This window comes from Rhipicephalus microplus, chromosome 1 (assembly GCF_043290135.1).
Source record: "Rhipicephalus microplus isolate Deutch F79 chromosome 1, USDA_Rmic, whole genome shotgun sequence".
In the NCBI taxonomy this organism is placed as follows: domain Eukaryota; kingdom Metazoa; phylum Arthropoda; class Arachnida; order Ixodida; family Ixodidae; genus Rhipicephalus; species Rhipicephalus microplus.
The window spans coordinates 241,870,310-242,014,488 of NC_134700.1; positions in this window are offsets into that span (position 1 = coordinate 241,870,310).

The following is a 144,179-nucleotide window of genomic DNA, read 5'->3' on the forward strand; positions in this document are numbered from 1 at the left end:
GGCAGCACTGGTCACCCAAATTTCACGTAATCAAGACGTCGCAGTGATGCCACGTCACGCCACTTTACGTGATCACGTCATCACACGACATTGTAACTTGGTAAAAGGCTGTCTGATTCTAGAGGCAATGATAGACTACTTATGGTAGCTTTTAAAGGAGGCCGAGCCAGCATAAATGGATCAACTCAGAAAAACACACACAAAAAGGACACGATAGCTTTTACCATGAAGCTGTCTTAAGCAAATGGGACTCTTAGACGATACAATAAGGTGGCGAAAAATATGCGCCTTCATGCGCTAAGGAAGTCCCGAAGCTCATTGAAGCTTTTTAGTTGGTTTGCTATGGTGGCACTCTACAATGGCAGCTTCTCTCTGTTCTTACCTATTGTCTTCTTTTACGTGATTGTGCTGCTTTTGGTAAACAACCTTCAATAAAACGGGGCGACGGCTTCATGTTCAATTACGCAACGCCTTCCGCGACTGTTACCATACATTTCAAACATCAACCACTGTAGCCTCTGCACTCTTAAGTGAGGAACAATTACTACCTTCCTCCCGTTCAAAGAACTCGTCGATAAAAAGTGTGAAGGTTGAGCTCATTGCCGAAAGCAGTTGCGTCGCTTCACTTGACGCCATGAGCTAAATATAAAGTAAACATATATGAACGAAAAAAAAATAGTGTACTATAAGCACCATGTCACTGGTGGATTTATGAACACCATATACTTACTGACAGGTGAGTTTATTTTTCCTGTCATAGACGAACACTTCTTAGACCAAGGTAACTTGGCAACCTGTGACGCCCACGGTAACACTCAAGAAAACCTAAGTGCATAGCACTTATTGATTAAAACATGAGAACGTCCTTTTAGTGGAAGACTACTACATGATCAGTAATTTTATTATAGTAACTGCTCGTAATAAACCGGTAATTTAGCTGCAAATCTAAACGATAAAGGTAAGGATGACCATGACAGAAGTGTTTCAGTCAAAACTATAATGGTGTAACACGATCTATAGACGGTGGAAACAAATGTGTTACTTAACCCTAAATTCTCGTGTGACAGCCCTTGAGTACTGCATATAATCCGTTATTTTGTTCACATTAGTGCTAATACAACAGCAGTGCTTTTAATAGAGTGCTGCAATGCCATGCAGAGCAGCTACGAAGGTATGCAAACATATATCTACAGAAACTCAGCGGACGCTAAGCGCAATGAGTGAATGACTATATATATATAAATATATATATATATATATATATATATATATATATATATATATATATATATATATATATATATATATATATATATATATATATATATATATATATATATATATATATACTGGGGGTGTCTGACTGGTCTAACGGTGCTTAAAGGAAGAGAACGACGTCTGGGTGAACACGCGTGGTCCGTTAAGTAGCAAGGCGTAAGAACACTCACTTTTTTGTTTGTAATGGAAACGAAAGATGATAAACAGCCTGGAGGGTGTAAGGAATCGACCGCTTTTCGAATCTCACCGACGGTGTGTTTCGGTAGCTGCGACTGCTTCCGCAGTGAGGGGCATATTGTGCTGCCTGACGGGACATGTATTTAAACTGCCGCAATGCCCAGAACCCTAGGAACTCTATCGATTTCCCTGGCCGTCTTCATCTCGACGCAAGATCGAATCCATGGAGGATCGACAACCACCGTTCCGTCCCAGACGCGTGAGCTGTCACTCTCATGGACGTGTATATTTGAGGAATAGTTCCCTTCACATGAGCGCCGATGCCTTCTTTTCCACTACACTCCTCTTCAATGTAAGCTTGTCATCCCATTTTTGTGTTAGTGTGAGGTTTTCAGTATATTTAGCTGCTTTCGCTCATGCACATCACGTCTTTTTCAAAAGAGTGATCTTTCTTGCCCTTAAAAGTATTTTCACTTCTCTGCTTTGGATGACGGACTCTCTGGCACTCGCAATTTGTTTCGAGCTGTTTTTATTTTTCTAGATACCACTAGTTCTTGTTTATTTATAGAGCTCATTCCTTCATTTCGTCTTCGCCCGGCAAGCAAATATTTGCACTTACGGCTTCTGCTCCTCGCCACAAACTCTACTGCTCTGATGCTGTTGGCGCAGTAGCAGCGCTGTTGACGTTTCGGGCTTTTTTCCATGATACCCTTCCACATGATGCTTGCGTCGTTTTGGCGCTTACTGGAGAGTATGTTGGAGTTAAGGTGAGTACTCTGTAGATGGGGTGAGGGGCGGTAACGGTGTCCTTCTTTCATGCATTTTATACGTACTACCCTAATCTCACTAAACACAAAATCACTACCAGTGCTTTTCCGTTCCTCTATCGGCAAAAGAAATCCGTGAAATCCAGTACTTCAATGTTTATATGTAAAACAGATTCACACTTCGTGAAGGTAGTTGAACTGTGCGTACAGAACCCAGAATGAAATGGACTCTAAACGGATAATTGCTCTTTTTTTTTTGTCTTTTCTTTCCTTCTATACATATGTCTCTCTCGCTTTCCGCTCGAAAAAGAAAAATTTGTGGAACTGTGGGGATTTCGAACAGCTATCGCTAGACAATACGCTGAGAGACAAAGTGTTACAGAATGCGCGCTGTGTTTTGTGTACACCAAGTCTTTTTATTTTACCGCGTAGTTTAGCACGAACTTTTATGTACATAGCAAACTGCCACATATCGGAAACTGCATCTGAAAGTGGCAGTGATCACAGTGGTTGTAGCAGGTGGCAGTGCATTTTGATAACTTTTCGTTACCTGAGGCATGCTTAAGACTTGGCGAATACACCCGTTTTACTGCTACATTCACCCTCATGTAATAAAATGAAAAAAGTCACAGCTTCGCTGGGAGAGAAAAGTAATAAATTAACTTCTTTATTTATTTATTTTATTTTTTCTGCATACGCGGATAAACTAGGACACAGAGGAAAGATGGAGAAAGCAAGCTGTCAACTGCCACCCAGAGGGGCACAACGAGAAGAAAGTAAAGAAAAAATTACGAAGACGAAGACAATCGTAGGTAAAAAATGAAAAAAAAACGCCTATAAAAGGGTAGACAGCTTCATTTGGTTCATAAATATTAGTATAGCTCAATGGGCCTGGTCGCGTCTGGAAGCACAATTGCTCGGAAAAAATTATCCCCTAGGGTCATGCACTCAAGCCCCAGGAATTTATATTCCTTAATCAGCAAAGCCTGCTTCGTAGCGAATGCGGGGGAGTGCAATATGAGATGCTCAAGGGTTGCGCAGGAGCCACAAGCTGCGCACAACGAACTGTCAACACGCCTTCGACGGTGTGATCGTTCGCGCACCAGCACAAAGCCCCTCTTAGTTTAAACAGTGCTCTGGAACAACGAGGCAAGCCGCGGCCACAAACAACGGGTAAGGAATTGAGCGTTCGCAACACGCTAGTCTGGGTGCTGCTGTAGGATGTATCGGCGTATAATCAGACGAGCGTTCTGCATCTTAAATGAAATTTCCGAACAGTCACAGTGTATGGAATAGCAACCAATTATAAGGTATACGAAGTAGGGATAGCAGATAACTTGTTAAGGGTCCGATCTCAAGTAATTCTGCAGAACGCCACCATAAAAAAAAGAAAGAAATGACCACTACAGGGAGTGAGGTGGTTTCTCTGCTGTCTGTCACCTCAACTCTAAGCTGTGGGAGCACAGCACCTAGGAGAGCATGAGCCGCGTATTGATGTCTGTAGAAAAAGCGCATGCGACGAAGCCATATTGTTCAGACTTCGAGGTTTCTGCTCGATTGACGCAGCTCTGGAACCTTCACGCTCTTTCCTGGCACCCTTCATGTCTGCTTGAGCAGCGCCCATCAACAGCCTTCTGAAGCTCTCGCTCGTACATTGAAGATACGAAGCGTAAACTGGTGTTATCGATTTGAGCAATTGACTGGAATGGCGGCGCCGAAATTGGCAATGAGTATTCATATAATTGCTACAGCCATGAAAGAATGCTCTCCGGGGATTTCTTTTTTTTTTTGCCGCATATATGATAGATTTGAGGGTTGCAACGAAAATACGCTACTGCATGAGAAATTAAGTTTTTTTATGTTATTTGGCTCCAGGGTCTAAAAAGCAAAAACAAACAAACAAAAAACAACAAACAGAACAACTAAAGCGGAACCTATTTGACAAAATTAGTGTGTATTGTAAAAGGCATAATTACTCAGAAACTGCGGAAAGTGACACTGCAGTTGATGCACCTATTCCAATTCCTGCTTCAATGGTAGTTAACTTATAACACAGGATGTGATTTAGAGCTTGCCCCCACTGTATAGGTTACAAAAACGTATTATGTTTACTTCACAATATACAAGGTTCTATTTTACTCGCTTTACTCTTTATTTGTTTCATCTTTAGAATCTGATTTTCACGGTCGCTTGGCTTAGTGTATTGCGATCCTCGCCCGGATCGTTAGACATGAATGCCATTCATCTTGCGGTTAGGAACAATCAATATCGGCCGCTTAGTTGACTGGGTCAACGTTAAATGGTGTTAGGAGAAGCTGCTTTCCTATTGACCCAGCACGGGTGACACATATTGAGCGGGATTACAAAGATTATGACCTGAACTAGCAAGGCGACTCGCTAAAGTGCCCGTCACTGATTTATGCTGTTCTTTGTAGAAAAACGCCTGCAACACATTTCATGCAGTGATAGTCGAATAAAAAACGCTCTAACTCCTTCAATACTAAATAGTCAAACCGACGTCTAGCACATCTGGCAAGCTTTATTATTTTTATATACACACAAACAACACAACTTGCAATTATGTACAATGCTTACTTACAGCAATCCCGCTCTATATAGTGCAATGATCTTTGCATGTGATATCGATGTCACTACACAGTGTTTTTGGGACCTAAAATGCACTTAATGATGAAAAATATGAGGTTTCTAAAAAGTATGCGTATCCTCTTAGCGTAGTCATGGGTAAATAACATTTCCGGGCAGAAAAATGCGTTGATCAAGAAAGCTGAAAATGTGGCACAGACATAAAGTTTATATACTTAATTACCGACATACGCTAAATATATAAAAGAAGTTATATATCCGACATATATTTTTTCATATCTGACAACCATATCATATCAAAGACTATCGTAAAACTGTAAAACCCTTTTCCGAGGCAATACGACAACCTGCACTTGATGCAAATGACTATGTCTGAACGTTTAATCAAGATGCAAATTATACGCTCTGAAAGTGGCTGCTAGCCTGTGTTTTCACTTTTTTAGCGGCCAAATGAACGTTTTAGCTCTGAATGGCCTTGAGCACACTACTGGCTGTAACAATAAATGAACAACAAAACTACCACACGAGTTATAGACGTACAAAGAACCTCGATGATTGAATTCACTGTGCTGGTAGCAAAACATAATACATTATAGCCTGATGCTAGAGTTGCTAAAGCTGCAGCAACGTAATTATTCGCTCCTTCATCAGCCAGTCGTGCTTACGCTTCAATAAAAGATGTCATTCCTTCTTTGTGAAAATTAAGTGCTCGTGTTTCGGTTGCTTCTCCTTTCACCCGTAACAAAAACTCACTGAACAATTAATTACGGGATGTTTCGTCGATGCCGTGATTTCCAAGCACGTAATATTCCGAAATGAAGTCAGCATGCTTGTTCCCGAGCTAAGTCAACATTACCGATTTGGTGCGCAGCTGAATGTTGGAAGTGTGGCAGCTTGGGCTAGTTGGTATGGCATTACGATAGTTATAGCGCGAGAACTTTCGTGTTCTTCTTGTCTCTGTGTCGTCGTTTTGTTCTCGCGCTATAACTATCGTAATGAATGTTGGAGAAGAATGGTGAAATCAGAGGCTCCTGTAAACAACGTAAGATTAAAAAAGAAAAACACCAAGAGGCTCTATACGTGACCCACACAGTCCGGCCGATAAACAAAATAAAATGAAATGTACCTAATAACACTATATATTATTTTAGTGCAATCAGATTATTTTGAAAGCTACGTCTAACGATGATCTCGTTTGAAGTCTTAACAGTTAATGCAGGCGTGCTGGATTTCTTTCACTTTGACATATAACCAGAGTCCTTCAATGGGTTCACTGGTCATGAAGCTTCGGCGAAAGTTTGATATAGTGACAGTAGTTACCGCTAGGGTCGTCCTCATCCGCTACGAGTTCCTGGACGGACGTCGGCAATGCGGTCTTGTGCATGAGATCAGAAGTTCAAGCAAGGTTAGAAATTAAGCAACGTGGAATAGGTAGGCTTGCCTTACGAGCTCACGAGAATACACCAAATCAGGGAGTACAAGGTGATATGGGATGGACATCATTTGAGGGCAGGGAAGCTAGAAGCAAGATAAAATTTGAGAAGCGATTGAGAGAAATGGGGGAGGAGCGTTGGGCTAGGAAGGTTTTCAGCTACTTGCACATGAAGAATGTCGATACAAAATGGGGGAAGTGAACCAGAAAATTGACTGGTAAATACTTAGAAAACAGCAGGGGACCAAACCAAACAGAATTATCGGTTAAGAAGAAAGTGAAGGAAGCTGAGACTGATATGTGGAGAATGGGCATGATTAAGAGGTCGGCACTAGAGATCTACCGAACTTTTAAGCAGCAAATTGCCAAGGAAAGGATATGATAATACTCGGGGTAGTTCACTACTGTTTGAGGCCAGGACGGGAGTGTTGCGAACCAATACATATCGGGCCAAATACGAAGGGGTAGACACGGTATGCAGTGCGTGTGGAGAGCAAGAAGAAACTGCCGAACACTTGATAATGTTCTGTAAAGGGCTTCACCCTATAGTTCAGGATGATGGTGCAGAGTTTTTCAAAGCACTGGGGTTTAGGGACAGAGAGGGCAAAATAGACTTTAAGCAGGTAAAATTAACTAGAAGGAGGTTATCTGATTGGTGGCTAAAGTGAAGGCATGAGTGAAAATTAAACCCTGCAGTGCAAAGTACGAATCCTCAACCTCACTATGTAAAGAGAAAAAAATCTATTTTTTGGTTCATTAAGCATTACGGCTTGGTGGCGCTAGCCACCGCCCGATCTAAAGGGTAGAACCATATCCATCCGTCCGTCCGTCCGTCCGTCCATCCGTCCATCCGTCCACCCATCCATCCATCCATCCATCCGTCCACCCACCCACCCACCCATCCATCCATCCATCCATCCATCCATCCATCCATCCATCCATCCATCCATCCATCCATCCATCCATCCATTCATCCATCCATCCATCCAGGCATCGGAGGTACCCCCGCGCTATTGGTACGGCACGCGTTGAAACTGCCAAACGTGACTAAATGCACCCGTGAAGATTGATTACACCTTCACAGTGTTGTTACCTTCAAGGAAACTTGGGAAGGATTGATTACAGTAAAGTTTAGCATCGAATTGGGCCTTGACGCAAGAAGTTCGATAAAAAAACACGTGCTGCTCCTGCTGTGAGATATGCTGCCACTTTAAAAGCATGCTTCCTTCATTCCTGAAGCATATAATGCAAATTTCTGGACGATCCAGAGTTCTTCAAGGACTCTGGCGGATCTTGACGCGTCGCGGAAGAGCAGTGGTTGCCAGTCTTCAAAGCGCTTATCAAATCTTTCATATTTTATTATATTCACTGTTTATATAAGAATATGTCTCAAGATAGACTGCTATTTATTGAACTACCACCCAGATTAGATGAATCAGTTCTTCAAATTTAGCACTTGACGAAGATCAAGATATACTTAACACGGCTCTTGCCTGGTTTTCATGTTTTTGTGTGTGTTGATTTATCACTATCGACGGTGCCGCAGCTCGTTTAAAGTTTGGCTGTTCATGCAGTGTAGTTTCGCATTCCTTTACTCTACTGTGTAGCTTACTTTAGCTGTCTCTTACTTGTCCTTCTTTAAAGTTTTTACTGTTAAGACAAGAGCCTTCGATACCCCATCAAACGTAAAAAGTCAGCTGCTGCGTTCCATACCAGCGGCGTCACCATGTGACGCAAAAGATTATGTTGCCGTGCTCATGACGCATGGATATCGAAAGCTCAATTTTAGTGCTTTTACTGCTTGCACAAGTTTTGTAGAGTTTTTTTTTGGAGGGGGCTTCCTTTTTTGTGTCGTCACCCTAGCAAGCTCGCTGAAGCCCAAGCAACGGATGTGTGCTTTGTGTTCTTGAAGCCATGAGGAGCTGCATGAAGCTGTCTTTTTCGCATTTTACCTCTACACATTTGGTAATCTCTGTTCCAGTATAAAAAAAACGGCGAGTACTCATCAAGCTTATTACTGACATGCAACGAGGAAGTCGCGGCTAGTATGCTCTTTTCATTAGCTGCGTCATTATCCACGGCAGTTGTGTCAAAGGGGCCCATGCACAGTGCTGGTGCAGTCTCGACACTTTCTTGCTCAGCTGTTGGTCCACGGTCACGCTCTGAGGTCTGGGCCTTTATATGAACGCATAGCGCAGTGAGGCTAGTGTGGGGACCCTGGGCTGTACATGCCCAAATTTCTTGGTCAAATAAAGTTTTTGCCACCACCACTACGCTGGGACGCCGTGAAAAGTCCTCGGCATCGTATCAAGCAATTGTTATGGAACATCGCACTGTGTCTTCACAACTCACCGAATTAGCCCCTTGTTCACGCAAAATACCTCGCTTTTATTGAAGTGCTTTTCGTAAACACGCAAATGCGAGGGATCAAATGTGAAATCACCAGTTTCTTGTCGAGGACCCGCTGTTCACTGTCTAGACCAGAAAATACAATTTTTTCTGTCATTTCTCTTGTGACCGGATCGACACCCAGGTACGCAGCATGTATGGGGCATCCTTTTCAATCTTCAGACAAAAGACGTAGAACGCCAAACATATTATGAATAACGCACAGGGTCATGCCACAATATGCGGCCCCGTCTGCCCGATGCCCCGGCTAGAGTTACTGTATAAGCTACCATTAGGTAGCAGAGATGCGCCAAGGTACGCCATCTTGGGTTCAAATGTCCTGTGGGAAAGTCACTCACCACCAGCGTAGGACTCACCACCAGCGTACTAGCATTGCGGTATTTATTTTTTCGCTTTTTTCTATTTTCACGAACGTACGAGCCAAAGTAGGTTACTCCGGCCTCACCTAGAAGCTTTGATTTTATTTTTACGTTCTTGGTAAGTAATATTGAAAGAAAGTGCGTCGGCTCGTTCAACCAGCGAGGTTCAACGAGATGGCCGGACATCAGCTTCGTCTTCTTTTCCGGTTTATTTCCAACTTACAGATATGAAATTATTTTTGTGCTTCAGATCGCGATCGAGACAGTTAGAGATGGATTTATTTTTTTGTCGCGCTGAGCTCATTCGTTAACTGCGTGAAGAAGCCAGCTGTAGTTTTATAGCCATCAACTGAATCGAGCTGAATAGCGATCGAGAGGGGCCGTGCGACGCCCGCGTGGCGCGTGCCTCTCTTATTACGTTTGTATTTAAATCTCGGCTCATGACAGTTGTTCGACAGCCCTGTCGTGTCTGATATTCCTTTTGTTCAAGGTCTAAAAACTGCATTAAATTCACGCGCTAGTCACAACAACTTGCTGATTGGAATAGTTTCAGTTTAACTTCTCCTTTTAAATTTAGCCTTTTACCAGTCATACTGATTTGGACGTATGCAGCTGACACACGCTGACCAACTCTGCATGTATAACGTATTCACTACTGCGTCTCTAGGTAATACAAATAGAGGAAGTTTTTCAGTGCCATAAATAGATAAAAAAAGCCAAGCGCATGGGCTTCAGCAGGGAGGGAGGGGGTAGCTAAAGGGGCACTAGGTTGGTTTAAGACCTTAGCTAGGTGATGCAGGTTGTTTCCAAGTTGCTTCTATGTAGTTGCTAGGCTTTAGCTATGTGATGTTAAGTGTTTCTTCATTGATTCTCGATGCACAGAGGTTCGAGTAACACACACACAGTCACTGACACAACATGGTAAAGACGTTGGCGTAAGCCTTCTATCGCTTCTGGCACTTCTTGTAGCCGCGGTTACTCTTCCCGTTTCCTGGTATTCTCTTGTTGTAAGGAGCTAACTGTTGCCTTTCTTCAAGTGTGTGTGTGTGTGTGTGTGTGTGTGTGTGTGTGTGTGTGTGTGTGTGTTTTGTTACTTGAGCTCTGGGCCGTTTTCAAATCCGCCTGCTTGTAACTCATGAGCTATGAAGATTTACTGTTAGGCGCTGCCTCAGAGCCACATCACACTGCAGTTTAGTTTCATACTGCGAAATAAAGATTCTTGTTGTGCTAGCGGACCATCCACTCGCTATGCCAACATCCTAGTAGTGAAAATAAAATTTGTTGCAGAAAAAATGAATCTCCATGAGAAAAATGCAATCGTAATTTGAGTCAGAAGCGCAGACGTGCTATGGTGTTTTGAACAATGACGCTTAGGAAGTAATGTGGGATTCGGTGTGATAGGCTAAGAAAGTTACTCACTCATATACATTTTTCTTTGCTCCGGAAAAAATACAGACGTAGTATCATCCCGTACAGCGCGAGCAGAAGCGCGGATAGCAGCCGGTGATGATGCCATTTGCAGCCTGCTATGGCAGTCTGAAATGCCATTCTAGGCACGTGTGGGATTCGTGCGAAAGATTCAGCGTTAGATAGAAGCAATGAAATAAGAAAGCTTACATGAACAAAGTTAACAAATGCTTCTAGTCATGCTGAATACTGAAATGAAACAAAAGCTTTTTACAACTTCCTCCCACAAGTTTTGCATACTCCTTGTCCAGCACTTTGAGCACTTCGAATATATCTTTTGGTGCGTTGTAGTTTTGAGAATCATAAGTTCTACATAAAGACAAGAATTCTGAGTGAATTGTTTGAAAGAAAAAAAGAAGATGCTGGTAAAGAAGTAACCAATTTAGCTTTAAATGACGGCGATTGCTCACAAACTCTCCTGAAATTGTTGTTTTCTCTTTTTTTCTCTTTCACTTCTGACTTTCACTTGTAACAGTCTTGATTATTTTTAATGGCTTATTATTTTAAATATCGATGTTGTCATCCATTTCCGAACGCTCACGAAGTTATGTAAGATATTTCCTATCATATTGTGCTTGGAAATATAGGGACAATCTTGACGAAGTTTGACTTTCGGCATCACCATCGTCATCATGGTGCGTACAAAGTCCCGATCGATAACATCACATGTTTACCGCGCGTTATATCCTTTACGCTCTATAGTAAAGGTGCAGGAGACGAACGTGACTTAAGTTAGATCAATGCCTCCTTTATACTTTTCAATGCCCGTGCAAACTATCGCTCCTCAATGGGAGCCGTCAGTCCGCCTTAGTTCAGAGAGAGGTGGCGATGGACACCACATATACGGTATAGCTGCTTGCATCATGCGTGTGCCCGAGTGCTTTCCTACAGAAACGCGATAGACACACTTTTTAATATCATGCCTCTGTCAGATTTGCTCCTTCGTGCTCCTTCACTGTGCCTCAAAACAATGCCCCTGCCACCTCATGGCGCTCGTGCGGCACATCTTGAAGGCAGCGCCCAGAGCAGCATCGCAGTGACGCGCTCCCATTGGTGGCCCGCATAGTGCCACGAACGGACACGTGCAATCTCATAACGCCATATCTCTTGTAGAGGTGACGTCGCCGCTAACATGGTAATCATGGGTATGACGCCTACATGACCAGCCATGTAAAGGCTCCCTAAACACGAGGAATACATAACACCACCTCGCCGATTTGTACACAACTGAACAGAGGATTACTTCATCTCATTTCCGTCATGCATCAACTAAAGGTTTCTCTCCCTCATAAGCGTAAAGCACATGCGAAGTTAAGGTGATGTGTGAGAGTACGAAAGGGCTAGAGGAGAGAGTGATGAACGGTTGGATAAGGCGCTGAATTATTGAGACGAGGCTGCCGTCTCTGCCGTGCACGAAGGGAGCATGCATTAATGCCACGCCGCGTAGGAGACCTCCCATCGATGGCTGCTCAAGCAAAAAGGAAACACCGCCCGCCCTTTATAGTGTAAGAAATAGAGATAAAGGTTGAGTGAAAAGCAGGAAGCTTAATCAGAAGAAAATTTTGGTTTACTACCCTTCAGTAGCAAAGGGGAAGTGGGATAAAGGGTAGGGAGAGAAAAAAGAACACAGTAATGCTTAAAAAACGAAAACGTGCATACAATAAAGCACGCGAGTGTCATAGCCGTTTTGAGAGTCCGGTTTACCGCGGAAACTAAGTAGCGAACGCTAAGCATATATGCCAGGTGTTTGCAACCGCACCGAGTTTTACACTTGCATTGCAATCGTTCAAAAATATGGACGCAGAATCAGATTTCACAGATGAAATAATGGCAGGACGAATGGGAAGCAAATGCAGAATAAATGCATTTATACCAAAATATGGAGACGGGATCGATAAATAAAGAATTAACCAAGCTTTGATTGCTCGCTGGTTACCGAAAAGATGACCACGTCTGAAATCTGCAACATGCGGGAGATGTGAGCCTAGGCGCGCAATTTCCCCTCACGCTTGCAAACGCATTCTTGCTGGTCACCGTTTGTACATAAAAAAGAGAGGATCTGGTCGAATGGGCTGCCGCCAGTACGTGACCCAAAAGTGAAGCAGCGTGGGTACAACTAGTCTAAGTAGAATTTTATTGTATATTGTTTGTGTTCTCTCTCTTTTTTTAAGATGAGGGGAAAGGATGGGGTATTACTTGAGAAAGGAAACGGGAAGTATAAAAGCAGTGCTTGCAGAAACGAGTTGCGTTTAAGGAACCAGAGATGGCAGGAAAAAGGCTGAAGAAAACGTCTGATCAAAAACAAACAAAAATTAACTATTGTGAAAGCTTATTCTTCCCTGCAAACCGTAGTAACGTGGTCATTTACTCGGTCATCTATTCGTTTGAGTTCGATTACTCTAACACGCCCGATGAGGTTCAGCGGTATTTACCCTTTCGTGAAACAGGCCGTGTTTGTTGTGGGTCAAGTCACGTATAGGTCAGGTCATGTTCATGGTTAGGCCACTGTTGTTTTTTTTTTCCAGCAGGAAGCATGGGCAGGGACAAATGGCTAAGGAAAGCCACAGCTTTGTGGATAATTTATGGTCCACAATTTTCAAAACATGGAGCAGTGGAAAATATTCTTGGTTTCGGAAGGCACGCGTTTCGTCTTGCACGAAGACTGCCACTTCCAGTCTCCAGCTCGTGAACAAGCAATTACGAAAGTGTAACCCTAATATCTCGATGATTTGGAGAACTTTTCAGAGACATCACGCAACACTACAGACTGAACAGATGCAAATATCCACCACCCCACGCCAAACTAAACAAGAAACTGCAGGTTGCCTGGAGACAACTACAGACACACACGTACCCGAATCCGGTGATCCTTCGCCTCTGCTACCCAGGCATTTATACGTCCGACGCGTGTAAGGCGTGCGGAGCCCGAGCGACGCTGCAGCACATGCTCTGAAAGTGTACCGGTAACGTGCAGCAGTCCCCTATGAACCCGGTAGAGATGGCAGTCTAGAACCGTGAGGCGCGATGGGAGGCGGCTCTGCTCAGCCACGACCTTGCCGATCAACTGTGGGCCATCCGGCAAGCCCAGGATGCCGCCCGGGTCCAAGGACTCGAGGCCGTCACCTAGGCCGGGGTGCTTGCAGCCCCACTCCGCTATATGACGCCGGACATGTTCAATAAAGTTTTTACTCACTCACTTGGAGAACTTGCGACGTAGTATTTCTCAAAAGCGTGCTATTTTTCTGTGTGACTGGCTACTCTTGCTCTGACTCTGAAGAATTGATCATTGAACTATATAGTAAGTGCTCATCGGAGATTGTTTGGCCTTCAAATATTCAGTGCCTCGCAAGTTTAGTGCCTCGCAAATTTAGAAATTGGGTGGTTTTACATAATACAGAGAGAGATGCAAGAAGAGGCAGAGAAATTGACCAGACGCACGTCCTTTTTGCTACCTTGCACTGGTGTAGACGGATAAAAGGGGTCAAGAGAATAAGAGAAGGACAATATCATAGTATATATGCCGTAGTGTGTGACAGCTCACCATGTTCATCATATGGGATGTCTTAGCACGCCCTTGAATACAAGCACGCGATTTTTTTGCCTTTTGTTCTCATCGAAGGCCGCCCACTGTGTTCTTCGGTGAAATGAAACCCACGCTTTTGAGCAGAGGTGCACAGCAATTTAACCAATATATCAAGATTCAGCGTGAACCGAATTGTTAAGCGTGTCGAAGCAGCCGTTGTTTATGATGGGTGTTCCCGTTGCCACTATTAGTCTTTGAGCTGAGTGACATACGGAAGAGGTTGAATTCACTATCCAGTCATATCAAACTTCTTAGTACGCCTTTAGCAGTGAGCCGAAGACACTTTTATTGGGGGAAATGGAGAGGTAAAGCCGATCAGCTGTCGAGCGGAGCGAGTGCGAGCAGCAACAACCCTCTTCCTTCTATTCTTTCACTGGTGCTCTTGTCTGTGCCATATATCAATGCTACGAATCATTCCCCCTCAGAAAAGGAGCCATCCTGGCGATCTATGGACCGGGTAGGGTGGGTGGATCGTATTGCGGTTTCAATCAATCGACATGAACAGTCTCGCGACCGTGACGGCGTTGGTCTGTCGATGGTTGAACTGGCTCAACAATATATTTAACCGGTGAGGACTGACGTAGGGCTCGGTAGGGGTCTTCATACTTCGGCAGTAGCTTGGTGGAAAGACCAGGAGCAGATGAGGGAACGTGAAGCCATACCAACTTGCCAGGCGAATATGACTGGGGAGGCACGTTTTCATCGTGACGGTCCTTCTGGTACGCTTTTTCTTGTGCGGTTAAGGAACGTGCGAGTCGCCTGCAATCTTCCGCATAGGTGGCGACTTCGGATAGAGTTATGGATTCTGAAGCGTCCGGACGGTACAAGAGAATGGTGTCCATGAGTGAGGAAGTTTCATGCCCGTAGAGGAGGAAGAACGGAGAGAATCTTGCCGTAGACTGAGTGGCACTATTGTAAGCGTAAGAAAGGGGAGTATGCGGTCCCAGTTGGTGTGGTCAGTGGACACGTGCATAGAAAGCATCTCGCCCAGTGTGCAGTGGAACCGTTCGGTCAATCCTTTCGTTTGCGGATGGTATGCGCTGTTTGTCCGATTCGCAACGTTGCGTTCACGAAAAAGGGCTTCTACGGCTTCGGAAAGAAACGTACGTCTGCGATCGCGGAGTAGCTCACGAGATGCGCCATGGCGAAGAACAAGTTTGTGAAGGATAAACAAGCCATCTTCACTTGATGTGGCCTCTGGCAGCGAAGCAGTTCAGCATAGCGTGTCAAGTGATCGATAGCGACAGCCACCCAGCGGTTCCCGTCAGGAGTGTAGGGAAGGGTACCGTACAAGTCAATTCTAATGCGGTCCAAAGGTCGGGATGAACAAGGAAACGGCTGCAGTTGTCCATTGGCGATGTTCGATGGGCTTTTTCGGCGTTGACAATAGGAACACGAAGGTACGTACTGTCGGACAAATTGGTACATTCCGCGCCAATGGTACCGAAGCCGAAGGCGTGTATACGTTTTTATCACACCCGAATGGCCGCATTGAGGATCCGCGTGAAAGAAGTCGCAAATAGCAGCATGTAGGTGACGAGGAATCACAAGCAACCACTTGCGGTTATCGGAAACGTAGTGGCGACGGTACATTTCGCCATCGCGGATGGCGAAATGTCGAACTGTACGTCGTAGTGAACGATTGGCGGTATCTTGGGGTGACTGAGACAGTACCTCTATCATAGATACTATCCAAGCGTCTTGGTGCTGCTCGGAGTGCATGTCAGTGAACGAAGGTGCCACAGTATTGAGACTAGAAACGGGCGGCACTTTTTCAAATTTAGTTGGAGCCCAGCATGTGTGAGGCATTCCAGGACACTTGCGAGGCGCAGAAGATGGGTATCAAAGTCTTTTGAAAAAATTGATGACGTCGTCCAGATAGCAAAGACACGTCTGCTATTTGAGGCCTCGAAGTATGTTATCTATCAGACGCTCGAAGGTGGCAGCGGTGTTGCAAAGAGCAAACGGCATCACGTTAAAGTTGTACAAGCCGTCCGGAGTTACAAACGCAATCTTGGCGCGATCAGATTCATCCATGGGTACTTGCTAGTATACTGATCGAAGATCCAGCGAGGAAAAGAACTCTGCTCCTTGCAAACAGTCGAGAGCGTCGTCCATTCTGGAGAGCGGATAAGCATCTTTGCGCGTGATGTTGTTAAGGCGCCTGTAATCAACACAGAATCGGATGCTCCCGTCCGTCTTTTTGACCAGTACCACTGGGGAGGCCCACGGACTGTTGGACGGCTGTATGACGCCACGATTGGGCATATCAGACACTTATTTGTCAATAACTTGGCGTTCAGCGTGAGAGACCCGGTATGAACGCTGACGAAATGGTGCGTGGGTGCCGGTGTCTATACGATGAAAAATTGCAGATGTTCGTCCCAAATTGCTTTGCATGAATTCGAAAGACGTCCGAAAGCGGTCGAGAAGTGTCAAGAGTTGGGCCCGTTGGACAACAGGAAGGTCCCAATCAATCGCTGGAAGAAAGGCGTCTAGGGAAGATGGGAAGATGTGGTGGACGTGGGAGCGGGAGTAACACTCGCGATCTGAAGGCTTGTTACGCAATCGAACAATTGACTGGCGCAAACACAATCAATGTCCTCAACACGGCCGATGCATTCGCCACCGAATAATCTGACTGGCACTGAAAGGAGATTCGTAGCGTAAATGGTTGCGAAAGTGTTTTTGACCATCCGAAGAGCAAAAGGTAGAAGAGCGTTTTTTCGAGAAGTGAAGTCTTCAGACGGTGTGAACATGACGTTCGAAAAAGTAGCACGGTCGCGGGAGATCGGCACAATGACCGAAGACATAGGTGGGTTATCGTGTCTGCGGCGATGATAACACGAGAAATGTAAGGTTTGCTAGAATCGTCGTCAGCGAGTGATGATAATTCTAGTTAGGCCCGGGCACAATCAACAACGGCATATTGCGTGGAAAGAAGTCCCAGCCTAATATCGTGTCGTGCGAGCTGTATGGAAAAACGATGAATTCGACCACGTACAGAACGTCCTAGATGAGTAGCAGAGCCGTGCACGCCATAGAAGGGTTTACTTGAAGCGGGTTTCCGTATGCAGGGAGAGGCGAAAAAGCGGAATCGTAATTTTCTTTAACTTGCGCCACATTGCTTCCCTAAATACAGACACGGCAGCTCTAGTATTGATTAAAGCTTGAACGGCAACACCTTCAATAAAAACTGTTATACCTGTGTCACACGGGCGCGCAAAAAGTCTTTTAAGTAAGCGGTCTTTTACGAAGTTGAAAGACTTTTAACAAAGAGGTGTTTGCGGTGCAGACACACGGCAGCAACGATCTCCTTTTAGTGTTTTCGTGCGAAGACGCTAGCGAAAGCGTGACGCTAGCAGTTAAAAGAGAAGCAATGAAAATTAAACGATGTATCACGATGTACAAATTAAAGACTTGTTGCACTGCTCGTTTCTTCGAATAAATTTAAGAATAAGAGATGAAGAAACACCAATGTGAATGTTTTTTTGCACTAGATAAGGAAGCATTCCCATAACTAGCGACGTGCACAAGTCCGTCTGGCACCACTGTGCTTTTATTTACCGTATTTGTTTTTCGCTGCTCTCGACTGCTCTCGACACGTTATGGACGACTGTACGGGAGAAAAAGCGAGGATCGCAAGCCTCACGGCCTGCCTTCTCGCTCTGGAAAGCGAGGGAGACGCTGCAAAAGCCGCCAAGGAGAGGATAAAGCAGCGCAAGACCGAGCATCACCACGTGATATTGCCGACGCGTTGTAGCTGCTTACGAGAGTAGTAAAGGAAATAACCAATTAAAGAGTTCATTACACCTTCTGCAGGATATGAAATTTGTTTTTACAAAGAGTTTTGGTGACAGAAAAATAAGCATTCGCTCTTTTTTTCCCACCACTCGAAAACTGCTGGCGCCCACTGGTTTCGAGGCTACTCATTCGGAGCCGTAAAAGAGATCGACGAACGCCGTTTACGAAAAAGACCGCTTCTGAAAAGGAGTTCGCTCTGTGCCGTGTGTCTGCTGTCAGTAACTCCTTTTCGGAAAAAGACCGCTTACTTAAAAGACTTTTAAGTGCCCGTCAGACAGGGGTATTATTTTGTTAGTGGGTAGAGGACGAGGCCTTGTAGAGTTCGACGGTGGCGCAGCTCTTTCCTCCGGAACTGTGATGGTCAATTTTCCGTTTGGCAGCTGGTACACGCCGAAGCATTGGTGACGGCGAACGTCGGCGGGGGGAGCGTGATCGGTGCTGGTTGGAGGTGCGGCGGCTCGGTGGAGGGTCATACGAAGTAGCATCGAGAGGCAGTGTCTGTGGTGGCTTTTTGTGCGCGTAGCCGTAGGTTTCATCAGTGGTACCTGGAAGAGGGACGTGCCAGCGACAGAACCGCTCAACATGGCCAGGCAGACGACAGCAGTAGCAGATGAGTCTGTTATCCGGTGTGCGACAAGGATTGTTGGGAAGCGTTGAAGGAAGGCGGGAAAAGAGAACATGCGAACCTGCCGGTACGCGTGTTGCGTAGAAGGCGTTAGTTTGGTGGGCAGAGTCGACGACGTTTTACGGTGCATGTGCCGGCCTTCGCGGGACATCAGCGTAAGTCAGGGGAGTGGACACAGGCGGTGGCTGGTGCGTGGGCGGGAGTGCCTCGCAGACTTGCTCTTCGATCGATGGTTTGGCGCAGCAACGAGGTCAGCACGTGAGTATTGCTGGGAAGGAAGAGCGCAAGAGACAACTGGCGAGCCACTTCCTCTCGAATGAATTGTTGAATTTACTGGGTCAATACCGTCTGTTCCGGCGAAATTGCACAAATGGTCAATGGTGACATGGTGGTCATATCGAAAGTAGGGCGTCGCGTTAAAATGCGCTGTTTTCGCAACTCATCGTAGTTTTGGCAGTGTTGAATAACTTCCGCAACTCTTCGCGGGTCTTCGCCACCAGCATGTGGAAGGCATCGTCTTCGATGCCCTTCATAATATGTTTGACTGTGGCTGTTTAGGACATGTCAGGATTGTAGCGACGGCAGAGGCTGACAACGTCCTCGATGTAGGACGTGAAACTCTCTCCAGACAGTTGGGCGCGATCTCGCAAGCGCTGTTCTGCGCGGAGCTTGCGCACTGTTGGTCGGCCAAACACATCTGCGATAGTGGTCTTGAAAGTGGCCCAGTCGGTAAGCTCAGCTTCAAGGTTGTTGAACCAGAGCTCCGCTACTCCTCTCAGGTAAAAGTGGACGCGGCCAAGTTTGTCGTTTTCGTCCCACCAATTATTGACGCTTTCTCTCTCGTACGAAGGCAGCTAGTCCTCGACGTCCTGCTCATCGGTGCCGCTGAAGCTGACTGGGTCTCGCTCTCTTGGGACACCGGGACAGTGGGCAGGTGGGGATGTAGGAATGCTCTGCTGTGCAACGTCGGTGGACATCGTTGACGGCGAAGGTAGAGTACGGTTGCAGAGTTTCAGAAGGGCAAATGGGTCCAGCACTCTCCCCCACTTGTTAGTACGCCTTTAGCAGTGAGCCGAAGGCACTTTTAATGGTGTAACACTGAGATAAAGCCGACCAGCTGTCAAGCGGAGCGAGCACGAACAGCGACAACCCTCTTCCTTCTCTTCTTTCACAGGCGCTCCTGCCTGTGCCTTATATCAATGCTACAAACTATGTATATTATAGCGTTTCCTCGAAACCACAGATTAAGGTAAATAAAAATCTTTCTGATCGCAAGGGATTCTAACATCGTATTTGCTCGGTGAAGTGTTGGCGTGGACATCCGACAAGAAGACAGTGAGTACAGCCTCCTAGCTGCGTCGATCGTGATTAAAACAGCCTTCTTTCGATATACTATTCCATCTACAAAATCTGTTCTGCCTCTATGCTTCATTCATTTTCTTTTGTGTCGCTTCTTTCACTTATGACTTTTGAATTGTTTCCTTGCTTTTGCAGGTTCGTTTTCTTTTTGTTTTCGTTCCCTCCTACCTCTGCTCGATTAAATTGTACGCAAAGGAACAACTTCTCAATGCCTAAGCCTCCTGCCACGAGGGTCACCGGACGACTTTGGATTGCCCGAAATGATTGCTCGCGGTGCTGGTGAACTCTCTATAGTGGTCGCAAAAGCAAACACGAAGCGTGGTGACGCATAATGTATGGGTCACCATTTGATGTTTTGCATCGCCCGAGCGTGGTCAGCCTCACCACACGGTGCCACCGCGAACGCTATGTTTGTGGTTGCACAGGCCGTGACCTCGCTAATTGTTTTACGCCCTCTGGGTCTGAGGCCCAAGAAATCCCCTTGCGCTGTTACTGCACAGAAAGCCTGCAGCCATGTTCCGTTCCATCTCTATAGCAACATCATGGAGAGTCAGGAGGACACGCACTGCCTATCTATGGTGTCCTTAACTTACTTTGTCTTTTGTCATCTGACGAATGAGTATAGCACTTTCGTCACGTAGAGCTCTGCATAATGCTGCTGTTCCCAACAAAACCAGGTTTACTTCTTCAGTTCTTCACGTTATAGTTAATCAACATAATCAGTGTTTTTCTCTACTATTTTCTCTATTTATTTACGTTTTGTTGAAATTAGATTAGTGGTAATTTCTTGATGCCGATAAGAATAAAGATTTGTATGGATTAAGAGGACTCTGAACTTTTATTCAACCTAGTCAGTTAAAAAATGTTCTGCAGATCCCATGTACCTCGGGAATCGATGTTATGCGAAGCACGCTGAGGGAAGGTGACAGTAATGTATTTTTTTATTGTGCGAAACATTAAGAAGTGGCGCTAGACATATGAACGAATGTTGTACGAACAGACATATGTTAAACAGTCGAATGTTTACTGTTGCATAACAATGCCAACAGAAACATGAATATTAGCCACACCAGAAGCGGTAAGTTGATATCTAGCTCTTGTGCCAGCGTGGATGGCTGCCTTGTACACTGCTGGATACAGGATCTTCTGTGGATGGCACTTCACTACAGTTGTCGTTAACCCGATGTGATGGCTGTATGGTAGGGGTACGTTTGTACAGCTTATAAGATTGGACAATCAGTACTGCAACTACACTTGACTTTTCACGAACATTACGGTGTACTTGAAAAGCAATTCTGTGACCTGGCGTGGCTGTGTAGTCGAATACTTGACTGCTACGCAGAAGGTGGAGCTCCTGCTGGAACCATCATTTTTATTCTATGCCTTCGCAGGGTCAACATTGCCGATGCAAGCCTCTAGGGCCGAAGCTCCTTAGGGCTGACCAAGTAGGCGTCCATCACGCCTCACTAAACCCAAACCGAAACAGAACACCTGTGCTACAAAAAAATGAAAACTCGTGTAAAGAACCGACTTTAAGTGTAATGAAAAATGCAGCCCAATACATGATTATCCGCAACGCCCACCTGTCAGTCACTCCATGCATCTATTCTTCTGTCCATCCTTCCGCGCATCCATTCATCTGTCCATCGCATCGTGCATCTGTCCATTCGTGCGTATGTCCACATATCCATGTGTCCGACCATCCATCTGTCCGTCCTTTATACTAGTCAGTGACTTAAACGTATACATTAAGGACCCTAGAACCTATAGCTTCGCTCACTTGTCGTCACTTACTACGTGGAGACGCGCTGATTTTTCATTTTTGAGGTAGGTGAAAATGATTTAGGCCTGTGTGCTCAGATTTAGACGTACGCTAAAGAACCCCACGTAGTTGAAATTTTTAAAGCTCTCTACTAGGGCGCCTCTAATAATCATGCGGAGGTGTTGGGATGTTAAACCACAAATATGAATCAATGCACTAATTTTTCTTAGCGCTTTCAAATTAAAATGACCAATGTCTGCTCGCCGCCGTTCTTCGGTTGATTTAAACTCTCAATCATCTTGAGTGTATTCCCCGTAACTGCAGTATATCGTAGTACATATTGTAACAAAGGCCGTCTTTTCTTTGTCTGCCGGATCCATGGACGGAGGTCGCTGGACGTACCACTTTGCACACAAGTATGCCTCCATTAGATCACAATATGCTTTGTTTATAAAATTGGATAGCCATCATTGCATCCACAATGGACACTTCACGATCATTGCGGTCAATTTTAAAAGCTTAGGAGACCTGAGGTGGCTCTGTGGTGGAATACTTGGTTGACACACCGAATGCTTGGGTTCGATTTCGGCTGGGGCCTTGACATTTTTTCTTTGCGTTCTTCGTGTCAACGCAGCCGATGTCAGTTTTTTCATAACGCTCACGCACTAAAGTTACCCATGTATGTTCTCGCGTTCCTGGGTAGATAAGAACTGTGAACTCTCTGCGGCACATACTCGCATAACAGCGGCACGTACCAACCCGTGGTATGTGCCACTGTCTTGTGGTATGTGTTTGACCACGCACGTGACGGCATCGTGACATTATTCATCTCATGCAGCTGCGAGTCGTATTCGTGAAACCATCTTACCCTACCCTGCTCATTTAGGTTCACCACAAGCTAAGGGAGTGTTCACGAAAGCACTCATGGTAGACGTAAGAGGCTAGATAGATAGTTGAATAGATAGACAAACCAAACTTTGGTTAATGAGCTCCAGGTACATAGGCAGCACTCGGAGTTAATTATATAACATATTGAGGAGTAACAGTGGAAGAAGTCAACGTTCATAGGGACCTGGTCAGTTTCTGTGTGCATAAGGTCTTAAGCTCTAGAGGATGTAACTTTGTTCAACGTAGTATTTTTGACACTTAATAGCCGTATGCGTAAGTCCTGGCGCAGGCACAAAGAGCGCATACCAGGCTGTTTTTTTTCATAACTGAAGATCTTTGATAACGCGCATAACGAGTAGCAGTGTTTAGTGTGTGCTTGTTGCTGCCATCCTTATAGGTTGTGTTGAGGTATGAGCTAAAAAGTTTAGTTATCACAGCAGTGCAATCATCATAATAGGTGGTAGTCGTCGCGATGGAGACGTCAACGTAGCTGTGTCGACGTTGAATGGTGCTATAGCTGCGAAACGTCAATAGAAATTGTTCAAGCCCTCATATTGTTACGTGGAATAAAGTATACACTGATGAACAAATGTGTACTGGCGAATATACTGGCGAGCTAATGCGTACGACGCTGCTGCAGTCCGAGCACGTTCCCGTTCAGCACTTCGTCGTCGTCATCCTCAGGCATCTACTTAGCCCGTGACATTACCCGCCGGCGGCAGAAGCACCGTCCCGGTGCGATCAATTCTCGGGGCGTGAGAAGTATGGCTTAAGCCGTGAGACGTGCACTATATCGGTCGGGACTGAAGCTGGTACTGACGTGGTATGGAGTGGAGCTATCTCATAGGTCACGCTGGTGACCTTGCGTATGACGCGGTAGGGGCCAACGTAACGGGACATCAGTTTTTCGCTGAGACCAACACGACGTGATGGTAACCACAGCAAGACGAGTGACCCCGGAGAGTACTGTACGTCGCGGTGCCGGCGATCGTAAGCACTCTTTTGGTTAAGCTGCGAGGCACATAAACGATCCCGGGCGACTTGGCGGGCGATGTCAGCTCGGGCCACGGCATCACGAGCATAAGCAGTCGATGAGGCGGCGTCAGATTGGAGCATGGTGTCCATGGGCAAAGGCGGGTCATAACCGAACAGTAGGTAAAAAGGGGAAAATCCAGCTGTATCATGACGTGAATTGTTGTATGCGAAGGTAACGAAAGGTAAGTGGATGTCCCAATCTTTGTGATCCTTGGAAACGTACATCGCTAACATATTCGTCAAGGTACGGTTGAGGTGTTCCGTGAGGCCGTTGGTTTGCGGATGGTACGCTGTAGTGAACTTGTGGTGGGTAGAGCAGGATCGCAGGAGCTCGTCGACTACTTTAGATAGGAAACAGCTGCCGCGGTCGGTGATCAACTGACGAGGAGCACCATGACGCAGAATGATGTCATGAAGAAGGAAATCGGCTACATCAGTAGCGCAGCTGGTGGGGAGGGCGCGTGTAACGGCATACCGCGTTGCGTAGTCGGTAGCAATAGCAATCCACTTATTACCGGTGGCCGACACGGGAAAGGGTCCTAGAAGATCGAGGCCGACTCGGAAAAATGGCTCATCTGGTACGTCAATGGGCTGGAGGGTACCAGCAGGTCTCAGAGCAGGTGTCTTGCGGCGCTGGCAGAGGTCGCATGCCGCAACGTACTGTCGCACGGAACGGTAGAGGCCAGGCCAAAAGAATCGGCGGCGAATGCGGTCACACGTGCGTGACACCCCTAGGTGTCCAGCGGAGGGGGCATCATGCAGCTGGGCCAAAACGTCTGAGCGAAGATGCACAGGAACAACGAGTAAAAGCTCAGCACCATCAGGGCGGGTGTTGTAGCGGTGCAAGATGTCGTTGTGAAGAACGAACAGTTGTAAGGAGTGGTCAGGGTGGGGAGAGTGCAGACCATTGATAATAGCACGCAAAGAGGGGTCGCGGCGTTGTTCAGCAGCTATGTCGGTGAAGTCGGTAATTGAAAGAACGAGGGCCTCTTGCTCATCTTCCCTCGTGTCAGGGGGATCGACTGGGTAACGGGACAAGCAGTCGGCATCCTTGTGAAGTTGTCCGGATTTATAGGATACGGAAAAAGTGTACTCTTGTAAGCGCAGCGCCCAGCGACCAAGGCGTCCCGTAGGGTCCTTGAGTGAGGAGAGCCAGCAAAGCGCATGGTGGTCCGTAATAACTGAGAATGGTCGGCCATACAGGTACGGTCGGAATTTCGCAATGGCCCAGACGAGAGCTAAGCACTCGCGTTCTGTGATGGAATAATTTTGTTCCGAGCGCGACAACAGATGGCTTGCATACGCGACGACGCGGTGCATTCCTTGTTGCCGCTGCGCGAGCACTGCGCCTATGCCGTGGCCACTGGCGTCAGTACGAAGCTCCGTAGCAGCAGATGGGTCGAAGTGTGCTAGGACTGGTGGATTCGTGAGAATGTCGACGAGCGACGAGAAGGCGTTTGCTTGCTGTTGGCCCCAGGTGAATGCGACATCCGTTTTGAGGAGGCAGGTTAGAGGACGGGCTACTTCAGCGAACTTCTCGACAAAACGACGGAAATAGGAGCACAGTCCCAGAAAACTTCGGACGTCCTTGACTGAGCGGGGTGTGGGGAAGTCGCGAACTGCTCGGACTTTCGCAGGGTCTGGTTGAACGCCCGCAGCGTTAACAAGATGGCCGAGTACGCAAATTTGGCGTTGCCCAAAGCGGCATTTGGACGAGTTAAGTTGCAAGTTGGCACGTCGAAAAACATCAAGCACTGCGGACAGACGAGTAAGATGGTCGTCGAAAGTAGTCGAAAAAACAATAACGTCGTCAAGATAGCAGAGGCAGATGGTCCACTTCATGCCTCGAAGGAGAGAGTCCATCATGCGCTCAAATGTCGCGGGGGCATTGCATAATCCAAAAGGCATCATCTTGAACTGATAAAGACCATCAGGAGTCACGAAGGCCGTCTTCTCTCTGTCTTTGTCGTCCACAGCGATCTGCCAGTAGCCTGTGCGAAGGTCTATTGAAGAGAAATATTTGGCACCGTGCAAGCAATCGAGTGCATCATCTATGCGCGGTAGGGGATAGACATCTTTCTTGGTTATATGGTTGAGATGGCGGTAATCAACACAGAATCTCCAGCTATTGTCCTTCTTTTTAACAAGTACAACGGGTGAGGACCAGGGACTAGATGAGGGTTCGATTATGCCCTTATCAAGCATTTTATCGACTTCTCGCTGTATAATAGCACGCTCCGGGGCTGACACACGGTAGGGTCGTCGGCGAATGGGTCGAGTGTCACCGGTGTCGATGCGATGGGTTACTACAGATGTCTGGCCCAAATTACGGTCGCCGAAGTCAAAGATGTCCTGATAAGAAGCAAGCACACGGCAGAAGGCAGAGACTTGTTCAGAGGTGAGCTTGTCAGATAGCATTGGCTTGAAAAGGTCGGAACAGGAACGTGACGAGAACGACGTTGATGAAAAATCGGGTGGCGAATTGGTGGTTAGAGCGGAAACTGTGTGGTCGACCAGCGGTGTAAGATGCGCAAGTGACATGCCGCGAGGAATAACTTGCGCTGAGAGGCCGAAATTGAGGACGGGAAACGAAGTTCGGTTGTCCTTAACGGTAACCACCGTGTTGGGGAGTGCAACAATGCGTGTCATGGCGACGTCAGAAATCGGGGCAGCAACATAATCACCATCGGGTACTGCAGGATATGGCGAGAGTTGGACTTGGACTGCGGCTTGCGGCGGAAGTCTAAGGAAATCGACAGAGCGTAGACGAGGTGGGCTGGTAGAGACGGTCTCCGAAAAGGATGGTAGTTCGAGCTGAAGAAGACCTTTGGAACAGTCAATGAGCGCAGCGTGTGAAGTCAGAAAGTCGAGTCCAAGGATTAGGTCATGAGGGCAATTTTCCAGTACAGCAAACAGAACTGAAGTTTGATGCTTAGAAATTGTTAATCGCGCAGTGCACATTCCAAGCACAGCAGGAGTACTCCCATCCGTGGTACGAACGGTAGGTGCAATCGCAGGCGTCAGAACTTTTTTGAGGCGGCGGCGGAGGTCTGAGCTCATCACAGATATTTGTGCACCGGTATCAATAAGAGCCGTTATAGGTAAATCATCAACGAGAATTGTTAGGAGGTTGCACCGCTGGTCGGGAGTAATCAGAGGATTTGCAGTCCAAGTCGTGTATGCAGCGTCACCTCCGGGGGCTGCACCGGCTAGTTTTCCGAGCGACGGTCGTAAGGAGACCGAGAACGGCGGGGTTGGGGCGAGCGGGACTGACGACGCACAGGCGATGGCGAGCGGCTGGTCCGACGTTCTGGATTATACTCTGCACCTGTCTCAGCACGGTAGGACGGGGAATAAGGTGCACGTTCAGAGCGAGGCCGCCAATCATAGAAGCTCGGTCGAGGTGAAGAGGTCCACCGGCTGCGGCGATGGCGAGCGATGTGTCCTATCCGATGGCACGTAAAACATATGGGCCGATCATCATGAGTGCGCCATTCAGCTGGGTTTCGTCGGGGCGCGATTGTGCGGTTCGGAGTGGCAGCCGCAACGACTGGAGGCGAGCTGGAAGTAGCAGAGGCATTTTGATGAGGTGGCGAAATGCCCATATTCGCGATCTCTTGGCGAACCACGGCCTGTATCATTGAAACAGTACCGAGGTTGTGTCCTGGCGCGCTGATGCTAGACATAGCGGGAGCCATGGCCTCGAGTTCCCGACGGACTATTCTGGTGACGTTTTCTGGCGCTGGTGGTTGGTGTAGTGTGGGCAAATCTTCGCAAGAGGACGTAGCCGCCGTGTTGGGAAAGCGGTCAAATCGGTGAACTATGCGCCTACTTTTTGCCTGTTCGAAGCGACGACATGCTTCGATGACTGACTCCACCGTCGAGCAGTCCTTGCACAGGAGAAAATTGAAGGCGTCATCCGCAATTCCTTTCAGGATGTGTCCGACTTTGTCCTCGTCGAGCATGTCCTTGTCGACCTTGCGGCACAAAGCCAACACGTCCTGGATGTACGCGATGTACGGCTCCGTGGATGTCTGGGCACGAGTCGCAAGCTCTTTCTTTGCGGCCACTTGACGTCCGATGGGTTTCCCAAATAGATAGCGCAATTTCTGCTTACAGACGTCCCAGCTAGTCAACTCTTCTTGATGTGTCTCGTACCAGAGTTTTGCCGTGCCATGCAAGTAGAAGATGATGTTCGCCAGCATAAGCGTTGGACCCCAATGGTTGCTGCTGCTGACGCGCTCATATTGAACAAGCCAGTCATCGACGTCTATGCCACTTGTGCCGTTGAATGGACCTGGGTCACGAGGTTGCACCACAACGATCGGCTGCGGGGCTGACGGATCTTGTTGACATTGAGTAGCCTGGTCAGTCATCGTGGTAGCTGCAATGCGCCGTCCGCTGCGAAGATCCAGCTCGTTGGGCTGTATAGCGAGTGGTACCCCGCACCTTCCACCAATGATGTTACGTGGAATAAAGTATACACTGATGAACAAATGTGTACTGGCGAATATACTGGCGAGCTAATGCGTACGACGCTGCTGCAGTCTGAGCACGTTCCCGTTCAGCACTTCGTCGTCGTCATCCTCAGGCATCTACTTAGCCCGTGACAATATATCACTAAACAATAAACAATACTTCTGCGAAGACAAGTTTCTCTTTCGCGCGATACCGATCCCTAAGAAGAGGGATCAGCCATGTTTTCCGTTTTCATCCCCACGTGGTTCGACTGGATCGATGCCCAAGGGGAAGACTAGCATGCTCGACGCGGAAGCGGTTTAAATGATCGGCTTTTTACTTGTAAATGAAATAAGTTTGTCATTACCATACTACTACTACTACTACTACTACTGCTACTACTACTACTACTACTACTACTACTACTACTACTACTACTACTACTACTACTACTACTACTACTACTACCCCTATTATATTTTGCATTTTTAGGCTAAACAGGAAATTTTAACATTGAAGTTACACATTTACACTAGCTTGGTTACTAGTATTTTCTGACGGCTATACTTCTTTGTCGTGCTGCTAACACTGCAAATGCCAATGAGTCAGAACTCTGACAATGTGGAAGCGATGAAAATATCAAATATCTTTGTTTTCTCATTGGAGATACTGCATTTGGTCACCGTGCCACTCATCTCATAGATACACTGCTTTAGCCTCATGCTCTGGCTATGTAAACGTTACTTGCATGGGCATTCGTATTCTGAAATCCTTGTCCTTTGCTGCTCTCTTTTTATTTTCAAACAGTCTTACGACAAATGTGTTGCGCGTTGTTATGAAAACAGACCACAAATAACATTGCGTCTTCGACCTCTAAATGTGCGGCGAAGTTTCAACAGAAACTGCTACAGGAACGAGCGACGTCGTCAAGTCGTTGAGCAGGTGCAATTTTCCCATGCCAGCTACATTCGTACCAGTGCAAACAATTATACGTCAAGCCATGCTACAGGGTACAGTGGTGACAACTAGGTAGCACGTTCGTTACCAGCTCTCGTTAGCAATCAATATGTGGGGTTTAACGTCCCAAAACCACCACATGATTATGAGAGACGCCGTAGTTCAGGGCTCCGGAAATTTTGACCACCTGGGGTTCTTTAACGTGCACCCAAATCTGATCGAGCACATGGGCCTACAACATTTCCGCCTCCTTTGGTAATACAGCCGCCGCAGCCGGGATACGAACCCGCTACCTGCGGGTCAGCAGTCGAGTACCTTAGCCACTAGACCACCGCGGCGGGGCTACTAGCTCTCGCGAGGCGTGTAAATTGTACCAGGTCAATCACCGTATCTTCCGACTTTGTCGTTTAATGCTTTTAGGAGTTTCAACTGTCGTCTTGACGGCTCTGCTTGTCTTTTGTACATTGTGAGAGTAACAGAGGAAATTACAGAGTGAGTGAGAGAGGGGGGAGGGTACAAGAAAACCTTTGTTCAGTGAGCGCGGCGTTTTGCGTGCAGGGCACCGCTTTCCTGCGAGCTCGGTTATTTGCTTACACTAGATGCCCGTGCATCGGTATCCGTTACCAACACCTGTTATCGCAGAATACCCGTGGTTGTGGGGCGAATATATGAATGGCAATTTTAATGCATTTTCGACGTAATAAAAAATGCTATACTTTGAGATGTCACTGCCGAATAAGGAACGCCTGATAATCACAATTACCTGGGCGCCCTACTATGTCGTCCTTCGAAATCTTAATATGGTGTTTTTTTGACATTACGCCCCAGCAATTATTAGTATGAATGCTCCATTTGCCAACGACAAATTTTTCTCTGCGGTCTGACCTTGGCACTGCGGAACTGAATGGATGATGGAAGAACCGTTTATTACACAAAAGGAAGACTACTTGGAAAACCCAGTGCTAAGGAGACGAAACTTCTGCTTGCCAACCTGAATATAAAATATATTCTCTTCTCGGCACCAGTCATTACCACATTTAAGCGAACACAAGGAGCTTGCTTCAAATTCTTTTCAGTCAATAATACAGAAGCATTTTCAATAGAGAAGATTGATTGTCGTGTAAAATTGAATGTCAAACGCACCATTTTTACTTCGGCACCGCATAAACTACGACTCACCGGTGACCTTCCTGAGTGTCATGCATTAGTAGTCGTTAGTAGGCACTCCTGAGCAGCACCACACCCCCACTTTCATTATCAGTTACCTGCATGAGCTTTGATGTCGCACAAGGGGGGAATGCAGTAAGAGGTGATATTTAGGCTTGCATCTTGAAACGCCCGACGGTGACTATGGCGATTCGCACGGAGCTCAGCGCAGGCTTGCTCAATCAAGCTTATGACATTGAACACAGCGTCTATGCATCGATCGCACTTGTCTGAATTCGACAATTTATACAGAATTTAGATATTTTGTGCATTGCCTACTTCATTAATTTTTTTTTTCATGCAATGCACCTGGGACGTACAACGTTGCTGCTGCTCCCTCTCACATTCTTAATCCTTTCTTCCGACAGAGGTCGATGCGCCCAGGTGGCCTTGAAAACGTCATTATGCTTTTTGTGGGCAACTCTTCGCAGCGACAGATTTTAAACAGTGTCCTATTCTTCTTTTCTTTATTTCTCCTTTTCTTGCTGTTCTTTTTTCTTTCTTCCTTTTTTTCTTTTTGTAACATCTCTTTTCTATCATATTTTATTCCCCTTGTTCCCTTCCCCAGTGCAGCGTAACCAGCATGTCTAAGAACTGTCTAACCTCTCTGTATTTCTGCTTGATTATTCCTTTCTTCTTTCATCTTAGGATCCCTCTCAGAGTAATAGTGTATAATAGGCGCGTCACAAAGGTGAATGTCTTCACGATTTATGGTATTTCCCTGTCTTCAATGGTGATTTCTCTGCTCTCTGAAGAAAATTCTGACAGAATAAACCGGACGCCAATTGTGAGCCCAAAAGAAGTACATCGCAGGTAAGGAGGAACTTGCGTTATGCGCGGTCGTATGACTAATGAAACAAAAAGAAAGCCTGGTTAACCACAGGAATCACCCTGTCACCTGCAATTTAAAGCAGTGACAGATAAAGTTTTTAAAAAATGGCTCAGCCCCTGCATTCGCCCCATTTCCTGTTTCCTTCTTTTCCCCTCATCCGTCAATATGGGATATTAAGGCAGAGATAACTTGGCACTCTTTACTTTCTTCAGCCGACATATGTGAGGCACTCACTGCCTTCTAGTGTCACATCAATCATTCCGTACGAAACATGTTGCCGCAAGCTGCCGCTAGATCGAAGAAGTGTTATGACTAGCGAAGCCTAATATCAGATTATAACGGGTCTTGCAACTTTCTGTATATTGCTCTCCTAATCCCCAGTTTAGGCACGAAGCCCAAACTCTTCTGATTTTTGTAACAATGCGCATATTTTCATAACCTCGTGATTCTTGATCCGAACCTCTCAGGTCAATCTTCCGATAATACTGTATTAACCGCTTTCGATTAAAAAAGTGACAGAGAATAGTAAGTGAAAGTATTTAGCTTCGGGAACTATTTTTTTTCTAAAACACCTACTTTCCCTTACAGCATTTGAATTCACTGATATATTCACTGATAGACTTGTTTCGCGTTCTGAACTGGCACTGTGTCGAATTCTTTCATGCGAAATAAAGATATAGTGGTAAATACATTTTAACGTGTCAAAAAACAGTGTCAAAAAGTGATGCTTTGTAATAAGCTTTTTCGGAAGATACTGTTACGCCACGAACTTGTGCAATAATGCTCAGTGATGTAGCACGTTACATCTGTTTTAACATGAAGTTATGTTCCGAGATCTTACTTTTAAAAGAGTAAACGCTCCAGCAGTATTAAGTCAAAGCATAGAGAATGTCTGCAGCCCTTTTTTCGCTGTAGAATAGCTCATGTTACACCAGAAGCAAATCCTTTCATACCTTGTTGAAGTGTCATCTCTGCCGCGAAAATTGTAACAAAGGTTTTCGTGATCCTTGAAAGTATGTTTGTTTTCTTCTTTAGAGAAAATATAGAAAACGAGAGAAAGGAAAGGCGGGAATGCTCATCAATTTGCCATCGCCGCTATGGTATACCTTCCACAGGGGGAGCGGAGGGGGTAGATTGAAAGAACAGAACAAAGAAACTAAGAAAACTGAGGGGGAGCACACATGCACAAACGTAATTTAATAGCGCAGAGCGGCTGTGTTAAGCGGTATAATTATTATTGTTTACAACTATTCTTGCACAAGTGACTGTTGAATATTGATGATTATACCTCGATTGACTAGCCTAGAAGATGAACAGATGATAGTCTGTTCATCTTGTAGGCTAGCCAACTGAGGCAAGCTTAGTTAACCTTTCTGCATTTCCTATCCACTAATTTCTCACTGTTCAACTTTCAATAGGTCTGTAGTCTCATGTCTTATTGCACAATGTTAGAAGATGAAAGTTTGTCCAGCTATGTAATATATAGAGCAAAGAAAAAACACACACAGAAAGTTCAGCTGATCCTACGTACCTTGGGAATCGAAATAAATGGAAGCATGCGGAGGAAGTGTGAGCGTGATTGTTGTAATTTTTAATTGAGCGACACGTTATTCAATGACACTAAATATACGTACAGATGTTGCACGCACAGAGATATGGTGAACAGTGGCAGATGTTTATATAACCAGTTGTTCGCACTTGCTCAACAATGAAAACAGGACGCGATAAGCTGATATGAAGTGTTGGTACTGTCGAGTATGGTAGTCCTGGGCACTGCTATCATAATCATTTTCAGCGGATGGCACCTAACTAGAATTCACGTTAACCCGGCATGACGGCTGTATCCTAGAAGTACATAGGTATTGTTTATAAATCTTGACAGCCAACACTGCAACCACAGCTGATGTTTTATGAGCATCGTACAAGTCGTTTAAGCAAATTACAAAGGTAATTGCTGACAAAGTTAACAAAACATTAGAATTCAACCAACCAAAGGAACAAGCAGGGTTTCGAATGGGCTACTCAACAATCGACCACATTCATTTTATCAATCGGGTAATAGAGAAATGCTCAGAATACAGCCAACCACTATACATAGCTTCATCGATTACGAGAAGGCGTTTGATTCAATAGAAATATCAGCAATAGATGCTGATAGAGCAGTAAAATGGGTCATATTCTGTGATTCGAAGGCAGCGCTTCAGAGTTTGCAGTCTGCCATGCGTAGGAGGATTCATGACCAATTGGTACAAGAAATAAGACATTGCCATCATGAAGCTCTAGCACGAGGGCATGATATTATATATCAATGGCTGCCTGGACATATCGGTATTACCGGAAATCAATTAGCCGATGATCCAGCCCGCTCAGCCCATGAAGAAACCCGTGTAGTCCCGATTCCTCTATCAAGGAATGATGCAGCAAGACAACTTTACCTGCTGGCTCGAGATCTCACACGCACGTTCTGGTCGTCTACCAGCTTCCTAAGGTGTCAATTTTATGAACTGGATCCTTCGCTGAAGCTAAAGCTACCATCACAACTTTCCCACTCCGATGCGACACTGTTATGCCGCCTTTGGTTGGGTGTTGCATTTACAAAGGTGTACTCCTTTCGCATTGGTATGGCAGACACTCCTACATGCGACTACTGCGGAGCTGAAGAGACCATTGAACACATCCTGTGCAGCTGTGCTTGCTACGACATACAGCGATGCCAGCTCCGGATGGTTTTGAATAAACTTGACCCCGGACCATTTTGTGTGCAGAAGATACTAGGACCTTGGGCATCTGCCTCAGTTGTGCAGAAAGCAACTAAAGCACTGCTACTTTACCTAAAGTCAACAAACCTGAGCGACCGCCTATAGACTGTGCGTGCTCCCCGAGTGTGCTCGTGATTGTGTGTACCTTCTCATCTTTCTGCAACCTCTTTTCTCCCCTTTATCTCTTCCCCAGTGCAGGGTAGCAAACCGTATGTGCGTCTGGTTAACTTCCCTGCCTTTCCTTGCATCTTTACCTCTCTCTCTCTCTCTCTCTCTCTCTCAGCAATACAAATATAACACTGTGAAATCAGGGCGTCGATCAAGCATATATAAACATCCCGGAAGAAATCTACAAAGGATCAACTGCTACCATAGTGCTTGATAAAGAAAGCAACATAATACCGATCAAGAAGGGCATAAGGCAGGGGGATACAATCTCCCCAATGCTATTTACCACGTGTTTGTAGGAGGTTTCCAGGGGCCTAGAATGAAAACATTTTGGGATAAGAGTTAATGGAGAGTACCTTAGTAACCTGCCTTTCACCGATGACATTGCATTGCTGAGTAACTCAGGGAACGAATTGTAACTCATGATTATGTAGTTAGACAAAGAGAGCAGAAAGGTGGGTCTTAAAATTAATCGGCAGAAAACGAATATATTGTACAACAACCTCGGAAGGGACAGCGCTTCGAGATAGGTGATGTCTTGACTGAAGCGTCGTATTCACCCAACCATGATATCCTCCTATACTAATTTTTGCTCACGCTAACTTCAGGCGGTGATCATAAGAGCACTCAGATGTAAGTGGATAGATAGATAGATAGAGATAGATAGATAGATATATATATATAGATAGATGGATAGATAGATAGATAGATACCAGAAGTGCTTGCAGTATGCAAAGAAATGCTTTACACTTAAAACGTATGGTAGCTCCATTGCTGTAACACCAGAGGAACTGCTTAGCACGGGAACCCAGTGATTCCCGTTCAAAGAGTTCCCACTGGTTCGTTTACCAAAGCGTCGATGACGTCAGTGCTTGAGGTAAGGATTTAGAGTTTGCCCAGTATCAGTAAAATATCAGCAGGAAAAATTGTAAACTCTATGTGTGACATGTGAATTTTTGCTGTGTTTTATCGACCTTGTACTTCTTACGGCAGTTAAGATACGCGTCGTTTGTGGCTAGTTTCATCACAGCTTGTTTCGCCCAGCACATGTAGTGAAGCAGCGCCGGCGAAGCGTAAAGGCGAGGTGGTGGTGCCTATTGCAGAATATTCTCTTGGAGCTGGCCAGACTGTTGAAGCGGACGATGTGGTGACAGGCATACGCTAGGAAAAGGACAGCTTGGGCTCCATGACGAATGAACGCATCGTCTCTCGTTAACGTCGGCGGATCGGTTATTCTTTACATTTGGTGCACGAAACCCGGTATCCACACCTTCGGAGATTTACCTTAACGTCATGACCTTGACCACCGCTGACCACCTTCGGAAGACGCGCGGCTCGATCAGAGCTGGGGTGAACCAAGCCCTAGGACTGTTATCGGACCTGCTGCAAAACCGGATATTGATGCCTCCCAGATTACCAGCTACATGGGTTTCCTGAAGGATAAAATGCACCACTTTTAAGGCTCGATGACGTCCTTCTGGCAGCAACGGACGAAGAAAACCTGGACCATGAAGTGGAAACAGCAGACGAGTACAACGCAGAGATTGGTTACGCCGTGTCACGAGCCAAGTTCTGACTACGAGAACGTCAGAAGGCAACACGAGCGTAGGCGCGAGCCACTGGATCCTGGCCAAACAACCACGAACTTTCGCACTTCGTCGAACCAGCAGGGCAGGTGAGAGCGCACTGTCCGCTTGCGGTTCAACTGCCCAAGCTCCACAAACCAACTTGTGATAGTCTTTGTGGATGACAGTCCTTTTGGGACCATTTTGACGCTACCACACAAGAATACCAAGCTACCACGCCCGGAAAAATTCAAGTACCTCCTCACCTAGTTAACAGGGAGAACGAAGCGAGCTTTCGAAGGCATTTGTTTAGCAGAGCAAAATTATGACCTTGGAGTTAAGACCCTCACGGGGCGCTTTGGATGCCAGGATCTTTTTGTGAATGAGCATGTTGATAATCTCCTTGCACAAAGCCCCGTGAAAAGCTTGTCAGACGTCGGAAGGCTTCGTCTGCTGCACGATAATGGACAGTTCCACGTTAGTGCTTTGGAAGGCCTAGGATGGTCCGGACCAGTACACTGTGGTCTTAATCCATGTCCTGATGCGATGTCTGCCGGAGGATCTCGCCATTATGCCCAGGCAGAGAAATTCAAGGAATCGAACTGCGCCTCCAGTATCAACGAAACACCTCAAGACCGAACGCGGCTAGCCAAGGAATCACTAAGGTTTGTCCACATTCAAGTAGAAATACGGCAGGAGGGCCGGTCACAGTCTCGTAGTGCACTTCAAGACAAACCCAGGACTCACATATCCGAAGAAATTTATGGCACAGAACACATACTGTCAGCGTCCACCCTAACGGCGTCTACCTTGCCTGGTAGACCAGCATGCCCACTCTGCCATAGGAAGGATGACATGATCGCTGCCTGCAAGACCAACCTATCTGCAGAAGAGAAGCAGGCAAGGCTACTGTACGACAATTGTTGCTTCCGCTGTAAAACACGAAACCACATCGCCAGAATGTGCAGAAAGTCATTCAATCTTCAGTGTGGTACCTGCCGGCGACGCCACCTCACCATCATTTGCGAGTTATTATGGCCAGCCGAGCATCCGCAGCCAAACGCAGGAACCCAGGAATTCCTCAATTCCTACCAATAACCACGCGAACAGTCACTACCACCCAGAGTAGCCACTTTGAGTCCACTCACGTATTGCTGCGGACAGGCCGACTTCGGGCAGAGTGTGGAGACCACTAATTGCTCGGGCAGATACTGCAGTGGCAGTCAGCGCGCCTACGTTAGTGCCGACCTGGAAAGGATTCTTCAGTGCTCCATGGTGGAAAAAGAGGTGCGCTTCCCAATGACTTTTGGAGGGTCTAAGTCACAAAGGTGAATCTGCAGCGAGCGTGTGTATGTGTGGCTTCAAAGCCAGTTTGACGACTCCGCAATAACCGGGGAGGCATTAACGAATACAGAAATATGCACCATCACAAGCCCACCACTCGTCCCCAACATTTTACATTGGCTCGACGAACAGGGGTACAACGCCGCTGACAGCTGTTGCGCGTCAAAGCTCTCCCCTAGTCCTTGGCTCGACAACTCACTGTAAAGATGTAAATAAATCCGTTAAGTTTGCTCAAAGCTCTCCCCTAGTCGTTGGCTCGACGGAGCGACGGCGATCGGCCCCGCTACCCGAGACGGCGGTCGCCACGACGCGCAACACAGCTTTCAACCAAATACGTGGCAACCGGACGAAATCAGTGTCATCATAGGATCAGACGCCTATTGGAAGGTCACGACCGGCAAAATTGACCGCGTAAGCGAAACGCTAACAGCGATAGAGACATTGTTTAGCTGAATGGTACAAGGACCCTGGTCGTCTGACCGCATCTAGTGCCCGTCAAGCGCACTGTTTGCTTTGAGCCGCAATCGTTCTGCAACACACAGAGATATATCTTCAATGTGGTGTTTTGGTGCAATCGGAAAAGATAAAGCGCTTTCACGAACCTCAGACAAGCACGACGATCTATTTGTATGAGAGCAAGGTGTATCTACAGCAAAGAAGTGTCACCAACTTAATTGCGCAGTCTCCGGCGGCTGGAACTTGGAAGAGGCTGAGACGCTCGGCAAGCAGGTCGATGCTCATCACTGCCGTGCGCGTCGACATCATCAGCGCCAGCGTGTTGGTGACGCCAGACTTGAACAACATGTCTAAGACCAGCAACGTTTTGGGCGACCACCACAACAAACATCGCGTCTTCGTAATTCTGCACGCCGAGCACGTCAGCCTAACGCACGTAAAGAACACCCTCCGACTAATCAGCATAGGCTCTGAAGACGGCAAGGGGTGCGACAGCTGCGAATCAATGCGGTTGATTGATATGTGGGGTTTAAAGTCCCAAAACCGCCATATGATCATGAGAGATGCAATAGTAGAGATCTCCGAAAATTTCGACCACCTGGGGTTCTTTAACGTGTGCCCAAATTTGAACATATTGACCTACAGCATTTTCGCGTCCATCAAAAATGCAGCCGCCGTAAATAGGATCCTATCCCGCGACCTGCGGGTTAGCAGTCGTGTACCGTAGCCACTATAGACCACTGCGGCAGGGCAGGAACTCCCGGCAAATGCAAACCCAACACAAACTGCGCCCTCGGTGGGTGCGATTCTTCTTGCCGCCCCCCCCCCCCCACTCCTGGGATGATGTTGAATAATAATCCGAATCAGAGAAATCTGGAGTGGTGAATATTACATCGATGCATGCGAGTCACCTTAGCCCCCCTGCTAGGATGTTGCAGAATATTCCCTTGGAGCTGGCCAGACTGTCGAAGTTGATGAAGTGGGGACAGGTACGCGCAAGGAAAAGGACAGCTTGGGCTCTATTGACGAATGAACAGGTTGTCTCGAATTGACGTCTACGGACCGGTTATTTTGTAACAGTACCTCTCTTGCCCAGCCCCAGAATCAGCCGAAGGTTTCTGGAACGTTTTCAGCGGTATTTACTTAATTGTGGTTAGGTTTTGCCTATAAAGTTTAACATATAATTCTGGACATTGTTTCTTGATTTTAACCTGGCTGCCATCAGTGCAAGCCTTTTATTTACGGTCTGTATAGGGCGCTTTAGTGCCAGCGTGATCATGACACATGGTATGCATAGATGAACGACATGCCAGGCTACTGAAGTGATCCCCAATTAAAAAATGTCATCTTCACAAAAAGCTCAGCCATATAAATTTTGTTGTTTCATTATGGCATCGCGGCACCTTAAGAAATTTCAATCAATTAATCAATCTCTCAAGCTGCAATTCGATCACGCCCGAAAAGACCACAATCACATATTTCAACCTCTTATACACGCATGTGTACGCAAAGGCAACAACCACAGCCACTCAGTGAGTCCAAGGGTCCACGTCTATACAAAGGTGACGAATGGATTCCTGCGAAGAGGGAACCACTCCTTCGATAATTTATCGCGCTTATTAAATGTGCTTCTTACGTTCTCGCTACACGTAACGAATAGAGCGACGTTCACCACAGCAACAAAACAATTCTCGGCGTGGGACAAGCGTTTGCAGAAATGTACTTGTCACAATGAGTTAATTCTAGATGAAACGCGAGAGAAAAGTTGCTAGTTCCTTATATAATAAGCGGACTTTGGCTTCTTCTTTTAGCGAGTGGCTTGTACAGTCTTCAAGTGGTTATCCAGATTTTTTTTGCTTATTCACCTATTCTCTGGATGCCTAGTGAATTTAGTGATCATCACAGTCACCAATGCACGCTTCATTGTAAACTAATAGCGCTATTGCAGAGCATTTTGAGTAGTTCAGCATATAAGCACATGCAGAGTTCTCTCTCTTTCATCTCCTCTATTCCCCTCCCATTTGCAGGGCAGCAAACCGGCTGATTGTAGACTAGTTAACTTGCCTGCCGTTCTTTTCCTTCTATTTTTCTTCCTTTTTTTCCATCGCAGCGGCCGAAGGCTTAGAGAACCCCCCCCCCCCCCCCAACCTAGTAAGTAATGGGGCAACTTATTAAGTAATGGGGCGAATTTCGCAGCCCTACCTTCTACGTTACAAGAGGCATGGGGAACGGCCACACCTTACGACCATCCTCCCCCGGGCGCATGCCCATGGTTGAGTGTTGGAGTCAAATATGCGTTGGGGGAATCACGAATAACTTTAATTACGCGCTGGCACATGTGCCTTCGATCGAACGGAGACTGTCATGGAGAGAGAGATAGAGAGAGAAAAAACATTTATTAAGAGTCCAGCGATGATAAATCGGGGCGGGCTTGAACCCCGGCCTAGGCATCGGCCGCGAGCCTCGGCTTCCTCGGCTCGCTGGACGGCACATAGTTGTTGTTCTAATGCGGAGCTGAGCAGAGCCGCCTCCCAGCGCGCCCTGCGGTTCGAGACTGTCATGGACAAAATGTAAAAAAAAAGTAGCGATGAGCTTTCGTTCATAGTCGCACATAATTTGGCTGTATGAACACTTCGTTAATTTTCAACTCTCCTGAGCGTATGAGGGACGTTTTAAAATTGTAATTACAAATTTTGAACAATGAGAATATTCATTAGGTTTCCGCTTGTTTTGGCCTCCTTTTGTGATAAGTATTTGTTTGTTTGCTTGGTAGCACGTGGTAACCCTTCTTCAGAGCTACATTAGGCATTGCAAAAAAAAAAGAAACTACTAAGATCGCTCAGAGTAAACTAAACCGTAAAGAAGGAGCGTCGTGTTACGACATCATGCATTTCGAAGTTTCTGGGAAAAAGTGGTTTAGCCAGCTTTGCGCCAGAGCTGTTTATACACCAAATTCAAAAAAAATTTCTCCCAGAAGGTCGAAACCGCTTTTATTTTAGTCTAAGTAGGTTTCGTGATTGCGATGTTCTGGGAGCTTACCTAGTTGCTTATTTTTCTTCTTTTCAAAGAATCACTCTACTTCATCCAATTTTTTTCCTTGCCTAGACAATTGTGAGATTGAGGCAGCAGACTTAGTCACTGAAGGACTGAGTTGAGTGCATAACAGTTTTCTTTGTTTTTGTTCAGTAAGCTTTATCAGCCTGCTTCAAAAAATCTAGAATGATGAAAGAGAAGTTTCGTGGATGTCAATTTGATTCAATTTACGCAGGAAATTACCAGCGAAAGCGAACTCTTGGCATGCGGAATATAAGTGTAGTCTGGTTGTAATTAGTCGCTTGTTATTTTATTTTGCTTGGACATGCAGTTCTTCTTTATTCGTGTAGCCTAGCGAATTCTGTGCAACGCACAAACTGAGATAATTGACCGTGGAAACGTTAGGTACTTTTACCACTCAGCTGATAATATAAATATTTCGCAGTACCAATAACATGTTTACTAAAAATTACATGTGACAAGCAGCCCAATATTGATCGCTTGAAAGCTACGGCTCGCCGAATTTCAGTTTACATAGAAAGACAATTGTACAGCAGAATGGTGTGATCACAAAGTATTAATGAGGACCCCCAATCACAAATATACCACACCGTAAAAATTTTCCTCAGGATGTATAACCAAGATTCAGTAATTATACTCACTGAATTGTTGAGTGATATAGTGATGGTAACCATCGATGAAAATTTTATGGCTCCCATGAAAAAAATCAACGGTGACGGAAAAGGACTCCTTAGATAAGTGGTTTCTCGATTCTACCTAATTTTAAAACATGTATATGAAAATTGTGTGAAAAATTGATCTACCACCCATGCATAATTTTCTTCAACTGTGGCAGAATTTTGCGCTTGTATATACACTTAACCTAATACACTGAAGTTGCCTCGACATGCTTTCATATATTTTTCATTGCCTCAAAGCCTTATTTAGGCTGCCATTATGAAGCGTTGTATACACAGTTTTGAACGCGATTCATAATGTTCAGTGTTTTTGTCAGAAAAGAGTATAAGACACGCCAAAATATATCAACCTATTTCGACGTATTTGTGGCGTAATAACCACATTTCTTTATTGAAGTAATTTTATTGAATTGTGTTTCATGAATCTATGTTAACGAATTGACTGCGACGGCAACTGTGACACCGGCCGTAAAAAAACCGTCGAGGGTCTCCATATATATACAATACAAAATGACAAAATAATAAAGTATACAATAAGAGAGTACATAATTGTCGTGTATGATACGGTAATTTACATAATGGGGTGGCAAACCTCAATCATACGCTAAAATAGTCCCTGGAATATTTAAACTGGAGATAGAGGGACGTCCCAGCCAGGACTTACAATTGTCTGTGTGGTACAGCGTCTTAATCCATCGGCCATACAACATCCGGTCTTCTTATTGATGCAACTGATTTACCGAAGGCAACACTGAAAAGCAACAATCGATTAATGTGCTTGTAGAATTTTTTTCACGCGGCGCATACTATTCGTTCTGCCACGCTGCAAACCTTTCTATTTCGTTTAACTCCCGAATGCTGGGTAGTGTTTTGGCAAGTTAGATGGTTGTCTCGTTTTCTGTTGCGATAAGCTATATCAGATAACGTCCTTGAGGATGGAGAACAAGACCCACAATCAAGTGACTACATGAAGATATTCCAGCAGCCCAGAACACTCCGGTAGTCTGCTAGTCGGTAGAGCTTTTTTGCCATGCATTGACGTACACATCGCAGCACATTTCTCTAGAAAGCCTGAAAAATTGTGAATGACGCCAAGTAATTATGTAGCACTATGCGTTGAGAGGCAGCTTACCTTCAAACAATTTTCATTATGTTCATGCAGTGACCTGTAATACAAGTTTCAAACTTGGAGTATTCTTTTTTGTAACATTCGGTGCTTATTGCTGTCGGCACAATTAGGTCACTAAGACGAAATACATTTACTTGCAGTAGAGATAATCTTCATTCTATATATTGCAGAGGGATCATAAAATTAAGAAATATATCGTGTGTTAGTTGTCATTCTTGTGCCCCAGTTTACCATACAATACTTCATATCTGAATGCCAGCGCCGCACACACACGAAGTTGCAACTCCATGATCTCGGGCGACAAGAAAAACATGCTTCTGGTAACTATACCATCACTCCTTTGTACAGAACAGAGCTTTGTTTATAGTCAGTCAAGCACCGCAGATCACTTGAAACGGCGAGAAGAATACCAAATTTTTAACTGAACAAGTGCTCGTAATGCATAATTGTTTTTATGAATGGCTAGCTTTTCAAGTATCTTGCGCCAGTCATTCTTGCCATCAAATCGTAACGCAAGCTAGCATATATTTTTAAAAGCCAGGTTTCTGACACAAACCAGGAAGACTATTATTTTGTCTTGTTTGTTTTTACCGCTCTGTACTTCAGCGATGATGAACATACGCTGTACGTTGTCAGTCTCAAGCACTCTCCATTTGCTACCATAGCTCCCGTTCTTCTTCGTGCCACCCCGGAAGCTTCCAAAGCAATTAGCAGTTCACCGCCGTTATTTTAGTGCACAGGGCTGCTCGCTACTGGCTCCTCCCTGTCCGCTCACTCGAGAGTGTTTGCTTGCTCACCCTATACACGCATTAGCTGCGTACTTCCCGTACAGGCGTCTCACTGCGCCTAACGAACTCGCCAGCGTTGGCTCCTAAATTGTTTCCGGGCAAATGTTACGGAAAGATGCGACATAATGAAAAAAAAGTGTGTGCCGCCGTCCTGTGTATACGATGCCGAAACATGTCGCTGAAGTGAGAATGTGAGACTGTGGGAGGTAACAAAAAGAAAAAAAATTTTAAAGCCAGACATTTGAGACTTGCTCTTCCCCATGATCAGCTCCTGGAAGTTCGTGCGCTGTTGTAACTTGACTGGCGCTCCGAACGTAACTGTTCAGTACCTCCTAGAAAATTTATTGTCGTATGGTCGTTAAGCTAAGAATGAACAATTTAGTTTTTCACACTTGTTACCACCTGCTAGTGTTGTGCGCAAGCAACTTGTTGACGTTCATTCACATGACTTCAAACTGTAGTGGAACGAACGAAAAGAAAAGCAATGATTTCGCACCTATAGCAAAGCCATTGCAACATTTTTATTTACAGATAGAAAGTTGTATTTTTTAGTGTTTTATTTTTTTATGGTTCACTACTAACCACTTCTATTAAGAAAAAGACCCCAGCAATAACCCTTCAGAGAAATCCTGCAGCCCTAAATATAAAGTAATTACCTGTGATTGCGTGTACATTGCACAACAAACAAAAACGTAAAGAGATTCCAGGGTAATTTGAGAATAGAAAAAGTTACTCACAATTTAAAGTACTTGGTACTCTACTATAGGAGTGCATGAAGCCGTCCCATGGGTCTCACAGTTATGAACAACGTTGTATGGTCAGTACAGAAATTTGTCTGGCTGGGTAATATTATAGCGATAAGCTGCCTCCGCTGCCACCTTTTGCCTAAGTTTATATTTTCAGAACTGGCCCGACATTTACAGACCCGTTAAAAGTATTCTTTAGGGGGTGGCTGACCAGACGACTACAAAGCTGGCGCTTTTTGCTTGTTCTCTGCCTCTCTCCCGTCTTCCTCTGCATTGTTGTTTAAGGCGTTATCGAGTTAACCACTCACCAGTTGATCTATCAATGTATCCAAATGTCGTTCAGATATGCCAAAAGTTTAACAACTACTTTGCTTTTGGTGAAGCTGGCCCTCCGTTTTGAGACCCGTTTAACCTCCTGTTCAGGGGGTAAATGACCAGCCGACTTCTAAACTAGTGCTTTCTGGTGGTTGTCTGCCTAACCAATGCCATTCTCCCTGTCATTTTTGTGAATGTGCTGTTTCCTACATTGGTTCTATAGTATGTGCACATACACGCTCGGCAGCTTCCCAGTTATCTGGTTGATGTATCCAGGTGTCGTGTGGATGTGCCAAGAGTGAACTAATTGTTTTTTGGTGTCGTTACCTTTCGTTTCAACGACCCGGTTGGCGTCAAAGTTGATGCAGTGGTTCCTGTCTTGTAATGTTCGGTAGAGCTTTCGTGATGCATTGATGCTAGGTGCATCATTTAGGTGTTGGCGTATCGCTTCCGGAATGTTTCCCGACAATGATTAGAATACACACAGGAAAACTTAATATGGGAACGTAAGTAAGGCCTGTCAATTATTTAGAAGATGCACGTCAAAACAGACGATACTTGCCTTATAGTTTACACTTTAGACGACAGAAACACCACAGCCACTGACCTTTCGTCACTGGTAAAGGTCAAGCAGTTGAATTGGCGCGAAGGAGGAAATCAAAATAAATCACGGAAAGTGAAAGGCATTTTTTTGCGAGGAAAAGTTGCTGGCAGTGGCTTTTTTTTTCGACAAAAATGTCAACTGAGGCGAGTATTGTGGGCTTTGACGTAAATTTTCTAAATTATTGATAATTCGTACATACGTACGCATGAGAACGTTTTCTATGCGGATTTTAATCATTGTCGAGCTATTCTGACATGGAAGTTTGACTTGACAGTTGCTTTAGTTGTATATACACCATAAAAAAATGTTCATCTGTAAAAAAGAATACAACAAAATGCCATGGTCCCAGGAGACTCACTAAGCTGATAAAGCAAGTAATTTATATTTTTTTATATGACTCGGTATCATTAGTCAGCTGCAGGAATATATGTTGTGAAGTGAAAGGAAGTGTAAAGGAAGGTACAGTAAAACTACTAAGTAACAAAGAGCATGATATGTAGCGAACCTTAAGCTGCAGCGCACTCACGAATTTCTTCTATACGTATCATGCAGAAAACATCAGGCCTCTTTGTGATGGGATTATCGACATTCATATTGCAAACTGATAGAAACGTACCAATTATTCAGGGCTTCAAATAAACGAAGCGGGAACTGCATCACGAGAATTTAGAGCTCCTATGAGGCTCAGTATGTCGCGCAAGGATAAAGAGGCTTGCTATAATACACTTGCCTATAAAGTCAACAGCACCGAAAATAAAATGCTTGGCTATAAGCAAGAAAAATGGCAGGCAAACGTAAAATAAAAAAGTAAATAACCCAGTGAAGGCCATCAAAGTGCGTATGTGAGTTTGTCTAACTTGTTCCCAATTTCTCATGCAACTTCATCCCATGTTAAGCGACCCCCAAATAGCAAGGAAGTTTTTTGACCAACTAGCTTCACCATCTCTGCCCCTCTTCACGCCTTCTTTGGTGTAATACATTTCATGCTACAATTAAGAAAATAAGGTAAATAGGACAAGCAAAAACAAATCTCCATTAAGAAAGTTCTGGCTTTCTTCGAGTGCCTGTGCAGGAAACGCTGAAACCTGAAGCTGCAATAAGCGAGTGCCGTCTAATGATCGACCACTCGTGAGTGAAATATGATGGCCTCGTCGTTACGAAATACACCACAGCTTCACATTCCGACTACGGCACGTGCCACAAACGATCGCTGCGCCACTTTCTACATAGCATTATCGATGCTCTGCTCTTGTGTGAGTTCTCTCTCGCATTTTTCTGCTAAGGTAGGAACAAGCGGAGAAAATGTCGAGTTTAGATATGTTTAGAGACTGTGAATGTCGCGTAGTATTTTTGGTGTCAGCTTCAGCAAATATGGCCTTGCGTACAAATTACGTCCCAGGGGTCACCCTCATAAAACTTATTGTCACCTGAGTGCGCACTGCTTAAAAGACGAACACTAGTCCTTCATCTCAAGTGTTCGTCTTTTAAGCAGTGCGCAATAAGGTGACAATGAATAGATACCGACTCGCCCAAGCAAATACCCTTACAACTCATGAAGTTCGCTTAGAAATTTGAGTTTAAAAAGATACAATTTTGAAGTATTTACGATACCCGCATGTACGCATCAGTATCTCTGTACACAGGAAATAGCGATTAGGATGGTATAATTTATTTCGCCTCCATGTCTCTCCTTCCGTTTTTCTTTAATATCTTGCCCTGTCGGTTGTTTTAAAAGAAATGAAAACTATATGAAACTTGATTCGGTAAACGAGTCCTCACACGCCACGCAGCATTTGACACATTTTACATAATGCCCTTCCCGCTAGATAACCTGTGAGTCGGAGCCAATGTTTGTGCTACAAAACCACTTAAAAAAACGCTAGGCCTGCGTAGATAGCCCAGCTTAGGTATATCGAAAGCTGGAAAAGCAGTCTTTCCGGAGCATGTTAAACACTTTTAAGGGAACTGCTAGAAGCACACTCTCAGTTTCATGACCTCCTATAGGCATGCGGGGTAGACATGCTGCTGCTGCTGCGCATGCTATCGTATAAAATTGCCTCTCGTTCCTTCTCTCCTTATGTATTCTCTTCCTCCTTCCCAGTGTGGGGCAGTGAACCAGGTGCAACCTGGTTACGTTCCCGGCCTTTCCTTTGCTTTTCACTCTCTTTTTCTCAGAGTACCGACTACGCCAGAAATAATCAAAGTTTTCGTATAGTAGAGACGACTTCACAATGCCATTCTTTGTCATACTCCGGACAAGCGTGGTACCCGCTACATACTGGCAAGAAATTTCGGGCACTTTTTGATGCTTTGACTGACGACAATGAATGATTATGCGTTAGTCTTATGTAACGGGTTGGTGCATTCGTCCACTCATTACGCAATTCGTGACACTTGGTTGTTTCTTGTCTCTTTTAATACACTTTATTTCTCATAAAAGCAATTTATTTCCCAATATAAAGCCTGCAGAGGGTAAATTTGCAATAAAAATTCAAACACTGGCGTGGTTCAATAGTAAAATAACGAACTGGCAAATAGGTGGCTTCTGTTCGAACCAGTGACGACTCCGGTGGTGGCAGCGAAGATCTTTGGTGCTGAAATCAACCCTTGTTGTGATCTCATAACAGCTTTCGCTGTAAAATTTAAATGCACCACCACGTTGATATCAAGACTGAGAAGCTGGTCACGGCAACGCTCATCGGTGCGCTGTGAACAATGAAACTTTTAGGCTTGAAGCTATGAGTCTTGATTCTTGGCTCTCACGATGCAGCATAGAAAATGCACTGGCATGATGAGCACACACAACATGATCTAATTAAATCTACGGTGAAAGAGCTCTCTCGCTATATTGCAATAATTTTAGGGTTGAAGCCACCCGTCTATTTTTTCGTTCTCCCATTCTTCCGTCTACCATTTTGTCTATCAGTCTCTGCGTCCATCTATACGCCTTCCGTCAGTGCGTGCATCCATCTGTCCATCTGTCCGTCCGTTTGTTCGTGCGATCGTTCGTTCGTTTGTTCAGCTCTCCTTCCCTACATCCGCCAGTCCATCCGTTCGTTTTTCAGTTCGTCTGCCCATCCTTTATACTACTCGGCGACTTCAACATGAGTATTATGGACCTTAGAAACTGGCTTCGGCCACTCTTCTCACTTTGTGGAGACGCGTTGGTTTTTTTTTTTTTTTTCGCTTCACTCTCATCCTCTCCTCCTCCCCCTCTCCGGAGAGTACACGTCGGTTCTCTGCGTAACGGACTCCCTCGGAATTCAGCCTGATCATAAACACTCACCCGTCTTTTAAAACGACGCGAAGAAAAAAAAACGACAAATGAGCGTAAGCTGCGCGTGTGTGGTGAGTCACGACTCGCACGAATGCTTCGACAAGGCACGCTCGCCGCGTGAACCTGTCTACATAACGGCAACACCGTTGTTGGGATCGTTCGCTACGTTGAGTGAGCGGCGCGTTGGCCATTGCACACCTGCTCACTTTGTTACAGCTGAGTCCCCCGAAAGCTCGTAATACAGCGTCGTTGTCCGGACATTGGCTTTACAAAGAAACAAGAAAATAATATAAGTAAGACGGAGGTTGCCCTCTCCTACGTGTTTTTCTTTCACCAGGAAGCGTGCCCAAGAAGCAGTACTTAGGTTTCTGCGTATTGTGTATGCGTTTTTCCGTGAGCCTGCTAGAAGCTCTTAATAAAAAGTATGAATTGAGGTGATGCTCTTTCTTCAGTGCGCTGTTTAGGCAGTCATTAAAGAGAGAGAGAGAGAGAAAACAGAGAGCAAACTAGATTGAGAGCTGTTTTCTTCGGCACGTAAAGGTCACATTAGAAAGAGAAGATGTGAAACTAAACTTCCCATATGCTAAACAGCATGCAGCGCGAGTTTTCGTAGAAATTTAGCAGCGGCCGCGTGCCGTGATTGCATCATACCGCCAGGGACACGCACGCATAGGCGCGCTATAGAGATTCATGGCCCGACAGGTTAGCCACTAACCATAAAAAGCATGCAGGGCATGGAGGACGCCTCCACCTCTCTCCTTGATCACGGAGTGTGACCATGCGACCAGCAACAGTGCGGATAGTGCGTGATAGCGCGCACGCGTACAAGGAGAACAAAAACTAGCGACCAGCAACAGTGCGGATAGTGCGTGATAGCGCGCACGCGTACAATGAGAACAAAAACTACAAGTGTTATGCAAAAAAAGTATACAAAGAAAACGTTAGAGCAGCAGAAAGTGAGACGCAAGGAAAGCAGGCGAGTTGCCATGCTTTTAGGCCTCTGCGCAACTCTGTGTCCCTCAGCGCTCGCTGACTTAGTCGGGGTGGTTTCTATAGCCTCATTACACTAACGCTTCTAGGTGCGTGCGTATAGGGTCGTATACATGATAGACAGTTTAACCCATATACGTGAGCATTTCTTCACTCCAGCTCCAAGAGACCTTACGCATTTTCGGGGGCTGTCCTCAACACCTCACTCGGCTCCCCAAAGCCGCTCCCCCAGTTTCACCGGTGATTCACTGCCTTCACTTTCCTAATTACGTCTAACCTCTTTTCCGAGCTATCTCCGGCATATAGCATTACCAAACGTGAGGGAAAGTGTATTTTTCTGTTGCGTCGCAGCTTATACAGTAGCTTCAGTTTCATCGTTGCGGCAGTATGACGTGTTATGGTCCCTCAAAAAAAAAAAAAAAAGAGCATCTACCACCGTCATTTATATCCACCCTGCATTCTTGCACAACGCAACGCGTAAGCGAAAAATTCAGGGCAACATACCCCTTCCCTCCTCTCCCTCAAAAGCTTGCGGCAAGCGAACTTTTCAAGAACACAATATTCCAGTTTTACCTCAGAGCATAGTATCCAAACAGATGGTCTAGTACGTACTTGCACGTGCAACCTACGCAGTCACCTGCTTGGCTAGAAGCGGCGTACGCTAACAGAGCACGCGAAAATTTGCATTCGAGCAGAATTTGAAATCCAGCCACATTTTAGGCAATTTTTTCTCAAAGATTTATCTGTTTTCCTTTCTTTTCAGATTTTCCCTTCTCTCTCTACTAGTTCGTTCACAAATCATTGTTATTGCAGGCAATGCCGGACAAATCGGCGCGCGTGTTTTGGTAGTGAAGCAGAACAGGAAGAGGGTGTAGAGAGCGCGTCCCTGTTCATGATTCATGACAATTATTCTTTATTTTTTCGACAGGCATGTTATGGAGAGCTTAAAGAGGTTTGCTGTTAAGAGAGAACTAATCTGCAAATATGAGAGCCACAGTGCTGCCAGCTGTATCCCAGAATGCGAGTGACTGTAACCACGACAGGACACGTGTGAGGGATGCACTGTGATGATATGAACACCACCTGCACTTTGCAGCGTGGAAGAGTGTTGGGACTGGTGTCAGGCGCATTTACAGGCACGCCCCAGCCCCAACATTGCGCAGATGGTATTACTACGTCTTGATTCTACGGAGCTAATCTGGTGAATAAACCCGATTAGAAACTCTAATCAGGAAGCTAAAAAACGGCCGGCCTGCGTGGAAGGCGCAGCACAGTAAATACCTATGAAAGCTGAAAAAGTATCCTTCCTTTCTAGAGCATTTTTAAAACGTACTTTGGGTAACTGTTACAAGAACACCTGCAGTGTACCCAGTGCGCCATAAGTCATCATAATTTTTGTACAGTGGAGACAATGTTACCCATTCTTCGTCATCGTTTGGCGAAGCGTCGTGCCCGCTGCACACATGCAATAAATTTGTTACAATTTTTTGGGGCTGTGGCTGATCCCGATGAAGAATTATGGCTCAGTCTTTTGTAATGGGTTGGAGCATTTGACGACCCACTTGTTACAGAATTCGCGTTGTATCACACGTCGTTGCTTCTTTGCCATTTTAAAATGCTTTATTTTTCACATTAACAAAATTTGTTTGCTGACAAGAAGCCTGCATATGGGGTCTGTTTACAACGAAGATTCATTCAGCAGTGCGAAAAAGGAGGAACGACAGGGAGGTTATCAGCGTGGCTCAGTGGTAGAATACTGGGCTGGCACGTAGATGACCTGGGTTTGAATCTCGTTGTTTCATTGATATTATTATTTCCTTTTTTGTGCACTAGTGGTTACGGACACCTGTGGCGGCAGCCGTGACCGACAACTATGGCGCACGTGGTCCTTGTTGTGATCTCATAACAGCTTTGACTGTGAAAAAAAAAAGAAGGACACCGTCCGGCGAGGCATTCCAGACTCAAAGCGCAGCACGCTCCCCTGACGCATCCTAAGAAAAAGAGTTCAATTTCGTCGCAGGCGCAGCGAAAAGTAACAAACAAGCTGGCCCGTTGTATTTCTGAGCAAGAGGTGAAGCAGGCTCGAAAGTGTTTTTTTTCATACACCAACACTATATATAAAAATACCCAAAAGGAAAAAAACAGACACAAATGGAAGCAGTCTGGTCGTCTTTACACGTCAGCGCACCGTACCAAACCCCAAGCAAACACGCAGCAGCTGATGATGATGATCCTTGATACTCAGGCGCACACCCACAAAGGGGGATCGGCCAAGAACCGGGCGGCAGGATCATAACTAAAAGGCTTATGGTTTTTCAAACACAACGTAATTTTGGGCGGAAAAAATATATAGAAAGAAAAGCCGAAAATCGAAAAAGGAGTATATCACGAAGCAGACGTTTTCGCGATGCATATTGCACAGCGTTCATTTTCTTTTTATCCGATCACTTTGGGCCTGTCACCGCGTAATCCTCGTCGTCCTCGACACTGGATAACACTACGGTTGCTCGTAGGTTCAATCGATTTCAAAATTTTAACAGGCATGACGTCCGCACACCAGGCGCCTCGGAAACCAATATTCAATAAAGTGAAAAACAACAGATACACAACCTGCTTCCACTTTCTTTTTTGTCACCGCTTCCACTACAACATTCGTGACCAGCCTGCTAGCCAAGCTTCTAGATTTCGCCCATATGACGTGTAAGCAAGGTACGGAAGCCGCAGTCAAGAACGAATATGGAAGTTTTTTCCGGTGGTTGTCAACAGGTTGATGTGCACAGCGCTCATATTACGCGACAAAGCCTTCGAGGCTTGCACCTCAGACCAGCGAGGGTTTGTCTTGCTTCGTTCACGCTGTTGTTTTGCCTGTTATTAGGTGTACTAAAAGGCAATACTTAATATTCCTTTAGTTTTACTTCTCGCACGTTATTAACTGATTTTTCAGTAGAAACGAAAATCATATAGTAAAAACGACTACATTCAAATGTGAAGCAAAATATTTTGATTATACGAAAACCGAGCGATGCCATTATCAAGTAGTTTAATAGATATCAACGCGTTTAATATTTTACTGAGCATACTCGACATCGAAGAAGAACAACAGAACAAGAGAGAAAGTAATCATTGCAAGAAAGTTTACAACGTCATCTACAACAGCCGCTCGTTTAGCATTCGCTATACGACTGCGCGGCGTGTCCCGTGCATGCTTGGCGGTTTTGCTCACGATCAACGTCACCGATGGTGACACCGATTTTGATACAGTAATCTTTGCGAGACAGGTTCTTTATGGTGATTGCGTGAAAATGGATCCTCTCCCAGATGATCCTCTAATAAAATATAATAACAGCGAATTACGTGAAGGTTGAAAGAAATAGGTTAGTGTGACGAAACTCAGAGGAGGTCCCGGCAGGCTGGGGTAGAAAATGATAGTCGTGATGTTTCAGCCTAAATACACCGTATTTAAGAAAAAATAAACAAATATTAGGGACACGAAGAAAGATCGTACAAAACAGTTTGTTTCTGCGTCAATCACGTGCGTAACACAGCAGTTACTCAAAAGAGAAAGTTTCCTTTGTTTCCTGCTTTCCTAGAACGCTTCCTTTGTAACATCTCCGTTCACTGTTAGTTTTCCAATGCCTCCTCTTGGAGACTGTTTGTCAAGCTTGCCGTCTCTCTCTCTTTCCTCTCTTATACCTGCTAAAACAGCATGAGGGCGTGAAAAAATGAGGAGATGGGAAAAAGACGGGAGGATCAGATAGAGAAAATATTCAGTGTATTACCCCACTTTGTGGAACAGGGGAGTGAGAGATTCAAAGAGAGAGAGAATGAATCAGGGAGCATGAACCCGTCAACATAAGGGAGCCGATATATTGTCACACTGCAAACTAAAAGAGCGCAAAAACTCAATTCTATACCTCAATCAACCGCAGGTATTTCTAGCCTCTGCAGACGGGGAATGTCGATCTGCGGGTCCGTCAGTCAAAGTACGGTGCGTGCAGACAAAGGGCCCTTGGAAGTGCCTGGTTGACACTAGAATTCGCGTGCACTTTTTTGCAACATTTCAAGGCACCACAGCGCTACGCCAATGTGTCATCCTTTGTCCGTGTCCTTAGTCTGTGCTACCGATAATTAACATGCTCCAATACAATCTTGCTTAGAGCTTTCGGGTAGACTCGGTCAGAATTACGGCATGAACGGAGGCTTGCGTGGCTCCCATGTGACTAGGCGCCAGTTGTGTGCGTCAACTCGATGGTGGTAACAAATGAGGGTGAGCTATCGGTCGATGCCAGGTGTCTCCCTGGGAGTAGAGCTTGAAGAATGCGGTTTGAAATGGCGACGCGCATTTTTTCGAGTTTGCTAATTTAGAGAGTAGCGGAATGGCTTTTGCCAGTTGAGGTTGAGCCGCATTGGTTTGAAGGAAGGAAAAAAAAGAGGACCAAGTTGAACGCTCGAACAAAGCTGTAGAAGTTCAATAAATCGCGCAAAGATCCTGTACTGAAATCCCCATGAACGTTTGGGCATAATTGCTTTTCCTGCCAAATAAAACCCAGAACGAACTTTCAACACTCTTGCTTGCATCACCTATTATTTAAGCGAAGCATATTTCTTTTCCTCATATTACTGGTGGCTGAGGCGGTGACATGCTTTGAGAAGAAGCTGGCACTGTTATGCGTACAAAAGTTCGGATGTACACAAATAGGCTCTCGGAGGTGCCCGGTTGACACTCGAATTTGCGTGCACTATTTTGCTACAATTGATGCTTTCTTGATCGCGGAATTTAACGTGACAAGCCATTTTTTATATGACAACCTGATCATGCATGAAGTTCACCTTTCATTCTACAATCATGCACTTCATTGTTGCCTTTGATCGTTCCATTACGTCAATTCACGGGTCAGTGACGTTGTTGCCTGTAGTGACAGAACTGTTGCCCTGCTAAACATATGGGTGAAGGTTCCATTGGCGGCACGCAAGTATAGGAAGCAGTTAGGAGAGAGCGTGATGTAATGCGATAGAAATAAAGGAAAAAAATGTTGAAGGATGGATGGAAGAAGTTAAAAAACTGGTCTGATATCAATTTCTAGGATTCAATATTACACGAAAGTGAAACGTGCCTTCACAGTCATTTGAGCGTTTATTGTTAATTGTTTCGCCACAAGGGCGAAGGAATGAATGCTACAGAAACAAAATGATATTTAATGCATAGAACGGCAAGCAGTACTAAACTTGCAGTGCGCATCTCAAGCAGAAAGCGCACGCAAAATAAGCACGCAAAATAGGACGTGCGCGTGCTAACAACTTTCTCAGCTCGACACTTAAAAAGCACGCTTTTCAACCAGAAAGTTGCACGAAATAACGCAAAAGTTACACATTACAAGGAACGAACAATTGTCACAATTCCGGCTTCTTTTTGTGTGAGGAGCGTGCTCCTTTCGCAAACGCGGCCCCGGCAGCGAGAGAAATGGCCTTCCTGCCCTCCCGAATCCCGCACCTGATAAGCGCACGTGCAGGAAAGACCACGCTTCATGGAGGCGGCATCCATCGAAACACTAAATGTGACGACGTTTGCGCGCGCCTAACACAGCACCTTCGCGCCGTCTTACTACTGAGGACAAAAATGCGCTGAAGTTGCGGAGATCTGAAGACTGCCAAGTGGTATATGATGTATATATATAGCTCGCTGTTTGCCCTCTTCACAGCGCACGTTTCGTGACCTAGAGGTTAGCACCGCACGCTGCGAAATGAGAGGTCACTGGTTCGACGCCCTGCGACAAAACCTTTCCTTCTCGTTTTCTTTAGGGACAACGCTCCTGATACAGTGGATCTGTTCATGCATGTCTCTTTGTGGCAGGTTCGTAACGACTTAGTTTTATAACTCACTAGGCATGTGGCGCTAGTGTTGGTGACCGACAGACGCACGCGCCGATGAACGGACAGAAGCACGTATGGATGGTCTCACGGATGGAGGAAGCAGGTATGAATGAATGGACGGACGGATCGAATCACGCACGGACGGACGGATGGAAGCACGAAATGATGGAGGGATGGAGGCACAAACAGATGGTCGAACAGATGGACCCACGGACGGATGGATGGTCGCTTTGTCCCACTTCATCCTTCACTCCATAGATATGCTGCATTTTTTTCTTTTGTAATTTGTCCATATACATTTTACATCATACCTGCAATGTAATTGCGTCTGTGGCGTAGTAATAGAACGCCGGCATAATTCGTAGCTTGGACTCGACATGTTATGCTATAGAGACTGCGGAGCTGATGAGCAGCTTCGCACGCGTGGTGCAAAGCTTCAATGAAGGGTAGAACAGGCTGCCTTTCTTCAGCTTCTTGAGTTTAAGCTATCTCTTTCCTCTCTTTTTCCTCTATTTCCTCGTCTTAATATTTATCTCTTTTTTGTTCTCTTTCTACCTTTCCTTTCTTTATTTTCTTTCTTGTTCCTCTTCTCTCTATTCTGCCTTGCTTCTTCTTTGAATGTTTTTTTTATCTCTATTTCTTTTTTTTATCCTTATCCACTCTCCTCATTGCTGTCGTTGTCACTCTTAAAACATAAGCCATGCCTCACACTCTCCGCTCCTCCTTACCCTGTCACTCCTTCTCTTCACCGTTAGTTCCCTTTCCTGCCTCCTTGCCATACTCTCCTCTACACGATCTCTTATGTCCTGCTTGAGTGTCCGTTTATTGCAGTGGTTACGACGTTGGCGTTCGGATTGTTCGTAAGCGGGTTCAAATCTCACCGCCTCGTTATAAAGTAGTTAGCAGCTTTCACCCGTCTGTTGCATTCCTTTTCAGTGAACCGACGCTGATTAATGATATTTGCGCAACTTGCGTTTCCTATAACCTGTTCATGATGATAATCTTGGGGGATGACAGACACTTTATGCCGAGCTAGGATAGCGTTGCTGTTAAAATATTAGGTAAGACACGTACACTCCAAGATCCGTTTGGCCCAATTTTACACATAGCGTATGAGCTCCCAATTTTTCAAATAATCCCTAACAAAGTATAGAAAGTTTTCAGTATTAGCTACGCCTGTCACGGTGGCTTCGTGGTTATAGCGATCGACTACTGACCCGCAGGTTAACAGATCGAATCCCGGCCACGCGCCCGCATTTTAGGTGGAGACGAAAATGCTTCAGGCCCATGTACTTAGATTTAGCGGCACGTTGAAAACCCCACGTTGACGTTATTTCCGTAGCCCTATAATATGACATCTCTCATATTCATATATCTTGGTTTTCAGAAGGTAAACGCCAACTCATAATATTATTAGTAATATTTTTGTTTATGTCGGGGGTTCACTAAGTGTTCCTTTTTGTCTCTGAAACACGGGACACTTTTCTATCCTACGGTGGCATACTGTGGAATATGACCACTTGCTCATCTCTTTTAGATAATATGACCCACCCAGTCTGAAGAGCACCGCTTGAAAACTCCCTGTAGAATGTGTCTTCACAAACATTCTATTATTTATGCACCTTCGCGCATCGTATTGCAGCTGTATTCACCCGATAAGAAACCCACATAGTAGATAAATACAAGGAAGTTGGGGAACAGACATGAAACAGAAAGCAATAGACAAAGATGCTGCCGATTAAGGGCGTTGCTGGGGTACCACATAGGCAATTTTCCTAAAAGGTGCCTTACAATGTCATTGCCCCAACGAAAGACGGAACCTCTGTATTGAGTGGAGAACCAGAGTTCTCGATCTGATAGAAGTGCATGTAATGCGTACAAAAATACTTTTCTGCACCCCCCGTAAATATGCTCCTGCGTCACCACACCCTTGTTTCGGCACTACTTCGACCAACCAGCTTATATGACTCTTGTGGTTCTTTTCTCTTGCCTAATCTTTGCGTATTTGCTTGATTGATTGCTGTTTGATTCGTCGTACCTCTTAATGTAGGATCAAGTTCGAAAATGAGAGTCAGCTGTTGATTGTAGAAAAAGACACAATGTCAACTTAGTTTGTAAAAAGGGAAGGCACGGCATTGTAAGGTTAGATCATGCGTTGATTATTTGACTGATATGTGGGGTTTAACGTCCCAAAACCACCATTTGATTATGAGAGACACCGTAGCGGAGGGTTCCAAAAATCCCGCCATGAGCTCTTTAACGTGCACCCAAATCTGAGTACACGGGCCTACGACATTTCCGCGTCCATCGGAAATGCAGCCGCAGCAGCCGAGATTCGATCCCGCGACTTGCGGGTCAGCAGCCGAGACCACCACGGCGGGGCACATCACGGGTTGAGGAATTCAGATGCCAAACACATAAAAAGGCTTTGTGATAGAGGAGGCACAAATTTGCAACTGGTGATGAGCATGTTGATATCTTCTTTTTGTAACTTCCTCTAAAAAGCGGTGGCGAAACATTTTCCCTTAGCCTGTTTCATGTATTCTGATTAAGCTGTGCATGCTGCCATGAAGAAATTTGATTACACATTGCAAATATATAATTTCCTTCCCATTAAAGCCCTGATTTTCTTATCGCACGAATTTATGCATCTATCTTTGTACGGTACCATCCAGGGTTAAAGGAAACAGTGCAATGGTCACCATATATATTACCGGCCCTCCAACTGGAAGTGCACAAGTAAAAGATGTTCATGCATGGCCCCAGTCTGTAAAAGGAAGTCAAGACTGCCAATAAACGGTAGTCTTACCCAAATATAAGCTATGATGTGTTTCGAAGAGAGTGAAATTCAAGCATATTGTGCACGCAAGTGCTCCTTTAGGAGTGGACCCATCTTTATATTCACTGGATCATATGGTCGTTTTAGGGTGAAAACAAAAACCGACCTACGATTTTTGTTTCTTCAAATTCAGTTGCTTTTATGCTACCTCTTTTCTGTATGATTCGACAAGTATGCCCAATTCTAGCTTTTGAACCTCTACTTGAAGTTGAGTATTGTGGCATTCCTTCATTCATTCTTTTTTTCTTCTTTGTTTTCACATTTCGTGGCAGTGTTTTATTGCCGACAATGTCGTGACGACCTCCAGATATTTCCGTCTTCTACTGCTGAACTCCCCACCGCAAAGGCACAGCCACTCTTGGCGATCATTTATCAAGGCGGTTGCCTCAAAAAACACAATTCGGCAAGATTCAAACATATTTTTTTAGTTTGCTTTAGTTTTTACTTTATTTTTTTATCTCATTGACATGGCTTATGTTAGGTCTTCCGTCTTATCTAAGCTTTTTTCTTTGTTTATAGAGATGTTATTACCGAATATTTTGTTTCCTTTATTATACGTGTACCTATTACATATCCAGCTTTTGCTGGGCGTGAGACAATTTTCCTTATTGCCTACGGTAACCGCGGGCTGAGCTTGGAACCAGTAGTTTGCACAGCACACTTTGGTGGTTCCAATGCAGATTGAGGCATGAACTTCGCTATTTAAAGGGCCCTTCATTCCACCTCAAGGAGCACTTTTCAACAGAACGCCCTTATATAAACCCCCCAGAAGTAAGAGCAAAAAATTTAAAAAGTCGAACCCTAAACGAGCTTTCTAGATTTATATCTTCAATGGACACAATCACTTAATGTAATTTTCACCTGTACTAATCATGGCATGAAATACGTGTACCCTTGCATTCATCAGTAAAACACTCTTACGCAGTTAGTGGAGCTGCGTTACAGCAAAGTGCGTGCACCCTCTCACGTGATACTTCGATCATAAATTGCCAAAGAACCCAATCGTCCATTGAAGTAAAATCACGGGCGTTATTTGGAACAGCCTCATCCTATTTTATTAGCGTGATTTTATATGAACTTGGAACATTATTGATTCACTTTTTTATTACACAGCGCGTGTAAATGAGAAATTTGCATATCAAAATGGTGCACACGGTGATTCCGACTGCCTTTGACAAGTAATGCGTAGTGGTGGTATATGGCCTCATAGCTTAGGGGGAAAAAATAACAACACACGTTAAGTAGTGTGCATCAAAAGCAAAGTTTAAAAAAAAAGTATCGGAACATTCCGATGCTGCATTATAAGAGTTTCAAATTTAAGAATTAACGGGCAAACTGCGTGCTCCTAACAAAACACTGTTGTAACAAAAATGTTCATTTACGTCACTGTTCCTTTCCTGTAAACGCGTTTTTCTAAAAGGGCTCTACGAGTATATCGTACGTTACAAAACGTATAACTAATAACATAAATACGCGTAGAGATAAAAAAATTGATACGAAATTATAACCACAATGTCCGAAATTTTAAGCACATTGCACTAATGTCAGCACACGTTTCGCGCTCTCAGCTGTTCAGCACGAATTTCCGGTCACCTACCAAAATAGGATAAAGTGAGTAGGAAGGCGCAGTGCTACGCAGAATAATACAGGAGCCGCATAACAACAAACAGATAATTGAAACCAATTTATGCAATGTCTATTTTGTTTTTGAAGTTCTATGGTTGTGCTTCTTCTATTTTTGTGCTAGTCTATTGCACCAAACTTGTCTTATCGTTTCCCAGAGGAGTTCATGTTAGCTTTAACTACATCTTTCTAGGATATTAGAGGAAGAGTTGTGGAGTGCCCCAGCTAGCAACTATCTGCTGAAGAGTCAAATACGTGTGCTAAGCTATCGATTAAAAAAATCTGTTAGACGATGAGCAGAATCCATATACATTAGCTAGACTTATAAAAGAGGCCAACCACTAGCGTGAAAGTGCTAAGTGAAACTAGAAAAGCTAATGTAATATTGGAACTTCATTTTCAAAAAGCCATCAATGCACCAGACAGTGACTATAGTCATTTATATTGTTAAGTGTTTAATGAAAAAATGAGATAAATATACGTTACCATGTCTTTAAAGTAACGCTGGCTATAGTCCGCTGGGCCTAGAGTCCATTAAATTTACGCCCGTATTGGAGGATCAACGTATATGAATATTATGTCCTGCTGAGCACGTGACTGCAGCTCCGGTGCAGGAAGCTGTTCGGATGGCGACGAAGTACGAACGCTTTAGAATATTTGAGCTTCAGGTGTGCTGTAAGTAGCCTAAGGTGTAGTAAAAATAAAGATCTCAATTTCCCTCTCATCTAAATTACCTTAAAAGTTCTGGAACTTGAGACTATGGGATTATATATACTTACACAATAAAGCCGGTCATCAACTTTTCAATGCACCGCATGCATACCAATTTTTTCTTTATTCTAAAATACATAAGACTTTGAAGATAACAAAAAAAGCTTTCATTACTTGTTAATAATGTAAGCAAGGTAGAATGACAAAAAAAAACAGGCCATGCCAATTCTTCCTTCTTTTTGCAAACTTTAACTACAATTTTTTTTTTTAAATCGAGAGCTCCCTTGTTAGTTTTAGGTAGTTTATAAGGTACGTCAGTCTCTTCATTCGATTTTTTTCATTAGGCACACTGATCAGAATTACATTGCTGTCTATAACTTCAACGCAAACTGAGCGTCTAAAACACATCATGTACGAAGAAATGAGCCGCTTACTGACCCATGTTTAGATAAAGGAGCGTGAGATTTTACATGAAATATTACAATATGTAGATTCTCTGAATACTTGTTTAGTTTAATCGTCCCAAAAAATTATTGAGCACAGTTTAGAACGAAATAAGAAACGAATACCATTTGTAACAGTAAAATTCTTTTGAAAATATTGCTGTTAGGCAAAATTCTAAAAAAGTCACTCCATCTCAAATGAACAACATGGTAAGAACAGAATAATGAGCTAACAAGCCAGATTATTAGCAAGTCACCACTGTTCTTGGTTTTCCGGCTAGCAGAAAGAGGCAGACGCAAATTACTATAGTACAAAGCACACAATTTCAGTGGGGACATTGGATGAAGAGAGAAAGGTGATCTCCGCACTGCTCGCTTCGTTCTGGCACTCACTCCGTTGCACACGAGAGACTAATATGTCTGGACGATGTGTGAACGGCCCCTGGAGGGGAGCCGAGATTAGCAGGTGACGAGGGCTTCGAATCGCCGAGGGACTGCCAAGTCAGAGAGGATTAGCCTGTCTGTCAAGAAAGCTGTTCCCCGCTTGCCCACTGGCCTCTCGTTCCTGGAGAACTCCTTTCTTCTCCTCACGGTCATGGGAGATGCTGTTGCGACCACCAGGATATACTGTGGGCTCTGCCTTTCTTCGTGCTGTGAAGTGTCGGCTTGATATCCCTATTATTCCTAGAGTGGCTTTTCAGATTTGATGTACGATTGAATATAATTGAATGTTTATTTTCATGTTATCTACGCGAAGGGTGGGGAAGGGGGTGGCAATTGTTCAAAGAAAGCAGCTTGACCTGTGTTCAACAGAGTTGATGATTTGAAGACAACCAAAGACACCAATCTCTGCAAAGCGCACAATAGAACAGAACAGTGATGGAAAGGCGTGGTGGTAGAGAGGTCAGGCTTAAAAGGGGGGGGGGGGGGGTTGGTGGAAAGAATAGGAGCAGAAAGGAGCACACCACAACTCACAATGATTAAACCCACATGGCCGAGTGCTATTTAGGGAAACCTCTTTTATCATTGAAATTTATCGTTGAAAAAAAAAAGACAGCTGCTTTGGTCTTGTATTGGCGTTAGAAACTTGGTTCGACATAACTGATTCTCGATCAGTTAATCAGTGAACGAGGAGACATTGCTATGGTAGCACAGCTATAATCGAACCTAATTAAAATGTCTTTTCTTCCTGTCTGTATTTGCAATACTTTAACTTTTTCGCATAATAGAATGCAAACAATCGAATAACCTCCTTCCGCCGTCAAAGGAAAGACGGTAGGAACAAAGCCCAATGCCATGCATGTGGCCATAGTCTAGTCAAAGTTGACCCTTCAACCTTTTTTTTTTCAGAGCAGGTCATCGATCACGCAGGGTACTAATTTGATTTCTATTTCTCTTTTTTTCTTTTTTCAGCATATCATTCATGCCACAGTTGAAAATACTTTTTGAATGAAGGGACAAAACGTATAAGTGCAAAAAGCAGTGATTTTACCATTGTCTTCTCAAGGCATACGTAATGAAAAGAACACTAAAAACCCAAGTTTTCAGCGAATAAAAAAAAGAAAACAGCAAAGCCTCATTGAGCCCAAAAAGCCGCTTGCGAATGAAACGGAAGAAACCTTAAGTACCAAATAAAAGGTAAAAAGCAAACAAAAACGCAAATAAACTATATGGGCACACTATGGGTAAGTAAAGAGAGAACTTCACACCAACCATGTAACCGGCCTTCCTCGCTTGGGAAGAAATAGAAGTAGCCGTACATGCAGAAATCGATATGTCACCTGGTGACCTTTCTCTTGTGAAGCGAAGACTGACTGCTGCCTCGAATTCAAGCATGGGTCCTTTGGTCAGCCTTAATCCAAGCTCTTTTTTCTGTGTTACTTCCCACTACAGTTTAGCCGATTCCGCCAGCATGCCTGCTGTGGGTTGCCCGCCCTTCTACAGTTCCTCGCTGAGGCTTTCGTCTTCCGAGTTGCTGTCGCTCAGGCATCTCGTTAGCTGGCAAGCCCGCGTGGGCACTGCTGCTTCTTGCTTGAAACAAGCTGTCGTTCATTAGCACTGCCAACGTTGCAACCAATGAGAGGAAAAAGGGCCGTAAGTGTATGGGTATCCGTTTCTTTCTATAGTCTGAAAGGGTAGCTTGTGAGTGTATCCTTCTCCTTAAGGGCAACATTAGTGATGTTTGCGAGGCCGGTAAATACTACAGATTGAGAGGTAAAGTAAAACGTGGTGTCCGACATAAGAGGCGTTCTAAAAGCTACCAAGACCATCCGCGTCCATAAGACATTTGTAGACGGATATGGGGCGCTTAGCAGTCAATTGACGTGTTTCAATTGAGCTTTATCTTCATCATCGTATTTGTCAAGTGTTATTTTCTTCAGACGGTGAAAATAAACCTGCCTCAAGCTCAAAGTTTTTTTTTCAATTTAATGAATAATATGTTCCCAACATTTAGCATTATTTTGAACATTAGGGCATACCACGATTCCTCGAGAGAGAGAGCCAACATGTTGCTTTAAAGAAAGTAAAATTTGTGAAAGTTATATACGTAAAAAAACAAAAATTTTAAATATACCGGTTTTCCTTTTGAGCAGAGCAGATGGATATAGACTTGAAAACGCATGCTGGTAGTGTTATGATCTAGCGAATGGTTTCACTGTCGGAGAAAAATGCGTTGAAAAATAAGCAGAGCACTGCAGCGTACAAAGCTGTGGTGCGGTCACTTTGCTGAGCGCCATTAGTATGCCATAACCACTTCTGGGCACAATAAACGGGTGTGCGCGACATACATTGAGTAAATACCACCACTCGTCACTGCTTCACTAAAATGAAGGAAAAAAAATAGAAGCCATAAAGATTCGGCTTTAAGGGGGGGGGGGGGGGTAAACAACAAGAGGGAAGGCAGGGAGGTTAACCAGGCATATGCCCGGTTTGCTACCCTACGCTGGGGGAATAGGAAGGGCACATAAAGATGAGAGAGAGAGGAAAGAGAAGAGAAAGAGAGAGAGAGAAAAAAAAGGAGGATTGTCAGTCAATCGGCTGGCGCGTATGCAGCGGTGGCACTGCACAAAAGTTAAAGGTGGTCACAGAGGCCTGTAGTCCTCAAAAAGCACAAGACAGCTTTGACTGCTTTTTGAGCCGACGAAAGGCGATGACGGTGTTCCAGTAGCATCTGCACAGAGAGTGGCCGATCGTCCAATTGTCGCGTTGCATCCGAAAGCTTCTGTCTTTCAGAGGCAAATTGAGGGCAATGACATATCAGATGGTCGATGTCTTCTTTGGTGCAGCAGACGTCGCATTCCGCATTGTCGGTCAATCCGATGAGGGTTCTATATGCTTTTGTGAAGGCAACCCCCAAACATAGGCGACAAAAAAGTGAAGCTTTACGTCGAGGAAGTCCGGATGGAGGTCGAAGTTCCAGTCGAGGGTTTATTTGGTAAAGTCTCGTATGTCTTATGCTTGGGGTGTTCCACTCCTGCAGACTCAGACTACGTGCCAGGTGACGAAGTTGATTTGCAGCGTCAGTCCTTGACAAAGGAATCGGAAGGGTGTGTTCTTCTTGGTGCGATGTACGAGCCGCGTTGTCTGCGGAATCATTGCCACTGATCCCACAATGGCCAGGAAGCCACTGAAACTTGACCTCATGGCCTGTTTCTGTGACGTGGTGAACGAGCTTGACAACTTCGTAAGTTAATTGTTCATGGCAACCTCATCAAAGGACTGACTGCATGCTCTGTAGGGCTGGTTTTGAGTCGGAAAACACAGCCCATTTACTAGGTCTTTGGGATTTGATGTACTCTATGGCGCCATGCAAAGCCGCAAGTTCTGCCGCTGTGGATGTAGTGGCATGTGACAGTTTGATTCGCGGAGTGATTCCTCTAGCTGGGATCACCACCGCACCACCAGAACCAGACGCTGTGGTTGAACCATCGGTGTATATGTGCACGTGGTTGTTGTACATTTCGTGCAGATGGCTCAAGCTCAATTGTTTTAGGGCTGACGAAGGCAAATTAGATTTTTTTCTGTATTCCTGGAATTGAAACACGTACTTGTGGAAGTGTCAGGCACCACGGAGGATACACCAGTTTCTCGGCAGGCGTAAAACCTGACGTAAACGACGCACGATGAGCGCAGACAAGTGCACTAAATTTCGTGCGGGGCCTCTCAGTAGCGAGGGTTGCCAAGTGGTGGGAAGGATTCGTAGCATGTTGCCTGAGGTACGTACGCATCGTTTCAATGGTGATGTGCGTCATGATGAGTAGTCCTGTGCAATGGCAATTGTTTCAGCTGTCGATGCGCAGCGGGGTAAACCAAGGCATATTTTAAGCGCTTGGGCTTGAATATTTTGGATTGTGCGCAGGTTCGTTTTGCATGTGTTAGATATAACATGTAGGCTATACCGCAGGAATCCAGTAAATAATACCTTGTACAGCTGTAACATAAACTCGACAGACATTCCCCAACTTTTCCCAGCAAGAAACCTGAATAAGTGACAAATGGCAGTCAGCCGCTTTTTCACGTAGTTTACGTGGGGTGTCCAAGACAGGTTTCGGTCGATTACGACTCCCAAGAACCTGTGACTCCGGCGGCATGACACCAACTGCCCGTTAATTAATATGCCGTAAGCGGACATTGGTTTTCTGGTGAAGGCCACGACTGCACACTTCTCACTTGCGATTTCAAGCCCTTGTTTGCGTAAGTGGTACGATGTCACTGATGCTGCCTTCTGAAGTCGAGCGCGAAGTTGAAGTCGAGTCACACCTGATGTCCACACACAGATGTCATCAGCATAAATGGAAAGTCGTACACTGCTTGGTTGCTTGCCAACTAGTTCAATGAGTGTTAGGTTGAACAGCGTCGGGCTTAGCACTCCGCCTTGCGGGATTCCTCGGCTGCAGTAATACTCGGGTGTCGGGCCATTCTCTGTCTGCACGTGAAATGATCTATTCTGTAGGTAGCTCTGAACCCACGTATATATCCTGCCACCGAGTCCCACTCCTTCTAGAGCGCTGAGAATGGCTTCGTGGGTGACAATGTCGTAGGCCCCTTTAACGTCAAGAAATAGAGCAGCAGATAACCGCTTGCAGGCCTTCTGGTGTTCTACATATGTCACCAAGTCAACTACATTGTCAGTTGACGAGCGGCCTCGTCTGAACCCGGACATGGCATCTGGATATATTTCGTAGAATTCTAAGTACCGTTCCAGACGCGTTAAAATCATCCTTTCCATAACTTTTCCCACACAACTCGCGAGGGCAATCGGGCGGTAAGAGGAAATGTCCAAGGGTGACTTGCCGGCTTTGAGAAGTGGAATCAGGTGACCTGACTTCCATTCCTGTGGAACCATGCCAGTTTGCCAGGAGGCGTTGTACAGCTGCAAGAGTGCCTGCCGAGCTTGATCTCCTAGGTGACACAGAGCGCGGTAAGTAATGCCGTCAGGTCCTGGCGCTGAAGAACGTCTACACAAAGCAAGCGCAGCCTTTAGTTTGTCCATTGAAAACGAAATATTCATTCGGGGATCACGTGACGATACAGAAAAGTCGGGCGTCTTTGTCCCAGTTGAATTTAAGCCGCAGGCAATCCTTCGACAGAAGGAATCTGCGACATCAATCTCTTCGCAGCGTAAGTGAAGTGCCAGAGATTTTAATGGGTAGCGCTGAGTAATGGTTGTACGAAGACCCCGGACAGTTCTCTAGATTAGTGACAGAGGCTTTCTCGGATCCAAAGATTCGCAAAAAGATACCCATCGTTGCTTGGCCAACTTGTCCATGTGACGCTGTATTTTCTTTTGTGTGCGTCTGGCCACTCTCAGATCATCAAGTGACCTCGTGCGTCTATAACGTCGTTCTGCACGACGACGAATCGCTCGGAGTTTCTCGAGATCAATGTCCATATCAGTGCGAGATGAGCTCACCGGAAGCGAACGCGTCGTTGACTGTAGGGCACTCTTTATTGCGTCCTCTAGGTTGAAAGGTGAGGCGCCAACATAGTCTTCCATGATTAGCTTGTATTTTTGCCAATCGGTGCACTGGACGGCTCTGGAGGACTTGAGACTTGGAAAGCCGTCAATCTTCAGGTATGTTGGGATGTGGTCACTACCCCTTGTTTCCAAATCCGAAAACCAGTGCACTCTGCGTGTGAACGAGCGTGAGACGAAAGTGAGATCCAGGCAACTGCTATAGGCTGATCCGCGCAGATAAGTAGGGCTGCCATCATTCACGAGGATAAGTTCACATTCAGAAGCGAAATACACTAACTGTCTACCTCTAGTGTTGACCCTGGAGCTTCCCCATAAGTAGTGGTGGGCATTGAAGTCACCAGTTATCACCCATGGCTGGAGAGTTGAATTCAAAATTCCGTGCAAGCGCTCTCGGTCTAGACGACTTGATGGATGTAAGTAGGCTCCGATGATGGTGAAGTGGTCTTCTTGTTTTTTACTGTTAGGCAAACGTACTGGTTTTCTTCGTCAGGGGTACAGGGTGATGAACATAAGTTAAGTCGCGCCGTATGAACACAACGACCTTGCTGCGTTCTCCATGGGTAGAAGACATAAAGCACTCATATCCCGACTGTCTCATCTGGGCTGACAGGTTCGGTTCACAAATCACAATTATGGAGAACTCGTTTGTGAATACATATTGCCGGAACTCGGACATAGGCGCCCCAAGTCCTCTGGCATTCCACTGAAGGACAGATGCGTTCTTGACCTCCTCGCGAAAGGATAACATGTTGCGGGCCATCGTTTTACCTTAGAGCTGCAAGCACCGGACTCAAAGTGTCCAGCACTTGGAGTGCGCTCTGCGCTGATGGAGTGTTCATGTTGCTTAGGAGCATGCGCATTGCGCTCATAAGGGTCTGCAACATGTTGATGACCTGGCGATCCTCAGTTGTCTTTTCATCAGTGGTTCGTGATGGCATCGAGGTTGGCGGGGATTGATGCACCTCTGAAACAGGCTGTGTTTGTGGAAGTGATGGCCACTCTTCACGATGTGGGAGTCTTGACCCTGATTCTGTTTTCGGTGTATCCGTCTTCGCAGAGCTTGACGATGGGGGGCCAGTTCTTCTTGCTTGAGACGACGGGTCTCTATCGGCAGACGCCACGTTGCGTAATGATCTTCTGTGGTGACGCCGACGTCACCTGACAGTAGCAGCGGCTTCCCTGTGCGTTGAATTGTCGCGCACTATGCGTTTCAACACCGCGCGTTCATTTCTCACTCGTGGGCAATCTTTAGACGACGCTTTATGAGCGCCGTGGCAATTGGAGCATTTGAACGCAGTTGCGTGGCAGGTGTCTTCTGAGTAAGGTTCAGCACACCGCGGGCACACGACATTGCTGGTACATACTCCTTTGACATGTCCCATCTTGAAGCATTTGAAGCATTGTAGGGGCTTCGGTACGTATGGACGGACCTGATGGCGAACGTGGCCAACTTTGACGTGTGGGGGAAGACTGTCTCCCTCAAAAACAATCTTAAGGCATCGTGACTGACCAAGCCTTGTGATGTGCTTGATGAGGATGTCGTCTGTAGTTGACTTTAACAAGATTGGGAAATCGTCAGCGGGAATGGAAATGTCCACGTCATAAATGACGCCAACACTGCCCTTACAGTAAGTGGGGATCACTGATTTAACTGTCACTCTGTCGATTTCCGAGATGTTCTGCAGGCTTTGCAGCGCACTACGGTGTAGAACATCAACTGCCAGAATATTCTTCCGCGAGTTGATCCTGACGTCTTTAATTTCATTTGGAGCGAGTCCTTCGAGGTATGCAGAGAGGACTTGCCAGTTAAGCTGCCGTAGGTTGGCTGAAGGGTCCACTGCCATGAAGAGTATAGTGTGTGGCCAACGCTGCGCGGTAGCCTGCACGGTGAATATACTCGTTGTCGACGATGTTCGTAGCAGTCTTATTTTTGCATTGCGGCTCATGACGACTGTGTAGTCGTCATCCGATGACTCTAAACCGTCGGAATAGAGCTCCGTTGCCTCGCTGTCTGTGCCACTTGAGGTGGTCCCACGTTTCCTGGCCGCTGCCAGACGTAGCGGTTGTCCACCTCGAAAATCCTGAGAGGCTTCTTGATCCATTCTCGCAAGAAGGGAGCAGCAGCTCCCAGAATTTGCGGTAAAACAAATAGAAAATTTGAGACAAGGGTACAAGCGTTCTATGAAATAGACACTTCGTCGTGCATGAAACCTTTTCGAACTTGCTATGCACCCACCACGTGGCCTTAAGAGAATAGGCGCAGTATAGCGTGTGTGCCTTTTGTATGGGGTGACTGACTCTAAACCTCAAAGTCATTATGATAATGGCATGTTCAGATGCCCGATTGCCATGGGCGCTTGTACCACGCAATATTACTGCAATATTTCATGTTGTATTGGTAAGCATCTATGCAGGACGTGCGTGTTATTAAAGCATAGTTACTTTCTCTACATTTCCAAGCAGGGGAAGTTTTTTTCCTCAATTCACAGCCGGACGCGTGGCCGTGTGGTAGAACATTCACTTGCACGCAATCAACCCGGGTTCGATGCCCACTCTACCTTAGGACCTTTTAAAATATATTTTAGTTTGCATCATTCTCAATTTTTCGGCCATGATTAATATGACGATTTTTGCTCACAACCAACGACACCGACGACGGAATTCCTACTCTTTAACCCTATCGCGCTCTCAGTTAGCCTAGCCAACGGTTGTGTACCATACAATTGTGTGTGGCCAATTGGGAAAGTATCATATTACAAGCGTGTATTTGCCAAAGAAATTCTGTTACTTTCATTACCCACAAGTTCCTCTAGGGTGAAGGAGGGCAATATTTAGCCTAACAACCGGCGCTTGCTTTACTATAGACACACCACTGTGACGTTATATTTCTAAGATTGTATTAGATGATGGCTATATTACCACCTGAAAGCTTAACATAGAGTGTTTATTAAAGCTTAGTAATACAATATATCTGGGCATCCTTGGCGAATACTTCTGTAGGCCTGTGTACGAGAGTGGTAATGTCATGTGCTATAAAACTGTACTTACCACCTCAGAGCCTAACAAAGAATGTTGAATAAAGAACAGCGACACAACGTATCTGAAAAATTAGCAAGAAATAAAGATGCAATATGCTAACGAGAAGAACCAAAGCACCTCGGTTATTTCATTGGTATCTCCGAAACAGAGCTGGTTGAATTTTTTGTTGTTGTCTTTGCAGAACTTGTTTACACACGTACAAAAACGAGAAGAATTCAGTCGATCTGCATCAGAACTGTAAGGAAAATTCATAAGCGGTAAATCTTTTGTTCTCTCTTTATCACGTTCTCTTGATTCTCCCATCCAAACTTTTTTTCATTTTCCGCAATACATAAAAAAATGCAAGCTGACACACTAGAGATAAATACAGCGGCATGGAAAGCAGTCCATTGTGAAGGTAGCAATGGGGGCTTAAACTTTGCTCGTGCGAAAGATAATCTGGTGGGCTGCGTAGAAAGGAAGAAGAGGGAAAATGCGGGAAACTCACTCAGCAGCAAGAAACCGTTTTGTCTTTGAAAGTTTCTGTCCAACATGCCAGGTCATGCGTTAAAACAGATCACTTGAGAAGAATTGGTAACCAACTGCACATGCAGACATTTGTTTATTATTTATGCACTTTATTTTATTTAAAACCCACTCCCTTTCAGCCTCGTGGTCATAGTGGCTGTATTTAAAGGCAATCCAGAGCCTGCCTCGCAAAAATTTCATAGCACACGAATTCGTTCATCCATTAATTGGTGATCTGTACTCTGCCTTGAAGAATGCCAGAAAAAAAAACTTTTTGTTCGGCCTCACTAAGGTAATTGTTTATCGGTTGCTTTAACTTGTCATTGGTGTTATTGTTGTTATTGTTGTTCTTGTTGACGTGCTCACCCTGCTACCATTCTCACTTTTTTGTAATGTTAATTGTATGCAACTCGCATTAACTAAAAATGGAACACTTACACACTCCTGGTGTAACATGGCACGAGGACAGCCGAGATGTTTTGTCTTTAGGTTGTAGTAAACAAGAATTTCATTGAAACAATTTTTTTGCGGTGCTGTGAAAATTCATTTAATTTCAGGCGAAAGTAAAAAGAAAACTCTCATGTCAGTTGTCGAGTACATGTCTGGTCCGCAAAGGTACCTTTTTCATTTGCAGACAGCTGCAACTTACAGCACAATCTTGCTAATATATGAAATCATCTTTAGTCACGTATGATCAGCTTAGATATATTTTTAAAACTGAATCTTCTGTCATCTGGACATGTATGAATAATTAATCGAATATTTTTTTCACAAATATAGAGAGCTTAGCACAGCCCTTGAGCCAAAAAAAAACAACAAAAAAGAGAAAAAGTACAGACGTCTTGACTGAAACAAGGTAAACAGCACCATAACTTTCATGCAATGAGGAAGACAAGATAAATAAATAAATAAATCAGATCTTGGGAAGGAAAATGCTAGCTCAGAAGGCACCACACGTGTGCGTGTGTTTAATACACTTTTGTGCATGTGACAGCCGTCAAAAGTCAACACGTTTTCCGATATTTCAAGGATTCAGCCTGTAAAAATATGACGTAGGTTGGCGCCACAGCGTCAACATGTATTCATTACTAATGTTCACAAATGTTCTCTTTGTACAGTGTACCTACGTTCTCGTATATAGTAGTCTATGCTTTCTTTCTATAGAAATGTGTCCTTGTCACATGAAATTGCGAAAAGACACTGAGTGCATTGAAGTCGGCAGTACTATAGCCACTGGTCTACCTAGGCGAGCATAAATATGTTTTTAATTCTATAAGCACCACACACGGTTGACCCAATACAATACAAAAAAAACATCGTAAACTAAAGAAACAAAACATGTTACGTTTACAAAAGCGTGATTCATTTGTTTACCAGAATAATTATTCGATGACAGGAACCACACACGTACACTTGCTAAGCTTCAGCAGCGGTAATTGTGGCACTGGATAACGAGTGCAATTGCCGTAATGTACTACTGAAGCTTTAAGTGACTCCACTAGGTCAACCACAACATATGCCCCAGTACAATCACCCAGCCTGTAAAGCAGCATTCCCCAAGAGGTCGTAAACGGGAGGCCTGATTTGTTTTGTTACGAGATGATAGCTCACTACAACCCGTCGTGCGTGACTACCCTTTATCTAACAAGCTCCTCATAGAAACACCTGTTCGACGCTAAATGATAACCCCCCACTCCGCAACACAGTTAGCATGAGTTTACAAGGGGCAGAAGATCAGCACAATCGTGGATGTACACTGGCAAGCGTGTCATAGGTTTGCGACCATTTTTACGACTGAAGAGGAAGAATACAAACGTATGACCTCTCAGAGGTAGTACAGCCGAGTAAACGAAGTGGCTTAGAAGTCATAAAACCTCCAGAAATACAGAGTAATAAAGGACCAGCATGTGAAAAGGGAGGTCAAATGGGCTGGCGAAAAATTGCCTCCACCTCTTTGAAGGGAATTGTGAGGCAATGCGAATGCATTTTTTGCGCCGAGAGTACACGGCGGAGAAGTTTTAATGACGTAAATTATTGACGAGACTAGGATATGTACAGTGACCATTTATTTACACAATTATCAGCCAGCGGATGGCCAAAAGTGAGGTGCGGGCTTCACTCTATTTATATATACGTATGAGTGAGTGGACGGGAAAACGGGGTGCAGGGAAGAGAGAGAGTGAACGGCGAGAAAAAGAGCGGCGAAGTACTTAGCCTACCCTTTTCTACACTGACTCGGGAGTGCCTTCACTAACCATACTACGCTTTTAAAGCGACAGTCTTTCTTGGGGACCTTCGAAGAAAATATTTTGGTCTGTCTGTCTGTACGTTCGTCTGTTTGTCTGCCCATAACGATACCTCAAACGGCACCAAACGGCCTACCCCATCCGAAGCACCCACAGATATTTCTCAAAATTCAGCGTTTAGAGTTGTGCGATTGTTGTTTAAAAAGCAATTATTGCGCATATCTGAGGAGCCATAACAACACATCGATGTCTTGTATGTGTGCCTTTATACTAGGAGAGGCACACGCAAGTAACTCTGAGGACTGTAGCGTTTATTTCGCTGCGCTGACAGTGCAACGCGATGCTCAAAAAAGGTAAGTGTTTCCAACGCTTTGCTACGACGACATGGTGGTGGCACCCGCCATGTCGTCGTAGCATATATATATATATATATATATATATATATATATATATATATATATATATATATATATATATATATATATATATATATGCCGTGAACGCTTTATACCGTTAGAAAACGAAGTTTAGGTGGTGAAAAGCCTTCACGAAATCGCATCACGCGATTCAATTCAACAAAAATGATTTATTTCCGAAGCATGCGCATACAAGTGTTTGCGATTATTCGCAGTTATTTGAGATTTTTAGGCTGTCCATATACTTTAGGAAAGGTACGATTCAGTTACCATAGAATGGCATGATCTCAAATTCATATAAAATTGAAGAAGGAATGACAGAAACTGATACGCAACAAGCCAATCAATCGTTTAGCACCGAGCGGGAAAGTACAGGAATTCGGAGCCTCGCTTCAGAACAGGTACTCGGCTCTTAATCGAGGAAACCAGCCTTAGCGTTGAAGCAATGAAAGATAATCTGAAAAGTACCCTTACGGGGTGTGCAGTGGAAGTTGGAGGTACTGTAGTTAGACAGGACACTGGCAAGCTGTCCCTCGAAACGAACAATCTCATGAAGAAGCGTCAAAGCATGAAAGTATCAAGTGCAGCAGACAAAATGGAGTTGGCTGAGTTTTTGAAGTTGATTAATAAGCGTAATGTATCTGATGTAAAAAAGTATAACACGGAGAGAATTGAACATGCTCTGAAGAACGAAGGAAGCGTCAAATCAGTGAAGGAGGCTTGGTATAGGCAGAAATCAAATGTATGCACAAAGTGACAATGAAGGCATAATTACTACCAATAGGAATAGGATAGTTAAACTAGCAGAAATGTTTTACTGAAGTATGTACAGTAGCCGGGACAACCACGACCTTACCATAAAAACTAGCAGTAACCCAGATGGCACTCCACCAGTAATGATAGAAGAAGTTAGTAAAGCCTTGGAGAGCATGCAAAGAGGCAAAGCTGCTGGTGAGGATCGGGTGACATGAGATCTTCTGAAAAATGGAGGACAGATTGTGTTAAACTAGCCATCCTGTTTACGAGGTGTATCCTGACGGGAAGAGTACCAGAATCTCGGAAGAATGCTAACATCATATTATTAAATGAAAAAGAAGATGACAAAGACTTGAAGAATTACAAGCCGATCAACTTGCTCTCTGTCGTATACAAGCCATTTACAAAGGTATATGCTAACAGAATTACATTCGAATTCAATCAACCAAAGAACAGGCAGGATTTAAAACAAGCTACTCAACAATCAACCACATTCATACTATCAATCAGGTAATAGAAAATACAGCCAACCACTATACATAGCCTTCATAGATTACGAGAAGGCATTTCATTCAGTACAAATATGAGCAGTAATGCAGGCAATGCAGATTCAGGGCGTCGACGACGCATATATACACATCCTGGAAGAAATCTACAGGGCATCAAATGCTACCATAATGCTTCATAAAGAAAGCAACAGAATACCAATAAGAAGGGTGTAAGGCAGGGGGATACAATCTCCCCAATGCTATTTACCGCGTGCATACAGGAGGTTTTAAGAGGCCTGGAATGGGAAGAGTCAGAAGTAAGAGTTAATGAAGAGTACCTATATAATCTGCGCTTCGCCGATGACATTGCATTGCTGAGTAACTAAGGTGACGAATTGAAACTCATAATTAGCGAGTTAGACAAGAAAAGCAGGATGGTAGGTCTTGAAATGAATCTGCGGAAAACGAAAGTAATGTACAACAACTTCGAAAGAGAACAGCGCTTTCAGATATATAGTAGTGCACTTTAAGAGGTGAAAAACTACGTCTACTTAGGACAGGTAATAACCACGGATCCAAACCACGAGATTGAAGTAACTAGAAGAATAAGAATGGGTTGGAGGAAATTTAGCAAGCACTCTCAAATCATAACAGGTATATTGTCGCTATCCCTCAAGAGGAAGGTATATAACAGCTGCATCTTGCCGGTACTTAGCTATGGAGCAGAGACCTGGAGACCTACAAAGAGCGTTCAGCTTAAATTGAGGACGACGCAGCAAGCAATGGAAAAGAAAATGGTAGGTGTAACGTTAAGAGACCCGAAGAGAGCAGAGTGGATCAGGAAACAAACCGGGGTTATTATTATCATAGTTGAACTCAAGAAGCGGAATTGGACATAGGCCGGGGATGTAGCGCATAGACAAGATAACCGTTGTTCATTGGATTGACTAACTGGATTCCCAGAGAAGGCAAGCGGGTTAGGGGGAGACAGAAAGTTAGGTGGGCAGATGAGATTGAGAAGTTTGCGGGTATAAAATACCAACAGCAAGCACAGGACCGAGTTGACTGGCGAAACATAGGAGCGCATAAAACTACTACCTAGATACGCTTAACGTTTATTGGTTTATATGTGGAGTGTAACGTCCCAAAACCACCATATGATTATGAGAGACGCAGTAGTGGAGGGCTCCGGAAATTTTGACCACCTAAACGCCCAAATGTGATACGCTTAACGTTCGCAACCATATCTTGTGAATTCATCTTCATTGGTGGCTACTCCTGATGTTCTCTTCAGAACTACAATGCTTGAGCTGCATTGCCGAAGATAGAGTGACCTAGAATTCTGTACACATGAATGTGAAAAGTCTAAAAACACTAAGAAGCCGGAGAAGTCGAGGCATCTCGCGGGGCTGAGATGAGCTATTCAAGAGCAAAATTGTTATTTCAGAAAAAAGTGTGCCCTCTATTTCTGGTGCTAATTTATTCTAGTGGTGTAATTATATGAATGAGTCGCTTTTTGAACTATATTTTCCCTCAAAAGTAAAACAAGCATGTCTGTGATGGTGGTAGAACAAATCTTCACATATCAATACCATCGGGTGATTACCCGTTATTCCTATGCCATCAGCATGTATGGCATCATGCCCATGCCACAATGCCATACACGCTAAGGACCTTTATTACGATTTTATCAAAGCACGAATTTAATATTGTATTATCAACAGCAAGGTAGTGCAAATACAGTTATAACCATCACATTGTGATTTCCGTAAACGTAAACGTATTTGATCAAGTGCGTGAGTGAACGTTTCCATGAGGTGAGCTAAATATTTACTGAAGCAAGCATTTTGTTAGCACCCTAAACGATATGCGGTACTTGGGTGACACGGCACTGCACACAACAATACAGAAAACTAAAAACCTCTATATGAAAGTGTTGTCATGGCATTAATAAATCGCTTTTGCACTGTTATCTATATGATTTCATTGCGTTGGTGACAGGTCGTACTTTGTTGATTGACTTTGACAAGCAGAAATCGCAACAAATGCAGCAACAGGGCATGCGTTCCTATGTGTATCTGAGCAATCCGCTAAAATTAACATGCCACATAAGTAATTCTAGAAAATCGCAACGCGGAGAGGCAAGACAACCATTGAGAATACCTTTCAAGCATGTACAAGTTAACCTCGTTCAAAATTGACATTGCCTTTTGCGGTTTTTTTTTTCACCTATTGTTTTTTGAGTCAACATTCACCGAGCCCCACGGCAGTGTTACCACGACTGAGAAATGTGAAATATTAAAACAATGTAGGGGAGTCGTAGAAGAGGAAAAAGGTCTTACACAAATGCGTCGGGAAATTTTGTTGAATTGTGTGGCCATGAATTATCAAGCTAGCAAATTTTCTCTGCCATAACAAAGCACAGGGAAGTGAACACAGGGTACTTGGCTTGAAAAAAGGACGTCGCACAAAGCACAAGCAAAAGTAAATAATAACGGAAATGAATAATTTCAGCTGCGGGTTAAAAAAATTTCAAAAATAAAGAACTTTTTGTACGTGTTTCTACTTTTTGTGTCCTCTTTAATTTCATGGCTTTCCCTAGCATGTCGGAAATGCTTTAAATGCAAATTGAACTTTTACTGACAACCAGCTCTGATTATCCAGCACCGTCAGCCTCCTTCAATCACTGTGTAGTGCCTCATTGTCAACCAGCACACGATTCTTTGCTTTACTGCATTTCATGCTTTGTCCTGTCATTGCTCTCTTTGGGCCTGAAGCACTACAACATAATTATGGAAGAGAGCAGCTTAGGGGCAGCGGCCGTGTCTCTGTCTTAACCACTCACACCTAAGTACGCCTACTCAATGGGTTCATACGAATGAGGTAAAGTAGGCCAAAACTTTACCTATTCTTCATTATTGGCAGTTTTTTCTGTGTATCTTTGCCCTACCACTGAATTCAATTTCAAAAAAATTGCCCGCAGCTTCCCTCGGGGGAACACTGAGGAGGATGCGGACCATATAATTGGTTAACGGGGTGTTAAAGTGCGACTTACTTGGGTCGATGGCTCAATTGGTTAACGTGGTTGTGAAATGGGGTGTTAAATTGCGACTTACTTGGGTCGAAGGCTAAATTGGTTAACGTGGTTGTAGGAGGGGGTGTTAAATGAGTGAACACGTACACACGTATGCGAAAGGGCGGCGCTGGTCGAAGGGACGTCGATCATTGTGTTTGTGGATTAGTTGGAATTCATTTCACCGCGACCTTGGACGTCGACGCGCCGTACAAACCAACCGACGAGCGGCAACTGAGCGAGCGAGCGCCGACCTTGAGTATATATACAGCACGACGGCGCATGCACTGTCAGCTGTTGAATGTTCTCGAAGCGCGACGCCACATGCGCGTCCACTGGAGAATCAGGAGAATCGTAGATGTCGAACGCGGTGTGTAGAGGAGGAAGGGTGCACAGATGGTGGAGGAGTGTAGCGCGCGCGGTGTGTAGAGGAGGAAGGGATGCACAGATGGTGGAAGAGTGGGCGACGGCGCGACGGCGCATGCGCGCGCGTCAGCTGTCGAATGTTCGAGAAGCGGTGCGGACGGCGCGGACGGCGCACTACAAGGCGTGAGTATAAGATGCTCCGCATCTAAAAGGTGAGGAGAAGTGTATGTCCAAAAAGGACATGTCCTCAGCGCACTTTTTTTGTAACTTTGTTGCGTGATACAACGCTGACAGAGAGCAAGTAGACGCTGCTCGGAATAGCTAGAGTTTGGGCCGACTGTGTATGTGTCAATGCTTGTTTTTGTGAATATGTGTGATTGATTGATTTATTTGTGGGGTTTAACGTACCAAGACCACCATATGATTATGAGAGACGCCGTAGTGGGGGGCTCCGGAAATTTCGACCACCCGGAGTTCTTTAACGTGCACCCAAATCTGAGTACACGGACCTACAACATTTCCGCCTCCATCGGAAGTTCAGCCGCCACAGCCGGGGTTTGATCCTATGACCTCCGGGTTAGCAGGCGAGTACCTTAACCACTACACCACCGTGGCAAAACTGAATATTCGTGTACGCTTCAAAAGCCAAATCACTTCAATTCATATCTGAATTTTCTATCACTCTGTTCTCAAAAGCATCTCTTCAGTACGCGCTTTGTTGGCTGTTTCATCCAGTTCTCTAATAACAAGATAGCGCCTGCGCTTGAAGTACGCGAAGAAAGTAAAGAAAAAAACATCATGTGGGAGACGAAGGTACGGTGCGTAAATCTTCGGTCTCGTTTTTGTCGAGAAAGCTCTTCATGCGTAATGCGCACAACTGCGTAGGAGAGTGGTTGTGCAGATTATTTGCACAAGAAAGGATCAACTGAACTACAGTCAAATTTGGAGTTGAAAATAGGATGAAAGAAAGAGAATTGAGGGCGCGAAAGACATTTTAGGGCGCTTTTTTAGATGCGAAGTGTTTTAGCGTCTAGCTCAATTCGGTGAGCGGCGTGACCACCCTTAAAGCTCATGCACGCCTCTCCTGCTCTCACTCCTCTTCTACATGCCCCCTCTCTACCGAGTCGCCGGAGGAGGCAGCAAGACACCTCCTAGGCAGAGCCGCATCTACGCTTTATTGCGCAAGTGCTTGCCCCTGCCCTTCTCTCTTCCTTCCTTCACTCCCTGTAAATACGCGTGCCGCGTTTCTGAAAGACAGAGCGTGAGACCCCGTGCAGCTTTGTATCGCGTCAGGGTCGCCTCTAGTGGGTGATGGGGTGAAATTTTCAATTTTTATTTGTCCTTTGTGCATCGCGTTAAAAATTATTAGAATATATATATATATATATATATATATATATATATATATATATATATATATATATATATATATATATATATATATATATATATATATAAAGGTATATAAAACGTTTTATTTCATTCTATTTCTTATGTATCATTCAATGGTAGTGGAAATCCACCAGAGAAGGGAAATTACGGAAATGTCTGGTCTGAATAATTCACAATCGTTTTATTCCTATTTCTGCTGAAAGATGGCCAAAAACAACGCATATATATAAAGTGTTATGTGGGCTTCATTCCATTCAATAACCGCAGTGATTTTCAGCCCCTTTGATTATCCTCTTTCCCCCTCTTTTTCGCACACCAGTGGACTGACGCTGGTGATCGATACGATGAGCGTCTTATGCTGTCGATCAAGCTGCTTAGGCCCAGCTCAGGTGGTAACCATATAAATGATGGTTACTTCCCACTGATTATGACTAGGAAACATTCTTATTTTATGAGGGTTTGAGCGTCAGTTTACGTGGTCCTTTTGATATCATTACAGAGGAAAAAACCTCTTGAAAAAATTCCCTCCCCTCCCGGAAGAGAATTGTGAGGGAATGCGAATGCATTGCGTAGAATCTATAACGGCCTTTCGCATGTGAGAGCCCAGCGTTATATGAATATTGTTTTCTTGTTTTTCTTACACCATGCAGCCAATATCGCCGTTCTTCCGGCGTGAGAAACGCTGTATGCGTTTCCAGCTCTAGTAGCTAGCGTGCACAATTAACAATACTATGAAGTGAACAAAATAATCAGTGTTCTTGGTTCGGTGTTGGTGTTTCAAAGCGGCGTCTCGAGCACACATTTCCGGATGTTCCTAAAAGGCGCCCAGCCAGTGAACGGTCGAGAGTGTAGCGTGAGCGGACGGAAAAAAGGGGCACAGAAAGGAAAGAGAGCGAACGCAAGAGACATGTTGGGTGCTTCGGTGGCTAGGTACGTGCACATCGCAGCTGTTGCTATGAGAGAGAGTGGTGGACGGATTCAGGTGGACGCCTGACATAGCTCCACTAATAAATGCATTCGCATATAAAGGGTAACTTAGATTGTACCGGCAGACATATGTACAAAGGAGGCCACAACTTCGTTTAAGTCTCCTGCATTTTCTGGTTTGGCTTTGTTGCACCATGCGTCTTAATGCAGCAAAGTACCCTCTACAGGCAAAACCCACCTTTCGAAAGAGGCATTGAGCGATTTCCTGCGTTCCGCATGACTGAACGTTCTTGAGTTGATTCACGTTAACAGGCATATCTTTGAATAAAATGTGGTCCACCTATGTTCATAGATTTGTTTACGGTTTACGAGCTCGTAGTTTCTCGGAGAAAGGAAAAAAGTGGTAGCATATCCACGGGGTAAATGATGGAGAGTGGGGCGAATTAAGCATCCTTCTGTCCATTCGTTCTTGCTTCCGTCCGTCCATGCGTCCGTCTGTGTGACTGTCCGTGCGTACGTCTGTTCGTGTGTCCAAACGTTCATCAATGGGTCCGTCCCTGCGTTCGTTCATGCATCCGCCTCTGCGTCAGTCCATGCGTCCATCCATCCGTGCAGCCATCCGTTGGTCCGTCCATGCATCTGTCTGCGTGTCCGTTCGCCCATCTAGTCAACACTCCAAGTAACACCCTCTCACATCTTTTCATCATATATTCCGCATATAGAAGCACCACCATCCAGCGGACATTCCACGGACTAAATGAGAGGTGGCACACGCACACTTTCTTACGGCTTGCGCTTCGTGTCTACTTCCCACATTTAACCAACTCGAGTTCATGGTATATACCAGTTCACTGAATTCATGGCACTGCTGCCCAACGCTCGCTAAACCTTTCTAGAACCAAGGAGGTTACGCCTAGTGAGTATGACGTAGCGATTTTTTCTTGTCAGGTCAGATAGTCCTCAATGTACATGCGAATGACTGCTAATGGGGAATGAGAGACACGAAAATTCAGCTTTTGCTTCGTGTCTACTTCCCACCTTTAACCACCTCGAGTTCATGGTATATGCTAGTTCACTGTATTCATGGAACTGCGGCCCAACGCTCGCTAAACCTTTCTAAAACCAAGGAGGTTACGCTCAGCGAGTATAACGTAACAACCCTTTCTTGTCAGATAGTGCTCAATGTACATGCCAATTGGTGCTAATGGGGAATGGAAGACAGAAAAATTCGGCTTTTAGTTAACGCGCATGCTGCGAATTTTTTATTGTTCAACAATGCACAGGAGAAATCTCCCACCAGCAGCACCTTGCAGGTCAAAACCTAAGATTGGTTATGCACTACGACGAGGGACGAACGGGTGCCGCTTTAAGGAGCTTCGCCCCTAAATGTATGGTTTAGCAAATCCAACGAGAGCTGTCAGATCCTGCGCCATCAATTTACGTCGTTTCACTATAACACAACAGTGTAGGAGGTGCTCCATATCTTTGTAAATGTTCTCTTGGCCTAATTAATCTTTTACCTGTGGCATATTTTAAAACACTAAAGATAGAGAGGAGAAAGAGAGCTCCACAGGGAACTAGAGGTTTGCTAACGAAGCTGCAAAATTTTGTCAGAAACTCTTGTGCGTACAAGAAGAACAAACATTCAAATTCACGCTAAAAACGCAAGCGTGAACTGCAGTGGAAACTGTATTCACTCTAAAAAATTACTTTCAACTTGAAATATTACGTCAACCGACAAGTGTTCATACAAAAGGAATGTTTTAAGGCGAAAACCTGTCTCAAGGTCATGTCTCATGTCATGTGAGTTAAGGAAAACATAATGAATGCGTGGTAGTTTCGCGTCCCCTTTGCCTTGAGGGTGATCACGTCAGAAAAATAAAATCAAACCTTACGTGAATACGTCCCAGCCGCTGGCGGGGAAGATGATGAGAAGCTGTAAGATGGAGCGGACCATCTGCTACGGTAATTCCTGAACCATACGGGCGCGTTCCAGGACGTCCCCAGCGTTCCCTCCCTCTTTTCGCACACTTTTTCTGTAGTGAGAGGTAACGCACAGTGCCATGTAGCCACGCACCTTCTCCCTCTATTCGGGGCGAGATCGGGCTAAAGGTGGCAGTAAGGCAGTTGGCAGCGTGTATACAAATACACGCTAGTGAGTAGTGAGTAAAGCACATTCTGCATTTTATAAGGATGCTCGCCCTGAGTGACACTATTCACGCTTTCACTCACGCTTTTGCTGTGTTTTTTGTACGTGGTCAGCTTGTGTTTCACCTGTTACGCACTGCTGTAGCGTGACTGAGCTACCTATTTACCTTTTTGTCATCTGTATACTACAAAAAGAAAGAAAGAAAGATCGCAGAAAGTCCACATAACTGTGCGATTAGTTCAGTACCACCGTTCGCACTTTATACGCATATCATTTTTTGTCTCATTCTGTCTACCATGAAATGTGGGACAGTCGATAAGTCTAGTCAAAAAAGCTTAGCGGCTGACAGCGCTTGCGGTACACCGTATTTACCACGTGTACGCACATGCTATCTTAATGATATTTATGTAAGAGTTCAGCAGAAAGCATTCATACGATAGATTACGTGCATGACAATGCTACAGCAAGGGCCTGGGTAATTAAACAAGAATGTTTTTCTTTCCGACAAAAATTACCACTGCCTTCCGTCACTCACTAACAATGCCAAACAAATGCTGAAGACAGCGTAAAAAAACATCAGTGAAATCATACCACAATATATATAAGGCATGCCAATTGAATTATTTTTCAATGCCTGGTCTCTTAAAAGCGTTCTTAAATCTAAGCACGCGGTTGCGCACGGTTATTCTGCTTTAAGTACAGAATAAGTACCGATGTGTCAATTTATGCGATAGTAATATTTCTATGCAGTGGCCCCATGGCTAGATGAACAAAACGAAGGCTTCTACCATGACCGGTAAACTAGAGTTTCGTAGTTGTTCAACTATCAACAACGTGAAAATGCATGGCCTAGAGCCAGTTTTTTTCCAGCCGAGTCGCTATAAAATGCTGCATTCACACACCATTTAATAGCCCTCATGTTTGAGAGGATGCCAAAATTATTTGGCGATGTGCTTGAAACAGAAAGCGGCACCCACTCTAAAATAATTTCACTGTATGACGACAATAAACAGCACTCTCAAAAGTTGCACTCGCCAATGTTATTACAAGGCATTAGCAGCCGAGCAAGACCAAATGCTTTCGTGCGTTGTTTCAGGCATGCGTAGAGAGAGTTACGTTGAATCACATTGGTAAATTGCGAGTGCTGGGCCGGATAGCGAATGGAGCACGCAGATCCGAGCGGGATTGCTCTAGCCGAATTTGCGATTGGTACGCGCGCGTCTCGACGGGAGCTGTTGGTGTGCGGAAACCTAGCGAGTGAGCACGAGAGGGTGCGAGGGAGTGCAAAGCGTTTTCCGGACAATCACCGGAGATTGGATGAAAGGTGGGCGCTTAGAATATGTCACTTGAACTTTCGGTAAAATCCGTCGATTTCGGCGAAGCGAGAATTCTTGCTCCACGGAGCAATCTATGATCTGCTGTTGCTTGCAATCTGCCATTGAACACACAATTCACGCTGCCAATCCGCCATTGGAATGTCATTGCTCCGCTCAGAGAAAACAAACTTCATCTGAATTTGTCATTATAATTCCACAATACACTCGTGGTTACATGACCAGACAAACAACACTTTGAGAACGTGCATGACGTACGCGCACAAAAAACACGACGTCAAGAAGCTTACAAGAGCAACGTTCAGCCATACATCCGCACAATCGTTTCACTAATGCACAGTTCATAAAGGGTGAGGCTGTTTCGGGGACAACAGATAAGCAGAAAGCCTAGCTAGGCTTTCGGCTTGACATTTTCAGAAAGTTCCAAAAGTAATTAGTATTATCTTTCTTTGTTAAAAAAAGTATAAACGTCCAACGTCTCTGTGCTATCGGGAATGAAACTTGTGAAAGGAATACCCCATGGCTAAATTAACGGGCAAGCATAATCTTTTGCACAAAAAGAAGAAGAAGAGATATATACGCCAGTACTCATGGCGTTATCTATCAATACATTCATCTTGCATCTAGTTGCATTTTAATCTTCATTTGTTGTTCGTGCTTACGTGTTTTCTCATGTTTGGACTTGAAGACATTTTGCTTGGTTTAAGCATGAAGTCACTAGGTCTGATTTTCTCTTACTCTGAGTTCTTAAGTTTGTTGTGAAAATATAGGAGGAGGTGCTGTGAGAGCCACAAATAGCTGCGAAAGGTCACAAAGCAAGAATAAAAATTAAAAAAAAAAGAAATCACTTGACAACGTGGTACCCGACCAACCGGCCCGTGGCAACAGGCCCAACGTACGTCACTTCCAAGTTTGCAGGAGACAAATACTTTCACACCGGTCGAAAGTTTGCTAACCCGTCCTTTCAAGAACCTCGGTTCCCAACCACTTTTCCTTAATGATTCCCGTGTTCCGCTTAGGCTGGCGCTACTACGCATGACTAGCAGGATGATGAACGTTTGGTTTAAAGAACATTTTCTCTAACTGTAAGTAAAGTTCTACGGTTCCAGAAATGCTGGTTTCGTTTTTGTTCAATCTTGTCTTCTCAACCTTCTTTTGTCTTTTCTTAACACCCGCCATGAAACGTTAAGTAGGGAACTTAGTGTGCCACGAACATGTCAAAGAAATCTGTCAACGTAGAGAAGACCAAGAAATCAGGATGACGCCTAACTAGTGATGACAAATATAACAAAGGACAACCCTTTATTACAGCAAGGCTACCAGGGATATAAAGCAGAAAGCACACAAGGAAGGAACCATCACCGACCATCGACGCGGCTGCCGTGGCAGATCGCGTGTGCGTAGATCAGTCGGTCTGGTCGAACATAGCGGAACCCCACAATTACGCGCCCTTCATTGATTGCGAACCACTGGAGTCTGGCGAACTGTTCTTATCGACTAAAAATTAGCGTTTCTGCAAAACACCCTTAAATTGTTTTTGTTCCTCTCGCCAACTGAAACACACCCGGTTCACCCATTCGTATTTAGAGGCCATCCCTCCGGCGTACGCAGACAGCATATCGACAGACAGACAGACAGACAGACAGACAGACAGACAGACAGACAGACAGACAGACAGACAGACAGACAGACAGACAGACAGACAGACAGACAGACAGACAGACAGACACAGACAGACAGACAGACAGACAGACAGACACAGACAGACAAAACAGACAGACAGACAGACAGACAGACAGACAGACAGACAGACAGACAGACAGACAGACAGACAGACAGACAGACAGACGGGCGGATGGACGGACGGACGGACCAATGAACGAGAGGTCCCTTCGCCGCACTTTTGATCATTCACTCCGTGGATATTCTATGTTTTATTTTACACGTCTCGCTAAAAAAATATTTTTTCTGAATCACTCTATTTATTGAAAAAATTGATTCTCCTTTGCTCTCTTCTATCATTTATTTATTTGGTACCTACATTGCCATTAGCAGGGATTGCAGCACGAGGGTTCATGCGTTACTTAGTTAAATGTGATTCATTTCGGTACACTAAGCATGGTAAAAGCCATCATTACGTTGTATTTCTACAATATTTGAAGAAAAATCATTCCACTTGATCGTGGTCCTACACAAGATTGAATAACAAAAAGCGTCACCTCTTCGTAGAGGTAGACTAAACAGGACCAGCTGAAAAACGCGACAAGTCGATATCAAAATTTTTTAATAAAGTTCCGACTTTCAGAAAAGTATCCCTAATATGATCTTAGGTTTAAGGCCCCAAAATTACGACATAATTGTGAAACACGCCACAGTGGAAGGCTCCGGCATTTCGACCCTCTGGTGTTCGTTATGGCCCACTGACATCGCAAAGACGGCCCTGCCGTATTTAACCTCAATCAAAGTGTGGGTGCGGTGGCCGTGATTGAACTTTCAACCTCCGGTTCAGTAACGGAGCACCGTAACCGCCACACCACCGTGGGGGACTTCAGGAAATTCACATTTCTTAACCGTGTTTCCCTATTATAATAATAGTTCATTTATTTGACCAGCCGCCATGCTGGAAAAATCTGAAAAAAAAACAAAAAAAAACACACTCATTCCACTAGGAAGCAGCTTTTCAAGGACAGCCACTACTAATAGATATTTAAATAAATAAGTACGTACGTCAGGCATACCCACACACAGCTTTGCTCGTCCCAATTTGCTAGTCTGTGGAGATACTCCTGAATTTTTTCACACACCTTGTTATTTTGCGGTGTTATCTCTCTTGAAAGCAATCCTGTTTGTTAGCATCAATTAACATTGGAATCAAGCTCTGATGCTTCACATGCGAAAGTCTCGACACCATCAGGAGTCAAGTTTATGAGAGAGAATTCTGGATATGTTTGTGCCAACTGGTGTTCTTTACGTAAAGCTGTTGTCATAGTGGTGTTTTTTCATTTTGGCCCCCACCTAAATATATGCGAGACAGCAAAAGAAGTCCACATCCTCGAGCCTAACAGTGAAACACCTTAGGCGCGAAGCTACCATAGTGGGTGATATTTCGAAACAAGGTAGAAGGAAACAAATTTTTGCTGTTGTATCTTTTCGGTGCTATCAAAGTGAGAGAAAAAACTGAGACAAAAATAACAATAAAGATTTAGACTATACTTCAAAGGGAAAGAAAGGAAACTGTAATATTGCCAACCTAATTCTCTTTCTTTTCTTGTTTCTCTCAGTTATATCTCGCCTTGGGTGTGTAAAAACTGCCGAGAGTAAACACAAGGTGTTTGCGCTCAAGCGCTAACACGCGCACAAACGCACCCGCACCAAGACGCAAACCGAGCACACAGTCACGCAAGCATTCACACCGAGATAGATACAGAAAGACAGGAGGAATGAGTGCGTGGTATGTTTTTTTTTCTTTGCCACACTTTCGAGTTCAACGTTACCAAGGTTGAACCACCGGGTTTACTTTTCTAGCTTTGCCTTTTCTTCTGTGTCCTCTCGGTGTTCTTGTAGGCCACTCCTTCAGCAAAAAGTGGAGATATATCTTGTTCCGTCAAAAACGCAACCATGCTCTCATAAGGGGCAATGTAGTCGTATAAACCCCAAAGACAAATTTTTCTCTGGTATTTAGCATACGGTCTCATTTATTCCCAACATGAAAGGATAAAAAAGCGTGGTATTAAGATAAGGTATCATACACAATGACAGCCACCGTTCAGTATGAGAAACTGTAATGTTGCCTTGATGTACTCATGAGCCTTGTCTTCTTTGTTCGTTATAGTCGACACTATCTCGTGCTTCCTGTATACGATTTTATTTTACAAAATGAAACCCAGTGTACAATGGTATACCTCTGCGTAATCTGGTATTTGTTCTATAGACCAGATAATAAAATTTTTTCTCTTTTGACTCGTGGTTCATGTTTATTAGTGTCGTTTTTTTAAACGGCGGTGCTGTTTATTCTGATTGTTCTTGTGCGCATAGCTGACATATAACCATAGTTATCATGAACCAGCACGAACCGCCTTTGTCTTTTCCTAACTGCTCATCGTATTTTTTTTTTTTGTCTTCTGCTTCGCTCCCAGAATATGTGAGTTGATTCGTCCAACGTGGCATTCATTGCATGTGATGGATGAGAAAATGAGTACAGGTAGAGTGAAACAAAAAGAGAAAGTGAGAGAGGAACAAAGATAGAAAATATAAGAATGTTTGTGGAAAAAAAAATACTCCTGGCTAAGTGAAATTTCAATCCACGTACCTACAAACCAATGTCGAGTGTCGTACCCACTCGCCTATGGAGGCACGTTAGGTCAGATTAATGGCCTTGTCTAGGCTAGTTTAACATGGGGGTGCAATCAGAAAGTGAGTTTGAAGGTGAGGAGGAGAGAAAAGAAGAGATTGAGTAAAGTATACCATAAAAAAGAGAGAGAAAGATGGAGAATGAAGACAGAAAAAAACGGAACAAGAGAAAAGCAAAAAAAAACGAAAGAGTAAGAAAGAAATAAAGTACGGAGTAAAAGTTGAAACAAAGAGAGCCTGCACTGAAGACGCCGAACACTAACAGCAAAAGCTGGAAGAGCGTCCTTTCCAGAGCCTTTTATACCTACTCTTGGGGTAACTAATACAAGTACACATGCAAGGAACCATTTACGCCATAAACCGCGTTGATTTCCATGAAGTAGTGAAGCACCAACTAGGTCATTATTCGTTATACTGCGGATAAGTGCTGCACACACTTAAGACATTGTGTGCACTTTTTGCTGCGGCTGATTACGATGAAGAAAAACAGCCATTAGACGGCCATAAAAGATGGAGCTAACGGAAACTCAATCAACAAACTATTTTCTTGCGTTAAGGACTCAGTCGGATTCAGGCTCACCGATATTATTGTCAACCAGACTCACTCGAACTCTGACTCATGAAAATTTTCTTGAAACGTGTACTCACTTGGATTGAAAATAACATAAACATACTATTCACCAAGACTCACTCTGTCTACCTGTCCCAGCCCGATCTTAATTTGGGTGAGTCGACTCATGATTAAGTTTACTGATATATGCCGACCCATGCGACTTCGCCGACCTTTCATTACGGCTAATCTTTTTATAATTTGTTGGAAGCAGGCAACAGCCCACTCGTTGCGCAATTCGCATTGTGTGACGCACCTGATTGTTTATTTGCTCTTCTGCAATGCCATATTCGAGCAAGCAACAGCCCAGCAGGGAACACGGTACCTTGCTTGACATGACACATTTATTTATTGTTTTTGCGAAGAAGTGTAAACATCAGTGTGGCTTTTTGATTGAGTACTGAAATACAGTAAAGTGCCCGCGTTCAAATCTCACCTTTTTCTAGACATTTTTAATTAAATATTTGTCATTTTTCGTGATGGCAGTTATGGACACCAGCGTTTACGGCAGCGCATATACGGCGATAAGGGTCTCACGTACCATGCTTGATTGATATGTGGGGTTTACCGTCCCCAAACCACCATATGAATATGAGAGACGTTATTGTGGAGGGCTCCGGAAATTTCGACCACCTGGGGTTCTTTAACGTGCACCCAAATTTGAGCACATGGGCCTACAACACTTCCGCCTCCATCTTACGTGCCACCCCTGTCACCAGACCTACGGTAGAAAACACAACATGGCTGCTTACACATAGCTACAGGTGGCTGGCAGCAAAGAATAACTGTCACCTCCAACGGTAACTGTCACCCAGGTTGACGTCATTGCTTCACCTTGGCAAGCGAGAATGAGGACATAAAAGCTGATCCATTGTGAGAGTTGCTAATGCTTGATTATGTTATTGGCCCATGTTTGTAAACAAGTCTGAGTTATTTTTTGATTTCTCACAATTGGTGTTACAGACACCGGTGGCGGCTGCGGACAGCAACCCACTGCCATTACCGCTGAAATCTGATAACAGCTTTCACTGTAAAATTGAGAGTTGAGAGCAAAAGAAATGAAAAAATGGAAAGAAGGTTGCTTTGTAAGGTCACGCGAGATGCAATAGAAAAATAAAAATAAATAGAAACAGAAAACACCTACCAAAAGCCGCCTTCCTTTCCGGCTTGACACCCCTAGTGCGACAGTACCTTGATATTACCAGCGGAGCGATATAAGCCAGCCGCAAAAACTTCGGCCTGTACAAATGTGTGCAGAACTATCATCATAAACTGGTATATGCCCCAAAAAACAAGCAAATTGTGCTGAATTCGCTTAGAATTAAAAAAAGGCAGCATACATAAAAAAAAAGATTTTTATAGAGACATAACTATTTACAAAAACCAGATAATGATTCAGCGTACAGCGAGAGAAAACTTGGAAACTGAGGAGACAATGACGGTTGTGAGGAGACACCGAAGTATTGAAAGTCCTACGCGAACGACGACGTGGTCGATATTGATTGATATGTGGAAGTCAACGTTCTAGAACGACCACATGATTATCAGAGACGCCGTAGTGGAGGGGTCCCAGAAATTTTGATCTTCTGGGGTTCTTTAATGTGCACCCAAATCTGATCACACGGGCATAGAACATTTTCGCCGCCATCGAAAATGCAGCCGCCGCAGCCAGGGATTCTATCCCGTGACCTGCGGGTCTACAGCCGAGTACCTTAGCTATTAGACCACCACGGTGAAGCAACGACGACATGGTCGTAGATCTACATTGGAGGTGCGGATCGTGTATTTGAGCATTTGCACCTCCTATAGATCGGCGGGGACGCCATTGTTGCTAGCATCACCTTGCTAAAGCCTAGCAGAAACCGGCAAGCAATACAAATAAGCTCCAGAATCATCCAGCTTCACGGATTCAAACCTTGCGTGACTCAGTGCAATTTCCGACATTTATTCTTCTATCATATTCTAGTATTGTCTTGCTAAGCTAGAGCGTTGTTTTTTTTTTTTTGCTGTTTCATCATAAGCTCCAATTAATTAAAAGCTTATGCACCAACTCACCAATCGACTCATTGGATGCAGACCGATCTTTTCTATGAAAGCTTAGAAGGATAAGACGCAAAGCTATATTGATTATCTTCTACAGCTGATCTTGTAGATATATTAGCTTTTAAACAGGTTCTTCAGTTTACGTGGAGTGACTCTGGCCTAAATATTACTATGAGCAAGCAGTCTCCCACCTCCAACACTTTTTTTCTCCGATCAGTATTGTCAAGTTTCTCCACATCACCTCTCGGTCTCTTTCACTTCCTTCATTCTCCTCACTTGCATCAGAAGATAAAGACATTAGGCCGCATCTGTTGATGGCGAACGTAAATTTCAGATGTCTTTGCAAAGAAAATCACTATACAGCAGCCTAAGTGTGTGGCAGAACACTTTGCAAGGTTGGAAACGGCCCGGAAAATTCTCTAGTTCAGCACGTCAGCTTCTTCATGGGCGTGCATTAATTAAAACCTCCGACAACTCCAAGATTTCTAGGCTTCTCACTCAAGCACAATTCGCGGGAAAGGGGTGCCATTGCAGCCAGAACTATCAGAGCCTGGGTACTTATCAGTGATTTTTCTGCCTTTTTTATATTTAAGCCCAACTCAAGCATATCTCTGATTTTTTTTTTTTTCAGGCGCTTAAATTGGAAGCCGAAGTTACACTTCTTTATGTCTTTGGAGTACCAAGTGCATTTCTTGGCATGCAAACAATGATAGTCTTAGGGTAGAAAGCGACAAACACAGAAGAACTGGTCTATGTTGGAACGGTGATAATGTTATTGAACCATGCTTACACGAGAACTCACTTTCTAATTTGGATTAGTACATTTCTTTGTTTTGTAGTTTATAATTTCGCCTGCGTGAATAATGATAATAATAATAATAATAATAATAATAATAATAATAATAATAATAATAATAATAATAATAATAATAATAATAATAATAATAATAATAATAGTAACAAGGAATTTTATATAAACTGATTACTCAAGGTGTTGTCTGGAACGAGTACGGAGCTACATTCGAAGCGGGATGTTCGTACGTGGCAAGACATACGAGATGCTCGCCAATTGTGTCGTGTGTTTTAGGTGACAGGCACCTCATGGGCACGGCTTCTCGGCGTCTTGTGCAGTCACAGTGTGTCATGCAGTCAAGGTCCACCGTAAAGCTAACTTCACGGGATGACTGCATCCTATCATGCCATCACGAGGACATAAGGACAACAAAATTTGTGGCGCAATCATGGCAAGAACATGACACGTCAAAAACCTGAATGTCTCGCCTTGTCAGCTTCTAATGACGTCGTGGAATGTCACGTAGTCGTAGTTTATCACAAAACAGGTATGAGCCATCAAATGAAAACGGCAACAGTAAGTCCAACGGATAGCCGACGAAGTTAGTCGAGCCAGAACACCCTTACCTATGCACGTCGTAGAGAACTGTAACCGTGCATGTAGGGAAGAATAACAAAGCGATCGCATGCTTCGCTCCCACCCAGGTATTACGTTAGGGGAGCTCAAACACTCTTCTCTACAATTTTCGGTCCTTTCCAGTTTACTGTGAACATCTCACCGAAGCAACACGACATATTTGGATGTCGCTGTCGTAACGGAGAAAGTGTACGTAACCACATTACTTAGGGCTACGATAATGTAATATTACTGTGAAACCACGACAAATCACTGAATACTAGTACGTAGAGCATAAGAAATAATAATAGACCTCGTGATTTTACAACAGTTACTGGGTCATATGAAACTAGTAACATCAATGTGTAACATGCCTACATCCCAACTAAGCCACTGAGAGCACAGGCTCTAGGATCTCAGAGACTGCTAGTGAATGCATGTTTGCTAAAACGGTCTGATTTAAGGTGAGATAACGTGAAGTTAGTGTTCATTTACATGCTACTGTGCACAGAATATTGTTCCTATGTGCCACTGTTATGATTCGATGAAGGACAAGTACTCATATTTCACCTCACTCAACTCATTAACGGGCTAATTTCACACTAAGTTGCGCTTATACTGACGTTTGATTAGCCGAGTAACATCTTTTTACAACTGTTAAATTATCTTCAGACAGTCAACACAATATCATACGTTGTACATAACCTTCTATAAACGTATACCCGTATCTGTGTACGTAGATTCTCTGTGAATGTACCTGCTTGCGCGCTTGCGAGGCCTCTGTAGAAGGAAAAATATGGAAGCTTAGAGCAGCGTTATTTTGTGAAAATGTAAACTTAGCCATGCACAGTAAAAAAGAAGAATGTTGAGATGTACATCTTTATTTCTGCCGGTGTTGACAGGGTGCTGAGAAAGGCGAAATTACATATGGACCTCTCTTAAAACTGAAGGCCCCAGATGTTGTTCCCGTTTCAGTACACCTAATCTGTTCCCCCCCCCCCCCCCCACGTGCGCAGAATGCCGTTGTAGATTGGGTCGTCGTATCCTCAATGAGGAAAACAAGCCCTTTTCACGCCTAGCACAAAATAAAAACGAATAGATGATAAATTTCCTCGTTTTCGCCATTAAAACAGAAGGCCTATGTCGCTAGCGAATTTCGGAAATGTTTCATCACAAACATGGTTTTATGCCTTACTGGATTTATCTGTGAATATCGCCATAGCAATTTTTACTGACAGGTATCAGAAAAAAAACTTTTTGTGACCCACTAAAATCGTGTTGCTATGGGTTCCGTGCACTGATGACTATACCTCACTGTCCTAACTGTCATATTTGTTCTGCTATTTAATCTTTCATTACTAAGAATCAATAATGTTTATGGCACGCCCAACCTGAGCTCAGCTTTACGCAGCTACTCATGTTTTCAATTATTTATTATCGCTGTTTTCCAGCCTAACGAAAAAGCGGGGCGAAAATCGGAACTTCACTTTTACGCAAAGATATGGCAACTGAAAGCTAGAGTTCCCGTTGTGCAATAATTCGACCATAATTACAGCGTCATGCTGCGTGACAGGCACTAGACTGGCTTACTTTTCCCGTGTAATGGGAATAATTTAATATAATATTTAAGGATTCAAAAGTAGTGAACATTCATGCTACCACCTTATATTATTACTTGAGAAAAACAAGCGTACACTTGCTCACACAGAACTTCCCCTGTATATTCTAAGCATTTTTTCACATGTTGAAGTTTCGATATTCACTTTGCTTTTAAAATATACGCTGCAACCAGTTAATTATAGAACATTCATGGTTAAATTTGCTATCCAAAATTCTTAATTAGCTAGACGTTCTCAAATGACTGTACTAACTATAGGTTATCAAGCGCGTATGCAGAAAGGGTGTTAAGAAGCAACAGAATGGTTAGTGAAGTGTGGTTAGTCTCGACCAAACATAAAAAACAGCTAAAGACTTTTCGTATTATAAATAGAATCTGAATTATGCTTTGACCCAATACGAGACATTCGATTGAAGTGTACTTGCTGAGAAAGAAAAACAGAAAAAAAAAAGGTGGACGAGCTCGCAGTGGTGTAGGTAATACATGCCCTGGAGCGATGGCACTGTTTACCATTTCACGTGTATGTAGTAGATGTATATCTAACGTCACATATCTGCATATATGCAGTGATGTTCAACATTATTTACTTGCTTTAATTAATTTTGAAATATGAGAAAGTTAAGACGTGCTGTCTCAATAAACAGCTGAATGGTTGAATATAAATTTTAAGATAATTAATTTTTATACTGGAATAGCATAGTAGATTATACTTCTCACAAACCAATAAATAAACTATGTACTTTCCCAAACTCTCTAATACACAAAACTTACCTATTCATAAAATAACACTCGTTAGCCAAACACATAACACCTTATCACGTTAAAGTAAGCACGTACGGCACGTCGTACAAGTTCGTCTTCTGGTGACGACGTACTCGTAAACAGCATTTGCGTATATTCAGTGCTTCTAAGCGAATACTCGTCACACGTATTCATTTTCAGATACCAGATCACCTAAACACACCATTTTTCTTAATGGTGAGCTGCGGGTATATGCCCGCAAGGAATGTTTGCGCAGAGTGTAACCAAATGGGAAATAAATGTTTCTCGAGCAAAGGTGATATTTGATTACGCGAGGATAAGGATATTAGGCACATGGACATTCAATAATGCATCAGCCTAGGAGGCAACATCTCTCGCTTTGATATGCACATTGTGAAACCTGGTGAGCTGATGTAAACGCTGCCACGTCATGGCATGCTCTTGCTATTGTTAATGAACTTGTTATCACCAAATTTATGCTTACAGTACAGATTGAACAATGCAAACAGAGCTGTGAATGCACCGGGCCCGTCAACACAACCGTAGTCTTCCACACTTCAGCTACGCTTCTATGAGCTAAATTGGCCACGGGCAAACGCGCCTGAGAAATTAAAGTCAATCTAGTAGTATGCGCTGTTTAACACAAGGAGAGCGCTGATGGCTCGTTTTCTCTAATGATTCTGTGTGCAATAAATGAATAATATTAACAGCTGAGAGAAAGAGAGAGAGAGATGGTATGAAGAAAGGCAGGGAGGTTAAATGGAAAGCAATTATACAGTTTGCTACCTTGCACTGGGGAAGGGGTAAGTGGAGACAGAAAAGTAAAAAAGAGGCAATGAGGGAAAGGAAGTAGAGAATGACAAGCTGAAGTTCCCATATAAATACAAGGAGAAAAGATACCGAAGTAGCAAAAGAGCAGCGAGTGCAACGTGGTAGGAGCTGTTTTAGTACATAAGACCAAATTAGCCGGTCAAATGGTGACGTCGAAGGGTCTGTGATTGATATCACTGCGGGGAACGCCCCATCGCTCTCATCTCTATCGCCTTATTGCTAATGCGTGCCTGTCTACGACATCAGCACTGTCTCATCGTGACCCACATATGCTTGAAAAATAGCCGTAACAGTAAAGATGATCTTCAGCATCACTTTAAGGGGAGACCCTGATGCTTCTTAGGCTGCTCGAATAGTGTAGTTGATGTGTTTTGCCACGTGGTGGCATCCTAAAAAAGAGCGTAGAAAAATGACATGCCTACGCAGTTACGCATGGTCAAGGCTAATGCACTGCTGGACGACGCACATTTACTGTCACGCACATGCTGTCAGTGTAATGTACCTCTTGTGTCATACTTTTCTGGCCACTCCATCATGCACCAGCCAAAACGTGCCACCTTTTTTATTAGTTTTGGTGTTTTTCTAATGTGAAGCTTTGTTTGCTTATAGGCCTCTCCTTGACAAGAATGTTTTGTACATTCTGGAGCCTTGAAGTGGGCTTAGTTTCTTTTATTTTCTTATAACGCACGCATAGAAAAAAAATGACATCAAAAGTTGTTACTGACGACAAACATATTTCCCCCCAAGAAAACAAGTTTCGTATGCCACTTCTCGGCTACATCATTCCCATAGTCAGGGCCCTCACCACTGCTTTTAGACTACTGAGATTACTATTGCGGACTGCTACCCCGTTTCTTATATGCATTGCTTGTGAAACAGCCTTTGCGCTTAATAGTTAAAAAAAGAACATAGCTGACTCCTTCATCATGTGAATTGGTACAACACGAGAGTAAAACGCATCTTCACAGAGATGTAGTTGATTATCTATAATACGTTTGTGCATGGGAACTTGTACAAAGTGTATTAGTGGTTGACAGCTATAGCATCGTTTGACGTAGATGCACTCAAGTTGACGCCAAAGTGGTACATCCTGACAACTAACGCCTATGATCGGGATTTACCGTTGTGGTAGCTAAGGTTGTTAACATATAACTGAACGCAGCATATCATGAAGCTTGCGCAAAGATGACACCCGAAAGCATATAAAAAAGCCACGGTTTTTTTTGCAAGGGCGAAACAATGAAAACATATTTACAATGTGAAATCCTATGCGAAGAACCGCAAGCCGCTCGTAACTGACTGCGCACTGCTGAAGCACCAAGGCCGCACTTAAACACACACACACATTCACACACACACACACACACACACACACACGCACACACACACACACACACACACACACACACACACACACACGACGAGCGCGAACACACGTAGAGCATACTGCTCAAACAAAAAGAAAGGACGCATGAAACGAACAGACAATTATAGACAGGACGAGCACGAACAAATTGCGACACTTGCTTTGTGTTTGAGCAACGCGTTGTCTCCGCAAGAGCGGCCACTGCAGAGAGCGAATTGATCTTCGCGTGCTCTCACGTTCAAGGCAACTTTGCGGAGGAAGCACAAGACGTGCATACAACCCTCATGGCGGGATAAGCGTACACGCACGTACGACCACGATCTCTAGGGCAATGTACATATGGTATATGTAAAAGCGGCAGGCACGCATCACAACGAGCACGGCGACGGTCTTTAAAACACACCCATCGCGCTATATCGCCATTTATGACAAGAGTACGCGAAGTGTCACCGTGCTTCAAGTTCTGTCAGTAGTAAATGGTGTATAAATAGCCCGCCGTTAGTTTGATAAGGACCATAGGCTTTCTGGCAAATTTAAAAAGGTTTCATGTACTTTAGGTGTTTGGAATACGTGCTAAAACAGGATATTGATATTGCGTTCAACTCCTAAAGGCGAAGCTTTAGGTTCTCCTAATTTTTTTCAAGGCTCAATGAGGAAATCAATTCGTAGCAAAAAGGGGGACAGGGATGGTTGCATACTACCTTTGCTAAAAAGTGCAATATTCAAATTAAATAGTCTTATAATTATTCTCTTATCATTATTCCTACTATTAGTATTACTATTATATCTGAGTTCACTCAGTCCATCGAGGAACCCCATGGGGGATACGATCTCTGTAAGCGATGCAATTAAAAAAGAAATAGAGTTGCAAATTAGAGTAAATGTGCAAAAATAACTCAGGAATGCTTGCACAGGTAAATGACGTCAAAAGTGTTGTTACAAAAGCATACAAATGCCAAGGTAATCTCAGTGAATGTTTTCTCGGGTTATGTTATTGTGCTCAATAAAAAGAAAGCGAGATAATTTTTGCTTTCCAGCACCTGGTATCTTGTGAAGGAAGTTAGGGCACAAACGCTTCTAAAGCTGAACGTAATTGAAAAAAAAGCGCATCTGACGCAGACGTCAGTCACATAATCACCAGCTTTTCGAAAGGAAGGCTGTCTCAAAGCAGTGAGGCCTTAGAGAGTGGAAGCTTGGGATTCAACAAATGCTTCCGGTTAAGTAACTGGTCACAGGAACTACAGCGAAATAATTGGCGGTGAAGACTGAAATAAAGACAGCCTTGCAGTGTCTGCAACAAACTGTCGAAAAGCGGGCTGAAATATAACGCAAATTAACAGGGACAGGAAGTACCTTTGGTGTTCAGAAGTTTCGAGTGGAAAGTTTCACAACTGCATTCGTTTTTTGTGATCTGTGGTTGCGATATATATCCAGCGGATGCAGTTTTTTAGAGATCAAATTATTTTTTCAAAAGTCGGAAACACTGTCTTGCTGAATTGTTGGGCAGGATAGAGAGTATTATTTTAGTTAAAAAGCTTCAGATCTTCATTCATGGCACGCATGTCGCCACATTCTGCGAGGTGCAGTGTTGCTGTATCTACAACATCACCTTGTCTCTTTTTAACGTCATAGTAGGTGATATTGCAAAAAGCAATCGGCGATATAGATTTGAACAAATAAATTCAGTTTGAATGTGACGCTTTCAGAAATCACAATGACTCAAAAATAACGAGATGCCAAGATCAACAACTGGGATTTCTAATTATTTTTTCGGAACTCGGAAACACTGTCTAGTCGAAGAAAAGTTTTGGGCAGGAATAGAGAGTATGTTTTAAGTTTAAGACCTTCGGAATTACATACATGGCATGCACGTCGCCACATCCTGCAAAATGCGCTGTTGCTTTATCACCAAGAACACCCTGTCTCTTCTTTTAATGTAATAGTCTGATAAGTTTGGTGTGAATGCGACGCTGTCGGAAATCACAATGTCTCAAAACAAATGACGTGCCAAGACCAACATTTTTGATGCACGTGAAGTATTTCATGACACTTGAGTACTTATTACCCATAAAGTTTTAATAGCATGGGTGCCCATATAGAAAGTCACGCAGGCAACAATTTTTTCAACAGCCAATCAGTTAAACCCGGCCGTAGGAACTTCAGTGTGTACAAATGTGTGCAAAAACAATCATTATTATCAATTGGTTTTTGTCTGAGCCACATTCATGGGGCTAATTTCACTAGTTACCACTGGTCTACTAAAAATGAGGAAGGAAGCAAGTGGATAGCCAACACGAATTGGAATTTTTTGACGTACGTACCCAACCAATAATTCAGAAAAGCTTTAGAAAACCGCCCGAATTACTAAGTGATAAACCTTGTAGCCGAGCGTTTCAGTTTTGTTGAAGTATCTCTACAGAGTGCTTCAGCGGTAGGTACAACGAGAGAATAATAGGGAAAGAGAAAAAATACTCCCACTTTCCTGAAGGCAATCGTGGGGAAATGCGAATGCATTTCTTGCGCCGAGAGAATGTTCCATTGCCGTCTGACATTCGCCTTCACCGACTTTTGCCATCTTGAGAGACGTTCAGCCTACGAGCGGTCGAGAGTGAGGCGCGAGCGGACGGGTGAGTGGGGCACAGGGAGAAGAGAGAGCGAACGGCTGGAGAAGGAGTGGTGAAGTACTGTACTTACCCACTCCTACACACTCTCGCATCACATGCTCAGGTTTCTAGGGACGATGACAAGCGCATGCCTGCAGCTGTGGCTGTGAGAGAGGGAGTGAGGGTGGAGAGAGGACACCTGCTGGCGCGCGCACACCACCGCGTACAACGCCGGATGTCTGACATAGCCCGATTGAGAAATGCATTCGCGTTTAAAACAATGGCTGCTGCGAGAAGACCCCAAAATGATGGAAGCCCCCCGCGAATGAAGACGTGCCTGTAGATCAATGGGAGGTGCAAACGCTAGGTTTCAGCGTGAGTACTCCTGCTTACGGCTGGTTATTTTTTCATCCACTTTTCTTTCTTCTTATTTACATTCCATTGGTTCTAATAACTTTTCCTGTACATTCCTTGGCATTACTGTTTGTTAGATCTCATTAATATTGTGTTAAAGTACGGAAAAACGAGCCCTTAGGTATACACTTCTTACCCTTATATATATGGGTGTGTGTATGCATATATGTACACGTGTATACATCTGTAAGCACATTTTCACCCATATATATATATATATATATATATATATATATATATATATATATATATATATATATATATATATATATATATATATATATATATATATATGGGTGTGTAAATGCATATATGTACGCGTGTATATATCTGTAAGCACATTTTCGTGGTTTTCTTATTATTCTTTTCATTTTAACCTTCTTGGGCTCAGATGTGGCCACTGTCTCAAATATCATTACTTCTCGCTCTACTGATCTTCTAGTGCAGAGTTCTGTTGTCAAGCTGATGGCTCCTTTTGTGAATATGTATATTACATGTAGTAGCTTTAGTTCGATTGTTTATGTAATGTTCTTTTCAACTGCGAATGTCTATTTAGCACTACCGCTGTTACGCCCCGCGCGAACAGGACCTCGACAGGAGGCAAACCACCTCCTTTTGTTCCGACCGCGGGAAATGCAATCGTATTGTCCAAAAAATGAAATGAATAGAAAAATGTCAATACGTTCACTATATCCGCATTCGTAACAAAATACGTGCCGCAGAGATGTCAAACGCAGGTGATTAGATGAAAATGGCATAGCGTCTTGGAATTTTGGAGATGCAACCAACATTAGCAATATACAATAATAGGGTGTACAAGAAGAGACAGGAAGAGAGACACAAACGCGGCTTGATTGAGTGTGAGTGTCTCCTCGTCCATCGTCGTATTCGGTCCTTTCACCTTGGAACCTTAGCACACTCCACCGACAACTGAAGAGGTGTGGCTCTTTGAGTGGCGAAGTTAAGGCCACCCTCTGGAGATTGAAGACAAATGAACAGATGGCAGCAAAACTAAATGTGTTTTGCAAACTCATCAGAGATCCTTCGAAAGTTATCGATGCTAAAGCTTCCTTTTGGTCGCGTTGAACGTCTGGAGACACTGTTTGGCGCAGCATTTCAATTTTATTTATTACGAACACAACCTACTTTCGTATTCATGAACTTCCAATTGCGCAGGCAAAGTTTCACCTTCAAAAAGTTTTATTCTTGTCATGCACACAATTCAGCTTCTTTTTTTTTTGTGGAGGGTGTTGCTCTCAAAGTTTCTTCATCTCGGCCATTAAACAAACTCGCATGCTTGATCAGACAAACTTTGTCGACAAAACGCAAATTTACTTTCAAATTGTCCCCGCCTGAAGTCACCACGTCTCCGCAGTGTAATGAGCTTAGTTGCTTGACTTAGTAGGGATGAGGTGATATTGGGGAGATTTCGTTCCTTTTCGGTAGTATTATTATTCCCGTATGCAAAGATGAAACTGATCCCATGGAATACCAACGCACATTATGCGTAGGAGACACGCGTATGCATATGTAAGCGCGTTTCTGTAAAATCCACAAGCGACCAAGCCCACGCGCTTGTAGAGAAGTTTCATAAATTTGCTTAACAATTTGCTTAAGAATTTGCTTAACACAAAGGGCTGCCAATTATCAGAAACAACGCGAGTTTGTGGAATGGAGTAAAAGCCCAATCCCATATTCGTGGAATAGTCGTCCACGAGTAAACTGCATGCACGCGGCTTTTGATTGCCTTGCAACGCAAAGAAAATTTGTTGAATGTACTAGTAAAAAGAGAAAAGGCAATTCATGTCATCAGAAAACTACGTTCTTTTGTGTATTGGGAATATTGTCAGCTGTGTTTCTTTCACCCGAAATGGGCCAATATGTTTGTGCAGAAAAAACGCCGTGTGGTTTATACAAACCAAGACTTGTCCGTTTTGAATTGGTTGATAATGCGCAAGTCTTTTTTTTTTTTTGTTGTCATGATGATTATTGCAGGCACCGAAGAAAACAAGGCGTGCTGATAACAGTAAACAGAATATTTCTAAATTCAAGGGCTTGTCACAAGCTTATCTTGTTGGGAATTGTTTGCAGTTCAAAAGAAAATAGACTATAAAAAGAACGTTATCAAAGGTACCTAATGTGATCAAAATCAAAAAGCATCAACTGTTTTTCCATCCGTGGCACAATTGATGGGTAGAAGAAGGAGAAGTAGGTGACTTTCATCTTCCAGTTGTTTTAGGTGAATGCATGACGAACCTTTTGAATTTTGCGATAACTACACGGGCACATTACAGAAACTGACGTGGCCGGCGCTAACCTGACATGAGATGAATGCGTTGTACTTCTCTTAACAATAATCGTATCGCTTTGACGTCCAACTATGCAGCAATATGGATTACTCGCAAAACAAAACCTAAACGTGCATCGTTTTTCGAGTACCTGGCAGCCAGAATATTTGGCCCACCTCTTTCCCTCAACATAATTCACTCTCAATTAGTGTATATGTATATAATCGAATTTATGCGGGTGTATAATATCAACCACCAATAATCCTGTCGATTCTCTTTGGTACATGCGTAAATGGTTGTTAAGTGTCGATTAGGTTAGATTTTAATGCACAGCGCTAAATGGGTGCTGTAAATGAAAAGAAATAATCTGCACTCTGAACTAAATCTAATACGCTTAAAGGAAGTGCCCTACTTGCTATCATGTAATAGCCGCTGCATTCCTGATGTTTAAATAAATGCCCTCTTTAACAGGTTACATTGTGCCTCCTCGCTTTTCACTAGGTTTTTTTTATGTTCTGAGACTTCAGATCGGCACACTTTTCGTAGAACTATGGATTTATTCTGCGAACTTCACAGGTACAGATGACAACGAGAAACAGAAAATTTCTTTTGTTGATGTACTCGTGGATCACCTCGGAGTCGAACCCACGACCCCTTCGCCCACCACAATTGGAGGAGGCGGGTTCTTTACCCACTGCGCTGCCAGCGCTAATGCATGAGCCTCTGCAAACGCTTCTCATATATTTCGCATCTTCTCCCTCCTACAGTCGCCCTGGTGATATGTTGACGTGGGGATTGTCACCGTCTTGCAGAGGCGAGAAATGCTGCATCATGACACTAGCGAGTGGCCATTAGACGTGGCTCCGTTAATATCAGCGCTAGGGAGCTGCTTTCTACATGACTCGCCCAGCAATGCATTTTATTTCTACAATATATCTTGAACACACACACACACACACACACACACACGCACGCACACACACACACACACACACACACACACACACAACAGTAACAGCGCAAACAGTAACGTCAGTAACGTACACCATTTCGTGTGACCATTTCGTGTGACGTTGTAGAAGCACTGGGATGCAAGATTGTGGCACATTCTTTTATCGCTGATTTTCAGGCGCATATTGAGCGGAGTGTACAGAAATTTCTGAAGCCGTACAAAAAGACTAACATACAGGAGTGAGAGAAGAGTGTGTGACGAAACTTGGAAAAAAAGTGAAATCGTGAGCAATAGATTATAATATATATTGATTCCATAGGGCAAATTAACATAAAAAAGATTATGTTTATCTGGCTTGCGTACGTCAACCCAGTTGTGTGACCTGATTCCGAACTGATTTCAATACAGACCAAATGTTTATACGAGAGAACAAAATAGACAGAAAAAAACATGCGAATGGTGATAAGATGCCTTTCTGCAATATATTAATAATACTATCAGTGGTTTTACTTCCCAAGACTATGAAATAATTATGAAAGACGTCGTAGTGTACGGCTCCATAAATATTGAATATCGGATGCTATTTGACATGCACTGAAATGGCACAGATCAGAGGGCTGTAAGAGGTTGATCCCATCTAAATGCGACCGCCGAAGTGGCTGATGAAATGTATGAACGTATGACAAACGCGATGCGGGAACGTAGCGACGGAGCTGACAGATGCAGATAGCACGATGGTCATGGTTAGTAAACATGGTTTCTTAGCAACCCTCCACATGTTTATTGTGGCAAGCAAAAAAAAAACAAGCACAAGTGTTAGTTAAAACACTCTGCATTTGAAGGTCCCTGTCTCCGTTTCCTGTGCGCCTTTTTGCTGTCTTTGCTTTGCAATTCACGGTTCTTTTTCAGCGAGAAAAGAACGTCATTACTTGAAGACCTCTTCGCTTCTTAACAATTTTCTATTCGTCCTTCAGAACTACTGAATGCTGTCAAGATGGTTTCCTATTGCTTTTTCATGATCTCGCAATGCTGTTGTGGCGCATTGTAAAGCGGAAACAAAAAAGTTTTGAACATGACAAAAATAAATGGATGAATAACTGAAAAGCATGAACGGAAAAATAAAGAGGTGGGTTTCGAGAATATTCGCCGGAAGCATAATAAAGAATAAATAGAGAAGATCACGGAATGTTCTCCTCGGGACTGCTGGGGACAGAACGTTTCACGGATAAAAGAAGAATCAATATCAGAAGAGAGGCACCGAAAGGTTTGAGTAAGAAAAGAAAAAAAAAACGAAGTAGCTGCTCACAGTCGTTTCAACGGAGATGAACAATGGCAGATGCTCGGCATAAAAAGTGCCGGTGGTTACTGACGGTGTGGACGAGACATCGATGGCTGTCGTGGTCTGCCTTAGAGCGTCGTTCGAAACAGTGCGACATTTTCATCCACGGCTTTTCTGCGGCTGAACACTGAGCATTGGGGACAACGTAGAATAGAAAAACTTCAGTTTCACGCTTCAGGGCTGTCATTTGTAGAATAAAAAATTGTAGTGTCTGTAGGTCAGATAAAACGAAAGGATAAATTGTCCGAGAAATACAAATTTCCAAGACAGGACCCGTTTTAAAAAAGCAAGGACATCGTTTCTATTTTTCCCCATTTTCTTTTAGAGATGTACAGTCTTCTAGTGCACATCTTTGAATATTCACTTGTTTCGTGATCTTGCGTCTCTTTGAGCATGTTTCGTTCTTTTTTATGCTTCTTGTTTAGGCTGTTCCTTCTTTACCATGAGGCTGCATTAATATTTGCGGCTCTTCTTGCGGGAACGTGAAGCGTGCGATCCCAGGAGACGTTAATTGAATAAGTGTGCTGACAAATCAGCGTAGAATACGTGTTCAAAGGAATAAAACATGCAAGTCACCATTCGGAATTACTATTTCGCACCAAGCTGAAAATAAACACAGTGCCACGCGCTGAAGGTTTGTTGAAAGTGGTCTATATATTGTAGGCATCGCCAATTACGAACCTCTTCCCATCACATTTGCTGGCAAACAATGGATAATTACACAGCACCTCCACCATGTTAAGGTTTGGCTGCTACGGTGTTTATTCGGGGCATGACCTCGGAAAACAAGCGGGCAGAGCACGCATCCACACGATGACGACGTCAATGACACACGGAGACGATGAGGACAACGACAAGAGACGATGGTGATTGTATTCATGAAGAGATGAGAAAAAAGTTAATAACCAGTACCCACAATATACCAACACATACGCACCTCAGCTTCTTCACTGCAATACAGTTAAAAGAGAACACTACAGGTATAACAACCTAAAACTCAAGTAAAAAATTGCAAAAAAAAAGCCGATCACGAATGTTATAGAGAAAGATCAAAGTGATCAATCTGTATTGTGCTCTCTTCCCGCTTCCGCCGACCTGATTTATAATGCACATTGTTTTTCCAATTAACGCTCATATAAATTCTCGTCTTAGTGGTGGCTCGCAAAGAAATTTGCCATTATAGGCTATGATTTGTCTCCCTACCACAGCTGAAAATTCATCGTACAGAGAGGCAAAGGTAAAGCTACATACTCATACATGGCAACGGCCAATGGGGCAATATAGTGTAGTGAATTTCTCTTGGGTGCTCATGTTGGGGTTGCAGCACTCATTCCTTTCCCCTCTTCCAGAAGACGCGAAATCCAATAAATGTTATTTACCACACCAGGGATTTCCAATGTTATCGGGTACGACAATCAGCATTGTGAGCACATGGCTTCTGCAATACCGAGGAAAAGTGGTGTATAGATCGGAATGTAACGTATCGATATTCGGCTGAGTCTCACACGCAGCACTTTTAAGCTAAGCACAAAGAGAAGCGGAGGCTATAAATGTCACTGATTTGCTTAAAGTTCCTTGTGAACAAGTGTCACTCCCCGTTATATTGCTTCTTTTTGGTGCTTGCTCCATGGGTCCACATGGACATAAACATTCGGTATGATGACATCCGACGGTGATGCGCAGTGCTCGAACAGGCTGCACGTGAACCCGAGAAAGCTTAGCAACAAAATTCCAGTGCCACCGCATACACTCTCATGATTGTAAGACAGCATAAGCATTAAAAGCAATGGCGACAACAAGGCTTCATCAGATGCCGTACGAAACGTCAACACACTGTTGTTGTTGTTTTAGTAGTTGGGGTCCTCGTCTCTTATTCACAAAACACAATGGCGCACAATCAGTTTGTTGCCTAGGAACAAACTGCACTTCGAAGCTCTAACGACAAAGTTTGTCAACTCTTTTATTGTAAATTGACACTTGCTAGAAGCAAAGAAAGAAAGAAAGAAAGAAAGAAAGAAGAAAAGAAAGAAAGGAAGAGAAAAAGAAAGGAAGAAAGAAAGAAAGAAAGAAAGAAAGAAAGAAAGAAAGAAAGAAAGAAAGAAAGAAAGAAAGAAAGAAAGAAAGAAAGAAAGAAAGAAAGAAAGAAATATGAATGTGAAGCCAATGCGAGCGATGCTCGATAAGGTTGCCGTGTCCACTCTTGAAGGCAAAGCTTATTTATCCTCCAAGATTTTTAGTTTATTTAGAATTTTATATTGTTTAAATTGTGCTAATGTTCGAAGTCTTGTTTTTATTAACGCTTCAGTATATTACAGCCTCACTGTCGGTGACGTCAAATTATTTCAAATGTCGTTTTATATCGCATTGATAACGTGAGTCTTGGAGCGAGAATAAATTTTCGAGTTACTAAGACAGCGTGAAAAAAAAATGAAAGGCAGTAATTCACTATAACTTCCGTATAGGTCCTAATGCTCTGTTGGATCAAGTTTCTAACAAGCAATTCAAGCAGATCGTTCAAAACATACAGAGTACATACACAGAAAAAAGAGCAATATTGAAAAAACGTCCACAGCGTCAATTTAATAACCTAATTGACCGTAAAAAAAAGAAGGCTGCATGTTGCAAAATATTTACAACACATCGCCTGAAAACAATTTTACCATTGTTTTTCAACACCAAGGGCCGAAGCAAAAATAACAATATTTTCATATCACAAACTAAATTTGCATATTAAAGAAAGATTACCTGTCAGACAAGAAAACAGATTATGGTAGTTTGACGATAAAAGAATGGAAGTGAACATTCAGGCACCTGCATCAAAGGCCGACTTAGAATATAGAGCACTGAAACTCAAAGGTCTGTCATAGCACGAACAAAAAAGTAATTTTCATAACAAAAAAACTAGGAATAGAAACGCGAAGTTAAGGTGAGTGCAGCGATAATAAAAATCGCATATGTCGATGTAAGTTTTACTTGCCTTGACGCCGCTCGTTCCCAATCATCGAGAAATTGAGGCGAAAACAGGCTGCAGGCTTCTGGACGATGCTATGCGTGCTAATCAATCACTTAGGTGCTTGACGTGCCGGTGAAATGTTTTCTGTTCCGTATTTTGAACAACCAGCTTAAAGAACAGTGGCCAACTCCTAGATTAAAACCAAGCTAGAACGACGGAGCCTCGTGCTTGGAACTGCTCGAGCGACATCTGCAGGCATCTGAGCATGCGCGGCAACAACGACGTGGCTCCATCTTTTTTTTTTATCATTGGTTATCACCGTGGATCTGACAACTGTTTAAGTAGTCGAAAGCGCTCTGAATGATTTAGTGGAGAAAAAAAAAGCGACGAAAAAAAAGCGAAGCGAACAGTTCTGGTATATAATAGGAAGCACCAAGAATGAGTTCCCAGCATAAATTCTGTGATTCCGGTGTTTTTATTTTAGTTTTTCCCGGTGTTATACACTTCGCAGCGCTTCGGAAAGCGAAAGCAGTTATTGCGGCTACGGCGATCAACTAAGACGGAAACATCCAGGCTGGCACATATTCAGCGCCGCGCATGCTCAGATGGGGCCCGTTCGAACTGCAGGTGTCGCAAGCGCTGTACCGAGTGCGACACCATACGTCATCGTTGACATGTGTGTTGACCACTGTGCATGGGTGATCTCTCGCGGTTTAGGTTAGTGGTAAGCTATCACAAGGGGTAGAAGGTCCCGCTTGCTCATGCATGTACGCATAAAGGCATTGCTCAATCGCCCCCTTACGTGCTGGAAGAAAAATAACTGAAAGGAGGAGATAGCGTGATATCATGCAGTATGCTGAGGTGTGTGTAGATAGAGTGTAATGAATTAGGTTTCTCCAGTTACGCATATTCGAGAAGTGCTGCTTGTGCTACAGCTGCTTGTGCTTTTATTATTTGTAATGATCACCGAGGGTCCCGTTGCAGTCTTGTACTTTGGGACCCTCGTCTGTATATTTTACTCCCCGTAACATCCTTTTATGACATGATAATAAACTGATTGATTGATTGATTGATTGCAATAAAATGTCATTGACTTATTTTTATTAAAATACCATTGAGGAAGTATTTTGTAAACAATATTTCTGTTGAGCACTTTGCAATAAAAATTTTATTGCCTTATTTCTATAAAAAACATACAGGAAATATTTTCGTAAAAATTATTTCTGTTGAGCACTTTGCACTAAAATTTTTATTGTCTCATTTCTATCAAAAAACCATGTCCGGAATGTTTTAAAACCAACATTTTATAATATAAAAATTCGGCAGATCTCACGTAGCTGCATGGGAATCCACGTTATGCGAAGCATGCGAAAGAAATGTGACCATGTTGCAACTCTTTTATTGAGCAACACGTCATTAAATTACGCTAAATTATTATACAAATGTGGCACACATAGACATATCTTGAAGAGTTGCAGATGTTTACATAACCAGTTCTTTGCACTTGCGCTACGATGCCAACTGGAATATGCGTATCAGCAACACCAGAAGGTGATATAAAGCGCTGATGTTCGCGAAGATGCTTGCCCTTGACACTGCTGCATAAATCAACTTCAGCGCATGGACATAACCATATCTGACGTTAAACTGACGTGACGATTGTATCAGAATAGTACATAGGTAATGTTTATAAAATTGGGCAGGCAGCCCTGAAACCACTGTTAACGTTTCTCGAAGATTAGCGTCTATCTAAAAAGTATAGTGGTGGTAAAATGCTTCATTGGCACCCAGAATACTTGGACTCGATTCCAGATGGGACTCGTCGGGTCGACGCAACCGACGTCGGGTATTTCTTGACACTCACGCGTTAAAATTACCCATGTGTGTTCTCGTCGTTTCCGAGCAGATACCAAGTGTCAATCACCTGTGGCACATACCCGCATACCAGTGGCACATACCCGCCCGTAGGTATGTGCCACTGTCTGGCGGAAAGTGTTCGACGTACGCGACGGGATTGTAACATTATTAATGTCTTGACAAGCGTGTCGTATTCCTCAAACCGTCTTACCCTATCATGCTAATTTTGGTTCACGCCAAGTAAATGGGGTGACCGCGAGAGCACCCAAACGTAAGCGGCCAGTTAGATAGATAGATAGATAGATAGATAGATAGATAGATAGATAGATAGATAGATAGATAGATAGATAGATAGATAGATAGATAGATAGATAGATAGATAGATAGATAGATAGATAGATAGATAGATAGATAGATAGATAGATAGATAGATAGATAGATAGATAGATAGATAGATAGATAGATAGATAGATAGATAGATAGATAGATAGATAGATAGATACGCTCAATGTCGCCGAAGTTTGCTAAGAAATGCTTCGCATTTAAAATTGAGACGCGCACCTGTCCATGTTCTCAGGAAGGAAAATAGAGGGAAAAGAAAGGCAAGGAGGTTAACCAGCCTATAGCCAGCCGGTTTGCTACCCTGCGCATGGGGGAGGGATGGGGGAGATGAAAGAGAGCAGAGAGGGAAGATAGAAACAGCACATTTGGCAGCACATGCGCGCACACTCAGTCATAGTCCAGTCTTGTCTTTCGCGGTGTGTGACATTGCTGTTACAGTCGCTTGTTCAAGTCGGTGTCGCGTAGGAATTTCAACAGAGCTTTCGTCGCCTTCTGTTGCAGTGTCTTCTCTCGGGCACTTGACAGAATAGTGTCCACAGATATTTGGCTGTTGTCGATGCGCGCAAAAGCAGACGCCTGTGACTGTCTCTGGATTTCATACAATGGACAGTCACACAGGATGTGGTGTAGCGTCTCTTCGCAATGACAGGCATCGCAGAGAGCGTTGTCGGCCATTCCTATGACAAAGGAGTAAGATTTTGTAAATGCCACTCCTAGCCATACGCGATGAAGTAGGGTGGCTTCTCTTCGGTCGAGTCCAGTGGGCATGCGCAGATCCATCAAATAGGACAGGTGGTGTTGACGATTCGTATCGATGCTTGGTGGGCACCATAGTGAAAACGTGATTTCACGCGCAAGTCGTCGAAGATTACTGGCAGCATCAGTCCTCGAAAGTGGTATGGCTTCTTTTCGTGTTCCTTCAAGGGCTGCCCGCGCGGCAGTATAGGCATGTTCGTTTCATATGATGCCGCAATGACTTGGCAGCCATTGAAGCGTCACATGATGCCCTTTCTCGAGTAAAGTGTGGAGAAGGCATCGAATTTCGAAAACAAGCTGTTCGTATGGGCCGCGACGCAGTGCTGAGAGCACAGATTGTAGGGCAGCCCTTGAGTCGCTGAAAATCGACCATTGTTGCGGTGGTTCCCGATTGACCACACAAAGTGCAGCACGCAAAGCAGCTAGTTCCGCTGCTGTAGATGCCTTGGAGTGGTCAGTCCTAAAGCTGATGGTAACACCTCTTGCTGGGATAACTACTGCCCCTGACGAACACTGGTGGTTCGTGGAACCATCGGTGTATACATGTATGCTGTCTGAATATTTCTCGTGCAAAAGAAGAAGGGACAGTTGTTTCAGCACGGGTGACGAAAACTCAGATTTCCTCCGGATCCCTGGTACACTAAGATGCACTGTGGGTCGAATAAGACACCAAGGTGGTATGGATGGTTGAGATGCATGAGTGAAGCCCGAGGGAATTTTATCGTTGTATTTCACGATAATTTTGGCGAACGATGCTTGGCGCCTCTCTGAAGGCAACAGTGCAAGGTGATGGCCGGGGGCACGTGCGAAGTGTCGGATGTGCGTTCTCAGGACTTCTACAACAATGTGAGTTTGTATCGGATAGTCACCAGCAATTGCAATTGTTGCTTCTGTTGACGTACATCTGGGCAGACCGAGGCACACTCTCAGCGCTTGGGCTTGTACTGCCTGTAAAACACGAACATTGGTCTTGCAGGTATTGCTAAGCACAGGCAAGCTATATCTGAGGAAACCGAGAAACAGGGCCCTGTAGAGCTCCATCATTGCGTCTACTGACATCTCCCACGTCTTTCCTGCCAGGAACTTGAACAGTTGAGAAACAGCGGTCAGGCGCTTCTTCATATAGGTCACATGCGGACTCCAACAGAGGTCCCTATCAATAATGATGCCCAGAAACCGGTGGGTTTTGGCGTAAGAAATCGGTCGCCCGCAGATTGAGATGACATAAGGGGTCATTGCTTTGCGAGTGAAAGCCACCAGCGCGCATTTTTCTGGTGATATGCTGAGACCTTGTTTGAACAAGTAGTTGGCAATCATAGTTGCTGCTTTTTGAAGCCGGGAACGTATCTGAGGACGTGTGACTGCCGATGTCCAGACACAGATGTCGTCTGCGTATATTGATATTTTAATGGTGCTTGGCAAGTATTCAGCAAGGCCAATTAGTGCAAGATTGAATAGCGTCGGGCTAAGAACTCCGCCTTGAGGAACACCCCTGGAAGTATAGCGTCGCGTAGTTTGGCCATCTTCTGTTAACACAAAGAATGGTCTTGCAGTCAGGTAACTCGAAATCCACCGAAAGACTCGACCACCAAGGCCAACCACCGCAAGAGAACCCAAAATGGCTTCATGTAGTACATTATCATAAGCGCCTTTCACATCTAGAAACAAAGCTGCAGATAGTCGCTTACGGGATCTTTCGTGCTGAAAGTACGAAACTAGATCAACGACATTGTCAATAGAAGAGCGGTCGCGTCGGAAACCAGCCATGGAATTCGGATAAATCTTGTGGTGTTCAAGATACCACTCCAGGCGGCCTAGTATCATCCGTTCCATTATCTTCCCTACGCAGCTGGCCAGTGCTATTGGGCGGTATGAGGTTAGTTCGAGTGGGGATTTGCCCTGCTTCAAGATGGGTAACAAGCGGCTTACTTTCCAGTCATCAGGAACATTGCCATCCTGCCACGAGATGTTGTAGAGGCTCAACAGTTCTCTCCTTGCACCTTCCCCAAGGTTGCACAAGGCTCGGTACGGAATACCATCTGGGCCCGGAGAAGTTGAACGCCTGCAGAGAGCTAGTGCCGCCTCGAGCTCCTTCATTGTAAAAAGGAGGTCCATGTGGTAGTCACGGGAACGGGGGACGTCACCTCTCACTGGAGAATCTGGACGAGTGGCTTGGTTGGCGATCTGCGCACAGAAATCTTCTGCGACATCGATGTCTGGCCTCCTTTGAAATAGCGCGAGCGCTTTGAATGGAAAGCGCTGTTCCGTAGGGTGACGCAGACCTTGCACCGTTTTCCAAATGTGTGAGAGTGGCTTGCGAGGGTCTAGTGACTGGCAAAACGTTGTCCATCGTTCCGACGCTAATCTATCCATGCGACGCCGAATCTTCTTTTGCGTCCTCCTGGCTTCCCTAAGATCGTGAATTGATTTTGTACGCCGATACCGACGCTCCGCCCGGCGTCGCAGTGCTCGGAGTCGCTCCAACTCTATATCAAAGTCGTTTCGTGTGGAAGATATCGTCACCGTGCGAGTGGCGTTTTGCATTGTGCTCTTAATTGTTTCCTCTAACCCAGATCGTAGGCCATCGCTGCAAGCATCTTCCATGTCAGATTTGAAGTTGGTCCATTGGACTGCTCGAATGGTCGTCCGTGGACCATAACTAGACAAGCCTTTGATGTTAAGGTAGATTGGAATGTGATCACTTCCTCGTGTCTCAACATCTGGAAACCACTTGACGTATCTCGCGAGAGAGTTGGAGACAAAAGCAAGGTCGAGACAGCTGCCGTATGTCACCCCTCGAAGAAAAGTGGGGCGGCCGTCGTTCAGGAGAGTAAGGCCATAGTTGTAGGCGATGTTTGCTAACCTGCGTCCTCTTGCATTTGTCCGCGTACTTCCCCATGCGTGATTGTGCGCATTGAAATCACCTATGAGGACCCATGGTGCAGGACACACTCTCAAAATATCCGCTAATCTCCTGGAATCGAGATTACTTGACGGTGATATATAAACGCCTATGAGAGTAAACATGAATTGGTTCTTTTTCACAGTGATGCAGACATACTGATTGTCATCGTGAGGTGCAATTGGTTGCACAACATACGTCAGTTCACGACGAACAAAGGCGATGATTTTGCTGCACGCACCGTTCGTTGAAGACATGACAGCTTCGTACCCCGATAGTCTTATTGGTTTCGACAAATTGGGTTCACAAATGACGATAATTGGAAACACGTTGGTAAACACAAACTGACGAAAATCTGAAAGGCGTGATTTTAGTCCTCTGGCGTTCCATTGGATGACGGATGCAGCCTTGACTTCTTTAAGAAATGTTGAGGTGTGAGTAGCCATCTTCCTAGTTGAGAGATTCAAGCACTGGGCTTAGGGCGTCCAATAGTCCAAGTGCGCTTCGAGCAGATGGTGTCTTCATGTCGACTAATATCGCTCGGATGGCTTCTATAAGGGAACGCAGCACCGAGATCACTTGACGATCAGTTTTAGGCAAATCTTCCATGGTTGGAGACGGCTCTTGTGTGCCCACAACCTGCAGAGGTTCCTTGGCAGAAGAGCACGTCGGGAGCGTGGGCCAATCCTCCAGAGAAGGAGGCTTCTCTGTTTCTTTCGTAGAAGTGGTGGGCCCTTTCGCGGCGATACTGTATGGAACCGCTACAGAGTGGGAAGGAGCGTCTCGGGAATGTGCCTTCTTTGAAGACTTTCGATGATGCCGACGTCGACGTCGACGCCGGACTACTTCGGCTGCCTCCCTGTGTGTTGAGTTGTCTCGGGCCATTTGTCTGAGAAACGCGCGCTCCTTTTGGATTCGAGGACAGTCTTTCGACGAGGCAGCATGAGGACCACTGCAGTTGGCGCACTTCAGAGTAGTCGCCCGACAGGCGTCTTCAGCATGAGATTCAGCGCAGCGGGGACACAGTCGTAAGTTGGGGCATACGCCCTTGACGTGTCCTAGCCTGAAGCACTGATGACATTGAAGTGGCTTTTGGATGAATGGTCGAACCGGATGTCGAAAATGTCCAACTTTAACGTGGGACGGTATGCAATCTCCCTTGAAAAACACTTTTACGCAGCGCGTATTTCCAAGGCGCCGCACTTGCGTAATGACAGTTCCCTCGTTTGCAGGCTTGATGAGGGTAGACAAGTCAGCATTAGGAATGGCAGTGTCAATGTCATAAATTACACCGGCAATTGATTTGTCATCCATCGGGATAAAGGGGCGCATTTTAATGCCACCTAGCTCAGTCATTTGCTGCAGCTGTCCTAGCGCACTCACATCGTGCACGTCTATGGCGAGAATGTTCTTCCTTGGGTTTACTCGTACGTCCTTAATTTGATGTGGCACCGCACATTCGAGAGCAACCAAAAGGGCTTGCCTGTTCAGGAGCCGTAGGTTGCTTGATGGATCTTCGGGCATGAAGATGATGACGTGCGGCCAGCGCGCGTTCTCATGTTCTCCATGTTCTCAGCGTGCGCGCGTGAAGTAGGGGAAGAAAAGAAAAAAAAAACACAGGCGAGAACCACGGAAGCTGAGAAGTTTCGTGCTCGCGGTGCGGCCGCTTTATAGTGCATGCGTAATAGTACTGAAACACTGGCCTATATGTTGATGCTCGTGCTCTACAAAACAAATTGAACTGATAATTTTGGGAAAGCATGGCAAAAAAGAAACAAACGGAAGACAGCGAGGCCGAGAAAGATCAAAATTGAAAATCGGTTGGTTGATGTTTCATTGGTGGTTGCGTATTTTGATGATGAATTTGAACATGAAGTAAACAAAAGTCAGGTGCGGAAGTCAGCAGGAGAGCGTATGCCACTGACATTTGCTGACTCTTTTGATTATTAAGTACAGTTCTCATATTCCAGCATGGATTTGTAATAGTGAACCACGACCAAGACAACGAGTGTACTGCTGTGGAGATAATGTACCAGCTATAAAAATTCCCATTTTCTAAAGAGAAACTGCTTGCATTAAAAGTAAAAATTTTGAGGTTCGTTCTGCACCATTTCATCACCCCATGTGCACGCGGACATTCGCGAAAAAGATGTGCAGAAGCATTATTATTTTGGAGGAAGACCTACATGTCGACCACTAATTTGTGTACGTCATACTTGAGCTTTGTGCGCGTTTCGGCATTTACTTGAACAGCGGTGTGAAGCTGAATAAAGGTAACAGTAGCCACACCTCATAAATAAGATCAGTTGAAGACTGATTATGAGTATAAACCATTATATATCGTGAAATAATGCACGTAAATTTGCGGAAATAAGTAGTCGTCAAAATCCTAAAAAGGCACTGCTGCCCCAGCGTGCAGCTCACGGCAGTTCGCCTGAATGAAATGCAAATGTTAGACTACGCCCGCTAAAATAACCATGCAACGTTTACGTGCCAGAGCGCATTGTCTTCAAACAGCAGAGAATAGGCTGCCGTCACTTACATGCGTGTACCTCGCGACACAAATAAGCAAAATCGCTTACAGCACACGCACGTGCGAGAAACATACGTAGGTTTCCACAGCCGAACACAGCCTCGTCGCGCTGGTATCAGCAAATTTCGGTGAGCGAAACATCCGCGGTTCACGGGTAAGCACAAAAACGGCGCGCGAACACACGTTAATCGTTCTTGCAGAACGGCACACCACGAACTGAAGTCAGAGTCGAAAGTGCTCACCATGGTTGTCCCGAGTTCATGAAGCCCTACAAACTATTCACTGATCAAATGCATGCGCGAACAAATGCATATGTCACAAAAAGTTTAAAGTTCCGCCGACGGTTTGCAAAAAGCCACTTGGTAGATATAAACCTCCGCAAAAAGACTCGCCTTCACGTGGTGGCGCTGTGGTGCAATAGCTAAAACATCTGCTTCACGTGCATGAGGTCCCGAATTCGACCCTAGTGCTCGGGTGGTCTGCAGATGTAATTGATTGATATCTGGGGTTTACCATCCCAAAACCACCGTATGATTATGAGAAATGCCGTAGTAAAGGGCTCTGGAAATTTTGACCACCAGGGGTTCTTTAACGTGCACTGAAATCTGAGCACACGGGCCTACAACTTTTCGGCCTCAATCGGAAATGCAGCCACCGCAGCCGGGATTTGATTCCACGACCTGCGGGTCAGCAGCCAGTACCTTAGCCATTAGACCACCGTGGAGGGGCATTTCATTTTTTCTCAATGATAAATCTATATCGATTGATTGATTTGTGGGGTTTAACGTCCCAAAACCACCATATGATTATGAGAGACGCATAAATCTATATCGAGTTCATTGATGGCTTTCAATTGAAAGTCAAGGGCCCATTTTCAATACTGGTGTCGTATTGCGGGGTTTTGATTGAACCGTCATTAATTTTTGATCTAGTCAGGTGTCATTGCCGAATAACTCCTCTTAATAAGAATTTTCGTAAGGGTTGTTTGATATTGAACCTACAGAAAAAGAAAATCTCCCACGTTTTGTGAAAAAAAAAACAGGCTTGCGGGAAAGGCACAGCACAGCCACAGCGAAAGCTCGAAGAGCGGCCTTTCAGAACCTTTTCAAAACACTCATTGGATAACTACTCCAAGTACACTCCCTTGATGCCCACTAGGGCATTAAGAATAAGCTTTGTCGTAGTAGGCTGGCATTCGCTAATCTCTTGTTTGGCATCCCTCTGAGAAGCGTGGTATCCGCTAAACACTTGCAAGGAATTTCGTGCCAATTATTCATGCAGTGGCTGACGACAATGGAGAATTATGGCTAAAGTGGGTATGCGCCACAGTTAATAGGGAAACAATAACAAGCTTTTGTAATGGTTTGGAGCATTGGACGGCCCACTCGTCACGTTATTCGCATTGTGCGACGACTGGTTGTTCTTTCGCGGTTTTAAAGCGCTTTATAAGTGGTATTAACGGAATTGCTTTCCCGACATCAAGCCGGCCTAAGGCAAGTTTTCCAACAAGTCACAAGCACCAGCTTAGCTCACTGGTATAATACTGGGCTGACACCCAGTGGACCCAGGTTTGAGCCCCACTGTGGTTTTGGTGCTAGGTTCTATTTCTAATTTCGCGCGATGCGGTTACGGACACCGGTGGCGGCGGCGGACAAATGCGCGTGACCCAAGTTGTGATCTCATGAGAGCTTTCGCTGTAAAACTTTTACCTTGAAAGTGCATACTTTGTTGCTGCTAACAGGCGTCTTAACTCTGTCTTTGACGAAATAACATAATGACACGTACAGGAAGTCAGTCTCCAGTTCATCACTTTCATCAGCCGGACTAAGACCACTGCAGGGCAAAGGCCTTTCCCACGTCCCGCCAATGAACCTGGTGCTGTGCTTCCTCCTGACACTTTGTGCCTGCAAACTTCTTAGTCTCAGCTACCCACCTATTTTTATGTCTCTCCCTCATGAGTTTGCGTTGTCTTGGCATCCACTCAGTTACACCTAATGACCAGTGGAGACCAGGGGTCCCTAGTTCAATTATATTCAATTCTATTTCATCTCATAGATGAGGGCAAGCTACAGAGAAAGCTCAGGTTTGCCACTTGAAGAGAACTTGATCCTTACAGAAATAACGCTATACATACACGCTCTAATATACGTAAACCGTTTGTTACAGCGAAAAGTGTTTTAGCCCTGCGGCGACAAGTTATGCTTCATCCACTTTGTTTTCTTCACATTTATGTCACATTTACTACAATACACTTAAAACGGCGCTATTTCCTTTTCTTAGACTTGCATTGGTTTCAATGTTCTCTCGTTTTCATTAGGTTTGCGTCAATTAGGCACAGACAGTTTTATTAACGTCTGAATAACCATCTCTTTTGATTTAGAAGAAAAAAGTGTCTGTCCAATGTGATGAGAGCTAATTTTTTTTATCTTTAATTTTCCCGCGCAAATCATGCTCCACAAAATCAAACGTTACAGCGTTGTTGATGACGAGTAGAAAACGGAGTACTCCATTTTTTAGGGCAAAGATATTTAAAAAGGAATGGTTGTCACGATAGTATTCGAATAAGCGAGCTCGTGATGGATACTTCATGAGGCATTAGCCGCGTATATCTAACACTCCTCTCACGACAGCTCTCGTACCTCACAGAAACCGTTCTGCAAAGGTGGAGCAAACACTCGAGCTTCACGCAAACTTCAAGTGTATACACATTACCAGCTGCGTGCTATAAACGAATATTACGCCCTACGTTCCACGCCCTTCTTTCTTGTCTACTTCGTCAATGCTTTTGGCGGCCCCGCCGCGGTGGTCTAGTGGCTAAGACACTCGGCTGCTGACCCGCAGGGCGCGGGTTCAAATCCCGGCTGCGGCGGCTGCATTTCCGATGGAGGCGGAAATGTTGTAGGCCCGTGTGCTCAGATTTGGGTGCACGTTAAAGAACCCCAGGTGGTATAAATTTCCGGAGCCCTCCACTACGGCGTCTCTCATAATCATATAGTGGTTTTGGGACGGTAAACCCCACATATGAATCAATCAATGCTTTTGGCGCTGCTCATGTGAACACAGAAAAGAGGAGGGTAAACTTGAGTCACTTCCAGGAGGACACTTCAAACCTACCCCACTGTAGAAAGGAAAAGAAAATGTATGTTCATGTGAAAATTACGTTGCTTAACTCGCCTAGAGCGACTACTTCAGGTATATTTACCGAGTATGCTAGGCCAAAATTTGAGTTTCAGTCAGTTATAGAAGTACTTGAGAAATTAAACACGTGTGATCTGTGAACAATAATAGAAACGTAGATTCAAAGTCCAAACTAGGAGTACGACCACCGATCATGTCATCTGAAATTTAAGTATTGGTGATCGAAAAAATGGTAAGTAATATTTGTCTTTCTTCAAGGTCCCGAAACAATATGCGATTCAAAAGGCTCGTGTTAATCTGACAAAAGCGTTCTTAAGGATTATCCCAGAGCAACGGCTTAAGGCAGCTGAACCGCAGTAGAATACATTACTGAGATAAAGCGCGACGTCGAAGACAGGCCGTTTCTCGTAGGCTTTTATCTCTAACGCAATGAGACGTACTAACCTGACAAACTTTTAAAGTAATGTGATTTAGAAAGAGTTAAGGAATTTATAGATCCCTACTTAAATAAAGCGGAGAAGTCTTTCATGACTTAGCAGCTTTCACTTCTTCTGGGACGTGCACTGCTTCTGAGTCGGCCTTTCAGCTGTCAAAGTTAGGATGCACCAGTGCTACTTTGATTCTCCCAAAGCCTGCGGAAGCCCGGAAAAATCAGAATGAGATTACGCATTTGTCGACTGTCGCTCAGTAGAAGTTGCCTCCCTCTTGAAAGAGACGCCGAAGCCTCGGCATGCCTTTGAGACATTACCTCTAAGATTAGGAAAGACGAAATAAAAAGAATATATATGGCCTCCACTTGTAAAAGCAGCCACAGAACTGCAGCCGAAATAATAGGAGTATGAGGTCTGCTCCCCACTTCTGTATTGCTGTGAGACTGCACGAGTGAATGCCTACTGTGATATTGGTTATACAGGTATGTCTGTTTTCATGATTTTTCTGGTAGCGCATCTGCAGGCTACGAAGTTATGTCTTATGGGATTACGCTGGTTATGCCGTTTCTTCTTGAAGTGTCGTAAAGTAAGCTCAATGATACTCTACATAAGGGCTGTTGAATAATTTTTGTCAACATTGAGATGGCTGAAATGTTAGTTTTGTGTAGCACAGCTTGTTAGCAAAATTGCTAAGAAGTACCGCAAACATTTATTGCTACATCTGGCCAGTATAAGGAAAATCCAGGCGGATTTGCGCCGTTGCTTTCATATATATATATATATATATATATATATATATATATATATATATATATATAACGACAACACAGAAAGCAAATCAGGGCAACACCTGAATTTCGATTCAGTGACCCCTCGCTCCATAGCGCGCCGCCTTTGACAACTCTACCCCGCCCTATGATAGCGATTGCCGAAACTCCGTCTACGAAATTGCGGTCAAAACTCTTTCAATAATATGAAAACTAAAGCGATTCACACTATTGTGGTTGAAGCTTTGCAATCGGCAATTAAGTGAATTTTCCCGAAACTTACTCGTGGCCAAACCCAGAGTTGCAAACGCTGAGAAAGGCTTTTAAACAAAGGTGTTTCAATTAAAGAGAGAGTTCATGGCATGACGGTTAGATAAAATGTGAGAACGCTCTACGCGTTCAAGACTACAAATCTTTGCTACCTTTAGTTTGGCAATGTGCAAAGACACATAATTTTTATACTTATTATGATGTAGACATTTATTGCACTGAAACAGTGCCCAAACATGCTGCGGCTTTGTGGTCAACACCTACAATGATCGAGTTCCCCCTGCTCAGCCGAAGGTCACGGGTTCCATCGGGATTGTGGCGGTCGCGATTCGATGTAGGCTAGAGACTCATGTACAATGCGATGTCAGAGCACGTGAAAGACCACCAGATGGCAGAAATTTCCGAAGCCTATACCTCACCAATATCTCCAATAATTATATTATGGTTATCACATTCAAAGCCCCAGATGCTATCATTTGTTCATGATTATGGAACATCAGTTGTCAAATTGAAGTAATGCAGTTTCCATGGGTTCGGTCCCGCGCATGATTGGGAAACGATAGGAAGTTTTAGAATACCGTTTTTAAGCGCTGCGGGCGTTGCGGGCGTAGCGGCCGCCATATAAGTTTTAGAATAGCGTTTGCCCGGCTGCGAACCACAACGCACGATCGCAGCGACACCGTAGCCTCGAAACCAGCGCTTGCGGGCCACATGCGGGCCGCCATTACCGCACGCAATTTCGGATTTTTTGCGTGCGGTTCGCGAACGTGAACGCCAACTCACGTTACGACGCATGCGCAGTGGCAGCGACCGCACCGCAAGGGCTCGCGGTGCGCTATTCTAAAGCTCCCTAATAGATAGATGGTCGCTTGCGGTACAAATCACTCCAGCTTTAATATTTCGCTGATGGATGCTATAGGGGGCTGTAACGCCTCTGCATAAAAAGCTACTTTGCATGTTAACTCTTATAAACGTGCCATTTGTATGTGTAAAATGAAGCAGCAACGACTTAGTCTAAATTTGCAACCTCCTATTAGTGCATTGGTGGTGCGCAAGGAAGAGAGAAATAAAAGAAAGGAAAGACAGAGAGGGTAACTACCGAAAACCTCGATTGGCTACCCCGGGTATGACAAAGAGAAATGAAGCTCGAAAGAATGAGAGAAGTTTAGTTCACGATGGTGACGCAGAAACGTCAAAACAACTGCACAATCCAAATACGACACACAAATATTGTCAGTGGTCACTCTAAGTCGCTCAGTCCGGTATCTCCAAAAAAGCACAAGACCTCAAAGAGAATCGTGTGCAAGTCCACGTGTGGGCCAGTTCTCTGACACTTCGGGTTTTTTCTGTGAAGGGTGGCTGTCTAGCAGGCATGGGGCAAATGAGAGGAATGAGTTATAAGAGAGAGGTAAAAGTGCGCCAACGTAAGCCCATATTTTCAACTATTTCAACTAAAACGCATAACATTAAACAATGCTAAAATAAAAATACTGCTTTTTTTTTTCAAACAGCTCGCCATATATTCTCCTTAAATCATGATGTGACATTGCCAGGGTATAATTAACATAAATTATCTAGATGAATGGGTACTGTGCGTCACAATTCTGCCTACCTTATTACACACCTTATTACACACCTTATTACAATTTTATATAATTGAATCTTTCTCCCCTAGTTCAATACGGAATTATAGTCTCGGGATGACTTCAGCTAAAAACTACTCACAGGCTGATAATTGTAATACAAAAAAGAGCAATATGCCTTGTTTCCAGAATGCCACATCTTTGGTGCACTCCTCTTTTGTTGACAAAGCTTACAATCATAAAGATTGAATCTTTGTGCACATATAGGCATTGTCGCATCTATAAAATAGTAAAACTAGAATGGTTATTCCTTAACAGAAGTGGCATCTTTACAGTAACATAATACTTTTTATTAAGTTCGTCATTTAGAACCTTGCATTGTTTACAAAAATGCTACAGTTTTGTTTACCGACTGTTCTAAATCAAGTAACCGAAAGAATTGTTTCAAAGTATCTGTTCGGTCGCTAATCAGGCAACGTGATAAATTTGGATAATTGCTTGTGCTGACATGGGTTCATCCGCTTTTCTGTCTTCTTCATAACAGATATATTTTTCTTTGTTTTTGAATGTTTCTACAATAACCCTGTTCAGTAATTACGACAGAGGTTGTTTAGCATTTTACTGTTTGTAGTTCATGTATTCTTTATACGGTGCACGTCTGTTCAACCGCTGAGAAGCTGCCCTGAGGTGGCCAAATTGCTGTCAAGCTGATGTATACAGCTTTTTTGCCTGGACATCCTCGCAACCTTTTTGTCAATAAACTCAATTCTATTTAGTATCCGTACAATCACTGCTTCATTAAATCATGCTCAAATGAACCGCATTATAAGTCCACAAACGTTCAATGAGCACGCGCACCATTCATTTTCCTCTGTTTGCTGCGGTACGTTCCACTGAACACGTACAGCATAACTACGAGGAATTCTAAAGTCATCAGCAGGTGATGAATACAAATAATGGCATTTAGTGTTTTAGCCTTTCAAAACTTTACACTTTGAAACGGAAAGCGTTTTCCTAAATACAAACAGAAAAGCCTCTGTTATGCAATATAATATTGCAAACAAATCTCATCAAGAGCATTGCTATTAACAAGAATTCCGTCTTTTTTATATGCCTATCACACCAAACTTCAGACGTTGCGTCGTTCTGCTGCCTTCTGTAATCACCACGCTCAGTGTATTTGAGGAATCTATTTCACTGCGTAATCTGCATTAAAAATAGTTACGAAAGAAAATTTCATGTTGCTTAGAACGCTTTTTCCCCTATATTTTCAAGGTTTTTAGTGAATTTTCCGTCATCTCATGGTTAAACTTTCCTCTCAAGTTTCTACTTCATTTGGCCTTGAATTTTTTGTCAGGCAGAAGAACATGAGAGCATGTTTTATTTTGTAGATTCCGCGAATTTGCTAACAGTCAGACAGCTTAAGCGCACTGGTTTTATTCTTTCACATGTTCCCACGTCATGGTGTCCTATTACTCATTATAGTCAACTCTGTTCCGGTAGCCTATGTTGCTCACAGGCTTTGAAGTGCGAGACCGAAAGAAGTGATTTATCTTGCGCGATTTTGGTTGACTCGGGCTTTAGATATAATCATGATAGTGTATACTGAAACAAAGTATACCGGAAAGTCATGACGAAGGTACGACCTGGCTTCGGAACTTAAGCTAGCCACATAAAGAACAAGAATACAGCTGAATGGGCCAGGGAGCCAACGGGGGTTAAGGACGTCTCAGTAGAAGACGTTTACATGGGCACGCTATAGCGCAAAGGCAAGGTAACCGCTGGTCATTAGGAGTAACAGGCTGGGCTCTATGGGAAGGCAAGCGTGAGAGTGAAGGCATCAAGTGAGGTGGGTAGATGAGATTAAGAAGTTTGCAGGAACAATGTGGCCACAAAAAGCACAGGACAGGGTTGAAAAGTGACACATAAAAGGCATTGGGCGTTGTAGGGCTGATGACGACAATGACAATGATAATACTGATATACTATAGTGGGCCCAACGGATGTCTCGGCAAGCATAGTGAGTTAACCATTAAGGTGGAAAATTTGCTGGCGCTATCACCGGTATATCCTTAAGCTTCGAATTTGCTTATCAGCTGTGTGAAGCTATCCTGCATTGTCGTGGTCTACACGTAGCCGTCCGAATTGCACTCCTTTCGAAGTCCTTATCTTTCTGCCTCCTTGAAGCTACCAGGTATTGGGGAGTAAAAAGAGTCTGTCGGTATGAGTAACGTTTTAGGTAAGCGAATAATAAAGCTGGCACAACAAGTAGCTTCGTTTCATGAAGTACGTGTGATAATACTTTTCTAATAACTCAACACTGCATGTCGTTAAACAGTTTTGTTATATATTAGGCCAACGTGTCTATCCACGGAATTGCATGAAATGCATCGTTACTAACGTTTATCCCCACAATCATCTGAAAGAAAACGATAAACAATGGCAAATAACTTCCGTAATTTCGTGAGCTGAATGTTTGCTCATCAAGCAGATGAAGGAGGTGCATCGAAAAGTGCATTTTCTCGTTGATTCTAAAATAATGGTGATTGCGCACACGTGTTAGCAGGTGCAAATGAAATCGAAATTATCTGAGAAACAAACACCTGCCTGCATTATGTTGTTGGAAAAAGGCATTACTTCCAAAGACCTGTAGAGTCCGATGCTTGCTATTCGAATTCACAGAGACCATTACCTTACATATCTCATGCCGTCAAGACTGAAGGTTTTCGGTTGTGCTTCAGGGCATTAGAATGGTACGTGCAATAAACATTAACGAACTAGATTAAGGAGTATATTCAGAACATAGAACGCCATTGATTTGCCCTCGTTCACAAGGTTGTGTATATTGGACAGCGATTTACGCTTCAGTACCCTCACTGCAATCTGACCATGAAGCACATCTTCAAGCCACTAGCTATAATAATCGTGAACCACCGTAAGCGTATAATATTACTGCATGCGCTACCTTTTTTTTGGAATACTAAGCGTTAAATGCATGTTTCCTAATAACGTTGAGAGCTGGGCTTGTTGGTAACTGAAAAATATGTCGTATGTTGAAGTACCTCATTTTTTACGGGGACAAAGAGGACAAGGACACGACACTCGTTACACTCACAATAAATTGCAGACTCGACACCAAATTACACTCTGCAGTCTACACTAACATGCATATACATGTTAGTGTAGACTGTAAAGTGTAGACTGTAGACTGTAGTAACATGCATATACATTTCATACAGTCGCAAATGATTAAAGTTAGTAGCGAGTGAAATGAGTGTCGTGTACTAATTATCCTCTTGGTTCCCATAAAAAGTGCGCTATACTTCATCACATGGTATAATCACATGTCAGTCTCTTTTACTCGAAAACTTATATTGCATGGCAGTTGAACACATCATATTTATTCTGCGCCTCCACCATTTGCATATATGAAGCGTCTCCATCACTTTTCAGCAATGTTTGCAAAAAGCTAAAAAACTCAGACGTTTTTATGTGTATTAACTCAAGACAACTGGAAGGTGATGTGCTTCATTATTTTCTTCTCTTTCAATGTTCCGATGCTGCTCTGCCGCCTTTCGAAAGTTTTCTGCTCCTCTGAGAATGTTACTGATTGGATCCTTACTATCGAGATGGGTGTTCAGCCGCTTTGCTCTGAACATCGACCCACACTGCCCTGAATGCCATGAACAGTATTTCTCGTTAGCGCACGTGTTCTGGCAATGTTAGCCGTTAGAACATGACTCTTTTATTAAAGAAGAATACCGAGAGAAATTTCTTCAACGCGGCATTCACAGGGAAAAACTAAGGGTTGTCAAAAGGGCTGGGGAAAGGTTGTGGTTATTGACAGATTAATTGGCTTGCGCTGAAGTTACCTCGCCATGCCTTGCGCAGGCTAAAGACAACTTTCAAAGCCAACATAGGGTTCGTAAAATTAACGTGCCAATGCGTTATATTACTCATAGCGTAACTAAGTTATCGGTAATGGTTCATGGTACACCATGTGGAAAGAAGCCAAAAGCACTTCGGCGTCAGAAAGCGACTTGGCTTTGTTGAGAAATGAGTTCGTGTGAAGTAGCGCCCTTTCCAAGCATTTTCGCTTTAAGGGAGCTGTTGCCGATCACATATCCACGCTCAATGAAAGGAAAGGATTCGCGTCAATTAGGTCTCACGTCTCACTTTATGTCGCTGCCGCTCTATACGCCTAGGGCGACAGCAGGCGAGATCATTGGCGTAACAACCATAATGGCTGGGCAAACTTAACCGCCGTTTTCATGTAAACTGTGCTGTGTAAAAGCAGTGCTGCCTTCAATATAAGCTGTAGTAGCCAAGGAAACGAAAGAGAATGATGAGATGAGAAATGAAATGAATGATGAGATATGAAAGGATATAAACTTGTGGTTGTGGACTTGGTTCTATAACAGGGAACAGTGCAGATACACGGGACAAGAAAGACTAACAGGACTTGGCACTGGCTAACAACATGACCGTCTATTCGTAGGTGCACAATTATATGCGCTTCTAGCGAAACGTAAATAACACAAAAAAGAGGGGGCTGTCCCCTGCAATGCAAAAAAAAAATATGAGAACTGGTTACATAGGGGAGAAGTAATGAGGTAAACGGGCAGATTATGGAATGGTGTGAGCGAAAATTGCTTTTTCGTTGCTATTTCTCAGCCAACGCTCTCTATACGAAACCAAAATGGAGCTGAATGGTTGTTGTTGTTGTTGTTATTGTTGTTGTTGTGAAAGTGCAGTGTTCCACTATATTATGTATGTTCATTTTCTCTTAGCTTGCATGTTCAGTAAGACTCTTGCACCAATAAAATTTTATTTCAATTTTTATTCCCTATAGACTAAACTATTCTACATTGTTCCTAAATAAGTTGAACGAGCCATGGCGGTGTAAAGAAAGCGAAAACAATCGGTGCAGATCCACAAAGTGAATGTGAATCATGAAGTTATGTTCTAAAAACAAAATGATAAACGATGCTAAGGATGTTTATCAAAATATCTTAAATCATACGCGCTGTCTTTGCTTTGCAGACGGCATTGCGCCGAGATGTTTTGCACCTGAATGCGACTAGGAACGACGGCGAGCGTCTACAACAATGGTAGGACAAGGTAAAGCCCTAAGAATCTTCGCTCCAGAAGCTACGGCAGATCTTACGCGTATAGGCCGTAACGTCAAATCGAAAAAAAAGACGGGCAGACATACCCTGCCTAGAATGCTCCCTTTTGCCGCGTATCAAATTCAAACCACGCATATCTTTGCTCGAGCATTCATTTTTTGCTGCATTAAAGCTCCATTTCTACATGAGTGTTTTGCAAATGACCGTAAAGAGCGAAGAAAGTAACATAGAAAACAGCGCTGAACAACGTTTAAGTTACATTCAGAATAGACAGTACACTTCGTAGAGAGGCGAACAAAAGCTTTCCTATCTCGGGGCGCAATAGGCTGCTTTCCTTTCCGATATCTTCTAAGCACTCTTCTGCGAAATGGAATTTTAGGAGAAAAAACTGGCGCTTTGTGCTCTAGGACGAGAAGGGCTGCGTCTAATCCGAAATAGATCGCCGAATGCTTTATTCTCTTCTTGTCCTTATGTAATCAGTAAGGCTACCGTATAACAAGGAAGGTGATAAAATTACTTCAACGAGATTGAAGCTTTTGAATCCTGAACAGCTAAACTTTTTCTTGCATCCTCTCAAATAGAATCGAGTGAGACGCATATTAATTTTTATTGCTAGATGATATACACAGCCGAATAAATAAGCTCGCAGGAAAAAATCGCAAAACCTAAATGGTCTTTGAAAACAAGCTAGAGAGGGATAACCTGAGAATATAGCGCTCTTGTCGTCTTGCACTCCATAAATCTCGCCCCGATCACAAAGCTACAATGCCACGTGCTCAGATTTTTGACGACAAAGCCTACTTTCACATGCACCATGTTAGCGTTATGGCTATGACATTGCCCTGCAGGACACCGAATCTATAAAGGGGCGTTGTCTATTTCGAGCTCGACTTCCAGAGGTCACGTCAACTGAGAAGAAACGTCATGTGTGGCTCCATACCACTGCCGCAAAATTTCAATGGGCAGTGAGGCCGTGCTTGGTGTTGCATACCGCTATTCTGCCAGTGCCAGCGATTCACCCGTGTGCCCTTGAGGGCCATTAACATATGCTGAGCCACTTCGTGGTTCTTAACATGGCAAGTGCTCTACTGGCATAGTCAAGGTCGACAGTGGCGTGGCGCTCTATCATTGACACCATCCATATCGTTTTGGGCCTTGTAACCTCACCCCGAGCTCTTCAGGTGCGAATCAGTTCTGTCCACTGCAATCAGTTGGAACAAAGATTATCAGATAATTCTGAAGTCATTACATAGTCAAAACATAAGAAATCCTGTGGTAAAAAATACAGGGGGCTGCCAGTCACTAGCAAAGCTCATTTAAGAAGGCAAAGTTTTGTTGACAAGATCCCAAGTTCATGGGTTCAAGCTCGATCATGGTGGCGACACCCTTTTTTAGTATAAATGTGAAATTTCTTTCATACTTTGAATGAAGTGCGCATACAGAACCACTGGTGATCAGAATACCTTAGTGTGTCCCAGAGCGGTATGTCACACACCTCTATCATGATGTCAACACGTAACATATTGAAATGTTATTCGAGTAGCATAAACACGTAAGATGCGGCCATAGAGTTTTCTACAAACACATTAGAGGGAATTCTGGCGCATGTGGGAGCTACAACGCATGGCGCTTCAGCGAGCATGGGAATGATGGGTAGTACATGGATTTGCCTAAGCGTCATACTTCATAATCCGTTTGGCTTTAGATGGCTTGATCCTGTGTTGTCATGAAACAAAAACCAGCAATAGTTTATCAGTTACGCTTCACAGCCCTAACCTTTTAAACTCCCCAATTAGAATCTGGTCAAGGAGTTCAAATCGGTTTCTTCCTTTATTTGGAACGAAAGCAAAACATTGCAATAAACGAAGCCATAACTGCATTCGAAGCCCGAAAGCGTGAAGATAAGGCGAATCAATGTACTACCAATCATTCCCATCGTAGCTGAATGAGTCCAGCGCCAAACTTCCCTGTAGTTAATATTAGAAAACTCTATGAACGTGGCAACGCTACCCATCCAGGGAAAAGCCTTATTTTACATTTGCTCTCGTGTAGCCAGACGCAAAAGAAAAATCAATCTCTGATCACACAGGTACGAAAACGCTCCTTCAAGAGGTCGTTCTTGGTGGATTATAGGCTTACATTGAAGGATGCATGCGCAGCAAGATCGTGTTGCGTCACACACGCTGAATAAAATAAGCTCTGACTGACTGAACTGAGCAGGGTTACAGTGGTGCGACCTTTACTGCAATACTTTAAGCACTTTAGGTGTTCAAGGGTGTCTTTCAAATTTTTACTTGTATGGCTAGCCATTTGGGCACCAGTTTTCTGGATTGATTGATTGATTGATTGATTAAATAATTGATTATTCGATTACCATCATATTATTCTGGGAAGCAACGTAGTGAAGGGCTCTGGAAATTTCGACCACATGGCGTTCTTTAACGTGCAAACAAATCTGAGCACACGGGCCTACAGCATTTTCGCCTCCACGCAATAGTTTTATTCACTGGGGCTTCAATCCGAAAGCAGAATCTTTGTAAGAACGATAAAGTTTTACAAAAATATTTTACAAGATATGCGCAATACAGAAACTATCATGTCAAAACTGCGAAGAGTCGCTCCTCGCAGAAGGAAAGATGGTATGTTTCCTTTTAAAGACGATAGTCTTTCTTGGGGTACTTCGACGTGAAAAATTTGGTCGGTCGGTCGGTCGGTCGGTCGGTCGGTCGGTCAGTCAATCGGCCGGCCGGCCGGCCGGCCTTTCTGCCTGCCTGCCTGCCTGCCTGCCTGCCTGCCTGCCTGCCTGCCTGCCTGCCTGCCTGCCTGCCTGCCTGCCTGCCTGCCTGCCTGCCTGCCTGTCTGTCTGTCTGTCTGTCTGCCTGCCTGCCTGCCTGCCTGCCTGCCTGCCTGCCTGCCTGCCTGCCTGTCTGTCTGTCTGTCTGTCTGTCTGTCTGTCTGTCTGTCTGTCTGTCTGTGTGTCTGTCTGTAAATTTCTCTGTACGTCTGTCTGTCTGTCTGTAAATTTGTCTGTACGTCATAACGATATCCCGAATAGCACACAATGATACCCCAAACGGCCAACCCCATCCGCAGCGCCCACCAATATTGCTCAAGGTTCAGCGTTCATACTTGTGCAATTGTCCATTAAAGGCAATTATAGCGCATAATAGAGATACAATAACAACACATCAATATTCTGTGACTCTTTATAAAGCACACATAAGTTTTTATAAGGACCGTAGCACTTATCACGCTGCGCTGACAGTGCAACGGGATGCTCCAAAAGGCAAGTGTTTCTAACGCTTTGCTAAGATGACATAGTGGTGGCACCTACCCGTCGCTTTGCGTTCTGCTCCTTATCGCTTCCGAGAAAGGCGCGCATTTTTCTCGGGTGCGCTCACACCTTCCTTCATTTTTGAAGATAACGTGCCTCGATGCGCTCATTTGCTTTCACTTCACGGATCGGGAATCTCTAACGCAGCGCTTCCAGAATAATATTCACCAATTTTCTCGCGCAGAACATAACAAACACTTTTTTCACTCTCTCCATAGGCAAGACTATCTTCTTTCGACGACATTTACAGTAAAACATGCAGATACGGGGCCTTTTTTTTTCTCATAAAAGAATTGCTATGAACATCGGTCTACGTACCTGCATCATGCCTCAACAAATCTGATCACAAAAAGTAAGGTTGTCTCTGATGTTAGCATACGAGTCGAAAAACGCCGCTGTAACACAAGCTGAAGACGGTGAAAATGAGAATGCGAGCGCCCTTAATTTGGGCGTTTCAGGCCCTGTGCTCTACAAGCAAAACTATCAAACAACACTGACGCTCACGTAAATGTTAGCGAGTTCGTAGTGTGTGGCATTAAACGACGAAAAAAAAAGGAGTAGGGCTGAAGAGTATGTGTAATTTTCACGTCTTCTGTTTCCTTTTTAGGACACATAAAAAACTTGGCCTCATTGCAACTGCGGTATCAGATATACTAATGCGAACAGTGACCAGATTCCTTCTGGAAGAACCCAACAGAATGGCAGAACAGACAGAGAAGGTTGGAAATCCATAGAACATTCATTCAGTAGTCATGGCAGATGTGAACGATGGTGGGCATATCCCCAAAAGATTACACGGCACCTCCGTTCTACTAGGGGCTTCATTTGCACATTCTAAATCCTGCTGTCAAAACAGAGCTCACGCTCAGAGCAGCAGACACTGATCTGTTTCTATTCGTGTCTCGATCCCCCTTCATCCTGTTCTTCACCGCAGTGAACTTCAACGTCGTGAAAACAACAAAAATGTTTCTTACACTATGATTGCTTGGCCTTTCCGTCCCCTTTAAGTGAAAACGTCTTCGATATGGGTGTGTGCTGCGAGGAGAAAAAATCAAGGGTGCTTGCGTAGTGTGACCATCGTTTCTTTCTTGTCTCAAGATGGGAAATGAGAAATGGTGAATAGTATGAAAATTAGCAGTGTGCCCTGCCGGCATATATGGGTTTGTGATAAAGCAGAGCTTCTGAGAAGCTGCTGCAGTGAGCGTGATTTTATTTTGCTTAGGTTGAATCATTTCCATACCTTTCATTATTTCATTTTGTTTAACCACAAAGAAACAATTACGCTTGGTGCTCTGCGCAATAAGTAGGGACAGACAGACAGACTGACACACAGACAGACAGCGAACTTTAATAGAACCGGAGGAGTTACTGCACGACCCTCTAACGAAGGACCATTGTAACCGCTGGCCGCGCCCACGTAGAGGACAGAACGCCGTGACGATCCGCCCATTCCTGGGCTCTCTGGACCACCTGGATTCGCCTGCTGAACTCCGTACTTTTTATGGCCTCCTCTCATTCGGCTTCACTTGAGAGAATGTTGTTGTGCAGCGCGGGACATCGCCAGACCATGTGAGTCATAGAGCAGAAGGTTTCATTGCAGTCAGGGCAGCTAGGATCAGCGTCCGCGTATATTTTACTTAAAAATCCCCGAGATGGGAAAGACACCATCTGCAACATTCTCAAGGTAGCTGACTGTGCTCTGCTGAGCTTCGCCTGAGAAAGAGGATAGATTCTTCTGCCAAGTTGGTAATGCGTGGTTATTTCACTGGATATGAGTAGTGCATCGTTCTGCCGAGTCCCTTCCTGCCCCTCTGTATCCTCCAGACCACCGCGGGGCGTAAGTTCTCGCGAACGATCATGGGCCAGCTGGTTGAGGTATGGGAAGTCTTCGCGAACGTTCTTCCCCATGTGTGCGGGGAACCAAGTGATAACATGATAACCTCGACAAGCCCTTTTTTCTAGAATGGAGGCTGCCTCTCGAGCGAGGTTGCCGATTGGTAAGCTCTCATTACGTCTCTTGAGTCGGTGTAAATGTAGGAACGCTCTGGGTTGGACAAGCCTAGCGCAACCACGATTTACTCTGCTATAACCGGGGCGGCCGCCTTTACCGAGGCGGAGGAGCGAAGCACCCCCTCCTGTCTATAACCGACAACGCGAACAATCTACTGTTACCGTACTGCGCTGCGTCGACAAACACGGTGGAGTCAATGTCATCCCTAACTCTCTTCAGGATGGCTCGTGCATGGGCTTTCCGCCTACTCTCATATGTTGCGGATGTACGTTTCGCGGGAAGGGCCCCACTATGTAGGTCACCCTTGTTTCCCGACTCAGTGTTGTTCGCCGTTCCTTTGTAAGCCCAGGAGACATGCCGACCTCGTCAAAGATTTTCCTGCCTGCCGAGATCGATGATAGCCTAACGACCTGGGCAGTGACCTGCGCCTCTATGATCTCGTCGATGTTATAGTGCATACCAAGCTCATCTAGCTTGTCAGTGCTCATACAGATCGGCAAGCCAAGTACCTTCTCGATGCTCTTACGCTGAGCGTATTTAAGTACATATTTTCTGTTTTGGTTCATACTAGAGCAGACGCCACATAGTTAATATGACGCATGAGAAACGCATGGTACATCACAAGGAGGTTGTCCTCACCTAAACCCTTCTTTTGGTATGAGACCCTTGCAATTAACCTCAGCATGTTCTCCATTTTGGCTTTAACGTGGGTAATTGTTCTGGTATTACAGCCCCTCGCGTCTATGAGCAGGCCTAGTATCTTAACTGAGTCAACAATAGGAATTTTTTGCCCACTCACGTATAATGCCACAGATAGCTGGTTGAGGGGTGTTAGACCCCTAACTCCTTGTCTAGCCGGTTTGAAAAGTAACAGCTCTGATTTACTGGGGGACAGCTTGAGACCCGTGTCTTCGAGATAGGTTTCAGTCTCGTCCAAGGCCACCTGTAAAGCTTGCTCCATTTCTGCTAGGGAATACCCTGGGCACCAAATCGTAATTTCATCTGTGGAAAGTGCGTGACCTTTGCCCCGAAGTCCACCCAGTCTGTCTGAAAGACCCTCATTGTATTGAAAAGCAGAGGTGAAATGGCTGATCCCTGGGGGATACACCGAGGTCCCAATCTGTACTTGCTCGACCGAATCTGCTCCACCTGAATACAGGCAGTTCTCTTCATAAGGAATCACCTAACAAAGCCCTGGAATTTGGCTACAAGGTCTATTCCTGCGGTGGCCTGCAGTATGTATCGATGGCACACTGTGTCAAACGCCTTAGTGAGATACAGGGCTACAATACCTCACATGTCCCAAGTGCCACTATCAAATATTTGCTTCCTCAGCATTAACATAACCTCCTGCGTTGATAGGCCGCGTCGAAAACCCACCATAATATGCGGGAAAAGGTCTTTACGCTCTATATACCCGGAAACCCTGTTCAAGATCGCGTGCTCTGCTACCTTGCTTATGCATGAGGTCAGCGATATTGGTCTCATATTTTCCAAACTAAGGGGTTTTACAGGTTTTGCAATTAGTATAAGCGTGGCCGTTTTCCATGCATCAGGCACCTGTCCTTCCTCTCATGCTCTGTTGACCTCTGTAGTTATAAGTTCCACTGCTTTGTCGTGAAAATTACGCAACAGTCTGTTAGAAACCTGATCCGGCCCCGGAGCCGATCTGCTGCTTAGATTGTGCAGCACATCCCTGATCTCTGATTCTGTGAAGGGCACATCCAGCTCCTCCACCATCCTGCACTCAATCTGCGGATAATCTTCGCCTTGTGTCGGCCCTACAGAGGGGTATCTTTCCACAACTGCATTCAAAAGGAACTCTTCAGTACCACCCTCCCGTTTGTGCTTGTGAATGATCTGACTAATCGATTGTCTTTGATTCCCCTTAGTTTTTGTGTCACCCAGCAGATGGTTTAAGAGGTTCCACTTCCCTCCTGTGCGTATTAATCCGTCTACTGCCGTGCATACCTAATCACATTGTAGCCCATTAAGCTCCGCGAAATACCTTTCGATCTCTCGATCAAGTTCCGCAACCTTTTTTCTCAGTCTGCGGTTCAACCGTTGTGTTTTCCATATCATCAAAATTGAGGATTTTGCTTGCAACAGGTGTGCTAGGTGCGGGTCCACGCGCTGGACGTCCACTTCCGTTTTCACAACCGTAGTGACTAAACCACTGAACGAGGAATATGTGATCGTGTGCTCCTTTCTGAGTGTCCTAAACTTATCCCAGTCCATGACTCGAGATATTCTTGCCGGTATCGCACCAACCTGTAAAGTTAACGTGGCTATGAAGTGGTCGCTGTCCAGGTTCTCCTGCTTATTGAGCCTCGAGACGTTACCAACATTCCTTACACATGCTAAGTCAGGCATTGTGTCTCAAGCGACCAACGTGCCCAGCCTAGTGGGGAACCATGGATCAGTGATTGCGGTAAACGCGAGATTATCCAAGATCCTCGCCAGATTCTCTCCTTTTACGGTCTGTCTCACATAACCCCGTGCATTATGAGGTGCAATAAAGTCCGCAGCAACGATCAGTGGAAAGTTTTGACTATCGACGTCGCCTTTCTAAGCAGACAGTTAAAAATCTGTCACTTGTCCGATGGCGGGCTATAGACATTAAGCACAGAAATGCTCTGCTTGAGCCAACCGTGTGGTGTAAACTCCCCAAAAACGGCCTCCAATTTCCCTCGTCCAGATTGTATTTGGTGTTAAATAAAGGCAAACTTTTTGATGATCAGTGTGGCTACTCTTCTTCCTCCATCGTTCTTTACCGACAGAGTTTTGAAGCCAGGGAGGGTAGGGACTTCACATAGTTTCTCCTGTAATAACAACATTTGCGGCTTTTCTACCTCACCTGTCCAAAACTGCCGTAGTGGAGCCTTACGCCTTTGAAAACTAGCTCAGTTCCACTGCCAAATTACCATCTCTTTGTAATCGCCCACCATGATGCTATATTATCATACCTTGCTCTCCGGCTGGAGCATCGTCGGTGTGATTGGGTGCCTTGCTCTGACCTCAGACCTTAGGTTTGGCCCTAATCGTCGTCTTTTCCTCTAGTACCATTTCTGGATGTACCAGAACCTTTACACTTTCTTGGTTTTCTCTACTTATCCGGAGTAGTTCTTTCAACCTTTTTTTTGCTGAGCCTCACGCTTAGATGCTTCCGAGTAGTTCTCCTCTTCAGGTAAGGGCGCCTTAGGTTTTGCCTTAGTGAGACCTTCACGGGCGGCTACCTGTTTGACTACCTCTGGCGTCTGGGTGCTCACCTCTAATTCAACATGCTTGGAGATGGCATTGGTGGCTATGAGGCGGCGGACTTCCTCTCTAAGCTCCCTAAATTCCTTCAGTAATGCTTTCAGATGCGCCTGACTACCATGCTCTGGCGAAGCCGACCACGTTACCTCCTTTGGGTTCTGCTGCTCCTTCTTCGTCTTCCCTTTCACACGATCCGCCCAAGTAGGCCGCTCCTGGATCCTCACGCTGGACACCGAGCGCCGTCTGGATTAAGCGTGGTTTCTTGCAGTTTCGCGCTTTCGTGCAGCAGTCGTGCGTGAGCGGCTTCTCTCGGTGCTGTGCTCCCGCAGAGGTGGCGTAAGCGAGCGGCTCCTACCACCCGCCATGCTGACGTTGGTCGAGACACTTGATTCTTGCATGTATCGCCAACGCTGCCTCCGTCGTCGTCTTACGATATAAGGAACTTGAAATTTTCCCGTGCACTCCTTGGCTGCTGTTGGGTAGGGGCCACCACACAACGTAGAATTCGGGTCGCACCGGTGGTCTTCCGTTCGCGATTAGTTGCCGCAGATGCGGCACCACTTGGTTCCTGGGTTGAGACACACATCAGCCCGGTGCCCCAGTTGTCCACACTTGTAGCAGACGTCTATGTGGCGTCGGTAAAGCGTGCAGAAAAACGTGCTTGCGCCACATGCCACGTAGTTGGGCACAAGCTTCATGCCCTCGAAAGCACCACTACCACAGTGGTGTTCCTAATCCGCCTGGCCTCCAAGGCGCCCGGGTTGTGATGATTAAAAATTCTCGCTCTGAATTGAGCCTCGCTGATTTCGACGTCAACTGCTCTTATGATTCCTTTGCACGTATTCTCTGGTGGGGCCACGTACGCCGCCACCCCACACTTGGCTTCGCCGAGCCGTATTTGTTGCACTCTGACATACGCATCCGCATTTTTCTCGTGCAGGGTGCACAGCACGAAGATATTCTAAATTCCACTGAGACACATTGTGTTCTCGTCAACTTCAGCCGGAGCCAAGGTCACTGCCATGACCAAGGCTTGCTCTAAGCGTATCCTACTGATCTCGTTTACATTGAGGCCATCCCTGGGTCATACAATGATGCAAAAAGTGTGTCTCGGCAGTCTAGGAAGTCTGGATGCAGTTGTGACGCGGCGTATCACGTCGCGCAATGCAGAAGTGCGGCCGCCGCCCTTCCTTCTGCCGCGTGTATCGCTACCGTCTTGAGTCGAACAATGAAGGTGCCTCCCTGACCTTGCCGTGTCGGCAGCCATAAGCCACCTTCCAACCCGGGCCGCATACCTTCTCTTGAGAAATGTCTTCTCCGTCCACACTTTCTATCCTAAATCGCCGCACTGTGGTAGGCTCACCATGGTACGGTGAGATAGACCACGGCGGGAACGAAAGTTCAAACACTCACATAACGTCGAAAAGTTCTTCCACCTATGAAAACTCTGTAGCGGCCGAGTCTTCTTGACTTGCCGCGTCGATCAAGCATAAAGCACCCGGTTCCGCAGGGATGACCCCTCGAGTTGAGTTGAGTTGAATAAACTTTATTTGCCCAACGGTTGTTGCTGTGCCCGGGGCTAGGCTGCCAGGGACACATCGTTCGAGGAACATCTTTTGAGGTCCTCGGCGACGGCCCTGGCCCGCTGGATGGCCCACACCTGGTCTTAGAGGGCCTCGCTGAGAAAGGGCGGCTTGCCATCTTGAGAACATTGATGAATGCCGGAGCCAATGTCAGTGCGGCCGAGGAGTCGGCACTTCCAATAAGTAGGAACGTTTTTTTTCACTGTCTCTCTCTTTGCGTTGATGATATTGCCACCACCGAAGAAAATATTGCAAGTTAAGCGTAGTGTGCTCGATTCACAGCGAGAAACGTGGTGGCCATAGCGAACTGCAGTTTAACGCATCGAAAAAAATTGGCAGTACTCACGTACATTGGGAATCAATCATATGCGAAGCACGAATGGAAAATTTTGATATGTCACTTTAAAATATGTCACTTTAAAACGGTAAGCCTGCATCACTGTATACATTTTCTTTTTGGACCCAAGACTAGCCATTGGCTATGGGTCCAAGCAGTCTGATGATCTTTTGTATTGTATGATTCAACAAATAAATAAAAAAATCAACACAGCGTTACGAGGTGGAGGTAAATGATGCCGTACATTACTTTCGTGTCATGAATATTATGTTTGGATGTGTCGTTTACTTTTTTTTAATTAAATGTATGTAAGGAGAGGTTGGTGACGTTTACCTTCGTCATCTATTCCCGTCACGTGTTACCAAGCTTAGTATATGGGGTGCTAGCGAAACGGCTACGAGCACGGTATAAGCGTGGTATGTTGTCATGTTCTTACATGACACGCGTGTCATGATTATCATGTTCACACCAGTTAAATATCTCATCATTCATTGACGTCACGTAACACAAAGTTTGGCATATGTGGAGCAAGCAAAACGGCCGCAAGCGCATAATGAAGGCCCCAATATACTCCAATGTATTGTTGACACGCGCGCACGCTGGGCACAGCGGCGCTGCGTTAGCAAAACGCGAGCACTCAATAATCTGACGCCAGGCGCGACCAGCATCCATCGGCGCGGGCCGCCGTAACCGGCGCGAAATGCGACATGCTGAATTTCGCGCCGATGCGTTACCCAGACAACACTGCGTCTCCCTCTTTTGGTGGCGGAGAGACGCTGGACGCGCTTAAACGCGCATTCGTCAAAGCAACGAAACGCGGCGTGCGCCTGGGAGTAATATGCAGGACCGGCGCCTGGCGTGGAAACGCCGGCGTGACGACCCGAAATCAACGCCGGCGAGCACGCGCACCACTTGACGTCGAAATGTACTGGTGCCTTGACTGCGGCATGTAGTCATGTTCTCAAAGGACGTGCATATCATGATTATTTTGTTTGAACCAGTCACATACATTTGTAATCCATTGGCATCACGTAATACCAAATTTGGCATTTGTGAAGCTAGCGAAACGGCCGCGAGCGCACCACCAGTGTGGCATGTAGTCATGTTGTTACATTTCATACGTGGCTTCTATGTATCACTGGACACAAACCCAACTAAAGAAGCTCGACGCGGTGACCAAGAAAGTCATCAAGAGTGCACTGGGTCTCTCGCTTTGCACCAGCATTCAAAAATTGCTCAAGTTAGGGGTACACAACACGACCAGAGAAATTACGGAGGCTCAAGAAAGGTCACAAATAGCAAGGCTCTCTACAACTTGCACGGGGAGATCGATCCTCGATAGAATCATGATCAAGCCTGTCATCGACGAGGAGACGTACACCAAGATACCACAGGGCTTTGCTGAGAGCATCATCGTTGCCCCGTTGCCATGAAATATGCACCAGACCTTCAACGTCGCCAGAAGGGTAGCCCGGGCTAAGGCTTTATTGAAGAATTTGGACAAAGGAGGCAGCGGGGCTTGCTTTGTCGACTCAGCCTCATATAAAGACCGAAATAAGTTCGCCGCGGTAGTAGTTGACCACAAAGGCAGGTGTACCTATAGCGCCACAGTTTACACTTCCAAACCGGAAATCGCTGAACAGGTCGGTATCGCTTTGGCCCTGACGGATGATCGATACACCGAGATATACAGTGACTCAAAACCAGCCATCAGAACCTTCAGCAGGGACAGGATCACATCACAAGCAGTTCGAATTATTAATAGTAAACAGGCCATAGATACATATTACATATATTGGTTCCTAGCACACCTTCGATACCTCGATGACATTTCCATGAATCCAAATGAATCGGCCAACAGCATTGCCTGCGAACTTACGGACCGGGACACTTTTACACAAGGCTTTGATTCTGCTGGATTCGAAAATCTACAACGGCATAGGCCCTTGACATATAATGAAATTACTAAGCATTATTACTTGGGGAGGAGGGAGTTTGCACCCCCTCACAGTAGACTAAACCGAGCACAAGCGGTCACACTTAGACATTAACAAACACAGTGTTAATACTCACCGGCACAGGTAAAAGAATGGTACGATATAAAAGATATGGACGTTGCTTGCAAGGCATGTAAGAAAAAAGTATGCACGCTTGATCATATGCTCTGGGAATGTGGGTCGCTTGGCCGTGGCATTTCCTGGGAACGGTTTACAGGAATGATAAAGTCTCACGACCATATCCCCCAAGTCCTGGCTGTCCAATACGCCCATGACAGGACTAGGAGGCTTGACCTCCCAGTCCCAACGTGGGATTAGCCAGGCAGGTGGCTACACTCTGTACAGGACGTATAAATAAAGTTGTTTCGATCTATGTTGTTACATTACACACATGTCGCGACTATCCTGTTTGGATGTGTCTTACACCTATGTCGTCCATTCGCGTCGCGTAATACTGAGCTTGGTACATGTAAAGCAAGCGAAACGGTCGCGAGCGCATCACGAGCTTAGGTCGTAGCCCTGTTGTTACATGACACGCATCTCAAGTTTATCATGATCGCACCAGTTTCCCACCTTCGTCATTCATTCACGTCCTGTAATACCAAATTTGGTGTAAGTGAAGCTAGTGAAACGGCTAGTGAAAATGTAATACCAAATTTGGTATATGTGACGCTACTGAAACGCCCACGGGTGCATCAAGAGCGTGGCATGTAGCCATGTTGTTACATTACACGCATGTCATAATTTTATGTTAGGGTCTGCCGCTTGTGTTCGCCATGCAGTCGTGCCATACCATACCAGATTTGCAACATGCTATGTGAACGAAACCACCGCAAGAGCTATAGGACCATGAAATGTAAATCATGACATTCATGACATACATGTCATGATTTTCATATTATGACTAGTCAGATATGTTCTTCATACAATAAGGTTATACTATACCAAGTTTGGTATTGATACCGTTATCGAAACGGCGAGGAGAGCTGAAAGTCGTAGGTGCATAGATAGATAGATAGATAGATAGATAGATAGATAGATAGATAGATAGATAGATAGATAGATAGATAGATAGATAGATAGATAGATAGATAGATAGATAGATAGATAGATAGATAGATAGATAGATAGATAGATACGCTCAAAGTCGCCGAAGTTCGCTAAGAAATGCTTTTAAGTGTGAATACACTTGATAAGCGACCCCAAACCATCCACCGCCGTCGGCGGCGTCCGCAGTTTTCTCTCTATCTTTAAAAGAAAAAGGACGTGGCGGGCCGCAGCGCGACGCTCTGCGGCCCGCTGCGGCCCGCCACGTCCACGGACGCGACGCTGATATCGGTGTCAGTAACGCGCCTTATACCCCCTCCCCCTTCACTCGCTCCTCCGCTCGCGAGAGAGAGGGGTGCGCTCGCTGCAGCTGCGCGCCCACCCCTCTCTCTCGCGCGCCGCCTTCTCTCTCAGTCTCCTGTCGAGAGCGGGTCGTGAGGGGGAGTAAAGTTAAAATTCGTTGGCATTCGTCAGTGAGTTAACGTAAACTCCCCCGTGTGATCAAATTGCGATTCCCAGGAACCATTACACCATAAAGGCACCATAGTGTGATCAATAAATATAATAGTGCGAATTAATAAATACCCCTAATAGCATCACCCCGTGTATTCGCACTTAAGCATGTTCACCCTCGGGGAAATGCTTGGGAGTTTTTTTAAAACTATGGACTATATTCCTTTTAAGGGAACGCTGAGGGGATGTGAAGCAGCAGCGGAGGGCATGGCATTGGCCCTGTTGAAACGGGGGTCAACGCGGGTGCTGAAAAGACGATTTGAAGAAAAACGCGGCGTAGCGTTTATTCGAGTACACGTTTGTTTGAAAGTATGGACCATCTCCTCGAAGGGAACTCTGCTGGAACGCGAAGCGGCAGCGGTGCGCACGGCATTGACCTGGTTGAAACGGGCGTCGACACAGGTGTTGAAAGGACAGTTTGAAGCGAAATGCAGTGTAGTGTTTACTCGAGCAACGTTTGTTTGAAATTATAGATAATCTCCCCGAAAGAAACCCTGCTGGCATGTAAAACAGTAGCAGTGCGCACGGCGTTGACCCTGTTGAAACGTGCGTCGACGCGGATGCTAGTAGGACGGTTTGAAGGAAAACTCGGTGTAGCGTTTACTGGAGTAAACGTTTGAAACTCAAAGACACTGGAGGTGGGACGCGTTGGAAACGCTTGTGCTCGGCTTCCTTGGCTCGCGTATCGTCAGTGTTACCCGCGCGCCATCTGTATTCTCGAAGGCGATCGGTGTTCTTGACTTTCACCTCATCGGTGTCGTTGGTCTTCCACTGCTGACGCTTGCGTTCGGCTTCCCTGGTTCGCGCCTCGTCGGTATTGACGTCACCATTCGCGAACGCGATCGACTTCGCTAACACTCGAAACGCCCGCGGCAGTCGGGAGAGGTAAGACCGGTTCACGGTAGCGGCAAGCATGCCTCGCCGTTTGACGTTTGATGTCCTCGGGCTGCCGTGCACGGCTGTTTGCTTCGCGCACGCTTCCGTTCTTCGCCGTTCGAAAAATGGGTCCGAGACCAATTTTGTGCCGTTTGCCATTTGCCGGAGTGGTTTAGCCAATCAGCGATGGAGCAGCGACATGGCAGAACCGCGTCGTGTGCTTTCGTCGCTCCGCATTGTCTGCGCTTGCCGCGGAACACTTCGAGCTACCTTATTCTAAGGCCCCTAGATGAAACTAGTATCCAAGGTAGCATCACTCATTGTTCTCGAGTGTTTTTCCTCACTCTCTCAATTACCCCCTTTTTTCTCTGTCATCCGCGTCTGTAATTGGCGTATTCTTTGCACGTGATCCTGCAAGTGACCGTTGGTGTTATTTATTGTTATACAAAATATTCAAAATGAGAACGCATGCGCATATCGTCCCAGCCGAATTCTTACCGTGACCAAAGACGAAATCGCAGTCAGAACAGAATCTGTATAGGAGGAGCGTTTCAGTGTGCGCAAAGTCGACCAAGATGGTTTCGCGATGCTCGTTGAATGCAACGTCTGCACTTTACCACAATGCTGCGTTGCCGTAAAACAACAGAAAACGGTTTCGATCTTTTCAACTTACCTCGTGCTTTCCCAAGTGAAGCACACCGTGAAGTGTAGCTATTAAATATTTCACGCGAATTCTTTCTTGCAACTTCGTCGACGTATGTCGACGCGGATTGGCGAAGCGAGTTTATCTGTTGGTATTTGTTGAAACGCCATGCAGGCGCGCGTCCAGTGTGCATCTGGTGCATTCCAGTTGGCACAAATACTTGTGCGTAAGCACGCATACAGAACAGCTGGGGCGTGTAATCAACGCCCCTTCGGGAACACTTTACGCTTGACCAGTTGACCAGAACGCGTCACAAAAGAGCCGGAACGTGCGGCTTCAAGACATCTCACCAGTAGAACTTTCACTTACCAGGAAGATCCGTGCACTGCACTAGAATCACCTGGTACACGATTGTCAAAATGGGCACTATAAAAACAAAACGTCATTGCAGTGCTGCTAGTCAAGCGTTCGTACCCGCCTGGGCGTGGTTTTTCCTTGCTTGTGCACAAGCCGGCTGTAATCGCTTGTCACAACGTCAAGCCCTGTCGTCGCTGAAAGGATCCAGCAAGAAGCTCGTTCACTGTGTCACAGCACGAACAAAACGCATTTGGAGAACTGGACTAGTAATAACTGGATAAACTACGATGTACGACGCGAGACGTCATGGCTAGTAGTGTAAAATATAGAACTGCACAATGTTGCCAGTCGAGTAAGACGCATCCCGCTTGCTCTTGTGTTGTACCGCTTATGTTCATAAAGATAGCCGTTTATTGTACGACTCATTTCGTTCCATTTTGTTTCATTTACTTCTATTCACCGTAGCAACTGCACCCAAACATTCGCTTTTTCATGAAAATTGCGAACCTTCTAGGAAGCGCTCCAGGAATATAGGCGATAGGGAGCCTACATGAACGGTTGTTCATGTAGGCTCCCTAATAGGCGAGGAGAAAAGGGAAGGGTGTCGCAACCTCGGAGACTCGTTTCATCTAGGGACCATACTTGCTTCTGGCTCCGCGGTTTTCACGATATGTCAAACGTGTTGTTCCTAGACTACGTTCCAGCAGAGAATGGAGCATTTCTGCCTATCATGTATTTAAATAACCACGCAGCAACTCAAATGATGTCTCTAAAGCAGGTGTTTGGACAAGTGGTGCCAGCTATCCAGCGTTAGCAACAACAAACAAACGTGTAATGTGTGCCCTCCGAATTTAGGAAGGCTTGCTTAGGCCTAGAACGTAAATTATTTGAGTATGTTTCTCAAAAACGGGGCTGAATCGATCGAGTACTGTGTTGTCGAAGTAAAGGACATGAGTCTAAAGAAAATTTGAGCATCAGTTTGGAGCCTACGAGCTACAAGCGCGCACGGTGGTCACTCGATAGATTCGAGGCGGTCGACAGCTGCATTGGGAAGGGCGGCAATGTTTGTCGGAGGCTGAAATGCCTCGTCGGCGAAGGTTGCCGTGCACGTTGAACAGCTCTCCCGAAGACGGCGGCTGCTGACGATCTACAGAACTGCACCATTAGGGCAGGCTTGCCGCTAGCGTGGGGGTCCGTTAGGTGGCGTCCGGGAGTGCAGACGTGGCCGCGTCTGCTCCCGCTTCTTTAAATGTTTTCGGACATCTTTCTTGTGTTCTCCACCGATCCTTTGGACTTTCCTAAACCAGTTTTGTGCAAGCTATCTCACGACATCGTTCTCGTTGGGGTGAGTGAACTTTTCGGCGAGTTTTTGAACTTCAAGTGTGCGAAGCGAGGGACGCGTCTCTAGGACTAACCACTCGGCTACGAGCACGGAGCTAGGGTTCACTTCGAGGCAGCGCCGGGCCTCGTCAGGCCCCTGCCGCACCTGACTAGGCAGCGAGGATGCCCGAGATGGTGACAGTTGAAGGCATGGATATCACTCCGGAAGATTTCGACGGAGCGGGGTGGACCACCGCCCTTGGCGCCCGGCGGAAACGAGATCCGGCAAGGAACGCAGCGTCTGCTACCGCTGCAAAGTCTACGGCAAACACAGCAAAGAAGCATGGTTTCAACGCTCGCTCCCTCTCAACAGTGCAGAAGGTTGTAGCCGCTTCGCGACTCCCTCGGCTGCCAAGAGACCAGATAAAGGTCATTGTACGGCCCCGCGGAGGGCTTGACGTTTCGAAGACGGACATGGTACTGCTGTCGAGAGCTCTGACTATGGCAGCTGGGCTCACTGACCAAGAAGCATCGGAAGATACAGTCTGCCCCAACAAGGTACAGAATATTCTTGTTATTTCGACTCCGGTCAGATCCAACGCAGTCGCATACGCTGGAATTCAG